The 122,821-nt window shown below is 42.1% G+C and overlaps 3 protein-coding genes across 7 annotated transcripts in view; 1 reads left to right on the top strand and 2 right to left on the bottom strand.

Annotated features, from left to right (window-relative positions):
- Nucleotides 1-4,081: 4,081 nt before the first annotated feature.
- On the bottom strand, nucleotides 4,082-66,208 carry slc12a7b (solute carrier family 12 member 7b). 5 transcript variants are annotated; one of them, XM_068581281.1, is made up of 26 exons: nucleotides 65,858-66,208; nucleotides 27,018-27,109; nucleotides 25,524-25,655; nucleotides 23,915-24,061; nucleotides 21,417-21,471; nucleotides 20,698-20,828; nucleotides 20,347-20,588; nucleotides 19,981-20,192; nucleotides 18,933-19,100; nucleotides 18,751-18,849; nucleotides 18,370-18,427; nucleotides 17,495-17,669; nucleotides 17,281-17,399; nucleotides 17,043-17,141; nucleotides 16,418-16,537; nucleotides 15,732-15,836; nucleotides 14,520-14,688; nucleotides 14,038-14,233; nucleotides 13,699-13,868; nucleotides 13,319-13,450; nucleotides 12,796-12,903; nucleotides 12,348-12,464; nucleotides 10,113-10,288; nucleotides 7,914-7,928; nucleotides 7,063-7,196; nucleotides 4,082-6,510 (listed from the first exon to the last, which is right to left on the bottom strand). In XM_068581281.1, exons 1-26 carry the CDS (start codon nucleotides 66,081-66,083, stop codon nucleotides 6,419-6,421), a joined length of 3,489 nt encoding a protein of 1,162 aa, XP_068437382.1. In that variant the 5' UTR covers nucleotides 66,084-66,208; the 3' UTR covers nucleotides 4,082-6,418. The 5 variants fall into 5 exon arrangements, with proteins under 5 accessions (XP_068437382.1, XP_068437378.1, XP_068437380.1 ...); XM_068581277.1 differs by lacking the exon at nucleotides 12,348-12,464; XM_068581279.1 differs by lacking the exons at nucleotides 12,348-12,464; nucleotides 65,858-66,208 and adding an exon at nucleotides 49,462-49,705.
- A 12,030-nt stretch (nucleotides 66,209-78,238) lies between these two features.
- Nucleotides 78,239-82,181, bottom strand: aoc1 (amine oxidase copper containing 1). The gene is made up of 4 exons (XM_068582215.1): nucleotides 80,645-82,181; nucleotides 79,659-79,947; nucleotides 78,979-79,111; nucleotides 78,239-78,508 (listed from the first exon to the last, which is right to left on the bottom strand). The coding sequence occupies exons 1-4, from the start codon at nucleotides 82,179-82,181 to the stop codon at nucleotides 78,239-78,241; spliced, it is 2,229 nt and encodes a 742-aa protein (XP_068438316.1).
- A 3,733-nt stretch (nucleotides 82,182-85,914) lies between these two features.
- Nucleotides 85,915-122,821, top strand: part of sspo (SCO-spondin) — a 74,205-nt gene continuing 37,298 nt past the window's right edge. Inside the window, exons 1-62 of the mRNA XM_068581714.1 lie at nucleotides 85,915-85,967; nucleotides 86,566-86,775; nucleotides 87,748-87,830; nucleotides 88,913-89,083; nucleotides 89,182-89,405; nucleotides 89,569-89,671; nucleotides 89,921-90,079; nucleotides 90,208-90,293; nucleotides 90,460-90,585; nucleotides 91,214-91,370; nucleotides 91,460-91,712; nucleotides 91,803-91,944; nucleotides 92,079-92,217; nucleotides 92,411-92,583; nucleotides 92,672-92,890; nucleotides 92,973-93,138; nucleotides 93,263-93,509; nucleotides 94,922-95,132; nucleotides 95,684-95,778; nucleotides 97,096-97,352; nucleotides 97,458-97,592; nucleotides 97,934-98,136; nucleotides 98,450-98,577; nucleotides 99,018-99,127; nucleotides 99,273-99,422; nucleotides 99,807-99,900; nucleotides 100,005-100,214; nucleotides 100,577-100,782; nucleotides 101,066-101,180; nucleotides 101,614-101,735; nucleotides 101,842-102,015; nucleotides 102,101-102,334; nucleotides 102,455-102,577; nucleotides 102,818-102,912; nucleotides 103,368-103,599; nucleotides 103,731-103,883; nucleotides 104,298-104,435; nucleotides 104,530-104,712; nucleotides 104,805-104,955; nucleotides 105,610-105,769; nucleotides 106,187-106,235; nucleotides 106,436-106,543; nucleotides 106,685-106,812; nucleotides 107,212-107,332; nucleotides 107,438-107,565; nucleotides 107,677-107,818; nucleotides 107,899-108,133; nucleotides 118,215-118,308; nucleotides 118,801-118,822; nucleotides 119,003-119,123; nucleotides 119,266-119,479; nucleotides 119,611-119,752; nucleotides 119,839-120,015; nucleotides 120,228-120,389; nucleotides 120,483-120,560; nucleotides 120,648-120,803; nucleotides 120,896-121,033; nucleotides 121,114-121,278; nucleotides 121,384-121,575; nucleotides 121,670-121,792; nucleotides 122,413-122,542; nucleotides 122,759-122,821. The exon at nucleotides 122,759-122,821 is cut by the window's right edge and continues 63 nt beyond it. Of these exons, the coding sequence (XP_068437815.1) occupies nucleotides 85,915-85,967; nucleotides 86,566-86,775; nucleotides 87,748-87,830; nucleotides 88,913-89,083; nucleotides 89,182-89,405; nucleotides 89,569-89,671; nucleotides 89,921-90,079; nucleotides 90,208-90,293; nucleotides 90,460-90,585; nucleotides 91,214-91,370; nucleotides 91,460-91,712; nucleotides 91,803-91,944; nucleotides 92,079-92,217; nucleotides 92,411-92,583; nucleotides 92,672-92,890; nucleotides 92,973-93,138; nucleotides 93,263-93,509; nucleotides 94,922-95,132; nucleotides 95,684-95,778; nucleotides 97,096-97,352; nucleotides 97,458-97,592; nucleotides 97,934-98,136; nucleotides 98,450-98,577; nucleotides 99,018-99,127; nucleotides 99,273-99,422; nucleotides 99,807-99,900; nucleotides 100,005-100,214; nucleotides 100,577-100,782; nucleotides 101,066-101,180; nucleotides 101,614-101,735; nucleotides 101,842-102,015; nucleotides 102,101-102,334; nucleotides 102,455-102,577; nucleotides 102,818-102,912; nucleotides 103,368-103,599; nucleotides 103,731-103,883; nucleotides 104,298-104,435; nucleotides 104,530-104,712; nucleotides 104,805-104,955; nucleotides 105,610-105,769; nucleotides 106,187-106,235; nucleotides 106,436-106,543; nucleotides 106,685-106,812; nucleotides 107,212-107,332; nucleotides 107,438-107,565; nucleotides 107,677-107,818; nucleotides 107,899-108,133; nucleotides 118,215-118,308; nucleotides 118,801-118,822; nucleotides 119,003-119,123; nucleotides 119,266-119,479; nucleotides 119,611-119,752; nucleotides 119,839-120,015; nucleotides 120,228-120,389; nucleotides 120,483-120,560; nucleotides 120,648-120,803; nucleotides 120,896-121,033; nucleotides 121,114-121,278; nucleotides 121,384-121,575; nucleotides 121,670-121,792; nucleotides 122,413-122,542; nucleotides 122,759-122,821 (9,278 nt within the window). The remainder of the gene's footprint in view (nucleotides 85,968-86,565; nucleotides 86,776-87,747; nucleotides 87,831-88,912; nucleotides 89,084-89,181; nucleotides 89,406-89,568; nucleotides 89,672-89,920; nucleotides 90,080-90,207; nucleotides 90,294-90,459; nucleotides 90,586-91,213; nucleotides 91,371-91,459; nucleotides 91,713-91,802; nucleotides 91,945-92,078; nucleotides 92,218-92,410; nucleotides 92,584-92,671; nucleotides 92,891-92,972; nucleotides 93,139-93,262; nucleotides 93,510-94,921; nucleotides 95,133-95,683; nucleotides 95,779-97,095; nucleotides 97,353-97,457; nucleotides 97,593-97,933; nucleotides 98,137-98,449; nucleotides 98,578-99,017; nucleotides 99,128-99,272; nucleotides 99,423-99,806; nucleotides 99,901-100,004; nucleotides 100,215-100,576; nucleotides 100,783-101,065; nucleotides 101,181-101,613; nucleotides 101,736-101,841; nucleotides 102,016-102,100; nucleotides 102,335-102,454; nucleotides 102,578-102,817; nucleotides 102,913-103,367; nucleotides 103,600-103,730; nucleotides 103,884-104,297; nucleotides 104,436-104,529; nucleotides 104,713-104,804; nucleotides 104,956-105,609; nucleotides 105,770-106,186; nucleotides 106,236-106,435; nucleotides 106,544-106,684; nucleotides 106,813-107,211; nucleotides 107,333-107,437; nucleotides 107,566-107,676; nucleotides 107,819-107,898; nucleotides 108,134-118,214; nucleotides 118,309-118,800; nucleotides 118,823-119,002; nucleotides 119,124-119,265; nucleotides 119,480-119,610; nucleotides 119,753-119,838; nucleotides 120,016-120,227; nucleotides 120,390-120,482; nucleotides 120,561-120,647; nucleotides 120,804-120,895; nucleotides 121,034-121,113; nucleotides 121,279-121,383; nucleotides 121,576-121,669; nucleotides 121,793-122,412; nucleotides 122,543-122,758) is intronic.

The raw sequence follows: 122,821 nt of genomic DNA, 5'->3' as shown, positions 1-122,821 counted from the left end.
GCAGGCAGTTTTGTGGAAAAGCAACTAGCATATTAGCAGATTATCTCACTGTGTTTTGTCGGGTGAGCACAGATATTTAATGAAAACCTGCTTTGTGTCTTTAGTGCACGCTGAAGAGGAACGAACGTCTGTCGGCCAGATGTTTGGAGTTCAACTAACCAAACCAACCGGATGGTTAGTTAGATGGTGTGTTTAGAGAGTGCAACGTTGAATAGGGGAAGTTCCTTTTCAAAGATGCTACATTTGATATTCAGAGTATTCCTGTGGCAGCAAACAGAGCAGTGTGTGTCGTTAATCTCACTTCTCTCACTATCTCACTTGTCCGGCCGCGTACCTTATTAGCGCATGTTGGCGTGCCCCGCTTGCTGGCTAATGGCCGCCACTCTGCCCCGCTCTCGTACCGCAGTTACCGACGACTTTGGTAGCGACAACAACGAATGAATTAAATGAATGAATGAAAAGTACTTTATTAATCTCCAAGGAGAAATTTTTTAAACGCAGCCGAGCCTGCGGTTTCTTAGCCGGTAACACTGCAGCGCTGTCGTCGCTTGCACTGTTAGCTGCTAGCCGCTGACTCAGCTGCCACCACGTGGAGCCAATGTGTCACTTTTAATCATAGATATAATTGAGTTGGCGCCTTGGAGGCATAGTTTCCTATCATAAATATAAAAAATAATGAAAACCACAATGAACCCCTGACATCTAAAACATACAAAAGTTGTGTTTTGGGGTTTTTTTTCTTTGTTACCGCAGGTACAATAACGGTACAGATAATATATGTAGCTTATTTCCTCAAGTTTAAAGAATATAACTGCACTTTTGCTTTTTTTTTGTTACAAAAACTCATGACCCAACTTTGAATGAGTTAATCAAGTATTGGTTTAGTTCAGTTGAGTAAATAAATAAATACAACCTGCTCAATCCCTGACACAATATCTGCTGACCTCCAGCTGATGGGATTCATTTTACAATATTTCAATAGATGGAAAAAGCTGAACGTCAGGAAGCTCCAATCAATACCTGCACAGGCATATTACACACAAGTGCACACATCACTTGACTGTTTGTGTAGTAGTGCTGCAGCAGCTGCTGAGGATCGATGAGAGAATGTCTGTGTGTCTTTCCAGACTCACAGTCTCTCTCTCTCTCTCACACTCACTCACACACACACACACACACACACACACACACACACACACACACACACACACCATTTTGACTGTCCACATACAGCCTCTCTTATCGATCTGGCCAACAATGCACCGAGCAAACAAAGTAGAGAGAGACGATACTTTAGACCGAGAGATTGTGCAGATAAAGTGCTAAACGGCTGCAGAAGGTCAAAGGTCAGCCAAGGGCGAGTGCCCAAGGGGGCTCCTGTCAGAGACATTTTTTTGGAGGGGGCCGAATGTGTGGCTCTCACTGCTCAAGTCAAAGCAGGAAGCAGCTTTGCGGACACTGTTATGTGGTATCAGGTTCAGCATGTTGTTGCAGTCGGCTATACGTCACTTCCTCCTAAAGTGACAGAATTATGGCTTTGGGAATGAGTCAATACTTCTTCCTGCGCGTCGTTGAATGCAAACCCGCTGACGGCAACGTTACGGCTGAAGTGTTTCTACGTCTACGCTTCTTAATTGTGTGTGTGTGTGTGTGTGTGTTTATACACACACAAGCATTTGGAGCCATCGCTCTGGCCTTCATCTGACAGAAGATGTGCTCCTGCTGGATCTGACTCAAAGATGAACATTGACGTCTGTCTGCAGCTTGAAGCCAGTTTCAAGGGAAGGCGACACCGCCCTCTGGTGGACAGAGATGGTTCATCCTCAAGAATACAAGACAACGCTCCTCTTGCACTCGCAGTATATTATAGTACCATGGATCTACTGGTCAATCTTCTTTTGCTTGTGACCCGTTAATAATTATCTACATCGCCTCGTGGCCACTCTTCACATGTTAAATGTTAATTAAACTAATTAAATTACTTTTTATTTTTAAATGATGAGTTAATGCGGACCGTTTGAGTCCTATCCTAATAACAGCTGAAATATTCAAAGTATTCAGCATCAAAATCAGGGACAACTATCTGATGCACCTGCAGGGTCGTTGTGGGTGTGTGTGGGTGCACACAGACACACACACCCTTACCCCTCCGACAGATAGCCCTGCACATCCCAAAACCAACATAAGAGCTGTGTACAAAAACGATAATGATATTTGCTTACTACAAGTTTGCATTAAAAGCACACACACACCTCTGGACAAGTCCTTTAATGAAGACAGGGTCAATGTTCCTCTTCTGCAGCTGGTTGAATAGCATGTCCACATTTGGGGACGCGTGCTGCACGCTGCGGCTCAGCTGATGCACGTAAAGAGCGTTGACTGCAGCTGCGTTGTAAGCTCGGGCGATACGTTTGCTTGTTTGTTCGTTTGTCCTTGTGGGAGAACGGTGCTCAGTCCCTCCATACGCGCAGTAGCGACGGTGTCAGCAGTTGCGTTAGCATCGATGTAGCACAAGCAGAAGCAGCGTTCTTTACTGCCGTATATGTTCATGCTGAAGTAGAGGACGGTTTTTCTTTACACTTGTTCTCATTTATCATAACTTAAAAGCATGGGAAGCAAAATACAGCATTAGCATGACTGCATCCAGCTAGCTAAGCCTTCCTGAGTACCAGTCGGTACAGCTGCGCATGTGCGGCTTTCCTTTCATGCTTTGTTCAGGCGGCTGATCTGGAACCAGTTGTTTCACCTGGAGTTTCTTCACTAAAGTTCTTCTCTCAAATGGGTCTTGGAGGAGAGATTTGATCTTGTTAGGGTTGAGTCTCGGACGAGATCACGCGAGGTGTGAATGAGACAGAGCTCTGACGAGAACAGAGACACGGGAAGGCGCTCTGGGGCAAGATGAGAACAGCCCCTCCGGAAGTCTTTTTTAGGGCGCTCAGTGACTAAATTGTACATCACTTATTTATTTCTTTAATCAGTGATTAAACTGCGTATTCGATGTAATAGGCTTGTTTGTTAGAGCTGCTCCTCGTCTGGGATCAAGACGAGCAGCAGCCGCTGGCGGCAGGCGTTGACGAAAAACTGCGATCAAGTCGGACAATTTTCGGCTGCCTTCAAAGTATGAACAGGAAGTCACAGAAAAAAAACAACTTCCTGTTAGTTCCACTCTTTAGACTAGTTTTGATGTGTGTGTTATATAAATACAATTTTGTACTATCAACCACACAAAATATGTTTTTGATTAAACATGAGACAAATAGTCAACAATCAAGCGTTAAGTATTACAACTACACATAAAATAAGGAATTTTTACAAGTGGTGTTTGCTGTCAGATCTAAGAACCAATCAGCTCTCTGATGTGGCGACAGCCACGCGTTTCCCATCATGCACTGGGCCAGGCAGTCTGTGGAGAGCTGCTGCAGCGCCCAGCTCCAAAATGGATGGTGGCCTTGTTCTCGTGAGAGTACCGTTGAACACGTGTGCATGACGTCAGAGCAAGTCAGACACAAATCTAAGCGGCTTGCAGATTATAGCAGATTTTAGCAGATTATATGGCTATATTTTCATATAAACTTTATTATAATTTTATCTACAGTTTATTTATTCTGAACCTCTTTCACATGGACCTGGATGACTACATGGGCCCCAGTGCAAGACGCCGTCAGGGGTCTCAACCGGCCCTCCAAACAAACACTAGTCCCGTTAGTACGCACTGAGGCCAGTAGCCTTGAATGCCACCGTCATCTCATGAATATTAAAATCAGTGTGTGTGTAGAAGTAGCACTCAAACAGGTTTTGCGTTATTATCAGCACTTTTAATAATTACTCAGAGGCACAAATACAATTTACAGGGCTAACTTCCTCTATATATGTGCACCCACAAGTGACTTCCACACACATTCTCCAGCACCGAAGCACTGAAAAGGTAATTAGCTTTGTCTATTAAGTGTGTGGAGGTGGAAAAGCTCTGAAAATCGCTCTAAAAATCTCCCGCACGCACACGCACACACAGACATACACACACACACACACACTTTTCTTTCACAACTGTCATCAGTTCTGAAAGAGAGATGCGATTGAACATGTTTCTTTTTCTTTATTATGTCTTCAGCCTCAGTGACACCTTGAGGTAGATAACATTGTCCAGTCACCTCAAACATTAGAGCTGTGAAATACACAAACTGCTGAAAATCATCTTCACCTCCCAGAAAACTTAGTACATCGTTTTAGCGTGGTCCGTTTAGAGTTTTGTGTGTTTCATGTTCTCTTGACGCACAGTTGCTGCTATTCAGCTCAGGAACCAGATTAAAAACAAAAAAACATTCTTTAATAATTTATCTTTACGACCTCCAATGTTTTAAACTTCCTAAAAACTAGACAATTTCAAGTTTTACTGATGCAGACTTTTTAAATCTTTGGCAGCTAAAATATGAAACTGAACAAGCTGCAACGTTTCAACTTCATACAGGGTTCGCTCTTAAGAGACCATTTCATGGGTACTTTCAGTCTAGGGTGCCACTGTTTCCTGAGAGGGTCAGTCCTGTGATACGGTGCGTTTCTGAAGGGTCGAAACAAAACACATAAAACTCGACATCCGCCAACCTCCTCACACACTCCGTCTGCCCCCTTCCAAAGGAAAAAAATAATGAACACTTAAAGTAACAGTAACAAACACTACTGGAGAACTAAATAGTTACACAGGCGCACATCAACAACGGAACAAAACACAACAACAACACGGATGTTGCCGAGCTGACGATCAGAAGTTCTTGTTTTCCCCCCCGCGAAGACGTGCAGGAGAACACGGCTTTCTGCTTTACAAAATACTGCAGCTAATTTGAAAAAAAGAAACTGTGGAGGTGCACGAGACAAAGGGTTTAACTTGTTTGTCTTCGTGCAGTTCATAAGTACAGAAGGTCTGAAATCTCCCTGGTGCGCTTGCTCAATTATTCATTTGCTATTTTTTTTAGCATTCTAGGTGGGATAAGCTGTATCATAAAAAGATAATTATAGTGTTATAGTATACTTTTCATTTTTTAAGATAGTCAATGTAAAAACCAGCTGTTGCCGTCCAAGATGCTCTAAGATGTCTCAGTGATACTTCCACAGTTTCTTTCTGAGTCATTTTGGCACTTTTTCTCCTACACATGCTCGTTACAATGAATGTACTCTGCTTAGTACTCAAAGCCTGGAGGAGTTTGGTTTGGTAACTTATTATAAAAACAACAATGAAACACGAGCCTGAAACAGTACGAATCACCTGCTGTCTGCATCCTTTTCCCTTGAGCTCATTCGTTGCCATCTGGCTCGTGTTATCTTAGTAGAGTGTCGTGTTGACCGGTAGGAGGTGTCGCTGCAGGTGACAGAACCGGACCGAGAGCACACCATGAACTAAGTGCTGAGGAACGCGTTGTGCAAAGTCAACAGTGCGGTTACTACGGCGATATGGGATGAGTTGCTGCGATGCACGAGTCAGTTTGTGCTTATACGTTTTACACTCTGCGTCCTACAATCTGCTGTTTCATTAAGCTACTGCACGCTGTCGAACAGCTCTGGGAATTAAAAATAATCTCCCAACTGAGCTCTACTTCAGTCACCATAAATATGTATACATGTGCATTTATTATGTCATTCTAGAAAGCTGACAAAAGGTCCGAGAGTATTAGCTATGGCTGTTTTCCCTATTAAAACAAAAGTGTTCTTCGAGGGTCGGCGATGTTGAACACGTTTCAGTACCACATATATGAAGCAGAAGGTGATCCAACATGTGGTGCACGTCCTCCCTAGCCGGTCGTTCACGAAATCACGGCCGCAGGACACTACGACTACAAACGCTGCTAAAGGAACGGCCTCTGAACTACACCCTTGTTCTGCGACGTCCGTCAACGCCTGCTGTTAAAAAGTCATTTTAAATGACAGCATTGAGCAGAAACGGTGATGCAGAACATGCAGGTCACCAAACTGTATCTGATCCAGTATTAAATATATCCAGTCTACAAAACCTCTCTGGAACTTGTCCCCTCTGTGCACCTCCCAGAATGCGACACAAGAAGTTCACGTCATAACGGCACACACACGTTCCCTTCCTTGCGGGAACGTGACGACACAGACAACAAAGGGAAAGAACACAAAAATGTAACATAACGAGGGCTTCTTTAGCGTTAAAAGAACAATGTTAAAGTGTCTCTATGCTCTATTCTCCTTCTGCGGGGGCGAGGGGGGGGTCTGTGGCCCAGTGTGGACACACACACACACTCAACCAGTCCTTCATCCTGGGGTCCTTCAAACACGAGTGGTCCCGGCTTCCAACCCCCCCCCTTCATAAAAAACAAAAATTAGGCTTCCTCCACAAAAATGCCCGGTGACCATGGCAACAGCCCATGTGTGCAGGATTGGGTATGAGAGTTTTTTTGTTTTTTTAAGAGTAGATGGTGATGACTTCGCGGCCGCCGCCTCGAACCATGAGGACCCGGTTCAGACCCTCGAGGAGAACCTCCAGGAACTCCATGTCTGAGAAGACAGCGGTCAAGAAACAAAACACACGGTCGTAATTTCACTCACAACTGTATGGCATCACCTTTTATGATAAAGTAGTACACCTGTTTGATAACAGTTGCCTTATTAAATACATCCAGCAGTAAGTGAGCAAAATTAGCCTCGGATTGGAGTTGTGTTTATGCCCACCTGATGAATGTCAGTCCAGTATTCACCTTTTTTTAGATTGGAAATATCTAACAGAAATGTCTGACTCTTTAGTCTTTTCCACTCGGCTCGGGCTAGTAAATCGGGCTAGTAAATATAGCCCGATCGAGAAAGTGTTAAACAAATCGGTTTTATCCTGAGCTAATAATGGAAGTAGCTGAGGAGAGAGCCATCTCACTTCCTCCTCATCTCTGTTGAGAGTTGAAAGTGCCAAGTACCGATCGGGAACTTGTGAGGACAAATGGCAGCGGGTTACGACAAAGGTTATGAGCAGTTCATTTGGCTGGGACTATAAATAAAAGTAGTAAAAAGGCAAGTGAAAACTTGGGCAACTTCTGTTCTTAGCTGTTTGAAGGATACAGTTCTCGTCTCCTCCTCTGTTCCTGGGCGGTCCGGGCATATTCAGCAGAACCAGTTGAGCTCCCTGCGACTTGTTGACCACCACCTCGTTCAGCTTGACCGCCGTGTGCATCCGGCGAACATTTGACTGGTTCCTAGTTTGACACGATCACAGTGAGAAAGGCCAGAAAACGTCTAGTCACTTTTTTATACAGTTCTAAAAATAAAAAAAAGGTCAAGAATTATGAATTCAAATGCTAAAAACAAGGCATGGTTGAGGGACTTTATTACAAATAAAGCGGCAGCATTTTCAGACAAAAGGAACATGCAGTATCGCACCTTAAGCCAGATAACGTGTTTTATTGTTTAGTGTGTCATAATATAGCAATTGTACTGTACATGCTGTAGTAACTAACAGCATCCTGTTTATTAATAGTTAACAATGTAAAAAACAGGTCCTCTTTAAATGTTGCCTCTTTATTGTCACCTCCATGATGTGAGAGCAAAAGCAATGAAAGCACATGACAGAGACAGACACAAGCCATTTATCATGAACTAGATTATTTCACAACATTCTGCTTTCCTTTCTACGGACGAAAAAAACATTACGATTTTCATGTCAAGACCAAATGGAAATATATATTTTTGGTATTTACTATTCACTTTGAAAAAAGAAAAATGGAAAGCACAAAGTTGCTCATGCATACAAACAGTTTGAACAGGAAGTCCATGCATATTAGAACACAACATGGATGCAGACACACAAAACCACCCACAGATGCGAGCATATGAGCTGGAGGACACTGAACAAAAAGCCACAGCCACAACAGAGGCACACACAAACAGCCTAGAGCAAAAAAAAAGCAACTTACAGACTCTCCCACTCTCTAGAAGGAGAAAAATGGGACAAAACAATAGAAATAGGCTTAGATGCTTCCTACATTTGCTCGCTTCACCACAACGCATGCTTCTGACTGTCCCAAACGGCTCGTACTGTTGCCCAAAGGTGACTCACCGAAAAACCCAAAGGAAGTGAAGTTTAAAAAGTAATTCCTTCACATCCTGTGAGACAATGTGCTTTACGGTGACTCAGTGGAATGAAAACATTAGAAGCCAATGTGAGTGGACTGGTGACACACCTGATGAAGCCCACACACTGACAGTATTGACCACAGACTGTATAGAAAGAGGGACAATATGACGGCTTCCCCCAAAAGTGAAGCCCAAAGCTTTGTTTACCCCGAGTGGCTGGCTGCAGTATAACTCAGAAGTCCTTTTTTTTCTACAAAGTTTAGTTTAGTTTTAAGAAGGGGTTGAAAACTCAGAGGAAAGTTAGAGGCTCAGGAATGATATGTAGCGTTTAAAGGAGAGACTAACTTTCCACAACGATGATTGTCTGTCTTTATATAAAGATCTTTATATGAACGTCTGTTTAGAAAGCTCGTAATATACAGACTTTGGTCTGAGTTTGCTAGCTCAGCAACTTTTCCACTGACAGTAAGGCTAGCAAGCACTGTCTGGACTTTGTATGTTCATATCAGTGTCAGCAGACACACACAACATTTCGCGAAACACAAATCTTTTGTGAAATATAACATTTTAATTTGATTATACATTCATACAAATAGGTATTGCAGCCAAAGAGCCACGTGATGCTAATGTACAGCAGCTAAGTGGCTAACACTAACTTGCTGAAGGCGTGCTCACGTCTCACAATTGGTTCGGGCAGGTGTATGGGCGGAACCTGAAACCTGCAGCTCCACAACCCGATCACAAGTGAGGCTCAAAATTGCATCACTGGCGCAAAACCCCGTAAGTAGGGTTGGGTACCAAGAACCGGTACTAATATGTCACCGGTTCCAAGACGTGTGGTACCTACCGGACCGAAACACAACGCAGATTTTGGTGCCTGAGCCGATTTAAATCCTTTTTTTTACACTACTCTGCAATGGTATACTGATACTAAAAAGGTCGTGCGGTACCCGTATGTTAAAATGATAGGATTTTGCATATTTTTAGTATCGATACTTTATTAAAATAGCGAGGATCAGAGCGCAGTCACTGCTCTGCTCCTACTCATGTTGCTGCATGCAGCGGGGCTCAAGGGGGCGGGGCTACCAGCGCACACACACTTAGCGCGTTCACAGAGTGATCGCTGGGGAAACATGAGTGCAGAAGCTTTTGCTCACCGTCCTCGGCTTGTTGGAACAAAGCTCTCCCAGTATTTATAATAATGATGACATGTTGTCCAGTAAAGCAGCAGCATTTGTAGAGTCCAACAGTTTCTGAGTGGAGTTTTGTTGCACACCTAGTTCTTATTAAAGCCACCTGATGCTTGTGTCCGTTTTTTAAAAATATATATAGTTTGAAGTTAAATTAGTTTGAAGCTGTAGAAAAAATTGCCTTGACAATGAAAAAAAGTGTTGGTTCAGGCAACGGTAACGTTTTAAAAGTAGCGGTTTAGCACCGGTATTGGAAAAAAAACAACCATACCCATTCCTACCCGTAATCGAGAATATTCATTGCTTCGTCTTTGTGCAGCGGGAGGATACGGCAGACTTCAGACTTGTGAGGATGCTGATAGTCCATCTCTATACACAGTCTATGGTGTGGACAGTATGGGGATGTGTTAGTCCAAACAGCAACACGGTGTGCATGTGATCTGCGTGGTCTGGCCATGCACGAGGACTGAAGTGGCTGGAAGTTCACGCGCGCACCAAATGCAGCCTGAACGCACACGCCATGCAGAAGGTTGTCCCAATTCACCCATGTCACTATTACCACTACCACCACCTTCCAGTGCTCTACGCGTTTACTCGTCAGACCCTTCCAATACTTGTTCTATTTTGAAGTTTCAACTCTTGTTCAAAATGGTGCAAATGTCTCTCACCAGGCCCATGCCACAACACCAGGTGTTGTACCACTTTTACAGTATTTGTCAGCAACATAAACAGTAGGCTCCTTAGAGCTACACATCTACAAGGAAAAACATCTACTTTCACCCCTTTTTTAACCCCCCAAGCTACAAAGGACAGATGATAGCCTGGTGTTCAAACACAACGTGTACTTACGGTTTCATGTTGAACAGGTCGCGCACAGCCACGTTGGCGTTGCACTCGCGGTTGCGGTTACGCTCCATGAAGAGCTTGTCCTTGGTCCAAGTCATGTGCACCCGGTCGGGCCCGGCCTCGGCCTTGTCGTTTATCGTGGTGTGAGAGGCAGTGTTTCTGTCGTGGATGAGCTGGGCCTGGAGTGGAGGGAGAGGGAAGGGTGAGGATATGGAGTTTGACCAGGGAGATGCTCCAGGGGAGGGACGAGGTTAAACTCGAGAAGACAGGAGGTGAATGATAAATGAGAGGATGACAGGGAGAAAGTCCAAGATAATAACAGAAAGACAAAAGAACTAAGGGAAATAGACGACAAAAATAGAGGTGAATTAAATAAAAAAAGAACTTATTGGTCAGAGAGAGAGAGAAAAAAAAAGGATAAAGGAAGAAATTTCCTTCTACAAGTTGGGTGAAACCCTGCTGGACAATAATACAAACCTGATTACAACAAAAGACATGGACTACGATCTACACTGAAGGTCCCAACAAGGGTTGAAAGACAACATTCATGGGTGACTGACAAGAATAGAGAAGTGGTGGTGAAAGTGAATCAGTCGAGGTGGTAAAGTATGACCTAGCATTAAAATCAGATTCCGGCCTTCCAAAGACGATTACACATTACTTAAAGTGTGGACCCTAACACAGCCTGTAGTGCAGGGATAAAACAGCACAGCAGAGTGGGATTTACTACATTATTAGAATAAAGTGTAATCTGGTTTCATTACATTTGACAACAACTCTTATTGCTTCTGCTCTTGATCTCAACAGTTATATAACCACAGCCAAAGACAATAAATGGCAGTGCTATTATTATTATCTGCCATCATTAAGATAAGAATTATGGCCGCTGTGCTCCTTGGTACCAGTTTATGTTTGATAAATGCCTTGATAAAACACAGGCAGCGCTGGTAAAACAGCAAGCTGACTACGTAACCTACATAGGCCTCGTCGATTAGAATAGTCTGTTTTGGATGTGGTAAACAACATGCACAGTCTTGTTTTGGAAGGATGCGTGATAAGTTTCTGGAAACATTATCCTGCTATGACAGCGGTAAAGGTGGGAGGCAGGCAGGAGGGGTGGGAGATGACTGGGATGAAGCTAAAATGAGAATACAGTATTGTCAAGTCAGAATAATGAGTATGAATCACTCCTGGTCTACAGTTTGGATAGTAGCCATGTGATGCTGTAATGCTCCATCATAATAAAAGCACTATGTTGAGGTTTCTGAGACAATACTGTCCACTCACGCTTGTTGAGTGGGTGGGGATGAGGTGGGGTTATACGGTAGATGGGGCGGCAGTTTCAAGGTGCAATGGGCTGGTGTTCACAAAGCAGTTCTCAGTGACTAAACAGTTAGTGGCGTTACTGTCAGGGCAGAGACTGGACCTGAATCATCCAATGTACAAGGTGGGCGCTATCTGTAGTCGTGAACCAGCTTTGCTTTCTTTAATCGTAGGCTTGTTTTGTTAGCGGCCTTATGACTCATTTTAGACTTTACAATGACTGACTTGTAGTCCTGGGCTGACCGGGATGTCATACTGGTCCCTTTTCTACGCAGACCAACTGGTTTTAGCCTAACTGGAGCCACAGGAAAGCAGCTTAAGCTGTGATGTAACACAGTAACTCCTCATCTAAGTACCTTGAACTAGAGCTAGTATATGGTATGCACATGAGCTGACGCTACGGATAAGACCACAGATGGCCGAAAAAACACAATGGATTATCCAGAGGAAAACCTCTGCTTCTAGTTCCACACATTTTAATGGTGCTAGAAAAAAGCTTTTCCGCGAATAACATCTTTTTGAATTTAAAAAAAAAAGAAAAGAAACACAATTCACCGATTACTACACCATGGGTTACATTTCAAAGCCCAGTCTTTATATCACTTAATAATTGCACCCACAGTCAGACTTGAAATCAATTTCCTATGGCGCGCAGCACTATTACTACTCCTTCATGCTTCCTTCAAATCTGTGGATTTATCATACTGTGCATCATACCAGAGTATGTGACATGATCCATTTTTCTGCTTAATATTGGGAGTCAAATTTAAGTCCAGATTTTTAAAACCATGATGATGATGAAAGTCATTCCAGCAGTCAAAAGACAAGTGATGACTGCAGCCAAAGATCCAGCTTTGTGAAGACGGGTTTGCATATCTAACAGCGAGGGACAAATGGGTTGACAACATCGGCTACCTCGTCCTCCTGATTGTCCTCCGTCATGGAGGACGGCCGGCTGCGGGTCGTGCTCGGGGCGGCGCCCGGGTTCTTCCTCCGGATCGAGTTACGTGACTCGTCAGTGATACTCTGAATCTGAGCGGCGTTGCCCAGAGAGGCGATGGCAGGTGAACAAGGAGAGGGGGCCAATTGTCATGTAACGCAGTGGTAGGCCAGATCTACTACAACACTGTTCGATTCAACTACGTGGTTATTAAAGGAAATTACATACTATAGAATCTGATCCGTGAGATATCGAAGCAACTTTGATGTGATGATTACACTTGCAAACAAAATTTAGTAACAATAAATGCCATGTGCTTGAAGATGTTCATGATCTGATGTTATTAGTATCTCATCTAATTTGCCTGTGTTGAACTAGAATTCATCTGCAGACAAAGTGACCGTGAGTGCAGGACTGCGTTACCTCTCTCTCCCTCTCAGTCCTGGAGAGCTGCATCTGTTTCAGCATCTGAGACCTTTGCTCCATCACCAGCGTCTTCTCATAGGTGAAGGCCGAGATGTCGTTATCGTGCTGCGCAGAAGAGGACAGAAACAAAGTGTGCGCACACACACAGACACAATGAGCCCTTTAAATTGCAGGAATACTGCGTCATTGACTTTAGACCAGGTTTTTGATGGTCAATGGTACAATCGCCCCCTGCTGCCTAAAGATAGCAATGCATCAAATATGCACCTGACCACATCTAATTTTTAAGACCTACACACCCATAGGTGCATAGACTGCCGCGAGTACATTTGACTAAAAGACAATTTTCCTATAAGAGTAAAACAGAGGTTCTGTAGTACTGATACAAAACAAAGCCAATTGAGAAAAACAGTTTCTTGTTTTTGAGATTCAGGACTTTGGGCTACATTCTAATATGGTGATGCATCATTACCGTTGCAGGATGCAATGCAGTGTGCTATTCTTTCACGCAAAGTCTCACCATTTCCACCACTTCCACTTCTGCATTTAGTCGCAGGTGGTAGAGGAACATCTGGAGATCCTTCTTCATTTGGATGCTGTTATCGTCCATCTGGGCTACAGTGAAGATGCGCATCTTACACTTCCTCCACACCTGGACGACCGAAAGACAGCGTTGTTATGGAAGAAAGCCGACCGGGAAAAGCAAGACCGTCAGTCCCGAGGGGGGGAATAGATTAGTGAGATAAAGCAGGACCGAGAGGAGGAGGAGGAGGAGGGCAGAACGTGTCAAGGAGATAATTCTCAAATGAAGTGAGAAGGATTCTGCACAAGCGTACAGGAACGAAAAACATGCAACAATGACTTGTGGGTGTCGAGGGTATATCAGAGATATGCACCGACCTTGTGCTGTCGCAGCAGGAAGGGGAGCAGCATCAGCATGCCTCCATCGTGAACCACCCACCACACGTCGATGGTGCCCTCCCCTAAGCGATCCAGGTTGGTGGGGAAGCTGTCCACATTCTTAGCCACGAGCAAGGCGTGGTGGGCTGCTGTGGACTCCCGCACCGTCTCTGGATGGACAGACGGAGAGAGATACAATGCAAGATGTATCATCCTTACTTCCCATGCATTTTCTGAATCACTTTGGATGGAATTTTCTGTCCACAATACTCATCTGATTCATGCGTTTCCCTTGCTACATATGTATTCCAATTTATTTTTGAACAGTCAGCTCAGTACCTATGAAGTTCTTCCACGACTGCGGGTCGTTGGCCTGCCTCCAGGTGCCGGGCCAGGCCATGAGGATCGTGTTGTGCTTCATGCCTCCCAGCCCCGCGGACTGGATGAGGTGGGAGACGCCGTCTCGGAGGTTTGACGATACCACGACGTGACAGAAACCCTTTGTTCGCTCTTCTGACATAGCAGACTTGATGTTCTGGACAGATAAAGACCGGAAAACAGAAAACAATTACCATTCAGCCCTCATTAGTATCCATTCAAGACTAGTCATAAAGACAAGGCCCATGAATACAGCAGTCTTTGTAATCTGGAATTTCAGTCTCTGCAGGAAAATTAGTCTACTGATTAAAAATGCTTTTGAGAACATAGTCTAATCAGTTGCATAAAATTAAAAAAGACCTACGCAGTTTGGCCAGTAGGTGGCAAAATTCACCTGCAGTTTCTTCTGCTTATGCATGCTGATGTACACATCTCCAACATACCTGCTCAGCCTTTCTGGCCTCTGCATCTTTGGTGAGATAGGTCCCCTCCAAAACATTGCCAACGATGGTGAGGCCTTTGCCTGCCTTCAGCTGAGTGGTGAGGGACAGCAGGCGGGGGTGTTTTACTGCTTGATCCGAGTCAAGATTCAGGAGCACCAGCACCTGAGGCCTGGAGACAGAGAGAGATAGAGAGAAAAGGAAAGTCAGATTTATCTGTCATAGTTTAATGCTGTGAAAAGTGCATTACTTCTAACTTTGCAGGGAGACCTTTGACACAAGAGGGGCAACTGATAGCACAGTAACCTTCAATGAGAATCAACTGTCAGAATCAACATCCCATCCCTAACAATACACACTGAGCGTGCCAAGAAGATGAAACTGGTTTGGTGTTTTGGACAGGCAGTCTGCAAGGTCAGCTACTTCAGTAGAGTATAAAGACTCATCAACCTCCTCTGTCAGATTAGGACCAAGAGATTACTTAAATTCACCCTGTGTCTATTTCTGTCTCTCTTTTGTCCACCGCAACGGTGACAGGTGGCACTGTGTCAACTGTGACACACACACACACACACACATCTATCTTTGTGAGGACCTTCGCTGACAATGCATTCCCCAGACCTTACGCTCAGTTTATCCATCGCTAAATGTCAAACCCCAACCGTTTAAGCTAACAACAATCTCAGAACCAATTAGCTATTGGTCTGACAGTGTTTGAACCTCTGGCGACAACAAACAATATTTCTGGTTGCAGCGGTGGAGCCAGCAGATAGCCAGGTAAAGATTTTCTTCTCCTTGTGCCGGTTATGGTTTACAGTTTGATGCGCAATTTGAGACGCAATATTTGAAATTGAGTTATGAGATGGCGTGTACGACCGGACTGTTACACAAGTAAGCAGTTTACAAGTTGATAATAACCAATTTAAAAGTTATCATTATTGTCAGAGGATAGCTGGCAAGTTCCCAGACAGCATTTTGGCCAAACCAAAATGCTTCCGATACCAAATTCTTATCCCATTGCCGGCAGATTCTCGCTTCATATGCAGATATCTGTCATGAGAGATCAACCTAACCCTTATTAATACCAAGTCTTAGCCTTCAAACAATCCAAAAATGCCTTCCCTCTGTTAGTTAAAAAACTTGTTTCGGTCCTCACAATTTAGCAGGCACAAAGACACACACGAGACACACACGAGACACACACGAGACACACACCTCCAGTTCTTAGTGTGCGGTGGAGCCTCCTCGAGGCGAATGAGGGCGTAGCGTGCTGCATTGAGCGACAGGCCACGGATGCCGTCTCCCCACTCCTTCTCTGCCCTGCAGAAAACACATGATGAACCAAGAATTATGAACAAGAAGCAACAACATGTCAACACACACTGAATGTTAAAACAAAACCAGTGGGTGTATTTCAACGGTTGAACACTGTTTTAATGACGTATTGTGTGCTGTTTTATTCAAAATGCTTTGGATATGTGAGAATATAAAGCAAGTACCTTTTTGTTGAGCTCAGCAGGGTTTAAAGTAACATGAAATATAATTCTATTAAATTACATTTTATGATTGAAATATCTTATTCTGAAGGATCAAACTGGCTGAGAGAAAATATATTATTCTTGGATAATTTAAGAATGAAAGAGAATCTTGTTAAATCTATATTTTCTCCAGCTCCAAAGTAGCTTAGGTAAATTATGAATTTAAAGCTGTATATCTTGCCTGGTAAAAGTGTAGTCATAGTAATAAATGTCAAGATGTCTTTGACATTCATAATATCTAAATTGATATTCAGTATACAATGTGTGTGCAGTTTCCCAGCCTATTTTTTTTAAATCATATTTGAAGTCTCACAATCACGAGTGTAACGTAAATCACAAAAATAATTTTCAAACAATTCTTACCCTCTGTATTCAATGTATTTGTAGATGCAGGTAGCGATGGCCATGGCCACAATAGCATAATACCAGGAGCAGATGAACATGAGAGCAAGACACAAGCTCATTCCCAGGAAGGACAGAGCCCTGCAAAAGAAAACAGTTTACAACTCTAGTAACCACAGTTACAGAAAAAAGCAAACCAGATTAAAATGCACAGCTAGGTGGTCCTGTAGTGCCAAAGTGATCTCAGTACAGAACCACAAACCCCACTGAGCAAACTTCATGAGGAAAGTCTCGGTCGTCTCAGCAGTAGGTCCCTGACAGGTTACACACACAGTATGTCCTTTTCCGAACAGTTACCTTGATTAAAATCACACATTTTTGGGGTTTGAATCATTTAGGATAATGCAAGTACATAATAAAACAATAAAAAACACAAGCCTCATTTCTTTTAGACATAATGCTGAAAGTTATATAATATACCTTTAAAAAATTCTGACAGCCTCAGATTAACCTCAGTGACTTTGAATAAATAATAACTTTGATAATGATTACAAATTTAAATAATTCAATAGTTTTCTCTTATTTTAACCATGATAAAGTAAATGTGGAGAGTGATTAAGTATATCCTGAGTAATTTATCACCCACCAGTGGTAGTATTTGAAGCGTGGCCTCCAGTTGGGCGTCCGCAGCAGGGTCTGAAGTGCACAGGCCAGGTTGACAAACAAGTAGCACATGAGGAAAAACCTGTGGGATCAAGACATTCACTCATCATCTAAATCTCCACTCTATGACCAACTGTACAAATAGATCATAAGACTTTTTCCTGCTGCTCTCGCTTGATATAAGGAGAGGATGTAATGCGTCTATGTAAACAGATACTGACATGGAGAGGATTGGAGCCACGGCATCCAGGGAGGCGATGAGGATACCAATCTCACAGATACCAGCGGTCAATAGCAGAGCCCAGGTGGGTTCTCCATTAGCTTTCCCATGACCAAACACCTAAAACACACACGGTTGAGTTTGAAATTAAAGCTAAAAACACATGAGGCCGGGGACGGCTTTGAGTGCATCTGTGTTGACTGTGTGCGTCTGACCTGCAGGAACGGTACGATGCCGTCTCGTGCGATGGCCTGCAGCAGGCGGGGGGCGCCGGTCAAACTTTGTAACCCCGCTCCGCAGCAGGAGAAGAATGACCCAATTACAATAACCCAAGGTGAGGGCCATGATAGCGTGCCTATCACAAGGTTCCCCTTCACTGCGTCACCAAACCTGCAATGCAAAAACAAACATTTGCACTAATTGGATCTTCTGTTTCCTTTTAAAGTGATTTATTTTTCAACAATTCCAATGTAAATATTTAAATCAATAGGGAATGTAACTTAGTAGCAAGTATTGTGGGAGCATGTGCATAAGAGCATGTTTTACATCACTAAAAAGGGTTTTAACAACTTTGATGTTTTATAACATCAATTATACATTTCAAATCAATAAATGCCTCGTCTTAAAAACATGTAGACCGTGCTGTGTCTTCAAAAATAAACAAATGTACAACTCAGCTTAATCAAGATGAGTTGATGAGGAAATTAAATTACTTTGCATAAATAATATTTTCAAATAGTGATAAAAAGACATTGTGTATGATGAGAACAATTAAACTTGTGTTTTCTGTCTTACAACGGATAACACTGATGTTATGCTTTCTTTTTGTCATTGTCATCAAATCCCTTAAAAAGAACCGTAGCAACCGTGCTTTAGTCAATCTGTGAAAACTTTACAATCTACCCAGCTGGTCAGTGGTTCTCAGCCCCAACCCTGTTCACCCCTATTCACCTCAATCTCAGAAAACTGGTCACAAATAGAAACTTGCATTGTGAAAAGAGGACTATATTCCCATGCTTCTGTGTCTGACTAATGGGGACAACACTTTTTTTAAACTAGACCAGTTTACATTTTATCCATATTCTCTTACTTGTCTCGAAGAAGAACTCCCTCAATGCAGGCACCAAACAGAACCACGCACGTCACGTCTGGAAAGCACTGTTCAGGAGAGTACACTTAACCCATGGGCTGCTGTAAAGTTATCCATTCTACACACAATTGTACAGGTGGTACCAGCTCTGTTGTGTTAGGCCTTGAGCGGCTTTGAATCTTGTTCTAAGGGCACTCCTGCCAACCACCTATTAACCGGGCAGCTATTTCTGGTGACTGTAAAAGTTGACTGAAAGTTGTGATTCACAAGCTCCATACGAAGCACTTTAAGGCCCAGCTGGTTAAGCTAGAAGAACATTTTTAAACTTACAGTTTTGACAAGACTTTCTGATTATAGTTTCACGAAAAAGGTAAAGGATACAGATGAAGGAGGTTGTGGCAATGGCCAATATGGTCCCGATGGGGATGGACTTCTGGGCATCCCGTAAGTCACCTGACCGGTTTGAACCAGCCATGATACCTTAAGAGGAGGCCACAACAAAAACTCTTAAGAAATGAAACAAAACTTGTCAAATTCGAACACATAATGTGTTGTAGTCTTACCAGTGACGGATGGAAAGTAGATGCCAACCATCAGCGTGAAGAAGGTGGTGATATCGTTGAAAACGTAGGGCAAGTACTTGTCCTGGGTGGGGTCACCTCCCTCCACCGATTCCAGCTTCTTGTCATCTACCAACTTACCCAGAGGGCCATACATTGACCACATGTTTTCTACAGGAGACAGGAGGCAGCAGTTAAGCAACTAGTTGAAGATACAATTACTATGGCCATGCTTGTGCCATGATAGCCTTAGTACAGTGGAACAGTGGGGTTGAAATAAATAACGCCACTGCAATCTAATTGTACAAAGAGTTATGATATAATGATGATATAAGTGTAGCCTGGTCTTTATCTGTAACTGTGCAGAAAGGCTGGATTTAAACAGAATGAATAGGCATGCACAAAAAGGACGAATAAATGCACACATTAAATACTTGAATAAAACTGATAACATCAGATCCTGCATTAATCCAATATCAGCGTCTGTAATTTTAGAGCACGTGAATGATCCGTGTGCCAATTTAGCTTTGGTAGTAAAAGTAGGGGAGCAGCAAACTGATCACAGTTTATAATTCCTGTAGTAAGAGTAGCGGTGCAAACTCCGAAATAGCCAAAAAGTAAAAACGGATTTGAAAAAAAAAAAATACATTTTGGATGACGATATGGTTAAAGAAGAGCCATTTGAGAGATACTGGGGAGAACCTAAATACAAAATAAATAGTAAAAGCAAATGAGAAAGCAGAGAGTGTATAGTAATATTATGAAATTAGTCCGCACCTGCCCACATTTGACACAGGAGACTCCTGTTGACAGTATTTAACAAACATCATCCAAGCCACTACATTTATCTTTTTCATTATAATTTTGCTGGTATCTTATGATAGGTGGATGAGATTGAGTGAGACAAAAATTCATTCTGGTTAACTTGGACAGTTACTGTGCATTGGGGAACGTTTAAAGGATTTTGAGAGTAAAAAGCTTCAAGGGGCTTTTTTTGTGCCACTTTTGCACCCTTCTACTAAAACATCCAGAAGAAACCATGTGTTCCAACCTGAAATGACTCCGCTCCTCAGTCCAGGGATGCCTTGCACCTTGGTCACATTATTGAGGAGAAAGTAGTCGTTGCAGGTGGCGTTGAGCTCAGGCCCGTTGCAGAACAGCTTCCACAGCTTAGTAGTGACCGTCACGTTGTTAATGATCTCTGTCTTGAGACAACTGTCAAAGTTGTGGTTCTGCAGAGTGCGATTCCCCAACATGCAAACCCTGTGTGAAGGAGTGGGACATTTTAAAAACCACACGCTGATTAAACTGATCAAACTATTCTGGACATTGGCTCACAAATTTAGTCTGATGCTCTTTCTGCATGGCATGATTTGATGCAACATCAGAGGTTAAATGTGACTAAAAAAGGACTCACGGGAAGTCCGGGGGATCAAAAATGGTCTTCATGACTCCGGCATAGATGGCGAGGATGGAAAGAATGACGCAGGCCAGGAAGACCAGCGCAAGCTTGTTGACATACTTCACCCCGACGAAGACGACCACGGACATCAGTGCTAGGCAACATGTGCCGTAGACACGCATGTTGTTCAGCAGGGCATTCACCTCGTCCTCCTTTTTCTCTGCCACGAAGATGGCTGCTTTAGGCACAATATAGGTCTGTATGGGGAAAAAAGACGTAGGTGGTGGAGATATAGTAGAGGATAGTCACTTTGACGCACTAAAGAATTTGACGCACTTAAGAATTTGACGCACGGTGTTCACTCACCAGCAGGATCTCTATAGTACCAAGGATGTACATGGAGCCAGCGAAGGTCGTGCCCAGGTAGAAACAGAGACCTACCGCTCCGCCGAACTCTGGGCCCAGAGATCTGGAAATCATGTAATAGGAGCCTCCAGCTGGGAGAAAGAGCATAGTGGAAGTGAGTTTTATGAGAGAAAAGGCACTTCTCGTAGCTTTTCAGGAATCTCTGAGCCCAATAACCAATAAGAAGGTAAATCTTTGTCAGACAATAGCTAATGGCTTCCCAGATTTAGTTTTAGCCAATGCATTTTGCCTCATTTGCGCTCCACACAGTTTGTTTACCTGCATTCAACTAAGGCCTGCTTGAACGTGATTGCAGTCTGAGGAATATTGACCAAACGAAAAAGGAGAACGCTTCTAATACCAATGAATGCAGATAGTTTTCAGAAACTAAGACATGTTCTAATTCAACAGAGATGCACAAAACAAGGGACATTGTTGTTTTAGTTTTGATCAAGACCTGGGACCAACAATATCTGCTATCCGTTACCATAAACCAAAGGAGAAAGAAGAGGTTCTATGTGATAAAATAAATCTATTTAGCAACCAATCAAATAGCAACAGTCCAGCTTGAGCACATCGGCAGATTACTAAAACTCTAATTTATCCTCATATCCTGCGACAAATCTTATCTCTGAATCATTTCTTAAGTTTTTGTATGTTCGAGTACTAAAGTGTCTTACCTGGGACAACACCATTGGTAGCGATTGCACTCATGGATATGGCGGTCAGCATGGTCTGTTGACAGAGGACAGTTCAGAACAAAGACATCAGAACAATACTCTCAAATCTAAAGACCTTACACAAAGGACGTTCCTTTGAAATGTAAATGTGTTTTTGTTCCACAATGCATTGCAACAATGCAGCTTGTTATGCCGTGGTCACACATTCAAAATCAAGTATGAAATTAATTATTAAAACCCTCCGTAGTCTTTTTTTTAAGCCCACCTATTAATTATTTAATAAATAAAATCTAAAAAAAATTCCAGATCTTCCTTACAATAGAAAACTTGGAGGCCCTAGTCTTGCATAAATCCGGTTACAATACTTCTTAGAGGCTTTTGCTCTAATCTCTCAGATTGGTAACGGATACTAGCTTTTCCGTGAAATCGTTCCATGAAGTCCTTGCGAGGGAGGATATGTACATCCGCCTGTTACCTAACAGCAAGAGAGGACATAGCAGAGAGCAGGGAGACCAGATAAGAAGCACAAAGAGGAGAAAAGCGAGAAAGACGTGACTTAACATGGTGCAAGAATGACGGAGGGAAGAAAGCATGAAGGTGAGAGTATAAAAGACAAAAGAAAGGAGGAGCGGGAGGGCCACAACAAAAATAAATCTTGTGCCGGGCGTCCAGTTTAAAGTGGCAGACGATCTGGAGTAAAGCCAATTAGCTGACAGGTTTAAACTTCCGCTTCCTCTGAAACCTAAAGCAGCTCTACACAAGCTTGTCGAGTCCGTGACAGCCAAGGGAAATGCGAAGACACGTCCTTAAAGCTGGAAATGACCACACTTCCCATGTGAACACACGTGGGTTTCTAGAAGAAATTCAAACAGAGCCGGAGGCCAGTCAGACCCAAACAAAGTCCAACAACTGCTTTAACCAAACATCGCTGAGGTCCATGGAGCTCAAAGTTAACCAATACATCACTGGCAACACAAGTCATCACTTAAATATAAAATAAATCTAAAATCATTTGTTCTGGTCTTTCATATTTCTTTGATGATTCACATTGTGAAACTGCTTGACATGTCTGAGTAAATAGCACATCATAGGAACATGTAGGTATAGCCAATAGTGCTTTCATACAATAATGACTCTAATGTTGTTAGTAGTGTGGTTAAGGTAAATATGTTCAAACAACTGTATTACTCATAAATAATGAGACAAAAATCCTGTTTATTTAAATCCAACACCGTATCTAGTCTTACATCATGTTAAAATGTCAGGATGGAGATATAATAACAGAGAGAAAGAAATAGTAAGGCGACTAAAATCATTAGAAATATATAACTGGTCATCTGCAATAATGTGAACGCCGCAATCTTAAGACAAATAAAACAGTTCTCCTGTGTTAGCGTGAGACCTTGTCTCATAAGATCCACCCTTACTCTCTGAGGTTCTTTATGGACATTTTAAATACATATATCGATGTGTCTCTTCAGTTGTAGTTCTTTTGGTTGCAATAAAACCGAAAACAGCTTGCACTAGCTTTCATGTAAACACTGAAAAAAGGAATCATGAGTGAATAATAAGGAAATATGACAACAAGAAAGTGTACACAGTAAATCATTACTGGCCTACACTGAAGTCAATCACCTTTACAAGTTATTATTAGACATTTCTGGTGTTGGCTCTAGAGCACACAAAACCTGACCTATAAACAGATAGCTGATGTGGAACCATCAGTGCAAAGTCAGATGCGGTTTTAGCAGAGAAAATGAACATTAATCTGTTTGACTAAGCTTGGATCTCTTCTTATGTAACATCAGAGATGCAGTGGAGGGTCAAACCGCACAGTGCACTTCAGCTAGATTGTAGCAAATGAAAATGGACTGATTCTTTCAGTTACAAGAGATTGGAAATGCATTTAGTATTTTAAATTTCTGACATTTCATAGTCTGGACTGTGGTGGCATTAGCCCTACTGTAAGAGAAATTGATCATGCCATACTATTAGAGCCTCCCCTTATGAGGCGAAAAGCATTCCACTGAGATAGTGCCCAAGGTTTTTTTTCTTGGTACTTTCCCTGATTAATCTGAAGTAATCCATTGTCTGCCGGCAAATATAGCCACTGTGTGGGTGTGCATGTCGTTATGTTTCTGACACTTTGCAGATGGAGGGATTACATGTACCATTAGAGGTTAGGAGTGTATGGGAAATGGAGAGTCACAGTGTCTAAATATAGGAAGGATCAGTGACCACTAAGTCAACCTGCCTGCCACTCTTTACGAACCGTCTGCCATCAAAAGTCGTGGTTGCATCTGCCCCCTGCCCTTCCCCGCTCTAACGGCTATGAATCCTTGATAAAGGACACTTAACATCCACGTTAGGAGTCACTCCAGCTCAATGCAGTTTGTACCATCGAATTAACAAAACAACGAGTGGAGCCTCAGATGTTGTGATTTTTTAAAATGTTCTTCAGAAGTATAGTTCGAGTTAAGACAGGGGTGAGTACTCACACACGAGCAGCACAAGCAGACGATAGCCAGGGACTCCAAGATGCCAGCACTGCCAACAATCCAGGTGAGTCGCAGAAACAAGATGACCCCCAGAATGTTCTGGAGGCACGGGAGGTAGACGCCCATGAAGGTCCCCATCTGAGGGCTCTGGAGGAGGGGGAGTGGGATTTTTAGCAATGTCATCAACAATAAGCAGCTAAAATTAAAGCAAAAAAAAGAAGACAGGCGAATATAGGGGTGAATAAAGGCATATAAAGCCCCCCCCCTCTTGTTTGAATGATCCCTTTCATCGGACACCATCACAAATGTGCAGGGAAATCCTCAGTCCAAGCAAAACTGCCACTGTTGCAATCTGAAGATCGGATTGTGTTTAACATAACTTTTTCTTAAATTAAAAAATTCACTGACGTTTACGTGTCACTTACGTCTCAGTGACACATTTACATAAACCACAACACTATCCAGTAACCGGCCACAATACTTATGGAAAATCCGTCAATGCTTCCGCCACAAAACAAAGCATTCCTTGCGAGGAGACTGTAGTTCTGCAACAGCATGTAAAAAAGGCACAGGCAACGGGAGTATGTTCTACTTTTCTAAAAAAAAAAACCACAAAAGGTCCAATCGATCATCTTGTATTGACAAGCAGCCACCTTTTTGGCCATGTCTCTCCAAATGTACGGTGCTAGTAGTCCTTCTGGTCCAGAGAAAAAGGGGCGAAGATGGTGTCCGTTTAATTCGTGACCAAGACGGCTCCTGCAAGCCGATGGGAGGTGCTCGAGGCTTCTTTCCATGCAGGGGACGGTATGGAACAACTGGCATGGGACTGAAGCTGTGGTTACACAAGCATCTGTGTACTGCATGGTGGTACTGTGGGTACTTTTTATTCTCCTTTATTAAGAAACGTGCTGTTCTCTGGATCTCTGGGTCATCAAGTCCTTTTTAGTAAAACTAAAAAGTAGTCTTTGCTGTTCCTCTTGGTAACACAGTATCTAATACTGTATTACAGTCATTCTTTAATTTTGTGTTGATTTTGAGCATTAAGAATAATTACATATAGATAGTACATTTTATCTCCCAATAATCCCGTTTACTAATGTGTAGGTCATAAAGGGGCATCAGGATTAAACTAAGACTGGTTCATAACCATTTCAAAGTTCCAAAGTCACTTTAAAGGGTCCAATTATTCAGTTTTTGCTTCAAGCACAACAAGAAACAAGCAATGAAAGCAAAAACAAAATAGGAAATAAAAAAACAAGCTTACTGACTGGATTTTACTTACTCCCTTTGAATATTTAACTTGCAAGACTGAATACTTTTGTATTCAAAAGTATCAGGATAATTATAGCAATATTATTTTATGTATACAAGGCTTTGAAGTTAATATTTTTTTTGCAATGATGAAGTACCACAGTAAGGTTTGCATACCCCCAGAAAGTATAGTGAAACAAACAGCAGAGCTTCATGGGTCAAGGTCAACCCCTCCAAACCCCCCAACCCCCTTATGTAATGATAGTTCAGTGAGTTTCAAAGAACAACTGTTATTATGCAACTGTTAACCTGGTAGCTCTGATACAACCAATATATTAAACAAGGCTCACTGCTGTACCTTGACTTCTTTCTTTTTGGGCCCCTCATCATTATCAGCCTCCTCGTGCTCCTGGGCCCCCTGGGTGAGGTTGGTGTAGTTTGCCAGCTTATTGAGGAGGGACGACACCATCGGGTTGATTTCGATCTCATCCTGCAATAAGGAAAATATTTGTTTTAAAGCAGTATCACGAACTTCATCAACTCTCACTTACTGTGTGTGTGTGTGTGTGTGTGTGTATATATATTTTAGGGCTGGGCAGTTGAAAGAAATTAACTGATTAATCACATGATGACAAGTCGTCAACACTGCCTGTCGCTGAGACTATAATATTTAGTTAGCTGTTCAAAGCATCTTAGAATAGTATAGTTTGGTCAGCTCCGTACAGACAGAATGGAGAAAACACAAGCCGCAAAGCCTAATTGATTCTTTGGAAGAGCTAGGGACCGCAGACTGGATAGGTCTGCCAAACGGCAGATCAAAGCACCTGGAAAGAGTTCAGCTGAGAGTTTTTGAAGGAGCGCATCAGCCCTGATGGCCAGTAAACTCTTTGATTGACACATTGTTGAGCTCAGAAAAGATTCACCTCCTGGTTGATTTGCTAACACTGAATCTTTAGCATAAAAAGTTTGTTCTAATTTAACTGTAGTTCTGGCGGTACATGCTTGCTTAAAAAAGGTATTGATGTATTTGCAGCTTCAATCCCAAAGTTTGTGGGTTCTCCTTTGTGAGCTATAACATGTTGCCAAATAAATCACATAAGCTGCATTTCCATTTGTTCTGAAGTTGGCGCTATAGGCTACGTATGGCTGTAATCTACCAGTAAACAGAGTAAAAGTAGAGGTTGCGCACTGGAAACAAAACAAAACAAAAAATCACATTAAGTCCAGTTATTTCCAATTAATCTAACGAAATAAAAAAAATGGAAAGAGGTCTCTGAACATATTTGGACTGTTGATGAGTTACGTAGGAAAGCCGTATATATGATTCTGGTAGTGGTAGATATCTGTAAATCACAAGTAGCTCCACCCTAATGTTGTGTTCACACCAAACGCGTTGTGAATTTGACATGCGAGTAGATTACAAGCAAAGTCAATGCACACAAGCGATGATGACAAAAAGCAAATTTTCCACCAGGCAGCGAATGACACGGCGTGAATGACACGATGCGAATGAATCGGCACGAATGGTGCGTTTGACGCAGGACGAACGGAGCGTTTGATGCAGATTTGCGTCGGCCAATCAGTGTTGAGAAGCTCCACTCGTCATCACTGCCGTCCTGTTTGGATATTCCATTTAGCACATCAACTCTTTATTTCGACAAGCGAGTGCAAAATCTTTTTTCCACATTTAAGGATGTTTTCTTAAATTTGACCATTTCCATATAGCTTTTCTAATGAGACACCTCAAAATGAAAATTAAAATATTTTAATGGCATTGTCATGTTTCTAAACAGACAACCTCCCCCCTTCTGCCCCAAGATCAAGGGCTACATTCAGCCGATGGGACGGTTACCTCGAAAAGAGCCATGTTAGTGCCATCGTAGTTGCCTTTGTCGTTGTCTGTGTTGTTGATGAAGGGACTGTTTTCCTTTGGGACGCCGTCACCTGTGGAAACACAGCACAGTTGTATTTTTACTATAAATGAAGTATATGTTTGACACGTCACGCGACCAAAGCAAAATATGGGTGTTGAACGGCAAAGAAATACTTCACGTTTCCAATGTCAGGTGTATTTGCAAAAAACAGCTTTCTCAGAACACAACCCTTTTTTTCAAACGTCTCATGTGTGCTAGTCCTTTCCTTGTGTTGCACTACAACCAGCTTTCTTTACAGATAACATGTCATTTGTTGCCATGAGAATATCTATTAAAAAAAAATATATTACGTTGCGAGGCAACAATTCCAAACCAATTATCGGGGAAAACAGTAGAGACCAAATGGCCCAAAACCACTTTGGAGTTTCTGCTTTGCTCTTTTGTGCAATAATTCATAACTTAACTTAAAAAAGGGAAATGGAATCACTATGTAACTGAGATAAATAATGCACAGACACAAACTAGTACTTAGAAACAAATGTAGTCTCATTATTATCTATTTGGGTTTTCCTAAACATCTTTCTAAAATAAAAAGGAGTATCCGTCTGTCTCTCCTTAATTTTTCTCTAAAAATTACAGATAATTTCCATGATGTATGCAATTTACTAGCACGTCAAGCCACACACTCTCGTAAAGACGGGTAACACCGATGACTATTGTGGTGATTAGCCGCAATATTTCTAGAAGTGAAGGCATTTAAAAAAAATATTTTTTAATTAAAGAGACAAAAACATCATGATTAAGATTGTTGTATATATATATATATATATATATATATATATATATATATATATATATATATATTCATGAAAAGTAAAATTTTAACTAAAACCGAATTTGTATTGTCATTTCTGACAGCAACTGTCAGATACAACATGTCTTACCCCCATCTCTCTTAGATGTACACTTCAGTACCCAATATGCTTTGAAACGAATAAACAATACTTTCCAACTCCAACAGAAGTCACAGTCGGCCGGCGTCACAAGCAGCAGCCAAGCCACCTTCAGAGACAACATTCTAGTATCAAACTGTAAACCGCGTTTGTCTCTTTGATGCTGGGACCCAACAACCATTTCAGCAACGCATTGTACAAATGTTGTGAATGTGGGGGTCTAAGATACCAGACATGCTGCAGTCAGGTGCAAGTGAAAACAGTGAGGGATCTCCTATGCAGGCAAAAGTATGAACTAAAAATGTTTTATGTGAGCTTCCTCCATCACATGAAAGATGGAAAAAAACTTTGATTAAATATTTTTTTCAGGAAGAAAAAAAAATATCTAAAATAAACTTGAAGAACCACTCATTTATTTCAAATAATGAGATTTATCCTGTTCCCTCCATAAAAAGACTGCGAGTATAACCTTCACGCTGCTATCTTAGAGAAAAGGTGGAAGCAGTTGAAGTAGATCCCAGTTCAATCATGACATCAACAGTGTTTGATAAACTATGAAACACAAAATTAAACAAAACAATGAACTTTTTTAATGATACGATTCTAACTATTAAAGACAAAATAAGAAATATCCTTCTCTCAACCGGTACAATCCATGAATGAAAATAGAAATATGACAATAGTGAAAAAAAAAATCTAGTATCACAGGTTCAAAGCTGATTTAAATAAATGGGTTTTAAGTGTTGTTTTGAAAGTGGAGAGTGATGGAGAATGTCTGAGCTGCTGAGGGAGCTTGTTAGGCCTTACTGCTGCATGCTATACCATCAAAGGCCGTCGATTATCAAATATTATTAAAGCGACAAGAACATTTGATAAGCAAAAACTAACCGCAAAAAGCTGGTTTGAGTCCTATTCATCAGATCTATCCCCGTTTGTTGGTTTAAACCAGCGGCCCCCAACCCATGCTGCCAGGCCGCACAGAAATAATTAATGTTTTATTTTGAAAAATTACTGAATACTGTGCGTCTATGTCATGTGTGTAGGTCATGTGATACGTTACCCCAAAAGTGAAACTAAAAAAGTCTGTTTTAACTCTGCCAGTGTTCTGGATAAAAATCAAGGCAGAATATCATGAGATTGCCAAAAACTTTGAAAACGTTATAACTTTTTAAAGTTACAGAGTAGACAGGACTAAAGGTTTAAATTATGTCGTAGACTGGACTAAAGGTTTGAATTTTGGAGTAGACTGGACTAAAGGTTTAAGTTACAAAGTAGACTGAACATAAAGAACACACGTTGGTTGTCGATGTTTCACATCATCCCGAGATTGGACCGATTAGTTGCAGAGAAACAAGCTCAGGGCTCCGACCAACTCTCCAGTTATATTTGTATGCACTTAATAATTGTCTTTATGCTGGTTTAACTACATAAAAGATAAATAACAAGTCATCTTCATCCTCCTCTTCCTCTAACAGGGGTGGTGGTCAGGAACCCTCTTCCTGGGAGCAGCTTTGATAATGTTGTCGCAATTATTTCCATGCATGCTTCAGCTAGTGTACTAACAAAAACTAAGGAAAGAGATCACATTACTGCTGTATTAGCTTCTCTGGCTCCATGTAAAATCAATATTTTAATTTAATCTTCCTCCACACCTACAAAGCCTTAATTGGTGATGCACCATCATATCTTAGGGAGCTCATAGTACCATGCTACCGCACTAAAGACCTGCATCAACTGAATGCATGACTAATTGTGGTTCCTAGAGTCTTAAAAAGTAGGATGGGAGCCAGAACCTCCAGTTATCATGCTTTCAGTCATTACTACTCAGAATATGAATAATGTATGTCATAAGCATTGAGTGTGTTGTAACTCTGTTTTGTTGTTTATGCTGTACTCATGACATCTATCATACTTCTGTCTATCCAAAGAGAGGGATCCTCCGCTTTTGCTAACCCTAAGGTTTCTTCCTTTTTTTTTACACTCTCCACAGGTCTTTTTGGGAGAGGAGTTTTTCCTGTACTGGCGTGAGAGTCTTGGGACAGAGGATGTTGCATGTTGAACAAAATGTAAATCCCTCTGAGGCAAATTTGTGATTTTGGCTATACAAAATAAATTGAATTAAACAAACGTTCAAAAAGCAATGAAAGGGAAAACAAAATAGGAAATAAAACGGAGCTGGTGTCTATAAACCTTTTAACTGAAGAGCAAAGAAGTCGATACCAGAGCACTCACAAAGAACAAACACAAGGACAATGTAAGACGGAACACGGAGCTATCTTCCAGACATAACTCAGTGATTCATCCAGCCGTTTCTTGAAATAGTCCAAGTCCAACAGAGTACAAGCAGTACATTGTAGTGGTTGACTACTTCTGTGTGACAGGCTACTTAGACAGTCACAATACTTCTGACTGAATGTGATGAATTAAGTGTGAAAAAAACCCCTTCGCATTTTCCCATCGCCCAATTTGGTATCCTCACCGGGGAAAAAAAGTGTGTGTGTGTGTGTGTGTGTGTGTGTGTGTGTGTGTGTGTGTATATATATATATATATATATATATATATATATATACACATATACACACACACACACTAGGGATAAATGATTAATTGCATTTGCGATAATATCGCAATACGATAAAACGCGATTTTCTAACCGCAACGTGTGCGATTACAACGTCATCACGTGACGCGAGCGAAAGAGTGTTTAGCCTGAGCCTTAGCCGAAGCTATACTGGAGAGCACAGCGCACCCAAGAAAAGGGATCCATTGGAAAATGGGTACGTGTATTTACTGAACTTTGCAATAGCATATTTATGTAGCAACGGGAACTGTAAGCCAACTGGAGCTGCTGCTAACACGGAGATAGTGATAGCAAGCTAACACGACATAGATGGCTTCAGGGTGTCTATGAGCGTGAACAGTGCATAATAAAGTATTGTCACTATCCCTGTTAACTTTACTTAAGTGAACTTAGTACGCCTAGTAGTGTTAGATCTCTATTATGTGTTTGTAAGACTATCGTGTTCACATTAGCGCTAGCTAACCGAAATTAGCGCACAAGCTAACGACACTTACACGGCTTCAGGGTCTCTGTGAGACTGAACAGTGTGTAATAAAATATTGTCACGATCCCTGTTAATTTTCTTAAAGTAAACTTAGTACGCCTAGTAGTTATGCGTTTGTAAGACTGTAACTACTGTTACGTTAGCTTCTGCTAACCGGACCCAGCTACCAAAAGCATTTTTAGCTTGTGCCCTGACCATAGATGGCTCTCTTTTAGCACGTTAGCACGTTGCATTTGTTACGTGTTGGTGTGTAATCGTTACTCTCTTTCATTGAACTTATACTAACTATAAGTGATGTATTTTACAGAGAGGATTCACCGCTGCCAGGGTCCAGAGGACAACATACAGCATCGCTGCAGCAGGCTCCAGTCTGTGTCTGCAGATCACCAGGCCACAGGCAGGCCACAAAGCCAGCCACAGCTAATCATTCCCAACATATAATAATCAATTTCGATAGACAGACAGACAGACAGACAGACAGACACGCACACACAGTGTTTCACCTACCATTATAATAGGGGGGCGGGGCGCCCACCTGAAATAAAAAACGCCCCCCCTGTAATTTTCTCTATAGGGCCAGATCACAAAATGCCATTTACGGTTCTCTTTCCTGTATAACAGGTCTACACTTTGTTCTATTATTAAACAAACTAAACGGCCGTATTTTATTGATCGGATCTCCACGACAGCTTGTCATTTATGTCTCTACGTGGTTGCGCGAGTTCCGCCCCCATGCGCACAGACACTTGCGCGCATACAGGTGAGCACTGAGCACACACACAGCAGCGGACAGAGAGTGTCGAAAAATATGTCGCATGAAAAGTAGACAACTAAGTTATGTCTGCGTTTTAAATGCTCCCAGCTTGAAGATGGCATCAGTAGGTCTCCTGCAAGGATCACCGCAGCAGCTCTCTGAACTGAAAGTAAAACGAACCAAAGTGCTTGTGTCTTGTACCAACAATGAGCTGCTGGCTTCACACATTACAAAAGTACAAAGTACACGGACATAAAACTAAGTCATTAATAAATATATGGAGAAATGCCTGTACTGCCGGGTAAATGTTTAGTTACGCCGTTAACAGGTTAAACATGCGCGACTCGCTGATTCTTGGCGTTTTGCCAAAAGTCAATCTCCAGAAGTCTCTGTCAGGTTTTTTCTGCTGTTCCGTCTCTTGAAACAGAAAACAGATCTCAGATGAACATGGAGCATAAACTAAGAGCGGCCGTATCAAATCTACAACCCAGTTCATATTTGTAGAGGAAAGCTGCTGCTTTCCTCTACAAATTCAGCTCACTGCAGCCACTAATACTGATACATCCTGATGCTCACATATCTGCACTCATTCTGTTTTGTCAAAAAAATATTAACTCATTGTTTTTCACAATGAGCTATTTAGTAGTAACTAAATATTAGTTATTTTCATTGTTCTAAGTGATTGCAATTTAAAAAGAAATTGGTCTAATGGAGCAACCTGGTTTACTTGAAAGTTATTGTAATTTCCTTTATTCTGTCACTATAAAAGCACAGAGGGAGTCACAAAATGATGTTATTTACACAAAAAGTTTGCGAACCACTGCATTAAGGGTCTGTGTCGTCGTTTATATTTTAATGACTTTTTTTTATGGGTGATTGTTTTTTGTAATCTTTGTTTATAGTTGTATATAAATTGCCAGTTTTAAAGAATGAAAATAGTTGAAATGCAGATGTCACAATTCGAATGGGGATGGAAGAAAAATAGAAAATACCTATATATATATATATATATATATATATATATATATATATATATACATACATATATATATACATACATATATATACATACATATATATACATACATATATATACATATATATACATACATATATATATACATACATATATATACATACATATATATACATATATATATACATATATATATATATACACATATATACATACATATATATACATATATATATACATATATATATATATACACATATATATACATATATATATATATATATATACATACATATATATATATATACATATATATATATATATATATTTATATATACATACATATACACACACACACACACACACACACACACGGTTTGAATATTTTTCGTTTTTTCCCCATTACATCCTTACATTATTAAGACTGGCACTCTGCCGAGTCTTCTTTATTCATCTGTGCAACTGAACTCACAGTAGGGATTTCACGAGTAACTTTTACTGCTTGATCCAGTTGCAAGGGAAATAAGAGGCTTGCACCATGGCTTAGCTCACTGGTAATCACAGGGAAAGTCACTATGTCCTTGCACCGTGTAGCACTTTAAAACACAGTCTGAGTGGACATATTAGGTGATGGCACAATGTTTCAATAAGCTGGGATGACGGGGAATTAATTTGAAGATAATGCTCATTGTACTGCGAGTATGCAGTCAAGGGTGAATCGACCCAATAGTCACCAGTTAGCTTGGCAGGATTCTACACGCCACAGGTAATCTTAAATGATACGAGCTAAATCCTCTTTGAGGCCTTGCGGCAGGCTAAAAACAGCAGAACTGTTTCCAAAGTTTTCCTGACGTGAAAGGTGGTTTAGACGTCAGTAAGGAAGGAAACGGATACATTGGGATCACTCCAGGAGCTGAAAATAAATCCAACAATATGCTTAGTAAAATAATCTGTGACATCGTAATTTAACTGTATATTTCAATGTCGCAATCGCAGTAAAATATAAATCCTGTTATCTTGTTGTACAGGAGCTCTGGGTCAGAATAGTTGAGAATCTAATGTGAAATAAACATGTTGAATCAAAACACTTTGCTGTACTTTACATCTGCAACAGTCAAATAACTTTCATGAAACTGGTTTAATTTTCAGCGTTTTTTTCGCATTTGTTAAGAGTGGTTTTACCATTTAATCACCGTAAATGCAAGACAACGATAGCTTCTTGTTCATGTAATTAATACATGTGTATTCTTTAGCGCAACTAGCACTAACCATTACATTCCAGACATATTTTATTCAGTTAAGTTTTTTTATTTTATTTTTTATTCAAGCATTTTTTATTTGACCTTTATTTAACCAGGTAAAATCAGTTGAGAACTAATTCTTATTTACATCGTTGTAAATGAGACCTACATGACCCAGTTTTCATCCCCTATTCCTCCCCAAAAAATGGCTATACGTTTCTTTGAAATACAGTGTTTAGTACATGCATCTTAATAGAAATATTACCATACAGGTCTTGTATCGCAAATTTTCAAATTAAAAGGCATTTGACTCAAAAAAGGACTTGGTCTGCAAAGACCTTCACAGTTAATGGGAGCTGGAATGTAATGCCCCTGTAAGCTCGGTAATACCTACAGAGGCAGATGTGTGGCAACAAATTTTGTCCCACCTTCATGTCATTAAATCCTCTTGTGAACTCAAGCTGCACTTGCACATCACCATCCCAAACTAGGCGAAGGTGCCATCTGCCACAAATCCTCCTAGTGGATAGAAATACTGCAGTTCCAGCAGTAGTGGTAGTAGTTTATACACAAAAGAAGAAGCACATGTACATCTATTATGTCTGTCTAAATATTATCCTAAATGTTGGTGTGTACATGCAAATGTGCGTCAGTGTGTGCTGTAAAACAGTCCTCGGGGACACGGTCCAGATTCATATACAGTAGTGACAGATGTTAGCCTCTGTGCACATTACACATGTCGCCATTTATCCTGGACTAGTTCACTCTGCTTCCTGGAAATCCACGCGTATGTCCTCTTGCTAAATGAGATACACATATGGACATCATATGAGTCAACACAAAAGCAGGACTGACCTATAACTGAACAACCTAGGTTTGTCTTATTGGAAATAGCCATAACTGAATAATTCAAAATATCCAAAAAATAACTTGAGCTGTTCCTTCACGTAGGCTTAAAATTAGGTGAGAAAAGGGTTCAGATCATGGGGCGCCTCAATCAGCACAGTTGTGAGGACTGACAAGGTACATGGTGCTCTTTTACATCATTACCCATCCTGCATTGCACAAAATCTGAACATTACCTGCTCATGCTAGTCCAGGAAATGCTAAGAGTGCACCACACATGCAAACCTGTTTGCGAGGAGCAAATTACGTCAAAGTTGCACCTGTTCTACAAGAAGGACTAAGAGTACCAATGCAGATGAAAGCTGCAAGGATGCACTAAGTGAAACTGATAATGGATGCAAAGGACGTCCAATCTTTAATGGGTGGTGGCAATGTCGCCGTAATAGCACAAGGCTTATTCTCTGCTTCTCTTACATGTTCACTATAGTGTATGTATCCTGATGTGGAATCTATTAATGACTGAGACAAGTGGGAGTCTTACAGACCAATATGTGGAACTGCACTGTAGAGAATACACATTTTAGTAAAACAGGCATCATTTTTCAAATCTCTACCACGATGTGACAAAATTCATGATTATCCCAATAATTTACCAAAAGACAGTCACCAAAAGCAGTGAAACAGAGTCCCTTTTTCCAAGCTGGGTAGGGTGCAGGATGTTAATGTGCCATATTTAACCATTTGGCTGTAAAAGAGTACACATGGACTGCGTCACCTTTTATGTGTATTCGAGACTTACAGCTTTTTATTTTGCATGTAGGTAAACGTAGTTTGTGTCCATACACATGACACCGCCACCGTCCTTGTCATTACTGTGTACAGTAAAGCTGATCCAACAAACAATGCGATAATCATGTTTTTTAACAGTATAAAACTTGAGCGGTTCAAAGCCAGATTAAATATGGAGTCCAAGAAACCCACTGGTGCATCTATAATAGAGAGCGGAAAGGGTGAAACCCCTTGTGTATTTGTTGATGAATGAATGCAGGTGTGTCCCACTTCTGCTGGTGGTGAACACTGTCCCTGAGCTATAGCGCATTAGGCGACCCCTAAAAAATGTGACATTGCCAGAGAGTACAGGCTATTTCAACGGCAATGACATTTTAGTTAAGTCCTTTGTAGATGACATTCATCCAAGTACCTCTGTTAGTTGCGTATATATTAAAAATACAATCCATTTCTGACAGATGTTTATCTGACTGCCGTTTATTTTATCTTTTAACTCAATTAGATAATGTCAATGTTCAAGGCACAAACTCCAAAAAAAAACAAACCTGCAGGGCAACATGAGGAGCATCTCTATGTATTCTCTTTGAGCACTCTCCATTCAATTGATTGCACTATTAATAAATATATTATCAATGAGAGAGGTTGTTATTAAAAGATTTTTTGGCCATGACAACGTTCAAAGTTCAGAGTATTGTCGGGAAATGGATAAAACATTTAGACTTGTGGTACTGGGAGCAGTTCAGTGGGAGGTGGTGATTTCATCACATATCGCGTAAACATTTTACGACTGATATCCGACCCGATTGTTTTGGATTAATTCCGCCACACAATGCAAATCAACTTTCTCGACTTAAAATTTATCTCAAATAGCAAATTACGTAAGAGCCATTGAACAATGGCTTTGCTCAAAGTCATTGTATCGTTGCAGGATAAAGCTGTTACGAGTGCAGATGTTTCATTTTTTTTTAACTCCTCCCTGTTGATGAATGCGAGAATGCCCCAACATCCGATCATTAAATCATCATTCCAGTCAGTGATGTTACATAAAGGAGTGGGATTCCCTGTACCAATGCACTGCACAGTTGAAAGGATTTATTAATCAGGACAGCTGTCCGTCTGCTATGTGTCGAAAGACTGAACGTCACATTGGTAGACCACCCTTTTCTGTACCGTTCACATCACATGCCTTCGCTGAGGAAGCTGAGGAGTGGCTGAGAAGTAGGACTCCATCAGCATTTTGCTCAATGATTGGTACAGTTCACCTGCAAGGCACATGTACACGGAGGGTGTGCTAAATGTTAAAGGCTCAGCCTCTCATGGTCACTGTGGTGATAAATGACCACGCATCCTATTTATAACCACTAAGCTGAACACTGTGATGACGTTGTAAGCTGCCTAGCGCTGCCAGAGTTAGTCCATGGCTCATTGTACCAAGGGGGGGTTAGCTTTAGAAAGCAGTGGGAATTCAAAAATCAGTTTCGTTAGCGCCAGTTTAAGTGCAGATTTAGTTTAACAACAAAGTACGTTTTGGGTGAATTTCTCAACTCTGTCTTGCCTAGTGATCATTACAGTTCATTCAAATATGGTGACCTTTGCATTAGTCAGCCCCACAACAACGGAAGCAGAGCTATTTGCTGTTAATGCTTTTTCTCACTGAAGCAATTCCAACTACATCTCGCACACAACAACAGCTGCTTTAAGGCGAGAAACATAATACCAGGCAAAAAAAAATAGCTCATCAATAAATGCTCATAAAGCAAACCATATGAAAAAAAATAATGGGGGAAACAAATCTACAGAGAACAAAAACATAACATGTGTCACTCAATATCCTCAAAATATGTTGTAAAAAGTGCTGCTAGTAAAGGGTTTAGTAATTAAAAACTTACCCTTCCGTCGAGTGCTTCCCCTCGGCTCCATTCTGAGGAGCGGGGCTGAAAAAGGGGGTGTGGAAAGGAAGGGGGTCCTAGTAGGGGTCCCTGGGGAACGCCAGTAAATGGTGGTGCAAAGTATAGAGATACTGTTAGCAAGGTACAGAAGTCAGGAATGCTGCCTGTGCTGTGTGGATAATGTGAAGGATCAGCTATTTCTGTGACAGCGCGGTGTGTGTGTTTGTGTGTGTGTGTGCGTGAAAAGTGGCCTGTGACGACAGTGTCAGCGACATCAGCCATGCATCACAAAGCACCCTCGCCCTCCTACCGACGAGCAAGCGAGCAAGCACACACACACGCACACACACACTCCTGAGCTTCTGATCCCCACTACACATGCGCGTGTATGCTCAAATACACTCAAAGCGGGAGGAGCAAAGAAAGCGAGGGAAGCAGTAGTGAAGCAGACAGGCAGCTTCAGGGGGGTGTGGCTGGAGAGAGAATGACGGACGGATGTCAATGCCAAGATTTACTTATTTTTTCACAGAAAATATGTATGCCCGCTGAGAAAGCGGAGCAAGTTTTCGCTACCCGAAGCAAATGCAACGCAGTGTATCATTTCACAATCGATAATCCTCTACCATTTTAAACTGCAGGTGCAGCTTCAGTGAGCGGTTTCATTTACTGTCTGACCTCCAGGTGGAGAGGGCCAATCGATCAGGATAAGCCCTGCTAGCACACAGGACAACCCAGCTCGAGGCTACGACAACATACTGTATCTTCTTATCTTATGAGAGACTGGTAGGGAGCCATGCAATCACTGTTGATGCTAACAGACCATAATCATACAAAATATTATGTAGTTAATCAAGAATACATACATACATACATACATACATACATACATACATACATACATACATACATACATACACACACACACACACACAGGGTTGAAACTAAGGATCATTTTTGATAACCGTTAATCTGTGGACTATTTTTATATTTAGTTAAAGGTTTCTGCATTTTATGGATAAGCAATTTATGCTTATAAAATTGTCAAGAGAATTAAACGAAATGAATGAATGAAATTAAGATTTTTTTTACTATTAGAATTATTAATATTTGAACTTTTAATATAACTGTCTGACTTGACTATGATGTAAACAAATCAAGCATCAAAGTATCCTGTAGTTTGCACACTAATCTCTGTTGGTCAAACAATTTTTATTAATACAAAATATGAATAGACAAAAACGCTCTTGTGTGAGCTCGTGGGAGCCGGAGCTTGAAGCAGATGGGCTAGACAATGGCAGATCAAGACTTTGCCCCACTAGTCTTGGAGCACCCAGTAATCTGCCCGTCTCGGAGCATGCGAAGTGGGCATTAATCCCGGACCAGATTAGGCTAATCCTGAACTTTTTATAAAGCACAGAAGCCACGTCGAGGCTCCAGACAAGCTTGGTGTCTGTCGCCGTCCTCTGGTCACCGGTCGCCTGTCAGTGTCCCTCATCAGGATTCTTGTAAAGCGAGACAGCTGTCGCATATACAATTTGACTTTTTACTTTCAGAAAAATACAATATTATGACCCTTTCCTTCGATGTAATAACTTTAATATTATAATGTACAAAAAAAACAAAAAACATCCAGACTACTTGGCTTAAAAAAACTACGACGCCACCCAGCTTTCACTCAGAGTGTGAAGACAAAACTGAACATCCGTTGCCTGCGTCATATAAATTGACAGATGTGTCCAAGGCAGAGCTTAAAGAGGGACTATCAAACCACACAGTAAGACGGATTTAGAAGTATCAAGCTCCACTTGGTTTGATGTCAGATGGCTCCTGTCATAGTTATTTTCTGGCTTCCTCACAGTGTGTGTGCATAAGTGTCTGTGTGTTGCACTTAATGATGTCCTAAGCCTTTAAACCCGTCAGGTAAACAACACTGTCCGTTATGTAATACACAGCATGAGCGGGAGAGAAAGAGATATGATGGTTACTGACAGCGTGTGCAGTGTCGAAAGAGGGCGGCCATAACGTTGGTAATTGATCCGTCTGACAGACAAGTTAAACGAGGGCCGAGTCCAAGTCAATCTTTCATCATGCAACTACTTTGAATTGAACTTGTTAAAGCATATAAGAAAAGTAAAGAATATGTGGGTAGCAGCTGAAACAGAGTGGGAGTATGTCAGAGAGAGAAAAAAAAGAAAGAGCGAGAGAAGGAGTATCAGCCAAGACTTGTGGGATCAATGTTACTTAGGGCGCTTAAGTCTGAACCCTTATTCCCATGTGTACACTGAATATACACACGCTTAAGAACACCTGATATGATACTTGATAGGGATTCTCTGATGTTCTAATGAATCCTAGGAACTGATAAAAAAAAAGACAAAAAACAAGCATCGTTATGTGGCTTAGATGTCTGAAAAGTGCAAATAGATCACGGTCCTGGAAGAACAACAAGATATGACCCTCATTTGACTGCTCATAGACAGGCCAAACTTTTGCTGCTCCAACAAAGCAGTCTCCACCCATCAAGAAAGCAAAACAATGTAATTCTTTTATTCTTAAATCACACACAAGCACACGTACAAGCGCACAGAATTGTAGATCCACCCTTCTCCAGATGGTGTCACTATCTCATAATTTGAGGAAAACACACACTGCGCAGACAGACATGTTTTGGCTTCATTACTCGGATGCAAATCCTGGTGAGGCAACATAACCTGCATTTACAGACGGGCAACTGATGTGCCTAGAATAAAAAAGGTAACAACATGTTTTGTTCTTGGAATATTTTTTCATTATTTTCCAAAGAAGAATGGAATCAATAAAATAAAATCAATAAAATGTAAGAGATAACAACCCAATTTCTCGAATTATTAAAGTCTTGGCTATATTCACCAGCTTTGTCGCTGGTAAATAATTAGTGATAAAAAAAAAATAGTTACCAAAATAGTATATAAATAACCTTTAAACCAGTATGTCCAAAACACTCTATGAATAAATGGGTGTGTTGTAATGCCTAAACTAGAGACTGCTCACATTTAATAATATTGACCCAGCACTTGGCTGTGGAGCGAAGACTGCTAATAGCTGTTGGTGACCACATCTAATGCTGTGTTCACACTGAACGCGGCGCGTCTAGCATGTCAGTTTACTCACTTGACAATAAAAGGGTGTTCACACCAAATGAACATCAAACTCCATGGTGTCGTCCCAGAACAGCCTCTGATGACTGATATGACTGACGCTATCATCAAATTACATTTGACCTTTTTGACATTTTGTGAGTCGAACTTTATGCTTTCATTAAACAACGAAAACATGAACATTGAATAAAAAAAGGTGTATTCCGTATGATCACCACCCCCCAACACAAATTTCTTTCTTTAGTATTTTTCCTTGAATCCTTTCAGGTCTAAATGCTTTCTTCCTGGACCTACATGAACTAGTTCAGTTCATAATTCATAATAAAAAAAATTGAACTAAGTTCACAGCTCCAAAAAAATGAACTAGTTCAGTTATTTTTTTCAATATGTTGCGAGCTGTAATTGAAATCTCTATCTGTCTGCAATACCGCTCTTGGCCTCTACACAACTCGGCGCTCTCACACTTGCCAGACATCGGGCTGAAACGTTCAGACGCAACACTGATGACAAAAACGTCAAAAACAACAGAATGTTTTATGTTTACGTTTATGTTTCTGGCAGACGATGTTTCCAACCAGCTGCATTCAGGGTCCAGCTAAGCGAGGTGTACATAGTCTTGTTCTCAACTACATTTAAGTTCCCTGTTATATGCTTTTGCAAAAAAACGTAGGCACATTTTTTTTTTTTCAAAATTCCCGTGGAAACTTTCCGGAAATTTACCGGAAAGTTTCTGCCCCTTTGCAACCGCACACAATTTTTTCGCTGGAGTTGGGATATTTAAACCCACGCGAATTTGCGCCACGTCAAACGTTCATTTCGCCCCGCATCAAATGGGTTGTTCGCGCCGCCTCAAACGCGTCTATGGATACTGGCCGCAGCAGCAGAGAAGGCCCTGTCACCTCAGGTCCAGCGCTCGGTCTTGATGGTTTCAGTGTTTGCACCGGCGGACCGGAGGCAACGGGTTGAGACATGGAAGGGGGGGAATCGGACACACATATGCTGAAACAGCTAAGTTAACTATTGGGTGCATCCGATCACAAAAACCATGGCCAAAGTCAAAAGATAAGAACGTGGAAGAGTTTACCCTCTTTGTACAGTCCATGTGAAAACCATATGAACCCTAAAGGGCCTCAAACAAACTATAGCCAGCAGAGAAAAAAAATATAGAGATAGAAAAGAGGCCAGCACTAAGGTACGTGTGTGCTTACTGGTTGAGGGCTTATCAGAGACACCACATTGAGAGCAGAGAATTGGTGGGGAGGAGATCAGTCAGCAGGAAGTAGGTGTTTCTTGGTGGAGGCCAAGTAAAGATTCCTTCACTAAATATTTTGCCTGGATTTTGTTTTTCAATGTCCTTATCTTTGCTAGCCTCCAGACGACCACATAGGTTCATACTATCTCAGTAGCTTTTGGAACCTCCCATGTCTGGCCAAATCTTAGTATAGCTTACATGTTAGTGTTTTAGCAAATGCTGGAGGCTTAACGGAGGGGTTTGTGTTTGTTGTTTAAAATATGTAACACACACACACACACACACACACACACACACACACACACACACACACTGACTATCAGGCACATTTATACTCAGGGCCGGCCTTCCTAAATCAAATATTCTGTTGGCTCTTAAATGATGTCATGTCTTAGTTTGTGTTTTTTTCCCTAGATTTCTAAAGAAACCATCAACAGACGCCCGTCAGCATACTACACCACAGAGACAAAGGACAGCCTGGACCAATATGGCTAAACAGTGGACATGCATTTGAAGTATTTGCATGCAGTATATTAAAGAAAAAGCTTGTGGCTAAACTTAATGGATGCTAATGGTGATTTTACAACCAACTCTTCTAGTCAGCTGTGACGCTTTACGCTTTCAATATTTATAAAATCATGGGGCAATCAAGGGCACAGCACATAAGACTTCTTTTATAGTCGATTAAAAAACAAAAAGTCCATCTTAAGGACAACATGCATCATCAAGCAGCATTTGCTTCAACCTGGTGCAACACTGATATAGACCAAAGTCAAGGATTTTTTTCATACAAAAATGTCCTGGTGGGTCTGCAACCAGAATAACTGCCTTAAAAGGATATAGTTTTTCAGGTAGTTTCTGTTTACGCAGCTTCCTTTCATTTTACTTTCAGTTAACTAGTCTCAACTTTACAGTCATGATCTAAAACAGAATGATGTAGAGGCATGATCACAGGTTATTATGTTCCCACACTGAGGAAGCCCTCCCTGAATCGCTGGGGATTTGGAGAAGCTCCCCTCTGGCTAATTGCTGCTTTATTTTAACCTCACTGATGGTAGCTTACACACTAATGCAGTGTAAAGGAACATTACCTGCACAAGGATTTACTGCAAGTTGTGACAGAAAAGGACAAATAATATATACACCAAGACTGATTAGGTTTGAGAGTAAAGCGTTAGAAGTGGACAATATCACTGTTAAGTTTTGATATGATGGTACAAGGATGAGAAGGTTGATGCTGATGAGTGAAATTATGATTACAGAGTAAACTATTCTTTTTAGACTGAATCAAAATTATCTAGGTTGTTGCATCACTGTTTAACATGTATTACTCACCAAGAAAGTAGTTTAAACTCAAACTCTGTACTCGATCTGCCATTATGATCGCATGATCACTAGGGGTAGGATTCACCAGAGGTCCCACGATACGATATATATCAAGATTCTTAAGTACCGATACGATATTATCACAATACTGTGATATTATCACGCGACTGTGATACATTGAGTATTGTGCTATATTGAGTATTGCTCTTTATTGAGTATTGTGATACATTGCGATTTATTACCTTTTTTAACTGCAAATTGTCTCCTAAGGAAAACTATCAAAATATTTCATCTAGTAAGATAAGTTTTCAGTCTGTTCATCTCACTTCAATCATTTTTATTGCATAAAATAGGACCAACTGACCAACAGTCAAAAATGTCAACAGAATTTCGTCATCGACTTTCACCGACTTCTCCAGGAACTGCGTCGGGATGACGGCATTACGGATTAACAAGCGGCCGTGTTAAGCGCAGAGTTTTGGCCGTAAGTCGCCACTTAACGCGGCGCTACAAGAGTAGCCAGTTTGATTTATGCTTTTTTTTTTAAACGTCTTTGACCAATGCTGTGTTGCAAATGTTGTCCTGCGTGCCGTGCAAATGTTATTCAAGCAGCGCCGCTACAAATGACAGGAAGTCCAGGCGTTTGATTTACACATTTTCATACATTTTTGAATTTCTTTCTCCGATGCCTCCCATAATTGATTACATAAAAGATCGATACTTAGCTTCTATGTATCGATAAAATATTGGTAACGGTCCGCTAGAAGCGGCACTCATTCAGACGGAGATCAGGGCTGTGTGTGTGAATGAATGTTATTATGAACTCAGACACAATGGCGTTTGATGTTCCGACGTTTGTGGGATTCCACAACCAGTATAAAGAAGAACGAGTGGTTATTTCAATGGTGGATGACAGAAATGGTAACTGTTTTCGCGGAGTAAAGTCACGGATAAGTCGCGCTTCATTTCCTCTGCGAAAAAGCAAATTTAAAGTTGAGAGAGTAAACTCAGGCAAAATAGCGTTGCGAAAAATTGCAACTCTTTTAGTGTGAATGCAGCATTACTGAAAAGATATTACATGTGACGCTTGGAAAGCACGGCTAGCAATCTGAGCAGTATGCAAAAGCCTGAAGGGTAATCAGTGAAAAAGGGGAGCAGGAGAAACAGAAAGCAGCTACATAAAGACAGCAGCTATGAACAGACGCGGACTTGCCTGGGAAATAAACAGGAAACTCATGTTGAGGACAAACAGTGCAAACGGACCAACGGACAGTTTTGCGTTTAGTGGGTTCATTGGGCCATAACCAACTCCTACTAACACATCCACACTGCTGCTACTCAAGCCATAGGCTCCACATTATGCCTACTTTGTGATATTTATCCACAACGGGTGGCTCTGTGCTGTGAGCAGATTCTTTTTGCAGCACAGGGAACCGACTGAGGCACTAACGTGGCCAAAGTGAGGGCTCAACTTTTCCTCTTGGGGAGTAAATGTTGATGGCCTACACAGAACTGCTTTTCCCATGCTGCACCAGCCACACACAACATTTCTGTATGTGCTCTCGCTCGCAAATCATCCATTCCCGCCCAGTCACGTGGATATTTTCTTCGCTCACATATGCAACACTGCCCATATAGATTTTATAATCAAAAACAATTTCTGATACAATTGCCTAATGGGTCCTCTTTAGATGATAACTGAAGATAAGCCTTAAAGGGGCAGTGTGAGGGATTTCATGGTCCTATTAGCAGAAATGGAATATTCACGACATTTTCATTAGTGTGTAATCCCCTGAAACTACGAATGTTTGTGAGCCCTTTTCATGGAGTCTGCCATGTTGCCCCACTATGGTTTTACAAATGTTTCACGGCATACCGATAACAAAAAAGTACCGCGGTACCCGTATGTAAGGAGTGGGGCTGCCCAGCGCTCACACAGGCAGCGCACATAGCGAGTGATCGGGCGAGACATGGCCTCGAGTTCAGAAGCTCTTGCCGACTGTCCTCGGCTTGTTGCATAAACAAGTGCAATAGTTGCAACAAGTGTTATTATTCACAATTTTACTAGACAGCATAGTGACACTGGCTGTAGAGTAATTGCATGTGTATTGGTAAAAGGTATGTGGTGGCATGTTTTTCATTGTGTTTTTTTTTTTAAGGGGAGAAATTACCTTTTAATTATGTGTCCATCTTTAATGTACTCAAAGCTATAGTTTTTTTATTTATTTATTTATTTTTTTACCTTAAACACATCTGTAAAATTATGTAACTCCACACTTGCTCATACTTATGGAAATAACTATGTAGTCATCTGGTCACATAGGGACAATAGACCAACATAACTGTGTATAATCAATGCTATGATAGCACCATGTAGTTTTCATTAATATCTTGCTGTAGGCTAATACAAATATTAATGCCATTTGTTAAGTGTTCAAAAAGCTGGGCAGGAAAAAGCTGGTAAAAAAAAGGAACCATACTGACGTTTTATTATAGATAAATATACCAGTATCGTATCAAATCTGGTATCGTATTAAAAGTATGGCCTGTCGTGATATTTATGGCAGGTATTGTATCAAAGTCCTAATTTTGGTATTGTGACGACCCTAGTTCCTACGGGGGCCCTGAACGGACAAACCAAACACCGGCTCTGTCGAGAGCCATTTCCATTTTAACATTAACCTGAAGGCCATCAAAGTTCTCCAACATGCTTGTGAAACTGCAGTAACGTAAGCTGCAAGTGTGTGAAACTCTGGTGCTGCCAGCATCCGTCTGACCACCGCTGCTCCTGAAATAGTATTATGCTATGTAGGGCTGCAACAACGAATCGGTAAAATCGATAAAAATTGATTACTAAAACACTTGGCAACGAATTTCATTATCGATTCGTTGTGTCGCGCGATTATTACGCCACTCAAGTCGCGAGGATGTTTGAGTGTTGAACAAAACAGTGGAGCGGAGCGCGCAGCGCAGCAGACGTAAGGTTCTGGTGCAGCCCGTTTTATCCTCTCGTATGTCACTTCATAATCGCGTTGCGTGTACAATAACCAGCTAGGCTAACCGTTGTCGTTAGCTCGCCTGCTAGTCGTTCATTCACCCGTGTTTGAGTCGTGCTGTTGAGTTCGATAACGTCTTTGTTTTAAAATACCACCGAGGATTCAAGAGAAGCAATGCGTAAACATCTCCTCTGAAGTGCAGAACGCTGGCACTGACAATGTAATGTGGCTTCATGCAGAGGAAGTGTTGCTGGGATTTGTGGTTCGATATCTAATAATAACCTTTGTTTAGGTAAAGTGCAGTCCGTAACTTATCCATTGATACATTGAGTGGTTACTTCTGGAATTCTCATCCTTTGTTCTTTGAGTTCTGAGTGTGTACATCTGCGAGTGTGTACGTCTGTGAGTATGTGAGTTTGTACATCTGTGAGTGTGTGTGTTTGTAAGTGTGCATCTCTGTTAGTGTGTCTGTGAGTGTGCATGTCTGTGAGTGTGTGTGTCTGTTTATGTCTGTGTGCGTGTGTGGTAGTGTGTGAGAGCATGTGTGTCTGAGTGTGCGTGTCTGTGAGCATGTGTGTCTGTGAGTGTGCATGTCTGTGAGCATGTGTGTCTGTGAGTCTGCATGTCTGTGAGTGTGTGTGTCTCTGTGCATGTTTGTGAGTGTAGAGAACAAGTTCTGACGTTCAAACAAATCCTGTTAAGTTTTCTGATTTGTATTTTTTTTTTTTTTATAAATTCTTTATTGTTAAGATTCTTTGCACTGTGAATTTGCAAAGTCAGTTCTGTTTTTGTAATAAAAGGTTGCAAATTAATGCTTCAAAATTATTTTATTTTTTTAATCCGATTTATCGAAAAAATAAATCGACCGAATAATCGATTATTAAAATAATCGTGAGTTGCAGCCCTAATGCTATGCATGGCCGTTGGCATGTCATTCTGCACTCGGCAGCGTGCGATACTGCAGACAAAAAGAAGCAATATCAACATAAGGCAACAGGATCCTCAGACCCTGAACTTGAGTCAAGGTGGAATTACCAACAGATACATGAGATGTACAATAATGGGATGATACATTTCTTTACGACTCTTGGACTACAGAAACATCACGCTCTCATCACTGTCTTGTTGGTTGCTCCAGGGAAACAAACACAGACGAGTTACAGTACTCAGCAGAACACAATCAAACAGAGACTTTCAGTGAAACTTCTCCAGCAACACTCTGGATTTTCTTTTCTTTTTTTCAAGTGCAGTGAAGAACTCAGTTTCATATGTGTTTCAAAGTGGTTGAATTCATACTGGAGAAAGGAACAAATAGCACTAGTACATGCCGCCTTGCTTTGTGGTTCGAGCACTTGGTACTTTTCTTTCCACAACAACAGCCCCACATACATTTTTTTTTGATTAACTAGTTGTGTTGTTCTAAAGAAAACAAAGTGTGACGAACTCATCGCACCACATCAGGTGACAGCTTTGTGAAAAATCTAGTGGTTAGTCTAGTGGGAGTAAATTGAGCAAAGAAAGGAAAAGCGCTGGTGGAAGCGGAAATCAATAAATAAAACGGCTACGGTTCAGGCTAGGAGGCTTGAGCTGGAGATATTTGTGCGGCTGATGGAGTAAAACAGCTTCTGCTACACCCATACAGAATGCAGAGCTTTAACCATTTTCTCCCGTGAAATAGAGGTAGAAAGCGGTGAACAAAAACAGCCCAAAAAATGGATGGAGGTTTGTCATTTGTTGCTCCATGCTTTCACCAGGATATTAAACAGAGGAAACCCAGAAACCAGAAAGATAGGATTGGAGGGTGACAGAGAAGAGCTTTAGGGCTTTACATTACAGTGGGGGGAGGGGTCTCACCTCCCACCCACTCAGCCAACAGGAAGCGAGCCAGCAGGATAATCAATAACAGTAACTGCTCCCTACACGGCACGCTTAAGGTCCAACAGAATTCATGCTATCAAGGACCCTGCTCAGTAAACCTTCGACCAGTGGATTCATGTGGACGACAGAATTGTCCTCCTTCAAAGAGCTGTCATGAACACAACAAGGTGTGTGGTCTTGATATTTCTATAAGCCAGAGCAGCACAGAATTTTGTGCACCCACCCTCCCGGACATGTTGCTCTGTTGTCGCCAACAGTTGCATGCGCAAAAACATGCGCTTGGTAAACCAATGCAATTCTTTCTCACACAGTCTGTAAAGTCTTACCCAGCGTGAAGCCGTAATTGCAGCCCCGCAGCAGAAATTAAATACAGATTTGTCCAGCGCCATGTGAGGCCCCGTAAAAAGCAGCAGCTCCACTAACAACAGCCTGGCGGGGAAAAGAAAAGGAGTGTTGGAGAGAAGTTGGTTAAATAAGCACTCAGTGACCTCTCAGTCTTGACCATTTAAAAGACAGACAGGTTGATACTGCTGGCAGAAGCCAGAGAGAAGTGAGAACATTATGTTTGAACACCAAAACAGATCACTAATGTTACATTGATGTCCAGATAAGAGTGAATTCCATTCCAGGAAAAAAAAGGTATTCAGACATGCTCAAATTAGTAGGGCAAAGTCAAGGCAAGCTGTTCCCAAGACTTTTACCAACTGAAAGGCTTACATAGCAGACATCCTAGTTTTCACATTCGGAATTGGGAATATGCATCTTGCCCGAGTCCCGGCACTGTTTTGTTATCTGTTACACACTAATCTTGGAGGCATAGAGAGATGTCAGGAGATGCAACCGTCCAATTAGATCTGTATTGCCCCTGTGTTTGTGACTACAACTCTAGAATCCCTGACGGGGGGGAGAGGGGATGGGGTAGGGGTAAAAGAAAGCAGGAAAGACATTCTGGGGCTAAAAGGGGAAAACTCTGGCATGGAACAAAATGTCATGCCAAACTTCCTGGAGGGGCAGTGGCGTGTGAGGAAAAATGAACAAGCCTTTCCCGAAAATCCACCCTGTTCCCTTCACATTATCCACCCACAAAGGAAACAGCGTCCCGTGATCTGAAGCCAAATTATCAGCATGCACTGGATAACGTCAGCAAAAGTCTGGAACTTCCCGTGCCCAACTTCTCCATCTACTGTCACAGGACGGTGAAGGTGTGCTTCTCAACTTAAACCAGTAGTGGCACTTCCGACTACACATCTGTAAAGGGAAGGATCATATCTCATTTGCGTTAATTAACCACCTGACTGCAAAAGAAAATTTTATCTCACCTGTGGTCTCCTCGTCTTCCTCCTTCAGCACATTATTGTCGTCAACATCCTGCTCCTTACTCCCCTTTTTGGCCTTTCTGGCGCCGTCCTTCACTGGGACCACGGTGAAGCTGGTGGGCATTTTTTTTTTTTATTTTTTTTTTTTACATGTGCTTCCCTCAATGTCTCCTGTTTACCACACTCTTATCTCTTTCTGCTCTCTCCTCCCTCTCTGCGGCTGCTTCTGCTGCTTCTGCTCCTCCTCCTCCTCCTCCTCTCTCTTCTCTTCGTCCAACAGCTGTCCCTCCTCTTTTCTCCTTCCTAGTTGTTGTTGTTTTTTTGCCATCCAAGCCCTAGTGTACTTCACTCTCCCTCTCGGTTATTTGAGTTTTTGTGTTCTATCGCTGGGACTCTGCAGTACACCCATGTGACCCCCCACCCCCTCCCCTTTAGTCCACTCACACACGCACGCTCACACTCACACTAACTATCCAAATAAGGAAGAGCACGACTGCCCCGCCCAATAGAGGCATTACCCTCAAACGCACATAAGCAAAAAAAAAACATGACATATGCGTTTGTGCTCATGACTGTGTGTGAGAGCGTACACACATGGCTCTTTCTGTTCCCGAGGGCAGACCCTCTGCCCAGGAATGTTGCTTCATCTCGCATGTAACAAAAGCCGGCCATGTCGGACTTTTGTTTAAAAAGAAGAGGAAGTCCAGGGCTGCTTTTAAAAAAATATATATAAAGGCGTATGCTGGCTTTCTAAACACACACCCCTCCATGCATGCACTTTATTAGATCTCATTATAACTGTGATTTACGGTATGTTACTGGGAGGGGGTTAAGGGACTGAGGGAGGCATCGAGTGAGAGTCAATACAAGTGTCAACTTCTACTGTTATTTCTTCAGAGAAAGGGTGCAGTGTGGACAAATATGACTGTTGTTGGATTCAACGCCGGAATCTCTTTTTTTAAGAGAGCATGTGGGGAGCAGAAGAATTCAAATGTCAGCAATCAGCTGACCTTACGTATAATCATTTCCTCAAAAGTTAGGTATGCATTGAAATTGAGAACATGGTTATGATTAGGTCTCACCCCAAGTGACCAACGCCCATGTGTGATGGGAAGTGCTGAATGCAAACCCCCACTTGAGGACAAAAAAGCTACAGCCGCTTAACAGCTCTTTCACAACGCTACAGCCCTGGAGCCTCATTTGGCTGCTCAACATCTGGAGACCCACCCAGAATAAGTTACACTCGGCCCTTTCGGTCCCCCACCATGACAACGCGAAAAAATCAATACGGTGAAGGGTGGGGGCCAACCGACTGCAACAGTGACAACAACGACAGTGTGGACAGTAAAGATTTATTGTTTTTTAAACATCTTGATGGAGCTTTGAAATATTAAGACCAGCTTAGTTAGATTGCATTGTTTCCTCCTATAACCAAGCTTTACCACGGTGGACCAGCTTTAATGATCTGTTTGCTGTAGTGGTACATAAAACACATGACATCTAGAGTTTTACCTCTTTAGTATAATTTACCATTTATTCACAACAGAACACTTGCAAACAACTACAAGCCTAAATATTGTCCACCTGTAAACCTTACACTCAACTTTCATTTCAAACGAAGAACAAGAAGGAACATTTTGATGGGATTTCAGAGATTCATCTGAAATCCATTTACCAGAACACTTCTCTAGTCACATACTGTTCTCTCTGTGCTCCTCTGGAGGTTTCTTCCTTTTTTCCCCTGTGAAAGGTTTATTTTCTTTCTGGGGGAGTTTTTCCTGATTCGATGTAAGGTCCTGGGACAGGGATGCCTTATATGTACAGATTGTAAAGCCCTCCGAGGCAAATTTGTAATTACCGTAACTGAATTGAATAAGCCATGCATCCCATCAGGTATTTCAGAAAATACATTGTCCAGACCCACCACTATAAAGATCAGGTCTCAGAGAAACACCATACATCCGGTTAATGGATGTGGTTGCAAATGTGAGATGGCTCCATGCTACAGGCATATCAAATGTTTAGTGAATAAGCGCGGCCACTAATGTATGCCACGTCAGCGTGGGCGAGATTCTCTGCCTTAACGTCATCTTTAACATGAGATATGCACTTCATCAATCATAAAGCGTATATAGTTTTGCAACTGCAAGCTACCATTTTTTTCAAATTGTGTTGGAGGGATTTGAAAACTGCCATCGCTATTAACAAATAAACAGACGGTTTGTGCACGATGTTCTATGTTAGATTGTATAGAAGTCTATGAGAAAATTACTACTTTTCTCTTGATTTATTCCCTCAGTAAACATTGTAAACATGAGTTTATAGCCTTAATCTCTAGTTTCAAATCTTCTTCAGTTTTTCAGAGCCTTTCGTACAGTCTCTACGTTATTGCAAATATTGTAACTTTCGTTTGGCAAATCGTGATGGCTCACAGTGACATTATATTTTACTCATTATTATTTATTAGCCTTTATTTAACCGGGTCAGTCCCATTGAGATACAATGACCTCTTTTCCAAAGGAAGCCTGGCCAAGACAGCAGCATAAAAAAGTTAGTCACACGACACACAGAGATCACATAACACAGGTAAAAACATTAAAATTTAAAACAGGACTAATGCTCCGGATTTACACTGAAACAAGAACAAGTGCGGTATGAAGCTGCTCCAATATCTCTCACACTTCAAAGTTTCAAGATTGATGAGCTTCTTTAATTTTAGAGTTTTTTGCACTGCGTTCCAAGCAGCAGGTGCAGCAAACTTGAAACAGTGTTCACCAAATTTAGAGTGAACTTTGGGCATATGAAAATAAATTAAAGTCATTGGAACGTAAGCAATAATTGCTCTGGGATTTAAAAATATATTTGCATAAATAGGGGGGAGCAGACCCAAGATGGCTTTATAAATAAAAAAATCTGCCAATGTATAAGGCGGCGTGCTGCCAGAGATGCCCACTCAACTCGAGCATATAAGATGCAGAGGTGAGTGAGGGCTTTACAACCAGTGACAAACCTTAAGGCACCATGATATACAGTGTCTAGAGCAGGGGTGTCACGGTATTTTTTTTTTTTTTAGACCAAAATTTGCAGATCTGGGATTCAAACCTCTGATCCTCTGCTTATAAGACAGACATACAAACCATTGATCCACAGTCGCAATTGATGTGAGCACTGATATTATTGTGTTAGAAGTCGTTAAACATGGATCATGTCATGAAAGTGGCGCCACAAACGTGTCACAAAGCGAGGGAATCTGCAGAGGAGAACCCAGGCAGATAAAGAGAGGGCTGATGTCTGAATTTTTGGTCTTTATGTTTCTAGGTAGTTGTTGAAAGACCTTCAAATAGAGTTTATCATCTAAAAACCTTCATCAATGATTTAAACACAGAGAAACATTGTCGTTATTTATGCGTTATTATGCTGTGATTTTACTGCTTCGGCCCACTTGAGATCAAAATGGGCAACATGTGGCCCCTTCACTAAAATGAGTTTGACACCCCTGGTCTAAAGATCACAGACAGTTTGCAGGGGCATTCATATACAAGAGATCACTGTAATCAAGTACAGGGAGGAAAATAGTAGCAACCAACTTTTTTCTGGTAAAAAAAAAAGAAAAACAAGATTTGTGACAGAAAAAGAATCCCAGTTTCAGCCTTGATTTTTCCCCCCCAGATTTTCTACATGTGGTTTAAAAGAAAGTCGATGATCAATTAAAATGCCGAGATACTTGTAACAGGTCCGACGTTCAATTTCATCCCCTTGCAATGACAAAATGCTGAGTGGAGACAAAGGCACTTTCCTGCTATTGGAAAATATCAACAGTTTGGTTTTGGCGGCATTCAAGACAAGTTTTAGTTCAATGAGCTGATTTTCCACAAGGTTAAAAGCAATTTGTAGGTTGCCAAGGGCCTCGGCAAGAGGGTGCCACAACAATATATAACTGTGTCATCAGCATAAAAAGAAATTTGGCAATTCTGGCCAATGTATTTACATAAATAACAAACAGAATCGGGTCCAGAACTGAGCCCGGTGGCACACCAGTAGAGACATTTAGCAGTGTGGATGAGCTGCCTTCAAAACAAATTGTTTTCTATTAGACAAATAATTATTAAACCAGCCAACGGCCTGCTCAGATAAACCTGTATCAAGCAGGCGTTGCTTCCGAATGGAATGATCCAGTGTGTCAAAGGCCTTAGAAAGGTCAACAAAGAGAGCTGTGCACAATTTCTTTTGATCGAGCCAGTCTATTATATCATTGGTAAGTTTGAGTGAGGCTGTTGTTGTGCTGTGTTGTTTACTAAAGCCGGATTGATATGGGGAGAGAATGTTGTAAGAATGAAGGAAATCTTTTAACTGATCGTTTACTAGACCTTCAAGGACCTTTGACCGTAGCCAGATGGGGTAATTGTTCAAGCAAGTGTGAAACGCCAACATTTAAAAACGGCAGTCCACAAACCAATGGGTGACATCACGATGACTACGTCCACTTCTCATAGAGTCTATGACTCCACATTCTATTGGCTCAGCTAGCTTGAAAACCAGACCGAGGTGGTACCAAGAATGGATTGGTATTATTCTACCATCCACAACTTTTTCAAATGAAAAACGCAAAAATAACTGTTCTAATGTGTGAAGAACTGAGCTGAAGTGAACTGCTTGGCTGGAGCATCAATCAATACCGTGATCTGACAACTCAATGTTCACAGAGTATTATGATGCTGCTAAAAGGTAACAAAGAGAGCACTCAGCCGCTGCTTGCTCAGTGGATGAGCGATGATGTAACCGGCATCTGCTGATTAAGTGGCCAGACAGTCGGACTGCCTCTCAGGGCCAGTCGGTGCATCCGGAGCTGGAAGACAATGTCCCTTTCATGAGGGAGTTTGACAAACCACAGTTGAGACTGTTAACTGGTGAGGCTAAAACAGGTTGGGTCATATGGCAGTCCTGAGACAGTTTTTTAATTATGTTGTGACGCAACATCTCACAAAGCACAACATGAACACAGAGGAACACAGAAAAAATAATCAGATAGTATGATCAAATTATGAAATACAAAAGTATCAGTATCAGCACAGGAGAACCATTTGCCCACTAAGACATTTATATGGGTACCACTAATGTGTCTGTTTACATGCAGCCATGCATACTCTGTTTTACGAATAATTCCACTGTGACGCCAATTAAATAACTTCACCCTTTTCCACCTGCGGACATGTTGCTTCCTTGGTTTACCCTTGTTGTCACCGTTCTGCAGGTTGGGCAAAAGTGTTCTTCAAGCCACTCTTTTTACGGCTATGTGTGACAACTGACTGGGTATATTTTGACGTTTTGTGTACAACGTGCACAGCTGGCCATAAACAGGGAACAGGCCGGCCGTGTGTTGCAAGCAGCAGAAAGAACTGAATTTGAGTCACATTTTCTAAATGTGCTGTATAGATGTCAAAAGAATGCTCCTTAAAGCTTGATAACGTCGGCATTCTCCTGTCTAGACTGGAAAGCTGTCTTTTTCTGAATAATTGTGGAATGTTGGTGTGCATGTATACGTAGTCACTGAGGACTCACTCCTCCTTGAAAATGTATTTATATAGTATGTATGTATTTTTGGCATTATACTCTACAACAAAAAAAACACTGCTCACTACTGCATTGAAAATCATAGGGCATTGTTGAGACGAGCTCCACAGACTCAACGAACTTTTCCTGCAAAGGCTCAGATTTCTAATCTCAAAATAGATGTATTGATTGATTCTATTGAGGGGAGAAGGGTGGAGACAGGATTTGCAACAGATAACAAGCACATCCCAAGGACACAAATCAGGGAGCACTGAAAAAGCTTCTGCACCTGAATTGCTGTTATGACCTCACATCCAACACTATATTTCTTCCCACTGCTTTATTGTGGATTCGGCTGTTTCGAGATGTTTTGGGGCCCGTGATGAAAAAAAAAGGAATTTCTATATGACAATGTGATATTACATGTGAGAACACAACACATGATCAAAATGTAAACAAAAAAGGGGATTCAACCTGTTCATAAACAAGTACTTTAATACAAGTAACACAAGATAACAACGACTCATAATTTGGGTTGGGTACCGAAAACCGGTGCTAATATGTTGCCGGTTCCAAGACGTCCGGTACCGACCGGACCGAAAGACAACGCAGATTTTGGTGCTTCCTTTTTTTTTTTTTACACTACTCTGTAATGTTGCATGGTATACCGATCATAAAAAGGTAGCGTGGTACCCGTATGTTAAAAACGATAGGATTTTGCATATTTTTAGTATAAATACTTTATTAAAATAGCGCGGATCAAACTTCTCCCAGTATATATAATAATGATGACGTGTAGTCCAGTAAAGCTCTCCAGTATATATTAATGATGACGTCTAGTCCAGTAAAGCAGTAGAGTTTGTAGAATCCAACAGTTTCTGAGTGGAGTTCTGTTGCACACCTAGTTCTTCAGATTGGTTCCGGCACCGGTATTGTTTTAAAAGTATCGGTTTAGCACCGGTATCAGAAAAAAGCCAAACGATACCATCCCTACTCATAATGAGGTTTATCACTGGTCCAGATGGCAGTGCATACTCTCATATTCATTGTGAATCCTGATTGAATCTTTAAAAAGAAGTGAACATTGTTCTGCAGGACTTGGACAAAGCAAAAGTTCACACTACTTATACAACCTGACAGCAGCAAAGTCAGAAAACCACACTGTAACATCATCCCTCTGTCCTGCTCCAGAGCTTTGAAGTGATGTACTGAATCCACCACCAGTAACTGACAGCGCCCTCTGGAGGGAAAACGAGGGTGGACAAAGTGTCCTGTGAGAATAATTGCACTGAAGGCAAGACTGTGGAAAACACAATGAAAGAAAAGCATGAATCTAGAAGGAAATCATGGTGACTTACAAGCTGCAATATCATCTCTTCATTGTTCCATGTGAGTTTGGGTCATGGCCTTTGTCACATGGCATCTTTCCTTCCCTCTCTCACTTCCTTCTGTTCTTCAAAACTGCATTGCAGGAGGTAGACAAAAGAAAACCCCTTCATATGAGCCGTCATGGCTCAAATGTGAGCAAAACATGACGTCACTTATACATTCAGCATACATGTTGCAACTAGGGCATCTCGTAGATAAAATAAAGCAGTGTTTACAGTAACCAGAATAATTAGGTGTGAACTAGCAAATGGAAAGATTTTTTTGTTTTTGTTTTTTTGTTTTTTTACAAGCTCAAGTGAAGCTGAGTGGAAACAAGTCATATTCAGCCAGATTTTTCTCATGTCTGAGAGTGAAATGGTGACGGACGCCTTCAGTTGCCGTTCTGAAGTACTTATGTGACTCTTCTTGGTAAAGAAATACCTTATTCAGGTGTTGGAGGGAAACTGTGCGAAAGGAGGAGCATAAATCAATGTGACTTTTAAAGAGGTCACATACACTAATAGGCACATTTTAAGTGTTAAACAATAACAAAATGATCCACTAGATAACAGCGGGTACAGCTAAAGCTTGAGTTTACAAGGTACACCTGAATGCACTATGAAGTCCCTGTTGGCACTTGCATGCTTAAGCCACGTAGATATGCTAGGGCTGAGTGATATAAGCTTGTCTGAGCTTTTGGATTTTCCTTATATCACAAGTGTTGCCATTTCTGGTTTTTAATAGCACCGTAATGTATATTTCTGAACTGCTCAATGTAGAATTTAAATGGTGACACAGCATATGCAGCGAAACAAAATCTCTGATAAATATATTGAGATGATGCTAATGGATGGAAAATCTCACAAGCCAGCTGCGGAAAGGTAAACTATTTTTACAGCATGATATCAGTCTCGAATGACTTCACTGCACACACTGTCACAGCCACACCTTCACCATCTCAGGTAACGGCACATTTACCCGCCAGTCATCCATGAAACGATGTTTGTAACAGTCTCAGGTGACCCTTAACTCTCTTTTGAAGGTAAACGCGTGCCTTTCTTTAAATTGTTTTGAGAGAATGCTGGCTCAGGTCTTACTTCAAACTACAGTTTCATTTCAGGTTTATAGCTCCTGGCAAATACATAAGATGCTTATTTCTTACATTAAGAATGAAAGTTGAGTTTCCAGTATTGGCTCCATGAATAGTTTTAAGAAATGTGTTGATCTTATGTAACTGTTCGCCATCAACGGATATTAAAAGGTCCCTAATCACCCTTTTACACACCAATAAGGAGGCAACTGTGGCTCAGTGGTGAACATGGTCGTCCTTCAATCAGAGGATCGGCGGTTCGATCCCCAACTCCGCTGGCCAATGTCGACGTGTCCTTGAGCAAGACACTTAACCCTAAAATTGCTCCCATAGCTGCGCCTACGGTGTATAAATGGTTGATAATGCTGATGTGGCACCTTCCATGGTGGCACCTCTCATCAGTGTATGAATGGGTGTGAATGGGTGAATGATGTCATATAGTGTTAAAGCGCTATACAAGTACGGGTCCATTCACCATTTAATATTTCTTGGCTGCTCCACCACTTATGAGGCCTGTCAATGAAAAGAGGGGCAAAGAAGACGTGCAAGTCCACCAATTTTTTTGCGTCCAGCAGTATTAGAAACACCCGTCTTTACGCGCAGCTAAAGCCATTTATAGCGCCTACCTTTTACAACCAATTCCCCACACATACCTGGAAGCCATGATTGCTGGTAACGTTATAATCATCACTATCAAGCATCAGAAAGATGATTCATTTAGAGCAGCTATATTGAAATTAACTTAGCAGAGTGCTTTGAAATTGAGGATTAAAAATAAATCAGAATCATCACACAAATTGGCCAACAACCCTAATGCTGTTCTGTTCGCCATGCGTCAAATGCGCTGCCTCAAATTCGTCATTCGCGCCACCGGGCCAAATAATATTTTTAAAAACTATCGCGTCTGTGCATTGACTTTGGATTATGAATGCGTTTTGCATTGTTTACTCATCTGGCTAAAGCCTCCACTAGTTTAGGTTATGACTTTTGACTGCCATGTAGTCTTTTAGGCTGTGTGTGATGCGAGTGGAGGGGGTTATCCTTTTCATTCACAGAGGGGCAGAACATGATACTCACACACATCTCTTACACATTTCTGACATCCGACACCCACAGCCGACTTTATCAAGCTGTCTTTTTCCTCGACCCTTGCATAAACTTGGGGTGGTCACAATAACATGAACACCTTCGGAATCCTACGCAAAAATGAAACGCATTATTGTGGTTGAGACAGTATTACAGAAGGCATGAAGCGCTCCCTAGGCAACATTTGGCTTCAATTTGTTCTACAGCATTGTTTATTCCAATATCAAAAGGCAATAAGGCCAAAATGACTCACTGTAAATGCCTTACTTAGCCATCCACATGCTGTAGACCATAAACCGGAAAGCCCCCATGACTACCAACAAACAGCAAGTGCAGAGAACCTCCAGGGGGAAAACCATGTTAAGTAGTGTTACCCACAATGTCTGTTCAATGTCCAAAGCAGCGGCTTTCAGCTGCTGGAAAATTGTTACCGTTATCAATCTTACCGCATGCATTGTGTGTCTAAAATAAACACTGGCTTTTATGTACAGAGCATGAGAAGGGATAAGAAAGGGACTTCAGGTGCATTTTATTTAGGGGTTCTATACAGAGTAAGCCATGTACAGACACTGGCAACAGAGCCTGTTGACCGAAAGCTTCATTTTGGCCTGTTATCAAGTTACTCATGGAATTAGATTTATGGTATGCCACTGTCAACTTAGTCATTTTAACCGGCAATTGTGATTGCTAAAAAGCTAAACAATATTATATTTATCTTAAAAAGAAGTGGACGTAGTCATCGTTGCGTCACCCATTGTTTGTTTCGGCATTCCCATTTTGAAGTGTCACCATGTTGTTGTTTTTGCAACGAATAAATAGATGTTCACAATATTTGGAATGCGAAGGAGTTAGGTAAAGACATCTGTTGGTTGGTAGAGAGAAAGTATGTTTTAAAACACTTCCGCATTGGCTTCACTCGGCAGAACCGAAGGTTGCCGCCTGGTCTAACATTGTGCCATAATAATTTAAAGAATAAAAATATGTTGCACAGGAGAGCAATGATGCAACACTAGCAGGCTGATGAATACATTACAGTGGGAAGTTATTCAATAATATTAGCTTACAGCAGATACATGTCACATAAAAAGTAAAGAGTATTTGCAGAACAGAAATTAGGTAATTTGTGCCGCAAAAATTTAAGTTTAATTGTTAAAAGTAAAGTATGTAAAAAGTATGTAAAAAAAAAAAAAAGAAGAAAAAAAAGAAATCTAAAGAATCCATGTGAAAATTGTTTTTTGTGTTGAAAGCGTATGCATGAGATAAAGCAGTGACTCAATAATTGTGAGAAAAGCGTGTTTCTGCATACCTTTTGGTCAGGATTGTGTAAGTGCATTTGCGGCTGAAATTGACACCGAAAAACTCCCTCTCTGGTGTTTACTCCCATCCGGAAGGTCAAACTGGCATTATAATAAGCATATACTGTTGTTGATGAAAAGGCCATTTCTCAGTCTTGGGAGGAGCTATGCCAGCGTGCATTTCCTAAAGGAGAAGGAAAGTTGTCTAAAAACCCTTCTGTCTGCCCAGAGAGGGACCCACCCTTTCTCCTCAGTCTTGCGTGTAAATAAGGAGCAGCTGAAACAAAACATCCCACATTGCAGGATTGGCGGAGGGAGGTGTGGGACTGGGAGGCCACATGAGGAGCAGATGGGGTGGTGGACGCTAGCGCCCAGTTGGTGTCCGTCCGTGTGTTGGCCTGCTCCAAATAAAGCAGAGGGCAGCACATGATAGCCCAAGGTGCATGCCTTTTTAAACATGAGAGCACACACACACACAGACACACACACACACACACATGCATTCGAACGTCACACTGTGTGGCGAGGACATTTATAAACCTAACCTGTTCATGCTGCAGCCGACGCAAATCACTGACAATGCTTCTGTGGTGTAATGACTGCGTGACCTCTGGCTTCACTGGAAGAATAGTGTCGTTCTCTCCCTGTTTCTGCGATGCAGTTGAGCTAGAGAGTACGCGCTCGCACACATGCATGTCCACCTTTTTTTTTTCGACCAGAAGTGTTGCTAAGCACAAGCAAATGCCAAATATGCTTTGGTTTGTTGTTTTCGGTGACTCAAAACATTCCAATTAACTTTCATGAACTGAACACACCGTGAAAAAGTGACAACTCCCAGAACGAACATTGTTGTGGTAGCGAGCTGTCAATCACCTTGTAGCTCAAAAGCATCCCCTGCTTTATGATCTATTTCAGTGGGTCACTTGACACCTGTCAACAGGTACGTTACCGCAAAAATTAAACGAGTACGATTCAACTCTGGCGGTGTTCTGGATTAAAATCCAGGCAGGAAAATCCTCGGATTGCCTAAAAAGCTCTGAAATCCTGCTTCCATTTCCAAAACTCTGTCTTTTTGAAGCAGGGTTTCCAGAGCTTTTTAGGCAATCTCAGGATTTTTAATCCTTTTTAAGTCATGGAGTCGACTGGTCTAAAAGTTTAGGTTACGGAGTAGACAGGACTAAAGGTTTAAGTTACAGAGTAGACTGGACTAAAGGTTTAAGTTACGGAGTAGACTGGACTAAAGGTTTAAATGACAGAGTGGACTAGACATACAGAACATACGTCGGGTGTCGGTGTCTCCCATCATACCGAGATGGGACCGGCTTGTTTCTGAGAAACAAGTTCAGGGCTCAGACTAAATCGGCATGGTCAGTTGTATTTTGATGCACTTCATATTTGTTTTAATGACGGTTCTATAATTGTATTACATCATATTTATCGCCCACACAGTGGTCCGTGAAAATATTTTCTTACACTAAAGCAGTCCCTGGTGCAAAAAAGGTTAGGGACGGTTGCTCTATTTGACTCTAAATGGACCATAATTTACTAAATGAACCTCATGCTGTATTGAAGAAGCCTTGAAACTAGAGATTTAGACCATACACTCAGGTTTACAATGTCTACTGAGGGAATATATCAAGAGAAAGATAGTCATTTCATCTCATAGACTTCAATACAACCAGACGAGTCGCCTACGATGGCCAGTAGAGAGAATGCAAGTTTATGGAACTCTTGCATTGGCTTCAGTTTTCACAACCAGAGGTTGTCCACCTGGAACTGAAGGGATCTATTGCCAGTTACTTCCCTGAGTGTTGCCAAAGTTTAAATCGGCCACCTTTTGGAGACCCTTATGCCTATAGATCTCGGTTCATCTTTCATTGCCTGCTTAATCTTTCATGAATCCAAATGTAATCACAGTCATCCTACGTACCATAGACAAGCATCATCTGTGGTAGGGATGTCACGAGAACCGATACTTACGGTACCTTTCGATAATAAAATATCAAAACACAGACGATGGCTATTTTTTTGAAGTACCATAAGTACCATGAGTGCCGATGCCAGCTGTTGGCATCAGTGCTGCACCTCTTCTGGAACCGATAGGGGCATTATACGCTTCAGTGTTCCAGTTGACGTTTACATTCTGAAAACAAAGATGGCAACTGCGGTTGCAGCAATCGTCCCACCTCGACTTGATGACAAGAAATGGTAGCGTAATTTACTTTGACGAGCGCTTTCACATCACTCCTACAGCAAAAGTCTCTCTCGATCGCGCGGGCAAAACCTGCTTGTTCTCAAAGCTTTAAACTGCACTCGCGTGTCTGTTGCCTGCTCTCTCTCGATTTAGATTTATTTTTGACAGTAAGTGGGCGGACCCAGTCACCATCAGTTCTGGGCATGCGTAACTCTGAACAGAGATGAAAAAGAGGCGGGAGGACTCATTACCTCGCTAATTCTAAATCTGGAAAGTAAACTAAACTTTCAGTGAAGTGTGGTGCAGCAAACGTGTCAGGTGTTTTTCAAATATTTTAATAAAGAAGTTCATATTTCAAGTTCAAGTACATGGAATCTTTTTTTTATCGTGGTCTCAAAATTGGTATCGAGAATCGTGTTATTTTACTGGTATTGGCCCAGAGAATTGAAAAATGAAGAAAAAAAAATGAATTTTTGGTAATGTGACACCCCTAATCTTTTGTACCCTGAAAGCTCTTCATGTAGTTTCATTTTATCATTGTTAAGACACTATGCTTACAGATCATTCTTGTTCAAACATGTACATTCCTAGGATGTGTACGATACACTTTATACATTTAGTGCTCATACATTCCTTTTACTTCCTTCACACGGACAGAACAAGGAACAAACACATCGCCTGAAAGGCTCTAATAGAAGGGCAACACAGAGCTATCATTCAGACAACACCATCTTCTTTTCTATAATTTCCACTTCTTCATAACCACTTCTTCCTCTTTACAGTGTGTTACTTAATTTCCTCCTATACATGTGTTGTGCAATCTCAAGGGCAAGAGTAACACAATTTCTCAGTTTAGCTAGACTTTAAAAAATATTACTATTGATCGCATTACGCTCAACCAACGCCCCCTCCCCCACTCCTCTGTTTAACAGTGACCTACGAGTGTGAAGAAAACCTTTCAGTACGTTTTAGAAAACTGCCATCAATCAGTCTGCTTGATCCAGAGCCTTAAGGTGCTTCGTTTGAGACTAATATAGTTGATAGACTGTCCCGAAAGTTTATTTTTCCTAATTAGAATGTGCTCTTTCTAACTAAAAACACTAAGACTGCTTCAGCCAAACAAGGTTTTAATCGAGTAAATCCAGATTCAAAATTAAGCAGTGATCTGTTGCACAATTAAACACTAATCTTAGTTTAGTAAATCCAAGTTTAAAACAAACTTAAATAGACATTTATCTACAAAATGTGTGTGCTGTCGGGAGCAAGGAGCAATATGAAAATGAAACAGACAAGATAATTAAAGAAAGAATTAAAGACACGTTGGTCCAATCTTCCTGTTCAGCTCCAGAACTGTTTTCTTACTAATGAAATTTAACAATGTAACACTAGAGAAATTTAACAGCATAACACTTTACTGGGTTGAGTCAAATTAAATTTCCTCAAGTCTAAGCTTAAAATGAATATTGGTTTGAAGTTTTGGAGCAAAAGAATTTAATGTACCGGTAATCTAGAGTAAAAACAAAAATTGACGTTTAAAGACAGTTTTAAATTGAATCAGTCTTAAACTTTCCTGCAATGTGATTTTAAGTTATGATTGTCAGATTTAATACACATTTTAAATTTAACCACAACCCAGCCCAATATGTGGCGCCTCTGTGAAGAAAAAAGCTAGACCGCCCATTATTGTCTATTCTCATTATCTGACTGCCACGGTTAAATTCATCACCCGGGAATCTAATTAGGCAGACGCATCCAGTAGATATCAGTAAATAGGTTACAGATAAACAAGTCGCATGCTTTGAGTCATGTATTGATTGTAGTTAAACAAGTGCAGTGAAGGAAGGAAACAATGACATTAAAATAGAGCAAATACAGTAGCTCCCAAAACAATGCATCAACATTCAATAATGAGGTAGAAATAGCAGCCGCCTTCAACAGTACAAAAAATGAATTTGATGTCTTCTGCTCATACAGTTTGGTTGGGTCAAATAAAGAGGACAAACGTCCCCACACGCTTGGATAACTTAATTAAATTGTGTCTATCTTTACTGGTAACACGCAAATACACGCACACACAATTGATAGAGAAACGCCATAATTTTAAATAATATGACAAAGCCACGAGCCAGTTGATTGTGTATCCACAGAGGAGAGTCGATCTTCTTCCGAGTTGAGGTAACATATACTCTGGATATTTTAACATTTGCTGATGAAAAGCTTGAACATTCCGTCACCATCCAGCTGAGAAACATATGAGGACAGGGGCCGCGACGAACCGGTTGCACAGCAAACGCAGGCCCACTCTAGAATGCCACACTCACACCGGTCTTCTTTCAAGAAACTTAAATCTAATTCAGGATGACATTCAAATCAATGCTTTATAGCTGAAGAGACAGGTGACAGAGAGGAGGAACACCATTCTTCTTCGACTCTTCTGAGGCAGTGGTACTGATTCAATGCAACATTTCTCCACTCCACAAAAATGAAGCTACGGATGAGAACACACCTGTTTCAACCAATGAGTGAAGTCTACATCAAATAAATGTGACATATTCGGACTCATCTCATTTCGGGACCATTCGCTCTAGTTGAGCCAGGGACTGACAGGGACGTACTCCACCCACTCGTCCACCCACGCCCCAACCACCTTGTACAGGCTCTGGTCAACAACAGCTTCCTTTTCACCCATGATTCATCAGCGATACATTAAAAAAAAAAAAAAAATCATTGCCTTGTTTTTTAAAACGCTCAAAACCTCCTTCCGTCTATCTTTTTTTCTTCTTCTTTTTTCCCTTACTGTGAAGCATGAAAAACGCTTGTGTGAATTAGTAAATAGAAAGCAAAGACCTGTGTTCATCAGAACAAACTATAAAGTAACTATAAATTCCAAAGGAACCACACCTTAAGAAGAGGCCCATTTTAGCAGCTGAGGCCCTAACTATTGACAACCAACCCACACAAGAGATTGTCCACGCACACTTCAGCACACTGTAGGCCTACTGTTACTTAGCATGCTGGCTGGCCCGTGTGCCAGCCACCTTGTTTCTGAGCGGAGCTTCAGGAATAAGGCTGAAGCCAAACTGTTATTTAGAGCGAGAGACATGCCAATTTAAAAAAAAAAACTGCAGCAGTGAAACTGCATTGTATTTTAAATAGATACGATGGACTATATCATGGCATATATCATGTTATAATTTCCTTAAAAAAACAACAACAAAAAAACAAGTCAATAGTGGAGTACCATTTAGGATGACGAAACAGGCCCATCTTACTTTGGTACGTTACGTTTGTAGAGCTAAATTCAAGTTATCTCCATTGTTTAAGACTCAAATTGGGTTATTTAGACTATTGTACATTTTTAAAAAGGGAACAAGGACCTATTCAAAGCGACCAGTTTTCCCTGCCGAGTAACGCTAGTAAAGAGAAAGCTGTCGCTTAACGGTCGTCGTTAAGATGAGGTCAAAATCTAACGCTAATTTTAAACGTTCTGTTTTAAGCTAGCAACATTTCCCGCCGGGTCTATAATATGGTCAAAGTAGACAGTTTGGTGACAAATGACATGTTCACAATAAATTTACTCGGAGACCTTTAACGTTTACCGGTACTTTAAAAAAAAACTTTTTTTGTGATTCATATTAACGCTAGGTGTGTCTGTTTTGCCGGCTTTTCTGTGTTTGGGGTACTGACGCACACGTACTTATCGCTAACGAGAGGAGGACAACCACGCCAGACAAGTGAAATGCGACAGTTAATCCTCTGGTAGATAAATGGGATAAGAAGTGGGACACGGGAGTTTGTGAGCGGCAGCTGTCTTACCATACTTGTTGGGCTCCCTGTTGTACTTCAGGATAGGCACCACAGCGTCGGGGTCCTCCTGCTGCTCGAACACGAAGTCCTCCCCCGCCTCTTTTTCCTCCACCGTGCCACTGCTGCCGCCAGAGTCCGACCCCGGGTCAGCGACGACCGCGTCCGAGGGCTCTCTCACGCTGCCGGCAACCCCGACTCCTCTGTCAACCGGGACCACCACAAATCTTTCGCCCATGTCCCTGCCCTCTTATCAAACTTTAAATGGAGGGGGGAGAAGCACACCGCCCGGCTTCTTCTGCGGTTCAGACTCAGTGAGGGCGAACACACGGGACAGCGCACAACGGAACAACAGACACTCACGAGCTGATCGGTGGATTGATTACAGTAGACACGTCCCCGCCCTTGGCCTTCCCTCATTGGTTGAGAGGGCCAAGGAGCGCTGTCAATCACCCCCCAGCAAGCAAATCACAGTGCTTGAAATGCGTATGAGCGATTTCTAAAATTTGCATCAATTTAATGATACCGTCCTAATAGTAAAAAAAAAAAAAATCCCTTTCTTAAACTGTTTCAGCTAAATATTTCTCCATTTATCAAATATTAACAAAGACATTGTCTTAGTATGTTTTGAAGTGTATAATCTAAACACACTCTAAAGTATATATCAAATATATACATTTTTGATTACGGCTTTAAAATTGTGCATGTGAGGCGGTGCCCTGCTTTCACAATGGCGCACATGTGCAGGCATGTCACACTAAACTTATTACAAGCTTCTTTAATGGTCCCAAAATGATGGGCTAATTAACACTCCCTCTGTAAATCCTCCACTATCAATAGCCTGCCACGGAAACTTAATAATTATTTCCAATTTTAAAAGCAGTGATGGTGTAGTCATTTGCCAACACCTCGCCATAACAACTTTGGTATGTTACGGCTTAGAATAAATGATTTGTCAATACCTCAGGATAGGATGACCTCTCATGTTTCCAGGCAGGTTTTGATACATACTGTAGTCTACAGTGATACGCTTCAGAACTCCTTGTTACCCAAAGAACACTTTTTTTCAGTTTGACAAATCGTAGGACACTGACAAACATTCGCCGAATCATAAACAATCCAAGTTCAAGATCACTAGCCCAATTAAATGTATTGTTCCTTGGGAAAAGACCAATCTGTTGGACAAATTCAAAGGGGATCTTTTCACATGTCACTTTGATGAATAAAGTGAAGAGATGAAAGCATGCCCTCTTCACACGAATTACACAAGCAACTGCGTTGTTAAAGACAACAGGTTGTTGCACTGAACAAGTGAAACACAACAGTTTAAGAAGGAGCCCTCAAAATGGTGTCATGGTAAATAGAAATATGGTTTAACACAACACCTATTGGCATTTTAGACAGACCCATTACTTGTTTTTAATGTAATAAAACAGCACACACCAATGCAACTCAAACGAAGCTCCAAGATGGGACACTACTTATTGTTATCAGAAGGGGACCATGAGTGTCATGTATTGTAATCTAAGACCTGGAAACAAAGAGACTTCAAATGACCACAAAGAAACTTCAAGTGACCACAAAGAGACTTCAAATGACTAAAGAGACTCAAAATGAAGGACATGCAAACTTACCTGAAAGAGACACAAAATGACCGGAAAGAGATGTGAAACAACTTCAAAAAGATGCAAAATGACTGCAAAGTGAAACAAAGAGATGAAAAAATCTTTAAATAGATGGACAATGATTACAATGAAATGCAAAATGACTACATAGACACACAAAATGACTAGAAAGACATACAAAATGACTTCAAAGAGTGGCAAAATTACACAAAAAGATGCAAAATTACTTAGTGAAAGAAACACATAAGAGTACTAAAACCCAAGACGACGAAGAGATGCAAAATGATAGAGATACAAAAATTACTGCAAACTACTATAGACACAAAATTAGCATAAAGAGACACAAAAGGACTACAAAGAGATGTAAAATGACAAAAAAAACACAAACAAAGTGCAGTTTATTACTGCCAAACATCATGGTTTTATACTTGTCACACATTTCTACTCCTTCGCCAAATGTGCCCTCCTTTCTTTAAAACGGTGTCGAACTCATCCCCTGATTGTTGTGTGTTTGCGTTGTCTATTATTACCCTTTCAGCTCGCACATCAAGCATGTCAAATACTCCGCCATTTACTGTGGTTGAATTTCAGGAGACCACTCAGGCAGTAATTGCTTGAAGGGTGTTACGTGGACATCTAAAATAGACCGCTGACGGGACAGTTGGATGGCCGAGGGGCCGAGGGGGCGGGAGGGGGAGGGGGGGGATGTTGTGGGGTGGCTGTGTCGAGCAAAAGTCAATTCAGTTTCGCTCTTTATGAAAATGACAAGAGAGTCACCAGTCACTTTACAAATGTCATGACAAATGAGGGGAGGGCCTTTGCGTTACAGTTTACATGACTGACAGTCACTTGTAATCCTCCATGTCCATGCCGCTTGACTTATCCGCTCCTAAACTGATGACCTCAGATCAGAGGGCTTGCAGACTGGACAAAATGAAATGCAGATTACTTTTCTATCCTTTATTTGCTGGGTGAGAACAGATGTGGCCTTTACAGCACAACATCAGCTGCAAGTGTTGAGGGTGACGAACGGCCGCCTTCATCTCTGAGCCTTCCTTATCACTGCCTTGATGACGGAGATACAATTCTGATGAGAAGAAAGATAAATGGCATATGTTTGTTTGGTTATTGTAACACAGGAATATGTGTAGTGCAGTGTGACATTAAATAGATTTCCTACAGCAGATTAAAAGACATGGCCTGATCTATTTATTATCTATGTATTTATTCATTTATTTTAATATATATATATATATATATATATATATATATATATATATATATATATATATATATATATATATATATATATATATATAATATATATATATATATATATATATATATATATATATATATATATATATATATATATATACGATTAACGTGTCAAGAGGAAAGGTAACTTTTAAAAATATACTAATGATTGAAAAAATATAACAAATTAAAATAAAAAGAATTATACCAAAATATATTATATAGTTTAGTCCATTTTTGTGAAAATGTTAAATGTCTAATCATTTTAGATTTAGTTAATCAAACTTTTGATTTGTAATCTCAAAGTTTTGACTTTGTCTCATGAGGACAAAACTTTGTGTAACTTTATTTTTTTGTATCATCTCTTTGCAGAATGTGCTTCTGTAGCGTCCTGTAAAGCAACAGGTCATTATTATTGCATTGATGGAGCGAAGAGCCTAATAAAGTATATTTCTTTGTTACAAAAGCATGTTTTGTTTGTTTATTCATCTAAATTAAATTAACACTTTTCTACATCTGCTTTAAACGTAATTTTGAATCCATATACTGTCTTTAAAAAAAAAAGATTACTTAAGTTTGATGAATAATTAGATTTTTGTCATTGCCCTTTAGTCAGAAAAGAGCAGGTTTTGCGCTGTTGACTCTATTTCGCATGATTAATCTTAGAAGCTTATTTGAAGTATAGATCTGCAGTCTACAAACAGTCTCCTCTCATCCGTCTCTGTTGTCATAGAGACCGTCCTCTGGGAGGGAACCAACCGGCTGCTGAGGTGAAGTTGTTGTCAGGGCGCCGCACTCGGAAACATTTAGCCCTCTCTGATGATCTGTGTACGTTTCCTTTGCAGGTCGTACCATTCTAATCGTAAAAACATGTGTAAGTCTACTCTGAGCATTGCTTAGTCCCTCTTTATCTCATAACTGATAAGTATAACGTCATAAAACCTGCCGGTGTTATTTCCTCCATCCAGAGTGGGTCGACTGATGGGAGTATTCCCTACGGCACCAACGGCAGAGATTTACATGTGAGTCCGCTTCAGCTGTGTTTGGGTGATTACTTGAGGCAATGATGCGTGCTTCCGTGTATGTGGGTCAGCTCTATGTGAAAGGGAAGCCCCCCCATCCCTCTGCTGTGTCATCGTGCTCCCCCTGTCACAACAGACAGCGGTGGGCACATCCCGGGCGTCCTCTCGGAGGGGGCCATGATGTCAGAGTGTGAGGAGCTGAGGCCCCAGCTGCCACGCCCACACGTGTTCAGGAAGCCCTCCTCGTGTTTGAGGGTGACAAACTCACACATATGTTAACACTGCACACACACGCTTTTTATTCACGGAATTAAGATTTAATCTAGGAGAATAAAATGCTGCTGGGTGATCAGGAGAATCTATGAGTCATTTATTTATTAGTAAGCCTTTACAAATCTGACAGAATGAACCGAAAAATGCAGAAACAGAAACAGTCTTCTTTCATTTAAAATCTATCAATAGTTTCGAACCACGAATACACTGTCATGTGGTTGTCAGCATATATAAGAACATTTCAAAGGATTTGTCGACAGCTAAAACTCCTCATCTTTAACTAGATAGACAATAAACAACATTGTATTATCCCAGATTTGTGCAGTTTTCTTTGTCCTGGTATACCTTTTAGGCTGAATGAACATATTTGAAGTGTAGTCAACTTCTGCTCTGTAAGGTTTTTTTTTACGCTTCTTAGACGTTTGGTTGGACCAGTCCTAACCAAAGACTTGGTTGGGACCCACAGATTTCATCTCCAAGTTGTCTCTAAATAAATATGCAAATTTTCTTAAATCGTGTCGTATGTAATAGTATACCTTTAAGCCATTTAAGGGAGTTTGAGTGTATGTATTGTGTAACTGGAGTCCACTTAATTTGGTTTGTTTCAAATGATAAGTGGAAATTAAAAGAATGTGATAGTCTGAATGTAGTCACACACTCGGAGGCGTAATGCAAATAAGGATATGTGATGTTTACCCTGAAGAAGACAGTCATATCCAAACGCCTGTGAATAATGAAGTATTTCTTTCGCTTCGTGGCTATTTACGGTGTAATGTCACCGTGGTCAGCACCTCTAAAGCACTGTGTGTGTCCCTACTCTCTCACCCTGGAAGTTTACAATAACATAAACATAACTATGTTGTGTTGTGTTAAATGTGCATAAATCTTCTAAATGGCTGGTTTACCTGTTCCAAATAATTTAAGGTGATGTGAAAATGGCTGTAAAGGCTAACAATATACTAACAATTGGATCAAATGAAGTGTAATTGGTGGAGCCAGTCCGACCTGTGGCCCTCTTGCTGCACGTCGTCCTCTGTCCAATCTGTCTGTCTTATCCCAATTAAGAAAAGAATTACCAAAAGTTACCAAAAATAATGAAACAAAGCTGTTTCTTTGTTTTCCATCACCTTGAACTTTGGATGAATCGATTTCTTTGAATGTGATTTTCTTGAACGTGTACAACAGCTACAATCACGGATGAAAGGTTGTTTGTCAGAAAGCTCAGGGGAGGAGACACTGAAGCAGAGAAGTAGTGATCACAGAGGAGGAAGGAGCCGTTCACGGGACTTGTTTTCGTCTGCGTGCAGATGGCACGCCGCTAGTAACGAGATCCCACGGGCAGCACCATCCATAGGGGACACGTGTGTGTGTGTGTGTTTGTGTGTGTGTGTGTGTGCGTGAGACAATAACCGCGTGTACAATGTGTGCAGGGTCTGCAGTTAGGGAGAGCCGGCCAGTTGAGACATGAAAGATGATGGTTTTGCCATGATGCAGACAAAATGATAAAGATTTGCGTAGACGTTTTGGTTAGATTTTTTACAGCTTAAATAATGTTGGCTTCATGAAATTGTTGCGTTGTTATAAAGACAAGAGTGTTCTTGGTCATTACTCGTCCATCATTTAAATACTATTGCTAGTATTTCCGGATAGCGATCATCGGCCTTCTCTGCAAAACTTTCTTACTCTTGTACTGAATGGTTTGAATGCCTGCAGTAACAGCAGCACTCTGGCTTTTTCCGTGTCACGTGTAGTCCCTGCAGGCTGCAATGTGTCAGGAGGGTCATACACACAGGACTTTCACTGCGGAGAGCGGTGTTCAGGTCCCCAAATGTTGTTGAGTTATTTTGTAGTAACATTAGTAGTGTTTTTGATGCGCTTTCCGTACTTAAGTCGCAATGTTAAACGTTTTGCTCTTAGGGTACGTACTTATTTTAAGTCAATCTATCATCTTTTTCCTAGACCTAAGATGTTTTGTTGAACATTTTTAAAATGTTTGTCTATGTCTACAGCACACCATGATGAGATCAGGTTGGCTAAGCACATCCATTATGGGCTCTGGATTTAGGATGTCACATGATGGATGCAAATCCGACAAGCAGAAGATATTAGACTATGACATGGCCTTTGTGGTCTCACAGCGCCCTCTGGTGGCTTGGCTGTGTTTGCACAGCCCTGTCCCTGTTTACGAGGTCACTGAACAATTAACAAAAAGAAAAATCTATCAGTTAATTTGTTTTCGAAAGTTCGATCTAACTACTAACCGGTAGTACTTAGTACTGACTTACTAAGTAATAATCAACAGTGTTACATAATCCCATGTATGAAGCCAAGTCCAGGCCAAAAGTTTTGTTGATTTGGAAAAAAGATTTAAACCTGAAAAATCAAGTTTTGTTATTGAACTTTAAAAAATGGAACCATGTATTGAAAATACAAATAAGTGAACAGATAAGTGGTACAGATAAGTGTTTTTTCTTTGGTTTAAATATCATTTTTCATTAACATATTTATTTGGCGTTGGTGTGTGAATTCAATGCTTCAATGTCAGCAGCAAAAGATGGAAATACTGGTCAACGCTTGGGTCCCACCTCCTCTGGAGAACTCATTTCAACTTCTCATTGGTCAGAGTTTAGGATGCAGCCAGAGGCACAGCTCGTCACATGACCACGCACAGCAATTAAAAACGCATGAAGACACACAAGAAGCTGTTTGAGCTAACACGACAAGTCAAATCAAAACTAACTTACTGCATTTATAAGTTGGACTGAGATGCTTTGTTGAACTGTCGCGAAGTACGTGCCACAGCAGCAGACATTACCTTCTTATTGACGTTACCTCTTTTACGTTCCACAACTCTCATGTCTACTTCCGCACGCCAATGTTTCCTCGAGCGAATGACTGTTCTCTCGATCTGACGACCGAAGGATAGTCATGTGATGGACAAATAGCCAAAGACTTCTTTTCCTTCAAAATCCCATAGATCACGAATTTATATTTGTTTTTTGTGAAACAGTATAGCATGGACAAGGGACATTTTAGGATGTATTTGAAAAATGTCCTTGCCGCATGACCCAAATATCAATATGATATTGCCCCACATCAGCCATGTGAGGTTCTGCAAGTAAAGCGTTCATTTTGGTCGTCGCCTGTAGGGAGTGATGTGTGTCTGCTCAGCGGAGCTCAGGAGACCAGATCATAAGTCACAACACTGAAGGGGTTAAAGGAGTATTTTGTTACTTAGGGGCCCAGGAGGAGCACTGTAAAGGCAGTAAAATCAGTCCTTTCATAGGAAACGCTTCCAATTTTAGTCCACTGAAAAGCAGAGAGCTACTGTAAGAGGAAACCGGAAGTAGATCTAAATAACCATTTACTGAGCCTTGGGGTGGGGTGTCTGGGAAAAGCTGGGGTTTGGAATTACGCAAACCTCCCAAATTCACTGTAGCCTGCCCTCCTGTTGCCCTCTTGTTGCCCTCCTGTCCCGCCCCCTACCCTTTCCCAGCCACCAGCCTGAGATGACCGGATACATGTTATGGAATGATAGCTGATGACTCACCGGCACACTCACTTCACACATGTTTCGTGTTTCATAATTTGCATGTCCTCCTTAGAAATGGGCTGTGTTCTGATTTTTGGTATGAGTCCGTGCTAACATCCTCTCCATGGGGGGGTGTGAGGTGATTCTCTTGGCCTCCTCTATCGCTCCTTTTGGTTTGTGGGGTCTGTCTGAGGTTTTGTCTCAGCTGCTGCTGGAGATTGGGGTTATTTTGAGAGGGGGGACAAAGAGGAATGGGATGGTTGGAATACCAGCTGGGACACACACCGCCATGCACCTCCTCTACAGATGCATGCACACGCAGACACATGCACACAAACAGGAACATGCACTTGCTGGATGAGGGTGTCATTGTTATGTCTTATTATGTTTCTGTTTATCTTGCTTACTGCTGGATGAAATGAATACAGTTAAGGGAAGAGGACTGACGTGGACAGTAATCCCTGTACAACATGTTCTTTATATAGCTCGCAGGAAAATGTATTCCTGAATACAATATTTCCTTTTTAGCTACGTCCAAGTATATATTGGGAAAAGATAACTTTGGATGATCTTACATTCCTTTGAATAAAAATAAATAGATCTTTTAACAGCCATCCCTGTCAAATCCCACTGTTAATGTCTCAGTTATATATAACCTCAATCTATCAGCTTTTAAAGTAGGAAGTAAATGTGAACTTGAGTCATAGCTGTCATAGCTATTGACTCATAGTTATTTATATAAAACACTTGCTGTGTGTGATCTTTCCTCAATATGAAACTAACTAACCAAGTCATTGCAACACACTGGAATATGTTTTACTAATATCAAACTTTAAGAAAGGGGAAGAACTTAATCTAAATGAAAACTCAAAGAATCCCATCCTAATTCTTCTGTTTTTTTGTCCGAACACATCCCTGTTTTTTAACTTCATCTGATTTAGATTTTTGGAAGCTAAATACTTGCAGTTACAAACTCAGAGATCTCTGCTTTGTTCTTTTTGGCGGCACCTGTGGCGATAAGCGGTAACTGCAGAAGTGACTTGTTCTTGGATCTCACGTCCCAGACATCCAAACGGGTGAACTGCCCACGCTGAACTTCCAGCTTATAGCGCTGCCAATGCAGGACTGTTCATATTAGATAGTGACTTTAATAAACATTTATTCAAATGAAAGATTATTACTTGAAAGAAACGTATAGTTTGAAAATGAAAATGTAATAGTTACAACTATTCATGAATGTATAATTGCCTGAAACGAGTAATCAATTGTGGTTTTGTTTACGTCAACAAAGGTGTCCTCTCTGAGTCTGCCATATTGAGCCATTGTGTTTCTACAGTGGCCCAGAACGGACAAACCAAGCAGTGGCACTAGCGAGAGCCTTACATGTTTAAAAGTAACCTCAAGGCCACCGTAGTTCTCCAACACGCTTGGTAAAGGGCACATGTGGCCGGGCAGGTGTTCAGATGTAACCTCACTACTAGATTCTCTGTCCAGCGCTTTGACAAGCCGAGTGCCATCTCGTGCCATTTTCATTTTTAGGGAAGACGGCCGATGTCTCCAAAACTGGGCAACTCTTACCAAAACAATCTAGATTGATTAGTAATACATTGAAGAGAAAACTATGCATGTCATAGTTTCCTTCAACCTCAAGTCTGCTTTATTTCATCCAACTAAAGTCTTTACTACTTTCACCAACGTGCTGCTATCTTTGTCGGTCTGCTGTTTGCTGTTGTTGCTCCATTAGCATTTGTTGTGCTGTGGCTGGAAACTAACATTTGCAAATCCAAATTTGCAAATTTGCTTCATGATGAATGCTCTGTGAAGCTGAGGGGAACTGTAGAGTATCATGTATCATATCATTTATCATTAAACATATATAAAATAAAATAAAAATACCCAGAATAAAAAGTTCTGGTTTTAGAATCAGAATGATCTACAAAATCTTTTTGAACAGTTTCATAAACTAATAGAAGAAGGATTTGTTTTATCTAATAAAGAGTAGAGTGTGAGTTGAAAGTCATTAAATGAAGGCCAGAGCGGCCTCATCTGCCGTACATCGGGTCCAATAATACTCTCCATTAGTACAAATGTGTTCACCGTCACATCTTTCTATCATACTGCGGTTTTGCTGACGCATTAGCACATGATATTCATAGCTGAGGATCTCAATATCAAACAGGATGTAGTGTTGAAATATCAGCTCATTTAGACATATGTGACATTTCCATCCCAGAGTCGCACTGTGAGATTCACACAAAGGCTTTAATGAACGGGGCGGTTATCATCTATTGATGAAAGCGGATGGATGATCAGAGCAAAGTCACACAACTGCAACCAGAGGGGAAAGATAAACTAATAAAGAAAGGAGGAAAGGAAGGAAGGAAGGATCACAAAATCACTAATGTCAAGTATTAACAATTGCATACTTTAAATTATTGTATTTACATCCATGAATGCAATGCAACTTTTGAAAGATAATGTGACTTAATGCAATTTAAAGTGTTTTTTTGTATTTGTGTTTTTGCCCTTTGCCGTAAACAAAATTTCCATTGGGGTCAGAATGTGGGGAGGGGCCCGGGACATACTATTGTGAAGGGCCCCTACGTTACTTACTGCTGCTTTCATGTGTGAAAGCAACATTTTGTAGTAAATCATATCATTGTGTCACATGATCGAATAGAGACTTGACAACACACATATTACCCAGCAATCATTATTGTATATCTGTATGCGACAAGAGAAAAGAAGAAATTATTACTTGAGTGAAAGTTTTTTTGTTTGTTTATGTATTGTTTTTTTTATAGTTTGAATAGAATCGGCATACTATTGTGTTCTGAATTGCTAATGGCTATTTCAAATTAACAAATAAAAAAAGATAGAGCTGGGTTTGCCTTTTTCAGGATATATTTATATAGGTATTCTCGGCTTATTACCGTTCTTCAAATGAGGTTTTCAGAGATTGAAATAAGCCAATTGGTTTCTTCAATAAATATATGGATTCAAACGCTGCTCTATCTGTGGCCGCACAGGCTGAACTGTAACTGGAAGAGTTTCCATCACACTTAGAGTCTGTGAATAGACTGAACAGTTTTTTTAAGAAACCACTAGGCGGCAACAACGCACCATCTAAGTTGCCAGACTTCTTAATTGAGGCCCACTAAGAGTTATTCATCTTCTACTGACTGCACCAGAAGTATTCGTTCTGCAGAAATATGAAAATATTGTTTGTCACAGTGTTTGTCTTTCGTTGTGTTTAAAAAAAATCTTACCTCGCTTTTGTTATCATGATCCCATAACCTGACTGAGACATGATGTATGTTGTGTCGTCTTGTAAAAATCCCATGCCAGTATTTATTTGCACATTTTTGGCTGCTTACAACAATATTCATCACTTTCATACTGCTCAAAGAAGTCACAGAAAGACTATAGAGAACCAAGATATTGATTTCGGGGCACTGCAGCATGAGTGCAATACAATCTCACATCGTTATATGTTTTTGTACACGTGAGATGTTGAGAATTAATTAACTGTGTTTTCACTGTCGGTTGTGACGTCAAGCCCATCATTGCCATGGGAATAGCGATAGGAATGCTTGTTACCCATTTCACATCGTTGTTTTTTTTGTCCTCTCCCCCAATGCTGTCCATTCACTCATGAGTGCATAGCTCTCATGGGATCCCTCTTTTACCGTGCACACTGTAAAACATGGGCACACATTTATAAAAAAGGTTTTCAGATTGTGAAAAAACCTGACGACAGGCTTCCTGGCTGGATTCCTCCAAAAACGCTCATTATTTACCCTTCAAAGAAAACAACTTTGCCACTGCAAAATCCACCTCCTTTTTTTTTGGGGGGGGGGGGGGGCATTTAAAACAGTTTAGTTTGGGGTCTTACACATAATTGTGTTTATTAATCATTGTTTATTATGAAACGGTTTCAATCAAAAATACACAACGGAATGAAAACAGGATTATTTATTCAAATAAATCTTTGGCTAGAGAAGTGTGAAGTGGCATTGCTATGTCATTCACGCGCACATAAGGAACAAAGCAGGCACATGTGCTGTTATTGATTTTTCTGTATATTGTGCTACATTGTATGTTGTTAAAGTTAGGTTTCCAGGGGAGACGGGGCAGCCCGGTGGTATCCTGGACTATATGCGGGGAAGGATCTGGAACCAGGCGGTTTGCTCTGTAAGGCCTGTTGTCTTTTCCATGGAAAACATTCCCACCGTAGGGGCAAAAGGAGCATGCTGAGGGAGCTGCCGTTTACCACGAGCAGGGCGGATACAGAGCATCCTGCATCCTGGATGCTCGCCGCTGCTAAACCTCAGCCATGGAAACCCAACATGGGATTAGAGGAGACCCTCCCCTTTCTCTATGACACACTCCGCCTCCCCTTCCCCCTGGCACATTAACATCAACATTAGGATTAACTTGAAATGCATATGATGTGTCATGCACTCATGCATTTAAAACAGCAGCTCAATAATTTAACATGAACAATGATTTTTTTTGTCATTTTAGCAGAATGACAGACAGAAAAATAAGGTTATCACATCTAAATGTGAACAACTAAATCTGACCAATTGTTATAAATCGGAGTTGATGATATTTGAGCTAAAAGTCTTTTTGGGACCTCCCTTCCCAAAAAAGGAAACAGCAAAAAACAAAAAAAACAGCTTTAGACGCCTGTATATGTGCCATTATAAAAGAATGGCTTGTCTGTCACACAGTGACCTATGACCTCAGGTGTCCATCTCTGGACCTTGGGCTTGCCGTCCTGTCCTTGACGGACTATGACGGTGCTTCTCGATGCCACCGAAGGGTCTTCGTCAAAGAAGTTGAATGGCCGGAGGAAGAAGCCCACCGCGTTGCCGGGCGTTGCCGTGTTGGGGATGTCTTCTGAGTGAGGCACATGCAGGAATCCCACCGTCACCCAGGCTACCAGGTCCTGCACGCAGCAGAGCAAACATCACATTTGATTTTTTTTTTAAGAATATCTACTTAAAAGTGCAAACAGAAGAAAATGTCAGCATTGGTGAGTCACCGTGATGGTTAGTGACCAGAACCGATGAACGGATTCTTTTCTGAAGTGTAAACTGAAACCAATGACGTGACTTCTCAGAAAAACACCCCCACCTCCGAAATGTAAACCACATTTCTAAGAGTCTGTTTGAAACATCACAAAGGACGCTGACCATTAGTGAATTGTGACTTCTTGCACCAATAAAAAAAGACTGTGTGGGCCATTATTTATCGTCAGTAAGAAAAAAACATCAAACCTAGGTGGTGATCATACTCAGTATTGATTTGGTGCATTCAGTATTTTTTTTACTAATTTTTCTGAATATAAGAATATAGATTTCAATCTAATCCAAAAAGGCTTGTCTTTTATGTGCATTGTGGACTGCACTTCTGTACCTGGTTGACTATGTCTTCATTGTTGCGGATGTAGTCCTCAAAAGACACAACTGGTTCCCAGGGGTCATTCTGGGTGAAAATGCTGCTGCTGGTGGCTTCACTATCTTTATGACGGGTCACAGCCAGAGGATATCTGCAGAGTCAATCAGTCAATCAGTCAAGTTCATTTTTTCCTTTTCAGTCTGCTTATTCGAGCATTCAACATCGTGATCGTCCACTCGGTCCTCAGGATCAGTAGATCAAAACTTTAGTTTTGTACGTTTCAAAGAAACATAGTTTTGCTTTTTAAAGTGTGAACGCTCTACTTGGATAACCCAACAGTGACAAAACATTGTTACGTGACAAAAGGTCAACACAGATATTCAATAAAATGTCAAACAAACTGTTTTCTGCACCGGTGTTGATTCCTAAAGCATGTATGTTGACCTCATTTCTAGCCAGACTCCCAATTCAGACATGGACCTCTTCAGCCCCCCTCATCCTTCATTGGTCAATCATTACAAATGCACAAAGCTTAAATTCTACTGTAGATTTTATAATTTGGTCAAACATACCAAATATGACTGAACTGTGTTCAAGATGATGGACATCCAGGATGGTGACAACAACAAAAACAAGGCATATTGTGCTTTAATATTTTATATATCAAATAGCCAACATAAGAATACCTATTTTATTACCTCGACCAACTGATGCCTTTTTCTTCTCTCCAGCCTCTTGGAAGGACACTGTGGGCATGTGAGTTATACTGAATACGGTAACCCTTCTGGTGCCCCCATTTATTTTTCTCATTGGGGTTGAAAAAATGCACATAGCGGGGGAACTTTTTGCCAAAGGAGAAAGCGGCAGATCGCTCGGTCTTGCGCTCTGTCCGGTGGAGCTTGGACTGGACGACAAAATGATTCGGGCTCCAGGGATTTGTGAAGTTGACATACTTCAGATCCACAGTCTCGAAGCTGTTCTCTCGACCTGAATCACAGTGAAGGCAAAGATGTCTCAAGAGAAGTTAGATGTCAAGGTATGAGCAGTGTTGAAAGACTATGCTGCACGATTACATAAGAGGTATTCCTTCATAAACGTGATTGACTTATCACAGATAGCCACAATCATACATTTATCACAGGGTAAAGTCCAGAAAACTATTTTATCTGGACCTGCACCAATAAAAGACTAGTTTATTTCTGCTCTTTCTTTCACCTCATTTCACAGCCTTAAGGGTTTATGTCTATTGTGATTGGTGTGAAGGGAATAATTAGTCAACACTTTTCTTTAGAGACCACAGTAGCAGGTATACTTAATTGTAACCCATTCATCCGTCCATCTCATGGACAGAGTTTGTGTGATCAGTTTTCCCAATCCCATCGCCAAACAACAACAGCTTCTACAAAATGGCGGATTAAGTCTGTCACCAAAATATTACGTATGATCAGTGGCAACACTTATGAAGTTCTCATGAAAAAAAAGGTGGTTATAGCACATAATAACATGGTTACGGTATATTAGGGTTGGGTAACTAAAACAATTGGGTAGAAAATGTGGTTAGAGTTAATATTAAAATTGAATTGTAATTGCACGGCTTACATTTTTTAGTAGTACAGAATATCAATAAAGAATTGCTGCTTTAAAACAGATGTTGAAAACTAGATAATTGTACCATAATACTCACCAGCAATATCCAGATCCACTTTATAATGGATGAGGTGTGTGTGCAGGTTTCCCAGCACATAGTTGTACACCTTGCTACCGTAGTGAAGTCCATTAGGTGTAAAGAAAGTGGCATGGATGTATCCAGTAGCGCTGACCTTTACCTCCACCACCCCATTCTGGTAGAAGAGGAAGTCCCAGATGTAATCATAGTTGTAAACCGTGGAAGTTGTCCGCAGCACTAGCACAGTGTTTTCCAGCCCCCCGAAGAAGTTGTATCCTCCTTTGTAGTTGGCATTGAAATGCCTTCTCAAAGGCATGGCAGTGGTCATCTCAAATATGCAGAGCGCATTTTTGTGGTGCACAGGTTTGTCCGTGTCAAAGTAGTGGTGAAGGTCAACAAAGGTGGCAATTTCTGGACAGTCGATTCCAGGCGCCAGCTCGAAGGATGAGCTTCCCATTGCCCAGCCAGCGTCAATGTACTTTGTTTGCATGGCAGCGGGGGTATCACCAGAATAGAAGGCAATAGCTTCTTGGAGGCTGATCTCATAAGCAATCCTTTGTCCATTAAAACGGAGGTCAAAGACTTGAAGCCCAGCTGATGAGCGGACTCGGTAGGCGAAAGACCATCCGGCATATTCAACAAAGTTGCGGTCAACAAAATAGCGATGCCCCTGAGGCTCAACGAGCTTTGGCCCGTGGATATTAGTGGGTGTACTGCTTTGACCCCGCGGGATGTAAGTGGAGTAGAGGTCATTATCGTCATGATCAGGCAGTTTGACCTTCTCCACGCCTCCTGATTCATACTTTTCAACCAGATCCTCAACACTGTCAAAGTACATGCTGTTGTACCAGACCTTCTCGACAGTCCACTTTTCTGGATCCAGGTCCCGGTGGTTGACCAGCACCTCAAATCCAACTGGGTGGATGAAATAACCCTCCACAAACTTCTGCAACATGATCCAGGTTCTCCTCTCACCCGGACCCAGCCCACGGGGGGCTATGTCTGAGAATGTCAAGCAGCGGTCAGAGCAGTTAGTGAAAGAATAACCTCCCGTGGTCTCAAGCAGGAGCTTGTGAGCTTTATTTGTGATCTTCCTGAGAATGTCAGTTATATGTTCATACTCTGCAGAGGTAATAGGCCTTGACTCAAAGCGGATAGGCCTACCCCCTTTGAACGTCTTGACTTCGTGGGAGTTCGGGAACGGCAGAGGACCGACAATGTACTCGGTGATGTTGGGATTGGTTTGGTTCCCCAGCTGGATGATCACACGGGCTTGGCGTGGGGGTTTGGCGTGTCCACGGTCCAGAACTCTCAGGGCTTCGTGCTTCCTCGGCAGATGGAGTTCCATGAGGAGGATGCTGTTCTTCATCAGAGTCTTCATACGAGCGTCAGTGAGCTCCAGCTCCGGGATACCATGCAGGTACGCCCGGACAGCTTTCATCTCGCGTACCGTGAGGTCGGCAAACATGGGGGCGCCATGAAGAGCCCAGTCTCTCGTTTTGGAGACACTACAAGCAGCCAAGCAGACCAGCTGCAGTAGACAGATAATTCTCATGGCTGCAATGAAATGCAAAAAGAGTATCTAGCATTAATTAAATGGATATTTCAAATGAATTCACGCTTCATTTTCATACTTGAAAAGGGTCTTGTAATCAATATCTCTCATCTCTCTCCTGCAGCATTCCAAGGAAACACTTGGCTCTTCTTTCTTCTCTTCCCAGCTGGATAAACAATTATTTCTCTATTTGCTTTTATTATATCAGTCATTCATCTACTTCTCCACAGGAACACAAACAGTATGTATCAGTAAGAGAGGACCATGTTGACCATTGCCCTTCTCCCGGCACTCTGTTGACCTTCATGATGTTCCTGTTTGTCCTGCACACTTAAGCGATAAAGTGCATGTTTGTAATTTTGTAATTGTAGTGCAGTTGGAGAACGAGCTGAATACTTGGACGGTGGTGTTGCTGCAAACAACATCACACTCTCTCCTGTACTTTCAGCAATGCACCTGCCATGACAGAGTAGTCACACACCCATGTCCCGGCTACTCAAAGTCAGAAACAAGAGTAGAATAGACTTCAGTTCAGTTCAGGATGAGGTCGACATCCTGGGCACGGCGCCGCAAACTAAAAGGGCACTACAGTTTTTAATCCTGTTTATTTTTAGATATGAAAAAACAACAATGATGTTGCTATTCAAACTTAATCTACTCCAAAATAACGTACAAAAAGGCCTCCAAAGCACTATGCAACTGAACTGTACACTAGTTATGACAATATGACAATATTACAAATTTTGTATGGCTCATGAAAATATTATATTCCATTTGCTTATTCTGAATAGAGCGTATTCGGATCAAGACGCGCTATCGTTATTTGAACATATATTGTCTTTTTCGGAATACATGCAAAACACAGAATATTTGGTACATGTAAACATGGTCCATGTAGTACTACATCTTTTACCTCGTTTACTTAAGTAAAACATTTAATGCAGAACTTTCACTGTGCAGCATTACGAGTTTTATTTCAGAAAAAAAACATTTTGAGTAGGCCTACTTGTACTACTTCCAATACCAACATCCCCAGTTCAAGAAAAATGCAATATGGAAATTAAGCACAATGAAAGTTTTTCTTTTTAACAGGAAAATTACAATATTTTTAGACATGCAAAAATAACTTATTTAAGAGTACTCTACTGTAATTGTAATAATAATCCCTATCGCCTCTTCAACCCAGAAACGCTCACAAGTCATTTCTTTGAGGGTAACTCCAGGTCACGTCAGGTTTCAGATCACATACAGACAGATTCATTGCGTTATATTTAGATGGTGTGATACATGATAAGATGCTTCCTTGAGAAACACTTGCGCTATTAAATAAGGAAAAAAAGAAAAAGAGCACCAAACTACCTGTACTTGTCTTCCTGCTTCAAGCAATTTGTGAAACAGCGTTGATCATTCCCGTAAATCTGCTTTAACAATGAAAGAAAACTCTCTTACGGAAACTGGAGTGAAAAGACTGTGGCTTATATTTAACCACCTACTTCACAGGGAAGGAAGCTGATTGCTGATTGGTCAACAGCGGGTTGTAAACATGATGAAACAACAGACACATAAGGCCAGGCAGGGTTATTTGTACAGCACCTTTTAACAATGAGGCAATTCAAAGTGCTTTACATAAGACATAAGAAAAGTAACACGGTGAAAAGATGCATGGATCTGATTATTTTGAAAGAAATATAAAATACACAGAAGACAAGTTAGATAATAAATTACGATATAGCTACAGTGCAGTGTGAAAAATGCATGAATACAAAAGCAAATAAAACCTTTTCAGCCCTGATTTAAATGAATGTGATTCGCTGAGAGTTAGAGCAGATCTGAGACTTTATGGGAGTTTGCTCCATTGATGAGGTGCATGAAAACTGTGTATTTTTATTTTGTATATTAGGCTTAATTGATGTTAATGGATTACCATGTATTTTGATGAAATGTGAGAGCATGACTCATTAATTTAATTTCAAAGTTTGAATTTCTTTCCCTCAAAAAGTGCAAATCAGCAAATGTTCAACTATGATGGTGAACATGGAAAACATTATACTTGGCTGAATATTAGCATTGTCCCTGTGAGCATATGATGAAATGCTATTGTTAGCATTAGCACAAAGCCCCTCTTTCGAAGCTGTAGACTCTAAATCTAGTAAATTGTCGTCTGAACGTAAGAGTGTTAGTAACCTGATCCTCCAATCTGCCTGTTTTCCTGCATCCACACTCCTCTCACTGCTGTTGCCAGGTGGGAAATATTAAACTATCAGACCAAAAACACAAAATTATTGCATTCATAACCATTAGACAAAAGGTGTATAGAAATACCCACATTGCTTTTTGTTGTATTTAAAAAAAAAAATTTTTAAAGCAAGCTAACGTAGCTACGACGAGTTGGGTATATGTATCCATAAGTTCATCAGTTCGCCAGTTTTTTTAATAGCCTACTTTTACAAAATTAAATTACAAGATAGCATGAGTGTCATAAAAAAACAGTCAAGTCCATAAAATAAGCTAGTTTCACAAATAACTATCTCTCATGAGTCCATTAACATCATAGCCCACGCTGAACATCACTGACATGGGCTATGATGTTTGATTTTGATGAAATCAAAATTACACAGTGCAAACCAAAACCAGCACAAAATTAAAAGCTTCACAAATTGGTCAAACTATCAGCATGTGACTTAGCTTGTGAATCAATATTTATGCGACCTTTCTTTCTGTCAATTACCGCACGCTGTTACACCGTGAAAGCCAACCCTTGTGACGCTTAGGTTATTATTATTGATCGTACAAATAGGATAATTATCCTACATCTGGCAACGCTGCCTCTCAGCCTTCTTCCCACAAGTGATAACAAAGCAGTGAACCAGCAAAGTGACACAGCTCATTGCGATCTCTATCAAGAAACGGAGAGTATCCAAGGCTGCGATGAGGAGTTTCCTGGGAAGTCAATTACCACACGCTGTTACACCGTGAAAGCCAACCCTTGTGACGCTTAGGTATACTGTGGTGACAGCTGTGTTTGAGCCTCCCCGCTCCAGGGTCAGGAGGTCAGACTCGGGATGTTGGTGAGTCTAAAAGTCTTCATTCCCCATGTCTGTTGACACGCTTCATTGAATAAATGCCCCCATCATCCTTCCCGAAACTCCTCTCTTTACAGGATTAGGCTCTGACAAACATCTCTTTATTCTGTGGCCGAGGCTCCACCGCCCCCGGCCATCACCTACAGCGTCCTGTAAAGGTTGACGTGGGCGAGGTCAGTGGACGTGTCCGTCAAACGTCCGTTGACCAATGCCTGCCCTCCCAGCTGTGACCTTGCCACTTACATCCAATGGCAGCAGGTTCAGATGCCCCGAGTCACCCCCCCGCATTTAAAAGCCTGCATCGAGGGCTCGGCTCCCCCATAAGGCAAACTATAACTAAGGAGTGTATGACATACTGTTGGACACAACCACACAGACAAATAATGACAGAAAGAAAGGACGCATAAATATTGATTCACAAGCTGAGGATTTTTTATGGCGAAGATTTCCCAAACGCACTTCAGAGGTAAGTGCACCGTTTGTAGCTGGATGACGGGATTTTACAAATTACTTCATTTTTTAATCACTCACACAACAACACATTAAAATCAATCGTTTTATTGATATTTTGAGTCCACTCATAAGGCTGCAGACCTTCTTATCTGACTTTTTTTGCAGGAACTTTAAGCAGAAACATTCAGGAGAGGATCATGGGGACTCTACTACTGATTCTGCTCGGTCTGCAGACAGTGATGGGAATGGGGTGAGCATGTTTCAGAGAAGTCAAAGATGGATTAAGCTCATGTTGTAGGCGGTGTAATCGAGTATAGCCTTATGATCAAGATTTATACTCTACAAATCACAGCATAAACCATTGAAACAAAACAACAACCCTGGTTAAGCCATAGTAAATTCATGAACAAGTAATGAGCAAGTTGAGGCAAATGAGACAATATTTGTTGTGCTAACTTGATTTAAATTTGTATTATTCTATCGAAAACACATTATAGAAAAGAGGAATTAGATTTTTAGGTTCCACTTAAATTGTTTTCGGTGTATCAATGCTGAACTTATATGTTGCATGCCACGACATTACATAAAAACACACTTACTGGGTATAACTATTAATGTCTACTAATGTCAAATTACGATAATATATATAGTATATCAAAATATCATATATATATATATATATATATATATATATATATATATGTATATGTATATATATATATATATATATATATATATATATATATATATATATATATATATATATATATATATATATATATGTTAGTAGAGAGCAGAATCCTTCTTGCACAAAAGGAAGTATTTCAGATGTATGTTTCATGCTCCAGACACTGGTGTGAGCACACGGTGGAGGAGAAGGTGGAGCGAGTCCTGTCCCCGCGCCTGCAGCTGGAAGTGAGCTGCTCTGAGGTGTATCAGTACAACACCCAGGCCTGGAGGCTCGATGTGGACCGGATGCGCGCCAGGCACGGGGGCGACGACGGCATCGCACTGTACTACAAACAACAGGGCCCGAAGGCCTCCTGCTTTTTGTACAAGTGAGTAAAGAGACGAGTCACTGTCAGTCTGCTGACCCGCGTCTTGGTCTCTGAATGTTTGAAAAGTAAACTGGATCACTCAGAGTGTGTTGAGCTCGTTGAAAGAGGGTTTCTTCAGGTCAACGGCATGACGGTAGTTTTGCTGGTGTTGATCAGATGAAAATAAAAATCTTAACATATTTGCCAAGATGACATTCATGTCGCTCCACCAGTGACTCCTGTTGGTTGGCGAGGCGGTGGTAATGGGTGGTAATGTGACTTGTTTTCTTCAAAAGTACATGTTGTACTTTTGAAGGTACAACTGTATCCAATGAACTTGCTTTACAGCAGGGGTCTCCAACCCTATTTCCTGTGAGGGCTCCTTTGACATTATGGAAGTTGGGCAGAGCTACTTGTAGCACCAAGTAGTAGTATCTTTATTATTGATAATGATTATTATATTCACTATAGTCATCATTTCTGTCTTACTTTTATGGTCCTTAAATAATGTTTTTTAGCCACCGCAATCATCGCCTCTATTCCAACCAGGATGTGCGCCACTAAACAAAAGCCTCTGCTGCTGTGTTTTGTGAACAGAGACCATTTTTTAAGCATTGTTTTTAGCTCCTTTACCTTCTCTGTTCGTAGTCTTTAACCAGTCCCATGAAAACATTATATCTTCGACTTACTTGTTGCGCCGCAAATGATACACACACACATTTGTCATTCACATTACCTTTCATTGGCCTGGCTGTTTTCATTGTCAAACCTGCTGTTCGCTTGCTAATCTGCCAACATCATCTAATGTTACAATGTGAAACAACATAAATTCTGTGAATTTGCTTTGAATACACATTTTCACAGGTTTACAAAGTAACTTTGCGTTACTAAATTTAGGTACACATTCTGTGAACCTTTAGCAAGCCACTTAGAAACATGACCTTGTTGACCCCTGCTTTAAGGGGTAACATTTTCAACCTCATGTGTCTTTAGACCCCCAGAGATGGAGAACCAGATGTTGAACAAGACAGTGAGGGCATGCTGTGAGGGCTGGGGCGGACCACGCTGCTCCGACGGTGAGGACAAAAATCACTATACTATGTTATTTGATTTTGCAAGATAGAGGTACAGGTACAACTGCAAGTAAAAGCTCCCGTACAGGTACCCTACATGTACGGTTTATACAGGTATGGCACATGTAGCGGTAAAAGGCAGTCATACAATTATAAAGTACAGGTACAAGAACAGGCAGTGTGCAAAACATGGGGGGTCCTGAGGGGTCTGAGACTCCTTGATTGACACTTGAGGGCCCCCGAATGCAATCACATTTTTTGGCGGAGGGACTCTAAAATCACAATGATTTATCGATTGCAATTGCCACTAAAATGCATTAAAAGCGTAGTAACAGTTTTCATCATTCATACTGCAAAACATTTTTCAGAAATATTAACAGTGAGCGCGAGAGATGATTTTCCGCCAGCTAGAACCTCAACAGGTTGACCGGCGCGAGCCTGTCTTTATGCCCTTTGGACAGATTGGATCTAGTCCCTTTTGTGAGAACCTGGATTAAAGCAGGACATCGTCGCTCCTCTTCTGGGAGACCAGGACGACAACTAACAAGCAGCAATTTGGGGCGATTGACCCGATTACCACTGGGTTTTCGCACACTGGGTACAGGTTCAGGTTTAGGTTCAGGTTGAGTTTCAGGTTCAGGTTCAAGTCTAGATTTCAGGCTTACCAGTTTCAGGCATGACATTGACAACCTGGCAGGAAATGTGTGGAATTTGGACAGATGGGGAAGTCTGAGGCAGGATGGATCGGGGATGGAGAGCAGATATCCATACGTTACAAGAATTGTTGCATCATGCTTCTTTATTCACTTGTGCAAAGGTTTATTATAACGGCTTTAATTGAACCAAACTAGAATAAAAACAGCCTCACAATGATTTTTAATGATGTCTTTCGAGATTCTTAACTTTTTAAAATAGCTACTTTATATATATATATATATATATATATATATATATATATATATATATAAACTCTTGATTTGTCTCATTCATTTCAATATCTAAAGACAGGGACATCCCAGGACGAGTCTCCTTCTTTCTAACCCTTTTCCCTTTCCGTTTACTTCCCTCTCTCCTCTTCCTCCCAGGTGTGGGCGTGCGTGGCCAGTGTTACTCTACGTGGAGTTGTGAGGAGTTCCCTGGAGTTCATAACTCCTCTCTCATGCCCATGGAGCAGTGCTGCAGCAGCCTGTGGGGTCTGACCTGGAGGAACGCGTCCGACCAGACCTGCTTATCCTGCTCCTACACTCTACTTCCTGGTCAGAGAGCACCCATGCACATGCCCACCATGCTTATGAAGCAGCTGCTAGCTGCTTGTATCATCTCATGAATAACACACTATACCTCTCCGCTACAGACTCCCAGTCCTCCCCTCTGGTGCGCGGTGGTCTGCTGGGTAGCGTCAGGGCGCCTCAGAGCTCGGCCACCTGCATGTCCTGGGGTGGAGCCCACTACCGCACTTTTGACAGGAAGCACTTCCACTTCCAGGGCAGCTGCACTTACCTGCTGGCCTCATCCACTGATGGCACCTGGGCAGTCTACATCAGTACGGTCTGTGACGGGAGAGGAGACTGCATCAAGGTGTGCAATACCTGGTGAAGCGGTATAATCAGTGGCATGCTCTGGGAGGGACATCGGGGGGCTCATCTGGTGCCAGTGAAAAGCAGATCCGGCCTGTGGTTTGTTGGAAAGCAGTGATGGAAATGTTTTTTTTTGTAATGCGTCTGTGGGCCTCTGCTTTCAGGCTTTGAGGATGATGCTGGGTCTTGATTTGGTTTCAATTCACCACACTAACTTAACGCTGAACAACCTCCCGGTTCCAAATGGACAACCACTCTTCCAAAATGGTAAATTATTTAAGTTAGTAAAGCTCTCCCTTTCTTCCTTTTCTAGTTTTATATTGTTATTTTTTACATTGTTAGTGTTGTATATTGATATTCAAATGTAAGTGTCTTATTGCATCATGTATTCAACTTATGTAAAACATGTTGAACACATCTTATTGGAAGGTGGTTGTGTGTTCACCTCCACTAGAAATATTCCCCGGCCGTTCAACGATGGGTATGCTGCAAATATTCACATTTACCTTCTCTCAGGAGTGAGTGTTCATTGGCTGGGGGACTTTGTGTTTGTGGAGAGCGGCCTGGGAGTGAGACTGAAGTTCGACCTGATCAACACCGTCTACCTGACGGTGACCGCCGACCACCTGGCAGCCACCAGGGGGCTCTGTGGAGTCTACGACAACAACGCCGACGGTGCGGAAAGTGTGACGATGCAAACACACATCTATACACAAAAATAGTACACACATTTTCCTGTTGATTTGAATAAACTAACTCTTTTGCGTTTCGATAGTAACGTGTCTATTTGCGTCCTGCCACAGATGACTTCACCACAATGGGCGGAGCGGTGTCTCAGTTTGCCGCCAGCTTCGGCAACTCGTGGAAGGTCCCCGACCAGCACAACGAAGTACTGCCCTGAATGCATTGAATGAGTATTTCACTTTTTCTCGCAACATTATACATTTGAGACTTTTGTGCTGTCTAAACACGCGTAACATTTCTACTGCGTTCAAAATAAATGGTGAAGTACTTTCCTGAGACGCACCATCCTCTAATTGAGCCCCTCCCCTCAGGACTGCAGCGACGCGGCCGAGCTCGGCCACAGCTGCGACGTCTCAGGAGACCCTGCCTTACGCGGACAGGCGGAGTCAGCGTGCCACCGACTGCTGGAAGTCCCCTTTACACACTGCCACCTCCGGGTCAGACACCTGACACCCAGACACACACTCACGTGGCTGGTCCAGCATTGGCTAACTCTTTGTTTTTCAACCCTGTGGCTTGCTTATTAAGAGTCTAATTCCAGTCAAAACATTTTTGAAAGCCAAGCCTGTGATGAGCTGTAAATCAAAATGCTCATGGAGGCAAATGATTTACTGGGCGTCAGTTATAGAGCAGTTCCATGAAATGGATGAGATTGACGTGAGCCATTGGTCTTCAAGATGATCTGACTGTTATGACGACTTAGAGAGTGTCAGTTACACAATTAGCTTAGCGTGAGCATTGCCTTGAAGTCCTTCTTTCTCTTTGAAACTCTGAAATGAAAAGGTATAATTAAATTCTGGTTAATAATCTATCAATTAGGATATGAATTAATATTATATTATAGGATATCTCTTTATAAACTACCTCTCTCTGTCTCCACTTGCAAACAATTAAATACACAGGGTATTTACAGTACATGATGACACATAGGAGTGCATAAATGCATGTTTGCAAATCCTTTTCAAGTATTTTGTAAATATAAGTATTTTTTTTGCACCCGAGTTGACACAGGTTGCACCGTTGAACAACACACATGTGACGACTTTGTGTCTTTGTTACTTCCAGACGGACCCAGCGGCGTACGTGGACACCTGTCTCTACCTGTACTGTAGCCTGCCGCCCAAGGACAGGGATTCAGCGGTGTGCGACACCCTGGCCAGCTACGCCCGAGAGTGTGCTCAGCAACATGTCAGCATGGTGTGGAGGACAGACACCCTGTGTGGTAATTCAATAGAACAGTTCGTAACATACCAAAAGCGCCGGCCTGGTCCTTTAACTCTGTTTCGCGCCTCCTTTTCTCTGTCCTCCCAGGCCGCGTCTGTCCCAGAGGTCAGGTGTTCTCAGACTGTGTGTCCTCCTGTCCCCCCAGCTGCACGTCTCCACAGCCCCCCGGGCCTGCTGCAGCCGTGGGCCAGTGCGGGGAGGAGTGTGTGGGCGGCTGCGAGTGCCCGCCGGGCCTCTACCTCCACCAGGGGCTTTGTCTGACTCGAGACGACTGTCCCTGCTTCCATCGCAGACGCACCTACCAGTCAGGGGACAGGATCCAACAGAGATGCAACACCTGGTTAGCAGAAGATTTGTACAGTATTTAAATGCCTCTTTCTGACGATACATTCTCCTGTTTACTTTTTGTTTTTACCCATAATCCTCCCAGTGTGTGCAGAGCAGGCCAGTGGCAGTGTACTGGGGAGAAGTGTGCAGCCCAGTGCAGCCTGATGGGGACGCTACAAGTGACCACCTTTGACAAAAAGAGGTACTCACTACAGGGAGGAGACTGTTCCTACACCGCTGTGGAGGTGAGATACATGACAAGCGACCACGCACACGGCTACACACACTATGAGACTATGAGATTTGTGTGGTTTGTGTGCGTGTGTGTGTGTGTGTTGCAGCCACCTCTTCTTAGAGTTTACGTTCTGTGTGCGTTTAGGACTTTGTTGACAGGAAGCTGGTGGTGAGCGTGCGGTGCGGGGAGTGTACAGCGGGAGGAGGAGGTGGAGGAGGCCTGGGTTGTCTGAGGGAGATGTCAGTCACAGCACTCCGCACCACAGTCATCATCACAGACACCGGTGAGCTAGTTATAAGCTGCAAGTGGACGACTTCTGCCTGGCAGTATTTTCAAATTCAACATATAGAGCATTGCATTTAAATATTTAATTGAATTCAATTTAATTACATTTACTGGCGAGGTCTTTGTAAGAATGCTAAATGTTTAATTGCGTTGGCTGCCCCCTGATTATTTGCAGTTGTTGTTCCCTCCAGGTGCAGTGACACTGAATGGCCTGAGGGAGCCGCTGCCTGTGGTGACGGGGGACCTGGTTGTGCGAAGGGCCTCCTCCTCATTTCTCCTCATCCAGGCTTTTGGGGCCCAGCTGCTCTGGCACTTAGACGGACCTTTGGCCCTCATCACCCTGCAGCCTGGCTTTGCAAATAAGGTGACCACTGCAACCTATCCCAACCCAAGTTTTTACTTGCACTTTTAATTATATGATGATTTTTTTTTTTTTTACTGCTGGATTCAAGGTGCGCGGCCTTTGTGGAACGCTGACTTGGAACCAGCACGACGACTTTACTACCCCGGAGGGAGACGTGGAGAACAGCGTGTCGTTGTTCGCAAGTAAATTCAGAACAGAGCACTGCGCTCTACCTCGAGGGCCTCCACCTGACCCCTGCACCACGTACACCCAGAGGAGGCAGTACGCCGAGACAGTGTGCTCCGTCATACACAGCCCCGTCTTTCAGGTGTGGCTGGCACGTTAAATCTCCTCCTGTCCAAGGGGTGATAGTTTATTCACACATGCATCCCGCCTGTCTGACTTTGCAGGCGTGTCACGACGTGGTGGAGAGGGAGCCCTTTTTCCGTCTCTGTCTGTCGGAGGTTTGCGGATGTGCTCCTCAAAGGGCCTGTCAGTGCACCATCCTCACTGCCTACGCCCGACACTGCGCTCAGGAGGGCGTCGCCGTCCACTGGCGCAATCGTACCTTCTGCGGTACGCGGGGGAGCAATTGGTTTAAGGGTTTTCTTTCAGGATGTCCATTAAGGTTTACAACATAGAGTTGGTAGAAATGTCCAAAGTAATTACAAAATCTTCCCTCCTCTCCCCGTCTCCGCAGCGGTCCAGTGTTCGGGGGGTCAGGTGTACCAGGAATGTGGTCGCGTCTGCGGTGGATCCTGTTCCGACTCAAGGAGCTGCGATGGCGGTGGCACAGGTCTCAGGATGTGTGTCCCGGGTTGCCAGTGCCCACTGGGGCTGGCACAGGACCACCAGGGCCAGTGTGTGCCCGTCACTATGTGCCCCTGTGTGCAAGGAGACAAGACGTACCAGTCTGGGGCCGTGATTCAGAACAACTGCAACACCTGGTATGTGCAGTGTCGGCAGCAACCTGTGGCTGGGGTGTCACTCATCTGGTTCAAATCCCAGCAAGCTCTGGCTAAAATACTCAACTTCTTATTGTGTTCTCTTTTCAAACATTTTGATGGGACACCTCATGCATTAGGTTTAAAATAATGTTTGAATCAGGTTTTGCAGAAATATCATCCGACTTACTTGGTACAATCTGAAAATTACAAGGCCACACTGAAAAAACAAGTGTAATCAAACCAAATGTTTCGTTGTTGGTACTTAGATCGGCTCATTTCACAGAACCTTCTTTGACTTTTATTGTCAGAACGTTAAATATTAACATTGCTGCACAGATGTAGTATTGCAACGAATAAGGCCAGCAGATAAACCTGTCAGAAGGAAACATTATGGTAGATGATACTGACCCAATTGTATAGATTAGATTTTTACAGCGCGTTATAAAAACAGATGTTTCTCTTTTATGTCTATCAGTGTGCTGCTTTTATTGTGCGGTACACTGCGATAAAGAATCAGAGGGTGTAAGCAGGTTTTCTTCATTGTTCCTGGAGCTACAGACACAATGTACTATTGGCACCGTTCTAATGAGTTTGGTTCTGGTAGCCTACTTTAAAATGAACTTTGATCCCGTTGGGTAACTAGATCTACTCAGATCAAGTGCTAATAAAGTCTTAAATCCCTGCTATAAACAGTTTTATTGACAATCTAGTAAAGTCTGCTAATCATTAACAAATCTGTCTTTGAGGACAATGTGGAAGGCCGGGGGTCATTGTGACAGAGTTTGTTTGTGTGCTGTTACATTTATATGTATATATTTTTAAAACATGGATTTTATTACCCTGTTAAGATAAGAATCTAGGTGTTTTTCTAGACACATCTGCTATAATCACATACAAAGTCTAGACTTCTTTGCCTGAAGCTGAACTTTCACATTAAATCCCCGTGATGTGTGTTTGAATGCATGAAACTGCCGTATATGTGTGTGAGGCTCTCTCTCACAGTGAGTCCCTGGTGGTGCAAGAGCTCTGATGAAATCGCTCTATGTTCCTGCTCCCTGATACAGGATAGGTTGATTTCATCATGTCTCTTCACTACACAACCACAGTGGTCATCACGCTATCGGCCATAGAGTCATCTCTTAATGACTAGAATGCCACTGATCGTCACCTCGTGTCTCCTTTTCATGGTGTTGAAATGGCTAAGATGTGTGCCGGCCCTGCTCTGACCAGATATCTGATGATACTGCCTCAACACTCTTAAGGAAGCAGTGATTCAGTATCGTGCTGAAGGGCGTGCTGGGCCAACTTGCCACCTCTTGACTGCCATTATTCCATGTTTCTTTAAGCACTTGGAAATTCCTTTCAGCCATTGTCAGCTCTGATTCTCCTCCCTCTCCCCTCTCCCTCCGCAGTGTGTGTGAGAGAGGGCTGTTTAACTGCACTCAGGAGCGCTGTGAGGAGGTGAACCAGTGTCCGGGCCGTCTGGTCTACTCTCCACGCTCCTGCCTCCTCACCTGCTCCAGCCTGGACCCCCCTGGCCAACAGCAGGGGTCCAGTGTGGCGCATCCGAGCTGCAGAGAGCCCCTGTCGGGCTGCGTCTGTCCCCAGGGAACCGTGCTACTAGTGGGTGAAAACCAAAAAAAATGGACATAGAATATATATATTCGCACTGCTGTTGCCGGTAGCGCTGTTGTTGCTGCAGCACCTGGGGCTGCTGGTGGCTCTACCCGCGGCCTCTCACCGCGCCAATGTGCACTGCTGTCGCTGCAGAGCACAAACAAGCAGCACAGCAGCGCCGGCAACAGCAGTGCACATTGGTGCGGGGCTAACAAAAAGTCCCCTTTAAAGGAACTTTATACAGTCCTATGACGTCATCTTGTTTTTACACATACCATGCATACCTGAAACACCTCTCAGTGACACAAAACATGGTACGAATACACATTTCATACGGCTTCATTAATATCCCTTATTAATTATTATATCCCTCTTATGTATTGTAATTTACACATAGACATTCTTTATTAAAGTGTAACTCATAATTAATTTTTAAAATACTGGTATTGTGCCTTAAGTAATATATTAAGTAGAAACACAGATGATACGCATAACATCAGTACTGCTCATCTGGCTGAATTTTGACTAATGTTTCTGTGTTGTCTGCTTTCCCGCAGGGTGATCGCTGCGTGCTGCCAGAGGAGTGCCCCTGTCACCACAACGGTCGACTTTACTACAGCAACGACACCATCACCAAAGACTGCAACACATGGTAACGAGGCAGTTGTCTCATTGCGTCTGATCCGCTTGACGTGAAACCATCTTCTAAACCAGCGGCCCTCGACCTTTTTTGAGCCACGGACCGGTTTCGTGTCTGACAATATTTTCACGGACCGGCCTTCACGGTGTGGGCAATAAATATGACGTAATAAATATGACGTAATAAATATGACGTAATAAATATGACGTAATAAATATGACGTTATAAATATGACGTAATAAAATGATACGACAGGCATGAAGCGATTATAAAATGCATAAATATACAACTGACCATTACGCCTAATTAGTGGGAGCCGGTTTCTCTGCAAGGAGCTCGGTCAGGGTGATGAGAGACACTCGACGTGTGTACTTTATATCCATTTTACTGCTTAACTTAGACCTTTATGTCCAGTCTACTGCTTAACTTAGACCTTTATGTTCAGTCTACTGCTTAACTTAGACCTTTATGTCCAGTCTACTGCTTAACTTAGACCTTTATGTCCAGTCTACTGCTTAACTTAGACCTTTATGGCCAGTCTACTGCTTAACTTAGACCTTTATGGCCAGTCTACTGCTTAACTTAGACCTTTATGTCCAGTCTACTGCTTAACTTAAACCTTTATGTTCAGTCTACTGCTTAACTTAGACCTTTATGTCCAGTCTACTGCTTAACTTAGACCTTTATGTCCAGTCTACTGCTTAACTTAGACCCTTATGTCCACTCTACTGCTTAACTTAGACCCTTATGTCCAGTCTACTGCTTAACTTAAACCTTTATGTTCAGTCTACTGCTTAACTTAGACCTTTATGTCCAGTCTACTGCTTAACTTAGACCTTTATGTCCAGTCTACTGCTTAACTTAGACCTTTATGTCCAGTCTACTGCTTAACTTAGACCCTTATGTCCAGTCTACTGCTTAACTTAGACCTTTATGTCCAGTCTACTGCTTAACTTAGACCTTTATGTCCAGTCTACTGCTTAACTTAAACCTTTATGTCCAGTCTACTGCTTAACTTAGACCTTTATGTCCAGTCTACTGCTTAACTTAGACCTTTATGTCCAGTCTACTGCTTATCTTAAATCCCGCTTCACAAGGACAGGATGTTGAAATGGAATCAGTTTTTAGAGCTTTTTTTGTTTTGTTTTTTGGGTAACATGTGTCAAGAGGCTCAGACGGACAGATGGATGTATCCGGCCTTTTAAAAAACAAAAAACTTTTTTGTAATTATTTTTTTTCTTCCTTTTTTAAAATTAATTAATTCTTTCTGTGCCGCGGCCCAGGGCTCGGGGACCGCTGTTCTAAACTCTGCATCATTTCTTCCTGCAGCGTGTGCCAGGAGCGCCGCTGGCACTGCGGCCAGTCCGCCTGCACCGGGGTGTGCGTGGCGACAGGTGACCCGCACTATGTGACCTTCGATGGCCGCTGTTACTCTTTCCTGGGCGACTGCCAGTACGTGCTGGCGAGGGAGACCAGCGGTTTGTTCAGTGTGATTGCAGAGAACGTGCCATGCGGAAGCACCGGGGTCACCTGCACCAAGTCGGTGACTCTGAGCCTGGGAAATACCGTCATACATCTGCTGAGAGGTAGGAGGGAGGGTGTCATAAGAGGCTGATCATAGGATAGGCACCACAGCACGTTTTAGGATATGGTTGCTTGAGGTAAGCTTGTCTGGTCTCTCTCTTCTTTAGGTAAAGCCGTGACAGTAAATGGGATGCCAGTTACTTTACCAAAGTCCTACAGTGGCAGTGGTCTGACTTTGGAAAAAGTCGGCCTGTTTGTCTCCCTTTCCTCCCGATTAGGAGTCACTCTGCTATGGGATGGAGGTAGGACACACACACATCAGACTTGTGCATCTTTAAAGAATGTATTTGTATATAAATCACAGAATTTGTGAATACCGTGGAGGGAAACTCAAGAATCAAGGTAACACTGGTTGAGTCAGTGACATACAAATGGTCATTTTGTTGGGGATGTATTTCTCTAAATAATCTTTCTCAATTCTTTATAGATTGTAGCATTTTCAATCTGAACTTAATCCACTGTTGCAGAAATGTACTGTCGAGGCAAACGGTTCTTCAAATATTGCTCTACGTCTGTAACTGTAGATGCAGGTCGATGAACAAATCAGTCTTCATGCTGTTGCCATTCCACTTGTTGTTCGCAGGTATGCGTGTGTACGTGCGTCTGGCGGCCCACCTGCGGGGTCGGGTTGGGGGTCTGTGTGGTAACTTTGACGGGGACACCGAGAACGACTTCACCACGAGGCAAGGCATCGTGGAGTCCACAGCCGAGCTGTTTGGTAACTCCTGGAAGGTCAGCCCCTCCTGCCCCGACGTGGCAGACCAGGACCTCCGAGACCCTTGCGCTGTGAGTTCAATACACACACACACACACACACACACACACACACACACACACACACACACACACACACAGACACACACACACACAGACACTTGCAGAAACAGTAGACTTACTTACTATTGGGGTAAATGCGCAATAAGTTTAGCGCTGCTATGTTACCTGTGTTCTCTCCAATGCACAAGACAAACCCCTCTTAAAGGGAGACAGTAAAGGCGGATCAAATCTAATTGGTGTGGACATTGTTGCGGATCCCGTCTTTCCCATACACACACATGCAAAAGCAGAGTTAACTTCTCCCTCTTTGTCTTTGGCTCAGATTAACGCCTTCAGGGTGAACTGGGCCCGGAAAAGGTGTGCGGTCCTGACTCAGGAGCTCTTCTCTCAGTGCCACCCCGAGGTGCCCTTCCAGCAGTATTATGACTGGTGTGTCTTTGATGCTTGTGGGTGAGTGGCAGCGCTGAGCAATTTGAAGTGATCTTTTGGAATATATAATTTACTATGGACAATACTTCTGCATTAAAATGCCTGGATGCATGAAAAGAAATGTGTCTTTCCCTCTTAGCATTTCTTGCCCTGTGCACTAATTTTACAGATATTATTCAGGACATTACCAACATGGGTTTTCATATATGGGTTTAAACACATGAATGATAAGTAAGAATGATGGACAACTGTACCTGCTTCTTCGTAAGCTTGAAGAGTAACAGAGCGGAGCACCAACACATTACCAATTGTGGTAAAAAGAGAAACTGTACAGAGTGCTCTTGAATAGAAAGGATACCATATTCATGCTGTTATTCATTATATTGCTTTGTGTGTGTGTGTGTGTGTGTGTGTGTGTGTGTGTGTGTGTGTGTGTGTGTGTGTGTGTGTGTGTGTTTCAGCTGTGACTCAGGTGGGGACTGTGAGTGTCTTTGTACAGCCATTGCTGCCTACGCTGAAGAGTGTAACCGCAGAGGCGTCTACATCCGCTGGAGGTCCCAAGAGCTCTGCCGTATGTTAAAGACACACGACGCACAGTTCACGCTCGCACACTCAAGTCTTCTGCACATGCACCTTCCATCCTGTCTTACTGTAGGCTTTGTTTTCGGACTTGGTCCATTATTTTAAATCCTCTCCGTTTCCCTCCTTCCCTGCAGCTATGCAGTGTGAGAACGGGCTGGTGTATGAGCCCTGTGGTCCAGCTTGCGCTCCCTCATGTCCCAGTGTTCAGCAGAGGCCACACTCGCAATGTGGCGCTCTCTCCTGTGTGGAGGGCTGCTTCTGCCCTGCTGGCACCGTCCGACACGGTAATGTGCGCTCTGGAGGAACATTTTAACGAATTTACGTGGCACATTTGTGTTTATCATCCAGTCAAATTCTCTTTGATAACTCTTTCTAATAACAAAGCAAGAAATGATCGGAAAGATGCGGAGTCATGCTTTAGTGACCAGCTGATCGCTCACTCTGCTCCTTAGTCAGATCACAAGTTCCTTTTGTCAAACCCTTGGACCATAACAAGGCATCTGCTAAAATAATTAATATATATATATGTATACATCTTATTGGGAATTTCGGCGACTCGCTGATTTTTTTTAAAACACTTACTAAAAGGCCAGATGTTCAGGATCACAGACAATTTCATGCTGTCCTAGTGACCATCAGGACATATTTGTATGTTTTCTGCTCTACAGGGGACAGGTGTGTCATTCCCATTCGGTGTCCATGTGAGTGGCAGGGCTCCATGTTTCCACCTGGAACGACCATCACTCAACACTGCCAGAACTGGTCAGTACATCTAAATGCTTATGAAAGTTTAGTCCCCTCCTTTATCCTGATGAAAATCAAAAATGTAAGTTAGAGGGGTTTTTCTTCGCCTTTTGTGTGTCCAGTTCCTGTGAGGATGGGGCGTGGCGGTGTGAAGGTGTGGCTTGCCCCCCTGCACCGCCCCCCTGTCTGGAATCAGAGTACAGCTGCGCTGGGGGGCGCTGCATCCCCTCCCAATGGGTGTGTGACAACCAGGACGACTGTGGCGATGGTTCGGATGAGATCTGCCCATCCACCTGCTTCCCGGACCAGTTCCGCTGTACCAGCACGCCGAGGTGGGTCCAAAATCTCTTTAATACATCAACCAGCACAATTTATATGTTTGGAGATAAGGAAGATGAATAAAATAAGGGGTTAACATCAAGCCTTTACCTGTGAACAGAGACATTGATACTAAAGGAGCGGCTCTGAGGATAGCTTAGTTAGCTTGCATCCTCTAATGTACCCTGAAGCATAATGTTGTCTGAGTGTGGGGATGCGTTCTGATAGGCTTCACCCTGGCATATTGATCAAAGTTTAGCTCATCATCCAACAACATGTCAACAGTGTGCCAGATGTGTGTTTTTTTACTAGCAGTCTTTGCTACCGGGAAGTAATTCCTGTAGTGAATAAAGTGAATTGACCCCACCCTCTGCAGTGGTCCATGTTTGAGCCTGGCTCTGCGTTGTGACGGCCATCCAGACTGTGCTGACCAATCGGATGAGGAGTTCTGCGGCCCGGCCCCCCCCCTGCCCCTGTGCCCGCCGGGGGAGTTTCAGTGTGTCAACGGAAAGTGTCTGCCAGCCAGCCGTGTGTGTGACGGACGTCTGGACTGTGGCTTCGCTGACGGGTCTGACGAGCACGGTAACCCATCCTGCCATACGCACCAACTACAGATCCTACTGTCAACTATGTTCTGTCAGCGTTACTTTATCAAGAAAGGTGCTTTGTCTAAAACCCTACACCTAAAGGCAGATGCCGTTCCTCACAGACTTTATCTTGCATGGTACTCTTTCAGCTTTAAGCACAGCGCTCTTTTAACAACTCAGGCGGACTCTGTGTTTTCACATGTGGGCATACTTGCACCATCACTTTTCTGCACGGTATGCTTGTGACTGTGGGATGAACTGTGCTTTCCTTGGTCCAGACTGTGGTGTGGTGTGTCACGAGGGGGAATTCCTGTGCGCTGGAGGACGTTGCATTCTCTACCTCCACCGCTGCGACGGACATGACGACTGCGGAGACCTCAGTGACGAGAGGGGGTGTGTTTTCAGCTCTGCAGAGCTTTGGTATCTGGGATCATCAGAAGTTAAATGGACTGGTATTGGAAAGCTCAAGATGCTTTCAAGGCATCAAAAAGGCCACAATCTTGGCTATTTCCTCACCAATGTCAAGCTGGCATCAGCAGAATGCCACCCTTCTCACAGACCTTGACAGTATTTATTTCTTAATACTTATTTTTATCTTACCTTTATTTTACCTGGAAAAGGTCAAGACCATGGAATACGTGTTTCCTATCAGAAAGTTAATAAAGATATATAAATTAATGACAATTATTAGCAAATACTCTTCAGTCCATGTCTGTTCACAACATACAGATTGTACTTTCTTTTTGTTTGGTTTCGAAGCAGCACTTGCTGAAGGAACACACCACATGATGTCATCATAATCTTAAAGTTTATTTTCTGGTCATAGGTGTGTGTGTGCTCCAGGGGAGTTTCAGTGCCCAGGGGACGAGTGTGTCCCTGCAGACAGAGTGTGTGACGGGCACAAAGACTGCCCGTCTGGAACAGACGAAGCTGTCTGTCCAAGTGGAGGTACAAATGCTAATACTGCGTTTATTTGTGTCCCCCTACAAGTTAAATACGTTTTCGCCCAAAGCCCTCCTGCGTGTGTGTCAGTGATCCTTTTTGTGCGTGGCAGTGACCTGCGCCCCTGAGCAGTTTGCCTGTAGTGACGGTACGTGTGTCGCCACCGCGAAACTGTGTGATGGAACGGCAGACTGTCGAGGTGGAGAGGATGAGAACAGAACCAACTGCGACAAGGTTGTCACAACGCCGACGCCCTCACCCGCTTTACTGACTACGCCTCCTTCAGGTAATGACGGCCGTGATTTAAAGATGCAGGAGCATATTGTTTTTTCAGTATTCAGCGTCTCTCTCATACACCCCCGTTTCTCCAGCTTGTAGGTCCTACGAGTTCAGCTGTGCCACTGAGGGGCAGTGTGTGCCTCAGGCCTGGCGCTGCGATGGGGAAACAGACTGCATGGATGGCAGCGACGAGCAGCAGTGCACTGCCCTCTGTGACCCCGGGCAGGTGCCCTGTCTCAGCGGCGACCAGTGTGTGGACCACCAGCAGCTCTGTGACGGGATCCCACACTGCAGGGACGCCTCAGATGAGAGTATCGACAACTGTGGTAAGCTCCTGTAAATAGAATATGAAATCATTATGGGCTTTGAGCTTGAAGAAAACCCCCAGAGTTCATATCAGCAGGCCACAGAAACAGTCTTTGACAATAATTCTGTCCGTCCACTAGGCTCTACTCGGATACCACCTTGCCCAGGTAGCTTCCTGTGCGACAACCGCACCTGTGTGAACATGTCGCAAGTGTGCGACGGCGTTCCCGACTGTCCACGGGGCGACGATGAGCTGGTGTGTGGTGAGTTCTCATGAGATAAGAAGAAGGGAGGAGGGAGGATAGCAGGGTTGATGGAGCGAGGGGCTGCAGAAGGCCTGATATAATGTCCACTGTTGTGTTCAAAGAACTGATGATAGGGAAAAGAAAGGGAGGACAATTCATGAAAGGAAAGTTAGAATCAGTTTGCATACTACTCACAAGACTGATGGTGGTGGATCTTGTAGTCTTTGGTGTGTTTAATAAAATACTTGCTCTGTCCAGATAAAACTGTCTCACCAGAAGCACCTGACAGGAACACCTCTCTCACCTGCCCTGAGTTCACCTGCATGGACGGATCCTGTGTCCCCTATAGTATGGTACGCCTGAGACTCAGAGTATATTCAAGACAAACGTGTATTTAGTTGGTAGTTGGATTAAATATTGAAGATTTTTTTTTTTGTTGCACTATGAAGTTAGAGGTCATTTTAGTTGCTTATCTTCCACTATCGTAATCTGAGGATTTCGACAGGCTTAGAAATAATTTGGCACTATTAAATAGTTTAGAAAGTTTATTGAATTATTACATATTGATATTATCAATGTTCTTTTCTTTAAATGTAAATGATTACCTTTGAAAATGAACAAAACATGAATCAGATGTGGTGATACGTTCGAGTTAACGTTCACCTTGGTTTGCCATCCCAGCATGCATCAAATGAAATATTAAAAAATCGCATGTCTGGAAAAATTGGCATTTCCTCACATTAAAGATTAATGAAAGCAGCAAAATGTGCTCCATGTTCTCTCCCTTCCTCGTGTTCCTGCTACTTAGGTGTGTAACGGTGTGGCAGACTGCCCACACTCCTCACTAGCGCCACCTGGAGGCCCCTCTGATGAGCAGGGCTGCAGAAGTTGGAGCTCCTGGGGCCCGTGGAGCCCCTGCAGCTCCTCCTGCGGTACGGGCTCCACAAGCCGGCAGAGGAGCTGTCCTACAGGAGAGCCACTGCGTCACTGTCGGGGACAGGACTCCCAGCGGCAGCAGTGCTTCAACACCACCTGTCCGGGTAAGAAGGTGGACATGAACGACGAAGGAAATATGTTTCAGAATAAAGGTTCTCAAAGTTTGAATGCAATATAGAATTGGAAATGTTCAGTGTTTGTGACTAAAACGTGGCGCTCCCTCCACCCGCTCCAGTGGACGGGCAGTGGCTGCCGTGGGTGAGCTGGTCCAACTGTTCCAGCGGTTGCGGTGGCGTGCAGGTCAGACACCGAGGCTGCATCCCCCCTCGCTACGGCGGCCGAGAGTGTTCCCAGCTCCCTGGACCAACCAGCCTGCCCATGGAGATCGGTAAGAGCTGTTTGTAAACGAAGGTTGAGCTGAAAATAAATGAGAATCAAGGTGATGTTGGCTTAAAATCATTGGTCGTAATGGCATGTACTATTGTTGTACAATACTTGTGGAGGAAAGTGTTCCATTTTTAAAATTCACAAAAAGTCACAACTTGCTGATAATGGTTTTTACAAAGAGTGTTTTGTTGTTAACAACTAGTTCAAATCGCGAGAACAAATGTGTTTATTCCAGGTCAAATTACTCTGCGTCCAATTTCATGAATAAAGAAAGCATTATTTAAAGGAACTCCTAATATAATATCTTGCTTCACTCATCTGATAGTGGTGTTAAAGAACAACACATTTAAATTCCAGGCCCATTACACAAAAAAGTGCTCAGAAGGATCTCCTTTTCTTCCCTGTCCCACTCCAGAGCCTTGTCCTGACGATGGATGTACCAACACTAGCTGTCCCAGTGGACTGGTGAGGCACCGCTGTGCCCCCTGCCCAGTGTCCTGTGCCCACATCAGCAGTGGGACGAGCTGTGATCCAATGGCTCCCTGCTACTCAGGTCAGTCAGCAGGAATCTGGAAGGAAAAGTTTATTTTTCTCTGTCACAGGCTTTTTTTCTCCTCTTCTCATCATCATCTTGTGTCTGACTTCAGGTTGCTGGTGTCCGGAGGGCCTGGTGATGAGCCACTCGCAGCAGTGTGTGCCACCAGAGGAGTGTGTGTGTGAGGTGGCAGGCGTGCGCTACTGGCCGGGCCAGCAGATGAAGGTGGACTGTGAGATTTGTGTCTGTGAGAGGGGAAGGACGCAAAGATGCCGACCCAACCCAGACTGTTCAGGTGAGTCCGTCGAACGCAGAGGCCCGTGAGATCCGCTGGAAACCCGTCTCTCGTCTGAGCTGTGCCACACGGTCCGTGTTGTCCTCCCGCAGTGCACTGTGGCTGGTCGTCGTGGACGGAGTGGGGCGAGTGTTTGGGGCCTTGTGGCGTTCAGAGTGTCCAGTGGTCGTTCCGGAGCCCAAACAACCCAATCAAGCACGGAGACGGGAGAACATGCAGAGGAATATACAGGAAGGCCCGCCGGTATGTAGCCCTGTCCTCACGGGAGCGTTCACTACTGCTCCTGTTTCTACTGCCCGCCCTCGACACTGCTACACTCCTACTCCTGGATATTCATGGGCCCGACAGGATTACTCCTAAAAAAACTCCACCAACCGTTTTCTTTAAAAGTAATTGCCAAATTTCTAGTCCGCTGTGGATATTTATGGTCCCGAAAGGATGAATGCTGATGTTTTTGGTGACCCCACCCAACCTCTTTTCCAGACTGCATTGTCATGTCAATTTAATCTGCACCTTCCTTCTACCTATTGGACCTCCACCCTATCCTTCCCGACTTAAGCCATGATCCAATTAACCACACGCTTTGCTGTGTACACACCATATTGCCATGCAGTTTTCAATGACGTTTGGTGTGGGTATTTGTTGTCCACAGAGGTTGAACCCTTTTTGATGACCTCTTGACCTTTTGCTTATTACCACCTCATGGCAAAAATGTTCCTTTTCTACATAACATTTAAAAATGAGGAGTTTAAATCAGAATCCCTCGTGCTCTCTTCACATGAGATCTTGTCAGTTTGGGGCACATTTTACTAACTGCAATATTTACTGTATCTTTTCATGTTCTGCACTTTGTGTGTGTATGTGTGTGTGTGTGTGTGTGTGTGTGTGTGCGTGCAGGTGCCAGACGAACTCCTGTGATGAGTGTAAGTACCAGGGTCAATCCCACGCTGAGGGAGACAGGTGGAGGTCAGACCACTGCCAGTTATGTCACTGTCTGCCCAACCTGACGGTGCAGTGCTCCCCCTACTGTCCATATGCTGTCACTGGATGTCCACAGGTACCACTATAACTCTGTGTGTGAGTGTGTGAGTGTGTGAGTGTGTGTGTGTGTGTGTGTGTGTGTGTGTGTGTGTGTGTGTGTGTGTGTGTGTGTGTGTGTGTGTGTGTGTGTGTGAGTGTGTGTGTGTGTGTGTGTGTGTGTCATACCCATTTCTGCACTTCCTGTATTTGCTGCTTTGAGTATGTGTCTTTGTTTTATGGAAATATGACGCAGTAAAGGGGTTCATGTGCATGTAATTGAGCATGTGAGCGGGTTCTTAAATGCATCTGCGTCGCAATCTTATCTTGTGTAAACTCTACTTGTCATAATCCGCAGCTCTGCTTCCTCCGCAGTCTTTGCTTTTCCTCGACGTAGTTGTGTCTCTCAGCAACTCTGTGACAGAGGACAATGTTGAATGTTGGTTTGTTTGTGCAGGGCCAAAGTCTGGTGCCTGGGGAGGGAGACAGGTGTTGCTACTGCCAAGGTAAAATCAGAGCTGTTGGGAAAGGTGCATGCAGATGCATACAGAGCTTTTGAAGATGAAATAATGAGATGAGAAGTCAAACAAAATCTATACAAAGACTCCAGCACTCCAGATATGAGGTCCAGTTTATTGTTGCAAACATTGGTGATAATGTCAATGTTCTCCTACATGAATCTTTCTGTACTACAACTCCTCTGCAGGAGGAAACGCCACCATTCTCGTGACAATTGGCCCCGTCACTGTGACCTCAAAGCCAGCAGAGGGCACTACTACCCCTCTGGTTCCCACATATCCACTTCCTGCTGGAGGTTTGTGTCTTTTTCATACCATCAATTAGCCATGTAGTTTAAGTAGAGCCTTTTTTGTTTTTGATTGAATAATATCCATTGGTCTATCTAGTTCCACCCACTGTAATTTTCATGCACTCTCATCCACCCTTGTCTGTGCAGGTGAGTGTTGGTCTCCTCTGGGTGTTCAGACTCTGCCAGCCTCCAGCTTCAGCGCCTCATCAAAGCAGACTGGTCACCCCCCCGAGGCAGGTCGCCTGCATTGGTGGGACCCGCAAAGAGACCTCCAGGTACGTCAAGACGATAGATCTATACAATAAACGCTGACTTTACAGTGTTCAGCCTGGTGAAACGTCCTTTAGCATGTTGCTGAATCAAGATCTCCTGGTGATGCATGTGAGTGTCTCTGGTGATCCTCTTACCCACAATACCTTTCAAGCAGCTTTTTATGTAAGTTTACAAATAAAAATAAAAGCTCTAATATATCCAAATTGGCACCTACTCATACAAAAATGCTTGAAACCAAACAATCGTTGAATGGATGATATTACATTGTTATATTGTCAGAGGTCTTCACATTAGTAACTCTGTATTTATATGACCTTCCTAATGACCTTCATGTTTTCAAGTCTCTAAAATTGTTGATGCTGCAGCAACAAGAACGTGACATGTAATCTGTTTATCTGCAGGGTTGGAGTCCAGAGCCCGATGTGTATAAGGACCTCCCACAGCGGAGCCCTGAGGGACACACGAGCAGCACACAAAGCCTGTACCTCCAGATTGACCTGCTGAAACAATACAACATCACAGGTAAACATGCATGCATGCTTCAGCGCCAGTAGAGATTGAAATGCTGCTTTAGTGAACACAAATTCCTCTGTGAGATTAGTAAAAGGCTGTCCATCCCGCCTGTAGGTGTGCTAACACAGGGAGGTGGTGTGTTTGGCTCCTTCGTGTCCAGCTTCTACCTCCAGTTCAGCCGGGATGGCAGACTGTGGTACACTTACAAAGAGCTCGTTACTGATGCCCGGCCCAGAGCCAAGGTTAGACGTCACACCCACCAAGTCCATGCAACGTTCCATCCCATGCATCAAGCCACTTGCCGTTGCTTTTCTCCATATTTTGTAGTTCATGTTGTGCTGTTCTATTTCCAGGTTTTTCATGGTAACCACGATGACCGCGGGGTGGCCGAGATCCGACTGGACAGGATGGTGTCGGCTCAGTACGTCCGCCTGCTGCCACACGACTTCCAGAACGGCATCTACCTTCGACTTGAGATCATGGGCTGTGGAGATGGTCAGTAGATCTGAAGATGAAGATGGTCAGGGATTGTAAAATGCTCTCCTCTCCTCCGGGAGACAACTGGGGCTGTTTAGTTTCACACAGAGCAAAGCTGAACGTAGTGACTATTTCTAACTATTCCCCACATGCAGCTCTGCAGCCATCCACGACAGCCATCAGTCCACACAGCTGCCCTGCTGGTCAGTTCTCCTGCCCGCCACCAGGGGGCTGCATCGAGGCGGCGCTGCGCTGTGACGGGATCCCCCACTGTCCAGAAGGAGAGGATGAAACTGGCTGCCATTCCCACGACATCACCACCCAGCCAGACAGGTAGAGGGTACCATTATGTTTTGTAGCAGTGGTAATAGTGATGAATCATGTTTTTAATCCACTCCTGCATTCTGCTCCTTACTTTTCTTTTATGGCATCTCTGTTCATCCAGTTCCTCTTTCATTAAGTGTGGCTTCAGCCGCATGGGGTCAGAGACCCCATGCTGGAAGCACACTTCATGTTCTCCTGCGGGCTTATTAAGTGTGGCTTCAGCCGCATGGGGTCATAGACCCCATGCTGGAAGCACACTTCATGTTCTCCTGCGGGCTTATTATTAGTTGGAATGCTTCGAGCATTCCAACTATTGTTCTTCGAATCTTTAAAAAACTTATTATTCTATTTCTTCCGTACGTATTTTGGACCTCTTCAGCTCCTTCATATTTTCAGCTACAGAAAAAAGTTCAATTATTCAAATATTCAGCTTCTTAAGCACACGTGTGCAACTTCCTTTTCAAATTTCAGACTTTTCAAATTTTTAAATTATTAAACTTTTTATGATTTTTTTTAAAATGGGACCCAATGGGGAAATCTTCAAATCATCTTCAACTTCAAACGTTTGCAGGTTCTTCATACGTTCAGCTAGAGACACAATTTCAAATTTCAAATGTTGACAAAACGTTCAGCTATTATTCTACGCTTTTACATTTTTCATATTTTTTCAAATATTTAAATTATTAAACTTTTTATAAAAATAAAAATGAATGGTTTCCAATGAAAAACGTTTTAAAATCCGCTGAAACTTCTTCAGCTCCAAAAGCCTAAGGCTCTGCCATGCTTTCAGCTAGAGACACCATTCCAAGTTTAAAATGTTGCCAAAACTTTCAGCTATTACCGCATATCTCCACTTATTGATATATTTTATACTGTCATAATTGTCAGCGTTTTAGTTTTATGTTTTTTTGCCGCCTTTTCTCTCTTTTGCATGAGTGTGTGTTGCGGAGCTCAGTGCACGTGATGTCATACTTAGAGGGCAGACCCACGTCAGATCTTGAAGATTTTTTTTTTAAAAATTTGCCGTAAACTCCGTACCGTGTACTCTTTGGGCATAATTTATAGCTCAAAACGTTGGAAATCTTGTCTTCTGTCATAAACTGCGGTCGATAGGAATCCAACACATTCAGACGTCTCGTAATCGGACTGAATGTGAGAGCAAGTCCACCTCGCTCTGCCATCCGCTTCAATGTTAAATCTCCCTCCAAAGCCACGTCTCCCCTGAAGCTCGTACCTGATTTGTAAATCGCCCGTACAGACACATGTTTTATCGTACAGACTCACCAGTCACAGTATCTGTTCATCAAGTCCTCCTAACGCTTCATATGCGATATTGAAGCAATCGGGGCTTTTTAAGTATGTTTTTTGGGTGATTTTTGGATAGGTGTTTCCCAGCATTGACTCCATATAATCATCGGCAGTTAGTAATTGTAACTGCCGATATTTGAATTCATCACCATGGCAACCTCTGACATGAGGGCAGTTCAACAGACACACAGACACTTACACACGCACACACACACAGGACTTCTCTCTCTGTCTCCCTCCCTCCCTTTCTCTATCTGTTCATATATATATTCCACTATTTTCATATATAATCAGCTGTTTTCATATAAATTCAGCTGTTTTGTTATTTTTAAATATATACAGCTTTTTTAAGCTTTATTCAACTATATTTAACTATTTTCATATATAGTCAGCTGTTTTGATACATTCAAATATATTCAGCTTTTTTTCAGTTTTTTTAAGCTTTATTCAACTATATTTCCCTTTTTTCAGCTACATTCAGCAATTTCTTTCAAATATTTCAGCTTTATGCTTCAGCTTTTTGCATTCCAACGCATTTTCCACAGGAAATGCAATTTCTAGTTATTATTAGTTGGAATGCTTCGAGCATTCCAACTATTGTTCTTCGAATCTTTAAAAAACTTATTAGTTGGAATGCTTCGAGCATTCCAACTATTGTTCTTCGAATCTTTAAAAAACTTATTATTATTATTCTATTTCTTCCGTACGTATTTTGGACCTCTTCAGCTCCTTCATATTTTCAGCTACAGAAAAAAGTTCAATTATTCAAATATTCAGCTTCTTAAGCACACGTGTGCAACTTCCTTTTCAAATTTCAGACTTTTCAAATTTTTAAATTATTAAACTTTTTATGATTTTTTTTAAAATGGGACCCAATGGGGAAATCTTCAAATCATCTTCAACTTCAAACGTTTGCAGGTTCTTCATACGTTCAGCTAGAGACACAATTTCAAATTTCAAATGTTGACAAAACGTTCAGCTATTATTCTACGCTTTTACATTTTTCATATTTTTTCAAATATTTAAATTATTAAACTTTTTATAAAAATAAAAATGAATGGTTTCCAATGAAAAACGTTTTAAAACTTCTTCAGGTCCAAAAGCCTAAGGCTCTGCCATGCTTTCAGCTAGAGACACCATTCCAAGTTTAAAATGTTGCCAAAACTTTCAGCTATTACCGCATATCTCCACTTATTGATATATTTTATACTGTCATAATTGTCAGCGTTTTAGTTTTATGTTTTTTTGCCGCCTTTTCTCTCTTTTGCATGAGTGTGTGTTGCGGAGTTCAGAGCACGTGATGTCATGTTAGAGGGCAGACCCACGTCAGATCTTGAAGATTTTTTTTTTTTAAATTTGCCGTAAACTCCGTACTGTGTACTCTGTGGGCATAATTTATAGCTCAAAACGTTGGAAATCTTGTCTTCTGTCATAAACTGCGGTCGATAGGAATCCAACACATTCAGACGTCTCGTAATCGGACTGAATGTGAGAGAAAGTCCACCTCGCTCTGCCATCCGCCGCCATGTTAAATCTCCCTCCAAAGCCACGTCTCCCCTGAAGCTCGTACCTGATTTGTAAATCGCCCGTACAGACACATGTTTTATCGTACAGACTCGCCAGTCACAGTATCTGTTCATCAGGTCTTCCTAACGCTCAATATGCGATATCGAAGCAATAGTGGCTTTTAAAGTACCATTTTTTTAAAATAGTTTGAAAGGAGTTCCACAGTATTTAGGTCTATTAAGCTCAGCGTAAGGAAGTCCCTTTGAAGTCATCACCATGGCAACCTTTGATCTAACGACCCACAGGTGTTCTCGTTAGGGCAGTTTAACAGACACGCAGACACTTACACACGCACACACAACACAGATGACTTCTGTCTCTCTGTCTGTTTGTCTCACACACACAGACACACAGACACACATACACACACACAAACAAACAAACACATACACAAACACACACACACACAAACAGACACACACACACAAACAGACACACAAACACACACACACAAACAGACACATACACACACACACAGACACACACAAAGACGTTTACGTGTGTTTTATATTGTGTAGTTGTCAACACTGTGATCATTAATAAGGTCATATGATATTTCATATACGTTTGTGTGTGTTCAGGACGTTCAGTAGTTTATTTCCTTAAGTCCACAGTCCAGTCTGCCTCTAATCAGTCTGCTGGCGCTCATTTGGTCACCATGACGACGGCAGCACACAGGTGCTTCATATCAGCCAATCAGTTTAACACACAAACCAACTCAAGTGCTTTGGAGGAGAGACGGGCGTCAGAAACAAAAGCTATATATTGCGAGGTCTTACGGCAGTAGTAGCCACACTTTCAAAATTTCTTGCGAAATTTTCTAGTTAGTTGGAATGCTGCAAGCATTCCAACTATTGTTCTTCAAATCTTTATTAAACTTTTTATTATTATTCTATTTCTTCCATCCGTATTTTGGACCTCTTCAACTCTTTCATATTTTCAGCTACAGAAAAAAGTTCAATTATAAAAATATTCAGTTACCTAAGGACACGATGGCTAAGACTTTTCATATTTCAGACTTTTCAAATCTTTGAATTATTAAGCTTTTTATGATTTTTTTTATAATGGGACCCAATGGGGAAATTTTCAAATCATCTTCAACTTCAAACGTTTACAGTTTCTTCATACGTTGAGCTTGAGACAATATTTAAAATTTCACATGTTGACAAAACCTTTAGCTATTAATCTACGCTTTTACATTTTTCATATTTTCTCAATTTTCAAAATTATTCAGCTTTTTATTAAAAAAAAATGAATGGTTTCCAATGAAGAACATCTTCAAATCCGCTTTCAACTCTTCAACTTCAAAAGGGAAAGGCTATGTCATGCCTTCAACTAGAGACACCATTCCACCTTTAAAATGTTGACAAAACGTTTAGCTGTTATTGTATTACTCATCTTTTTGATATCTCCTATAGTGTTTTTAACTGTAGGCGTTTTCGTTTTATAGTTTTTCCGCACCTTTTCTGCCTTTCTCATTATTGTGTGTTGGGCAGCTCACAGCGGTGACGTCAGACTCCAGAGCGAGGGCACTTGGCGATACACATATTTCAAACTTGCTCTCTACTCCAAACCGTATACTCTTTGGACATAATTTATAGCTCAAAACGTTGGAAATCTTGTCTTCTGCCGTAAACTGCGGTCGATAAGAATCCAACAGATAAGACGTGTTGAGGTCCGACTGAATGGGAGAGCCGGTCCGTCCCCAGCAGCAGCCCTTTGGTCTGTGCATCTACAGGCAGCAGGCACGTAAGCGGCCGCACACGCGAACGGGTCGCGCACATGAACGGCCGTGCTCGCGCGTGAACGTGTTATTATGGTCGCGTGCACGTTCGTGTGTGTGTGTGCGCGCGCGTGTGTGCAGGTCACTTTGGTTATAAACGTCAGGATTAACAGCGTCACTGACGTTCACGTTGAGGTTTGACGGATGGTTTTGTAGACACTCAGTAATATCAGGTCTCTCACCAACTGCACCTGTAGATCAGTGGTTAGCAACTCCGCCTTAGGAGCAAAGGGTCAGTGGTTTAAACCCCACCTATGACAGATTTTAATTTTTCAAAAAAACTTTTTTTTTTCTTCTGTTGGACTGGACACTGTGGCGGGCCGGGTCGTATGTTTGACACCCCTGATTTAGATGATGCAGTTTTCCTTTCAACTTTTCCAATTATAAATTTAAACGACAAGAATTTTCAACAGTTCAATTAAATGACTTTGAACTGTAAAATGTTTCAGTAGGTATTTTGCCTTTTCTATATTTTCAATAATGATTTGCTATTTATTTATATATTCATCTATTCCGCTATTTTCAGCTATATTAATATATTCAGCTATTTTTACATATATTCAGCTATTCTTTCATTTTCAAATATATTTAGCTATATTTAGCTAATTTAAGCTATATTCCACTATGTTCCGCTATATTCAGCTATTTCTTTCAAATATTTCAGCTATAAGCTTCAGCTTTTTGCATTCCAACGCATTTTCAGCAGGAAATGCTCTTTCTAGTTATTATTCTATTTCTTCCGTACGTATTTTGGACCTCTTCAGCTCCTTCATATTTTCAGCTACAGAAAAAAGTTCAATTATTCAAATATTCAGCTTCTTAAGCACACGTGTGCAACTTCCTTTTCAAATTTCAGACTTTTCAAATTTTTTAATTATTAAACTTTTTATGATTTTTTTTAAAATGGGACCCAATGGGGAAATCTTCAAATCATCTTCAACTTCAAACGTTTGCAGGTTCTTCATACGTTCAGCTAGAGACACAATTTCAAATTTCAAATGTTGACAAAACGTTCAGCTATTATTCTACGCTTTTACATTTTTCATATTTTTTCAAATATTTAAATCATTAAACTTTTTATAAAAATAAAAATGAATGGTTTCCAATGAAAAACGTTTTAAAACTTCTTCAGCTCCAAAAGCCTAAGGCTCTGCCATGCTTTCAGCTAGAGACACCATTCCAAGTTTAAAATGTTGCCAAAACTTTCAGCTATTACCGCATATCTCCACTTATTGATATATTTTATACTGTCATAATTGTCAGCGTTTTAGTTTTATGTTTTTTTGCCGCCTTTTCTCTCTTTTGCATGAGTGTGTGTTGCGGAGCTCAGTGCACGTGATGTCATACTTAGAGGGCAGACCCACGTCAGATCTTGAAGATTTTTTTTTTTAAAATTTGCCGTAAACTCCGTACCGTGTACTCTTTGGGCATAATTTATAGCTCAAAACGTTGGAAATCTTGTCTTCTGTCATAAACTGCGGTCGATAGGAATCCAACACATTCAGACGTCTCGTAATCGGACTGAATGTGAGAGCAAGTCCACCTCGCTCTGCCATCCGCTTCAATGTTAAATCTCCCTCCAAAGCCACGTCTCCCCTGAAGCTCGTACCTGATTTGTAAATCGCCCGTACAGACACATGTTTTATCGTACAGACTCACCAGTCACAGTATCTGTTCATCAAGTCCTCCTAACGCTTCATATGCGATATTGAAGCAATCGGGGCTTTTTAAGTATGTTTTTTGGGTGATTTTTGGATAGGTGTTTCCCAGCATTGACTCCATATAATCATCGGCAGTTAGTAATTGTAACTGCCGATATTTGAATTCATCACCATGGCAACCTCTGACATGAGGGCAGTTCAACAGACACACAGACACTTACACACGCACACACACACAGGACTTCTCTCTCTGTCTCCCTCCCTCCCTTTCTCTATCTGTTCATATATATATTCCACTATTTTCATATCTATTCAGCTGTTTTGTTATTTTCAAGTATATTCAGCTTTTTTAAGCTTTATTCAACAATATTTTACTATGTTCAGTGTTTAGATGATGCACTTTTCCTTTCAACTTTTCCAATTATACATTTAAACAAGAAGGATTTTCAACAGTTCAGTTTAATGCTTTTGGGCTTCAACACTTTTCATCAGTTAGTTTTCTTTACATGTTCATATATATTCCACTATTTTTATATATATTCAGTTGTTTTGTTATTTTCAAATATATTCAGCTTTTTTAAGCTTTATTCAACAATATTTCACTATGTTCAGTATTTAGATGATGCACTTTTCCTTTCAACTTTTCCAATTATACATTTAAACAACAAGGATTTTCAACAGTTCAGTTTAATGCTTTTGGGCTTCAACACTTTTCATCAGGTAGTTTTCTTTACATGTTCATATATATTCCACTATTTTCATACATATTCAGGTGTTTTATTCAGTTGTTTTGTTATTTTCAAATATATTCAGCTTTTTTAAAGCTTTTTTAAGCTTTATTCAACAATATTTCACTATGTTCAGTGTTTAGATGATGCAGTTTTCCTTTCACCTTTTCCAATTATACATTTAAACAACAAGGATTTTCAACAGTTCAGTTTAATGCTTTTGGGCTTCAACACTTTTCATCAGGTAGTTTTCTTTACATGTTCATATATTCCACTATTTTCATATATATTCACCTGTTTTGATAAATATTCCAGTATTTTCATATACATTCAGCTGTTTTCATATATATTCAGCTTTAAGCTTTTTTAAAGCTTTATTCAACTTTATTTCACTATTTTCAGCTACATTCAGCAATTTCTTTCAAATATTTCAGCTTTATGCTTCAGCTTTTTGCATTCCAACGCATTTTCCACAGGAAATGCTCTTTCTAGTTATTATTATTCTTCTTATAGTCAAACCACTACTCCTCCCAGAGCGTTGCCAGCACATGCGTAAAAAATACGTCGAAACGTGCGGTTTGCGCGGGAATCGTGAGGTATGACTTTTCTAAGAGATTCGCCCGTACGTTTTCCCGAAAAATGCAAAAAACATAAAAAAAATTTCACGAAACGTTCGTAGAGGGTGGCGCGCCAATTAACAGAGTGAGAAGAAGCGACAGAAACTGTTAAAAAAATAAAACGTATTTTGTCATTACTCCCACAATGTTCACTCTTCATACACCATTGTTGGATAGAAACGTTGGAAATCTTGTCTTCTGTCATAAACTGCGGTCGATAGGAATCCAACAGACTCAGACGTCTTGAAATCGGACTGAATGTGAGAGCAAGTCCACCTCGCTCTGCCATCCGCCGCCATGTTAAATCTCCCTCCAAAGCCACGTCTCCCCTGAAGCTCGTACCTGATTTGTAAATCGCCCGTACAGACACATGTTTTATCGTACAGACTCGCCAGTCACAGTATCTGTTCAGCAGGTCTTCCTAACGCTCAATATGCGATATCGAAGCAATAGTGGCTTTTAAAGTACCATTTTTTTTAAATAGCTTGAAAGGAGTTCCACAGTATTTAGGTCTATTAAGCTCAGCGTAAGGAAGTCCCTTTGAAGTCATCACCATGGCAACCTTTGATCTAGCGACCCACAGGTGTTCTCGTTAGGGCAGTTTAACAGACACGCAGACACTTACACACGCACACACAACACAGATGACTTCTGTCTCTCTGTCTGTTTGTCTCACACACACAGACACACACACAAACAAACAAACACATACACAAACACACACAGACACACAAACACACACACACAAACACACACACACAAAGACGTTTACGTGTGTTTTATATTGTGTAGTTGTCAACACTGTGATCATTAATAAGGTCATATGATATTTCATGTACGTTTGTGTGTGTTCAGGACGTTCAGTAGTTTATTTCCTTAAGTCCACAGTCCAGTCTGCCTCTAATCAGTCTGCTGGCGCTAACTTGGTCACCATGACGACGGCAGCACACAGGTGCTTCATATCAGCCAATCAGTTTAACACACAAACCAACTCAAGTGCTTTGGAGGAGAGACGGGCGTCAGAAACAAAAGCTATATATTGCGACGTCTTACGGCAGTAGTAGCCACACTTTCAAAATTTCTTGCGAAATTTTCTAGTTATTATTATTATTCTTCTTATAGTCAAACCACTACTCCTCCCAGAGCGTTGCCAGCACATGCGCAAAAATTACATCGAAACGTGCGGTTTGCGCGGGAATCGTGAGGTATGACTTTTCTAAGAGATTCGCCCGTACGTTTTCCCGAAAAATGCAAAAAACATAAAAAAAATTTCACGAAACGTTCGTAGAGGGTGGCGCGCCAATTAACAGAGTGAGAAGAAGCGACAGAAACTGTTAAAAAAATAAAACGTATTTTGTCTTTACTCCCACAATGTTCACTCTTCATACACCATTGTTGGATAGAAACGTTGGAAATCTTGTCTTCTGTCATAAACTGCCGTCGATAGGAATCCAACAGACTCAGACGTCTTGAAATCGGACTGAATGTGAGAGCAAGTCCACCTCGCTCTGCCATCCGCCGCCATGTTAAATCTCCCTCCAAAGCCACGTCTCCCCTGAAGCTCGTACCTGATTTGTAAATCGCCCGTACAGACACATGTTTTATCGTACAGACTCGCCAGTCACAGTATCTGTTCATCAGGTCTTCCTAACGCTCAATATGCGATATCGAAGCAATAGTGGCTTTTAAAGTACCATTTTTTTTAAATAGTTTGAAAGGAGTTCCACAGTATTTAGGTCTATTAAGCTCAGCGTAAGGAAGTCCCTTTGAAGTCATCACCATGGCAACCTTTGATCTAACGACCCACAGGTGTTCTCGTTAGGGCAGTTTAACAGACACGCAGACACTTACACACGCACACACAACACAGATGACTTCTGTCTCTCTGTCTGTTTGTCTCACACACACAGACACACAGACACACACACAAACAAACAAACACATACACAAACAAACAGACACACAAACACACACACACAAACAGACACATACACACACACACAGACACACACAAAGACGTTTACGTGTGTTTTATATTGTGTAGTTGTCAACACTGTGATCATTAATAAGGTCATATGATATTTCATATACGTTTGTGTGTGTTCAGGACGTTCAGTAGTTTATTTCCTTAAGTCCACAGTCCAGTCTGCCTCTAATCAGTCTGCTGGCGCTCACTTGGTCACCATGACGACGGCAGCACACAGGTGCTTCATATCAGCCAATCAGTTTAACACACAAACCAACTCAAGTGCTTTGGAGGAGAGACGGGCGTCAGAAACAAAAGCTATATATTGCGAGGTCTTACGGCAGTAGTAGCCACACTTTCAAAATTTCTTGCGAAATTTTCTAGTTCTTTATTGGTGTTGTCAAGTATTCAAGAAGGTTTTTATGCACTTTGTCGTCTTCATTGTCGTGTGTTATTTACAGACTGTACACACCCAGCCCTGCTCCTCTCAGGACTCCACCCAAGACTGCTGCCAGTACACCAACGGTGAGACGACACTTTGACTTCATCAGGACTGTCAGCGATGTTCACGTCTCCATATGTCCTTACATCCACATGTAGTCTCTCTTATGGAATCCAAACAACGAAGGAATGGACTCACAAAGGTTCGACCAGATATGATGGACATGAATCAAACTGGATTAATTGAAAATAGATCCATACAAGAACATGCTACACAGTGGACTATGGATGCTGTAAAAGCATGTGATCTTTGTGAATGGCCTTATTTGTTTAAATTATCAGAACTATAATTTTATTTTATTAGTTTTTATTTTCAAGTCAAGATAATACATTTTATAAAATGGTTTTGTAAATACTTCATATAAAATGCAGACTGCTCATTAATAGTTAGACTTTATTTTGGAAAGCGCTGGCCTCTTTTCCCACCACTCTTTGCTTTAGTAAAAGAACTACTTGCTGAGAGAATTTGAACGATTTCAGACGTCAATATAGTCACATATATTTATTATAAGTATATACATTATTTATTTTCTATTGTTTTCACAGGATGGTGGCCCCGGATATCGTGGTGAGTGTTAAATGCAGTTTAGACTGTCTTTGTTTTGAGAGCAGCAGCTTCTGTTAATCTCTTCTAAAACATATTCAAATATTCCTGCAGATCAAATGCTTTAATGTGTTGTGTTTGAGGTGCTCAGTTTGCCAAACTGGCTCTGTCGGACGGTGCTAACACTTGCATTACACTCCGCAGCCATCTGCTCCTCTCCCCTTGGACTGGAGGACGGGAGGATTCGATACGGTCAGCTGTCGTCGTCCTCGCACCGCGAGAACAACCCTGCTGATGCTGGACGACTAAACATCGTCCCGAACGTGTGAGTGGTCTGGTCTTACTATGGCGCTCGCCCTTAAAGCATACACCAGCATGAACATTTCATGTGTGTTTTTTTCCATGCACTTAACATCTTTAAAACCCTTTTGAATTATAATATGAATACAATATCATCTTCTGTGCAGTCAGGTCATGGAGCCTGGATGGAGCCCCGTACCTGCAGATCCCCAGCCCTTTTTCCAGGTGGACTTCCTGGAGCCCACGTGGGTATCAGGGGTGGTGACCCAGGGCAGTGAACGCATGCGGGGTTACCTCACTAAATACCGCCTGGCCTTCGCCCTGCACAGCAGCCTCTTCACAGACTACACTGAGGACGGGAAGCCTGGCGGACCTGCTAAGGTATTAGTTCTATCTTATTCAACGTCAAAAGCTTTCTGTATTTACATCGAGGCTCATAAAGAATGTGTTCACACATTTCGATGAGATGTTAGCTGTGCTCATGTGGAATTGCCCTCTCGGTTGCGGTGTAGGTGTTTGAGGTGCGGATGGCGGGCAGGACCCCGGTGACCCGCATGCACAGTCGGCTGGTCAGAACTCGCTACCTGCGCATCATCCCTGTGGAGTTCAGACACACCTTCTACCTGCGTGTGGAGGTCCTCGGCTGCAGAGGAGGTGAGGAAGTCAACAGAGCCAAAGCATAATTCTCAGGACCCAATTCCCTTTATATACCAGCTCATCTTTTCCTCCTGCTCTGGCAGATGAGCTGGTGACCCCCGGCAGCGTGACCACATCGCCCTCTGGTGGTGGGAAAGTGACCGTGCGGCGCTGTGAGCCGGGCCTGTTTGCGTGCCAGCACGGTGAAGAGTGCGTGCCCGTCTCCGTGCTTTGTGACGGTCGAGCGGACTGCGAGGACCACTCTGACGAGATCAACTGTGGTGAGAGTCATGTATTTATATTTCTTTGTCTTGTTTTGAGTCCTGTCACAACACCGATTGTAGTCTGGTAACATGGTTAAGTGCTCTAAAGCAAATTACATTTTAAAAGTTTATTTGACAATTGAGCACCTTCCTGATCTTCTTTGTGTTTCATTTTCTTTCCTCCACGTCTGTATTTCCTGATGTGTTTTTGTCCTCCTCCTCTTCCTCAGGTACGACTCCAACCAGAGGCTCTCCTGGGCTGCAGAACCAGACCAGGTCCACCGGGGTGCCAGGTTTCCACACCACCAGGTCCCAAGGTGGCCTTCCTGGTGTGGCGAGCCCAGGGGTCACAGGTCAAACTGGTCATCAGAAGACGACAACCTCAAGTACAGGTAGAATGTGCTGTCGATCAAACCTTTACCCCTTTTTTAAGTGTATCTGTTCGCAAGTCACTTTGAGTCATTTCAAACCATCCATCTACCCAGGGGTCACCACAGGTCAACCTGGTCTGCATCGCAGCACAACTCAGCAATCTGGAAAACCTGGGTTGCAAACCACAAAAGGCAAGAGACACAACATCCTTGCTGGTTTTCCTCCAACACTTAGTTATAGATCATATATCGTAACCACAGTTGTATCTTCATTTACAGCCCCGTGGGCCGCTACAACTCCGCAGGATGGTGGCCTACCCAGAGTGCCTTGCGTGGCGGGCCAGTTTGTGTGCCGGTCTTTTGGCTGTGTCGAGTCGGCACAGGTGTGCGACGGCAGACGGGACTGTTTGGACGGGTCAGACGAGGAGCGCTGTGGTATGCATCAACAAACCGTCAAGAGGAGACCAGAAGTAGCATTCCTTCACTCTTACTCCCATTGATCTGGTATCGTATCCACGTGTTATCAGGCACCACAGCCGGACCACATGTGCCCAGCCCCTGCTCCTCCAAGCAGTTCTCTTGTGACAGTGGGGAGTGCATTCACCTGGACCGCAGGTGTGACCTGCAGCGCGACTGTGTGGACGGGTCGGACGAGAGGAACTGTGGTAAAATATAAGCCCACCTCAAAAGTGATAATAAGACAAAACAAAACGCGCGACATCCTTTTTCCTCTCTTGTCCTCTAGTGGACTGCATCATGTCCCCGTGGACAGCGTGGAGCGCGTGCAGTGTGTCCTGTGGTCTGGGCTCCTTGTTCCGGCAGAGGGACATACTGAGGGAAGCTCTGCCCGGAGGGACATGTGGTGGAGCTCAGTTTGACAGTCGAGACTGTTTCCCTCGAGCATGTCCAGGTCGGTTTCCTGACCCTGACGTCAAACAGGACACGTCTTTCATCAGCACCCGGTCTCTGATTTAATGATCATGGTCATCTCATTCTCTCCCGTCCCCTCTCGCAGTCAGCGGTCACTGGTCAGAGTGGACAGAGTGGTCGGCGTGTGACGCTCAGTGCGGAGGTGGCGTCAGACGGAGGAACAGAACCTGCTCCGCTCCTCCTCCCAAGAACGGTGGGCGGGACTGTGAGGGCATGACCCTGCAGAGCCAGAGCTGCAACAGTCAGCCCTGCACCAAAGACACCAGCACGCAGACAGGTGGCCCACTCCCTGTCAAACACGACGTTCTGTTGTTGCCGTTAGGAGTCTTTGTCTAATTCTAACTACGTCCGCTCCCTGATTGGTTGATCAGGCTGCGTCAACAGGATGGTGCTGGTGACGGAGGCGGACTGCCAGGCCGGCAGGGTCGAGCCTTGTCCTCCGACCTGCTCACATCTCAGCATGAGCAGCAACTGCAGTGCAGCATGTGTACCGGGTAGGACAAACGGGGAGGGATGGGGTGTCAGGCGACGTCGTTGGTTGCTTTGTGACGTCACGTCGATGTGAGAGTAACTTTGGGTACGATTGTGAGGCCCAGTGTCAGATGGAATTAATAGATTAGATCAGGATTTTTACATTGTTTTGTTTGTACGACTAAATTCAAAACACTTGATATGTTGCATTTGAGTTGGAAGTGCCATCCACAATATGTTAAAGGTGTCCTACTTTGTGACACAAGGCTTGTGTCCATTCAGTTACCATAATACTGCCTCTTTTATAAGCTTCAAATGTGTGAATCATCACCGTCATCAAGATAAATGAAGTAATATTTAGACAGTTCTCTTGTTCCAGCTACATAAAATGTAATATACACAAGCACTAAATAATTTACTGTAAGTTTTCAGTTGGACTAAACATAATGTTGTGTTGTCTGATTTTGATTCAGTGGGTTGGCAATTGTATACTCTCTATTAAATTATTCAGACAGCAAAGCAAAAAAAAAGTTCAAAGCCACAAACCTCTATTGAAGCACTGCCGACATTTCCTCTGAAATCACGGCGGCTCCTTCGCTGCTGGGTGAAATGCTGATGAAGACATGCGCTCTGTCTCCTCCAGGGTGTCGCTGTGCCGACGGCCTGTACCTCCAGCAGGGCCGGTGTGTGAACGGCAGCCAATGCGTCTGCCTCTGGGACGGTGAGGCGCTGCAGCCAGGACAGACGGTCAGCAGGGACCCATGCACCACATGGTGAACGGCACAGTCCCATTTATTTTTCTACTTTTCCACTTTGAAAGCCAGCCTGGTTTTCACCCAGTACTGAAATGCAAAATACTTTTTTTTGCCTTCTAAAAAATGTCATAATGCTCCTTGAGGAAGAGTCATATTTTTTAGTTGTCGGAAAGTTTTCTTCCCTGCATTGTTAAAGGAAGCTCATGTAAATGCTTGTTTCTTTTGCCCCATCAGCGTGTGCATAGATGGACAGGTAACCTGTGACACCTCCGTCTGTGTGGCCAGCTGTCATTGGTC

This window comes from Clinocottus analis, unplaced genomic scaffold (assembly GCF_023055335.1).
Source record: "Clinocottus analis isolate CAN_PGR_092001 unplaced genomic scaffold, fCliAna1.0.p SCAF_18, whole genome shotgun sequence".
Taxonomy (NCBI): Eukaryota; Metazoa; Chordata; class Actinopteri; order Perciformes; family Cottidae; genus Clinocottus; species Clinocottus analis.
This window is presented reverse-complemented; position numbering and strand designations above follow the sequence as displayed.

Coding starts and splice junctions, on each gene's coding strand:
- slc12a7b (XM_068581281.1), bottom strand. CDS start 66,083: ATGGGCGAAAGATTTGTGGTGGTCCCGGTTGACAGAGGAGTCGGGGTT. Junction 18,850..18,932: donor CTACTTTCCATCCGTCACTG/GTAAGACTACAA, acceptor CCTCCTCTTAAG/GTATCATGGCTGGTTCAAAC. Junction 6,511..7,062: donor CAGAGGAGGAGACGAGAACT/GTATCCTTCAAA, acceptor CTGTCTTCTCAG/ACATGGAGTTCCTGGAGGTT.
- aoc1 (XM_068582215.1), bottom strand. CDS start 82,181: ATGAGAATTATCTGTCTACTGCAGCTGGTCTGCTTGGCTGCTTGTAGT. Junction 79,948..80,644: donor AGTGGATCTGGATATTGCTG/GTGAGTATTATG, acceptor ACTGTGATTCAG/GTCGAGAGAACAGCTTCGAG. Junction 78,509..78,978: donor ATGAAGACATAGTCAACCAG/GTACAGAAGTGC, acceptor TGCTGCGTGCAG/GACCTGGTAGCCTGGGTGAC.